This window comes from Mustela erminea, chromosome 18, assembly GCF_009829155.1.
Source record: "Mustela erminea isolate mMusErm1 chromosome 18, mMusErm1.Pri, whole genome shotgun sequence".
NCBI classification, from domain to species: domain Eukaryota; kingdom Metazoa; phylum Chordata; class Mammalia; order Carnivora; family Mustelidae; genus Mustela; species Mustela erminea.
Genome location: NC_045631.1, coordinates 12,607,579 through 12,745,834, shown reverse-complemented (window position 1 = coordinate 12,745,834; position 138,256 = coordinate 12,607,579). Strand labels below are relative to the sequence as shown.

Genomic DNA, 138,256 nt, shown 5'->3' with positions numbered 1-138,256 from the left:
CTTGCTGGACGCTAGGGAATGAACAGAGACATGCGGTCTCTGCTGTCATGGAGCTGACATCCTGTTGCGGACTGACAGACAGCAAACGAATGCTTACGTACACGAAGAAGGTATTTCAGGGAGTTATGATTTCTAGGAAGCAAATTAGCAGGTGAAGTGTCGGGTAGGGGCTATTAAGCTGGAAGTGAGAGAAGGGGGCCTATCTGAGCAGAGAACTGAACAACAGGAAGGAAGCCTGCTCTTTGTAGAGTCTGGGGAAGAGCATTCCCGGCAGAGGGAAGAGAAAGTGCGAAGTGCAGAGGCCCTGAGATAGGGGAGAGCTTGGTGGGTAAACAACCAGGTGACCAACGGTGGGTGCACCGAATGCAGAGCCTTAAGGGAAGACCTCTGTCTTCAATGCTACAGAGGGCCTGGTGAGGAATTTGGATGCAAAGTTCTGGTGCTCTGGGAAGGAAGCCGTTGGCAGAATTTATACAAAGGAATACTGAGTAAATGAGTGAGTGAATAAGCCTATGAACTTAGAGGCTCCCTAAGCAACTGCTTCTCCAAGGCTTTGACTCACCAGGGCTCAGGCAGAAACCCACAGCCACCTGCTCTGGGAACCTCCTCGCCCCCCCAGGACCCCAGCCTCTGGGGTCTGTTGGTCCTATGGTGGGGAAGGGGGAACATTAGAGCTCCCAGGTGCCCTGAGACTACCAACGTCTCCTATCAAACCGCAGCTTCGTCACTGGTAAAAGAGGGACAGCGGTAGGTAAGTTCCCCTTACTCTGTGCTAGACACTGTCCTTCTTTCTATGGGTTGTCCTGCTTGATCCTGGCAGCTCCTCTGGGAGGCAGGCTCACAGAGGAGACTGAGACACAGAGGGGTGAAATCACCTGTCCAGGTTCTCAAGTGAAAGTGACAGAGCCCAGACCTGCAGCCAGGGCCCTTCACTGAGCTCAGCCACCTGTCTCCCATGGAGAATGGTGAATGGGAGAAGCAAGGTAGAGGCAGACACAAGGTGAGCAGCACTAGTTTTTTTTTTTTGTTGTTTGTTTTAAAAGATTTTATTTATTTTAGAGAGAGCAAAAGCAATCACAGATGGAGAGGGAACGCAGAGGCAGAGGGGAGAAGCAGACTCATTATTGAGCAGAGAGCTTGAAGCAGGGCTGGATCCTAGGACCCTGAGATCATGACCTGCGAGGAGGGCCGACGCTTAGCCGACTGAGCCACCCGGGTGCCCCAGTAGCACTGTTTTAAGCTAGTTCTAATCTCATGTTCTTGAGTGGATGAGACCAGGTTTCTAAGACTTGCTGGGTCTCTGTTGCCTCATCTGTAAAATGGGGATAACAGCAGTCCTGACTTCCTGGGATTGTTGAGAGGACTGAATTAAGTCAGGTGTGTGAAGTGTTTAGCCCCAAGCCTGGCATGCAGTAGATGCTGCTACTGTTTTAGGTCAAACACTGGCTGAGTGGGTATGGTCCCTTTCATCTAGCTAGCAGCTTCCCAGCCCCCACCATGGCCAGTGTTCTCTCTCGCTGCCTTAACCTGCCTCTGGGAGAGCCGAGGGGAAGGCCTGACACCAGGAACCTCAGTGGGCAGCTACCTCCCTGCGCAGGGCCCCACAACTGGCAAGTGTCATTGTTGAGCACCTACAGTAAAAAATGTAAGTGCGGTGAATGACCACAGAGTAGTGGCTTGAAATGACACTCATGTGTTCTGTATGGTTCTAGAGGTCAGAAGAGCCTGAAATCAGTTCCTTGGCGCTCCAGGCGAGGTGTTAGCAGGGCTAGTCCTTCTGGAGACACTGGGGCAGAATCCGTTCCCTGCCCTTTCTGGCTTCTGGAGGCCGCCTGCATTTCATGGCTTGTGACCGCCTGATGACCTCCAGAAGCACGAAAAGGCAGGAAGACAATAGCTTCTGTTGTCCCACCTCCTACTTTCTCTCTTAACCTTCCTGCCTCCTCTTATAAGGACCTTTGTGATGACATTAGGGACACGTGGATAATCCGGGATAATCTCCCATCTCAAAACCCTTAATTTAGGGCGCCTGGGTGACTCAGTGGGTTAAACCTCTGCCTTTGGCTCAGGTCATGATCTCAGGGTCCTGGGATCGAGCCCCATATCGAGCCCCACATCAGGCTCTCTGCTCAGTGTGGAGCCTACTTCCCCCCCCCCAACTCTTTGCCTGCTGCTCTGCCTACTTGTGATCTCTCTCTGTGTGTATCAAATAAATAAATAAAAATCCTAAAAAAAAAAAAAAAAAAAAGAGAGACCCTTGATTTAATCACATCTGCAAGGACACCTCCCTCCACCCCCCCCCGCTCCCCCCCCTTTTTTGCCATGCACAAGAACAGTCAGTTTCCAGGAATTAAGACCTGTATTTCTTTGTGAGACATTTTTCAACCACACATTCCATACCTTCTCTGAATCCTCCCTCACTATAATGCATTTTACAGTTAAGAAAATCGAGGCTCAGAAGTGATGAAGTCACTTGTCTGAGGTTGTACAGCTGACAAGTTTATTTACCTATTCCCACTATGGTTCAGACATCAGGTAAGAGTCTGGGTTGCGATGTAAAAGTTTCCTGGGAAAAGCGTGCTGTGGAACACAGGCATGGAGTGTAATGAATGACCTGGTCCTGTTGAGGAATTCAGGGAAGACTTCCTGGAGGAGGTGACATGTGAGATCTGAAGAGTGATTTTCCCCTGGCTGTTTTTGTCAGGGGAGGTCCTGGGGCTTCTCAGAAGAGAACCTGGAACTGATCAGGGGTTACTGTCAGCAAAGCCAGCACCCAAGATTTCTGCTGAGAACTTGCTTGTCATTCTTAGCTGGATGCAGGTAAGAGGGCCAGAAGGGAGGAGGCCCACTGTGGCAAAAGACGCCCCCCCCAGTAAAGACAGTGTTGGTACAAAAGTCTCAAACTTGGTGGCTTGCATGTGAAATCCTGGCTGCTGGGTGTGTCTTAACTGGAGGGGAGAGCAAAGTGTTTGAGAATTTGGAGTTGAATACCTTTAAGGAGGCTAAGTTCTTGAGGAATTGAAATACCTTCAAGGAATGTAAATTCTACCTATTGTTCCATACCCACGTTTAAATCACCCAGCTGACCCCCAAAAGCATCTGTGTTTGAGATATCCTCATCTCCCCAGGAGTCTTAAGACTCAGTTCTTCATCTGTGTGGCCTTGACCTTGAGCTCCCCCTAGTTCTCTCCTAGTTCAAAGGAGACAAAGACCTCTATTAGAGAGAGAGAGAGAGAGAGAGAGAGACTCTTGTGGGCTGGAGGACAGGGGAAGGGGGAGGATCTAGGCTTATCATCTGCTCACTCAAAAGAATAGGAAGGGAGCATTTCACTAAGCCTCCACCTGGTTGGGTAGACATCCCCCTTCCAATAACCCCCTGGTCCACACCAAGAAACTGAGGCCACGGAGGGGAAGTACCTAGAGCAGAAAGTGCAGAGCAAGATTCAGCTGCTTCCACGTGCCCAGGGGAGCTTGTCCTGGGTTGCCAGCCTGCCTTCTCTGGGACCAAAGCTCCTGGGAGCTCTGGGCTGTTCCTACACAGCACGTCTTCTGCAGCAGCAGGCCTCCCATGAAGGAGTAGTTAGCCCACAAGTACTGAGCACTCCCTGTGTGCCAGGCAGGCCCTGTGCATTTTGGTCATTGATGCGGAGACTCAGATCCGCCTTTTGGAGAGGAAAAAATAGAGGCTCAGAGAGGTGAGGAAGCGTTCCCAGAGCAGGCCAGCTCAGTGTTTGTCCCCGCTTAGTTAGTAACCGGGGGAGCAAGATGGAGAAGTGGAGGGAAAAACCCATCCCAGCCCTGCCTCAGGGTGAACAATGTGACTCCGAGCCCATCGTATCCACAGGGGGAGATGATGACCTCAAGGGCTTATCCTGAGAAGTTTAAAAAGCTGGGAGCTGGGAGCTGGGCATGGCCACTGAGGCTCTCTTTCCCTCCCTGCCTCTGTAAAGTGAGCCCATCGTGCTGCTACCTGGAAGGCAAAAGGGAACAGAGCCATTTCTTGCAGAGGTCCCGATGGTGTTCATACCTCTTGAGAAAGAAGGCAGGCCAGGGAAGAGAGGTAGGGCCCTCTATTTCAGAGAGGAGGGGGTCAGTGGGGGGGGGGCACGTAGCAGCGAGACACCCACCCCCCTCTCGCCCCAGGGCTTCCTGCAAGTCTTCTGATCTCCCACAGAAAGACTGAAAGGAGGAAGTACCAGCCATGCTTAGCTCCAGGTGAGTCTGAGCACTGTAGGGTCAGGGGGACTCTGTCTAGTTCCAGGATGTCCCTTGAAGGGTCCCCAAGCCGCTGGTCCAGGGCCAGACAGGCATCACTTGGATCCTCCACTCACTCACTCATTAGTTAGTTAATTCAACACACAGTAGTTGAGCGAAAGCTCTGTTCTAGATTCCATCTCCAGGAAAAGGCGCTGCAGCCCCCCGAACCCACCCCACTCCACCCCACTCCCATGATTGCTGAGCAAGACAGACACATTGGACCTATTCTGAAGGCCTTGTCATCTCAAGAAAAGGCCATTTTGACCACGTATTCCTTTAAATTGGGAATGCACACTTCTTTGTTATTAGAGAAAAAAAGTTTAATTTTAATTTTATTTTGAAAAAAAAAAAAAAATTAGGGTCGCCCAGCTGGTTCAGTTGGAAGAGAGTGCAGCTCTCAGTCTCAGGGTTGTGGGTTCGAGCCCCACAGCGGATGTAGAGACTACTTAAATAAATAAAACTTAAACAAATAAAAAAAGTGAAATTAAAGCTCAGAAAACACATAGAAAATACATATATATTATCTTCTATGCAACAAAATCTAGGTTAATGTGCTAATTCTTAGATTAATGTGCTCACAGTTAGAATGCAAAAAATTGACTTTGGGGAGGCATGGTTCTTCCCACAAAGTCTCCCAAAGGTCTTAACTAGACCTTCTGGGCACTAACTACTCAAAGGCTTTATCAGGTCCTGGCATTCCTCAAGCCACTGAGTTCCATGGCTTTCAAATCCTGTCCTGGGGGTACCTGGATGGCTCAGCTGGTTAAGCATCCAACCATTGTTCCCAGATCAGGTCTTGATCTCAGGGTCGTGGGTTCAAGCCTCACATTAGGCTCCACACTGGGCGTGGCGCCTACTTAAAAAAAAAAAAAAATCCTGTCCTGAAACGCTTCTTCACATTTGGGGTTTTCATTGTTTAGATGGGGGTGACCCAGTCAGATGGAGCCTCGGTTTGTCAGCCACAGTGCCCGGGACCCCAGGAATTCTCTAGTGCTCCTGTCACCAACTCTGTGAAATTCTACAGTTTTGGTCAAGATTTGAAGATTTCCTTCACCATCAGCTTGCGGAAGTGAACCCACCAGAAAAAATAGTAATAAAAGGGCAGAGAGAGAGCTGGTGTGAAACAGCGGAGATGTCTGAGTGAGGACTAAGTTTGTAAGTGGCAGGGACAGTAACAAAACCGGTCACGTTTTTAACAATCTTGACTTCCAACGCAGATAACAGATGCTCAGCTGCCACGGACCCCCACCATTAGGATTAGCCGGATCAGCCTGGGAATGGTTGCATCAAGAATTACATGAAACAGGGATAGAATTCCATCCTGTCTCAGCCATTGTGGACCTCCTTCCAGAACCTTTGTGCTACCTAACGCAACCTGTCTTTTGGTAGTAATAACACATTGATTTTCCTGTGGGGAACATTCTTTCCCACTTTCAGCCCCCATGTAGTCCTGCTCAGGCTGACCCTACCTCTGGGAGGCAGAGATGGTCCTATGACTCAGATTTAGCCAATCAGAGTGCCCCATTTGCCCAGTCACCGTGACTGGTTCCAGAATTGCCATAGGATCCAAGCCCTCTGGGAGTTTTGCTAGAGCTATTGAGCTTTCCAGGCCCCTCCAGGATTGGCTGTGGGCATGAGAATAAAGCCAATATGGAGAAAAGCTCTATGGTGATATACCCAGAGATGCCCTCTGGGCACCTGGATCCAGCTATACCTGAAGCTCAGAAACTCCTAGACTTCCAGTTACACAACCAATAAATTCACCTGTTTGTATAAATTAGTTTGAGTTGATTTTCTGCCTCTTGTCTCAGAGAGAACCGAAGCTGCTTTACCCAGAGAAGGAAAATGAGGAACGTGAGAACAGCAGCATAACCACTGTCTCCAGAGATCTGGAAGACTGCCCTGGCCTTGTATACCAGCATACCGAGTGTGTGGTTCCAGTGGGTGGGGGGACCTGGAGCAGGATGTTGACTCCATGAGGAAGAACTTTCCCACAGTTAGAACTGTTCAAAGAGGACCACGTACCACCTGGAGAGAGAGTAAGTTTCCTGTCTCTGGGGATATGCAAACAGAAGCAGGATATGATGAAGGGATTCAGGCTGGCTAGGACAGCAAACTTATTACTGAATGTGACTCAAGACCTCAGACCTGCGTTAGTGGAGAGCTGGTGAATAGCAGTCACCCCCCGTTTTTCACGTTAAAATATTCAAGAAGGTAAGAGAATAATTCAGTGATGGCCACTGAATCCCTTCTCATCAGCTCAAGAAAGAAACCCTCACCAATACAGCAGCATTCTTGATCATAGAGTCCCACCCCCACCGCCGCTGCCCCCTTGCTGGCCTTTAAGCTTTTACTATGTGTGCAGTATTCCCAAGGGATGTGCAATTCACAGGTCTATCTTAAATAGAGGGGGTGGGATTGCCATACTTTCGGGCCCTCCAGATTTTTTTGTTATTGTCAGTGGTGAAAATAATGGGTAGCGCTTAGCTACCCATAAAACATGTATTTTCCTCCTTCCTTTTTTTTAATAATAGAAAAGTCTTACAAAAGCAGTCTCCAAACAGTTTTTCATCTTGTTTTTATAAAAACAACTCCATTACCTCCCCTCTCCACCTCCGACGCCCCAGCCTCCTCCGCCTCCCCTGTTCAGGGTTTCTGAGTCGTGGGGACTGAGACTGAGAGGAGGCGTAGCAAGCACTTTGCTCGCTCGCAGGCATGTAGTAAGTGCTCAGTTATAGCTCTGGAATTATTGCTGTTATGCCGGGAATGGCTTCCAGCCACCGCGCCACACCCCCCACCCCCACCGCTCTCCCCTCAGTGGAGAAACCATCACCCTCCTCCCTTTGCTTCCCTCCTCCCCCAGCCAGGGTGTCATGAAACCCTGAGGGTTTTACCCTTTGGTCCTTCCCCAGTGACGGCCTCTGTGACTGGTCTCTGGTCCTCAGTTGTAAGCCCCCTATCTACCCTCCTCGCAGTGGCCCCAACAGTAGTTCCCCTCCAGTGTGTGACTCCCTGACTTGCCCCCCTTCTTCCTCCCAAAAACACACCCCAAGTCTGGCTTGGCCCTTACGCGCACCCTTCCCTGCACAATGACTTGCAGGTCCTTCCGAAGGCTCATCCTTGACTCCTCTGGGCATCCTTCCCTGTTGTTCTCTCTGCCTGAGGCACCTTTCTCTATGGCTCGGTCTGGCTGCTCCCTTCACACCCTTGTGGCCTCAGCTCAAGAACGGACTCCTCCAGGGTGCCTTCCCGGAGCTCCTCAGGCAGATCAGGCCTTGGCTCCCTCAGCTGTGCGCCTGGACCCTACGGTCCGATGGCATTCTCCGCGATCAGCGTGTGTTACGAGTCTCTCTTGCTCTGGGTGGAGAATTTCTTGAGGGCAGGGGTGCTGTCCTCTGTGGGACCTTGTGGATGGTATTTGCTCAGCAATGATTAAAAAGAGTACCATTTCCTTTCTAAGCTCTCTGAACCCACCAACTCATTTAAACCTCGCAAGAGCCCCGGAGGGGAAGTACCGTATTAGCCCATTCTGCAGGGGAGGAAGTGAGGCTTGGGGAGGGTGTGTGTGTGTTGCCTGCAGCTGCCAGCCAGTCACCACTAATCTGGTGGCTGAAAATGACACAGATGTGTTCTCTGAGTGTCCTGGAGGTCAGGAGTCCAGAGTCAGTCACTCGGGACAGAGCTGGTTCCTTCTGGAGGCTCCAGGGGGAGAACCCATGTCCTTGCCTGTCCAGATTCCAGGGGCTGCCCCCACTCCTCGGTTTGTGACCCCTTCCTCACGTCACTGCTACCCTTGCTTTTGTTGTCACCTCTCCTGCCCTTCTTTGTCATCTCTCCTGCCTCTTTCTTCTACAACACTTGTGATGACTTTGATTAGTCACCAGGTAAGTGATTCCTCTCCCATCTCAAGACCCTTCCCTTAATCACACCTGCAGAATCCCTTTTGCCCTCTGAGGTCACAGGCACAGGGTCCCGTGATTGGGACATGGATATCTTTGGGGGCCATTATTCAGCTGACGCAGAAGGGCCCCGGACCGGCAGAGGTGAGACTCAGACCCCGGAGGTCGGGTTCCTGTTCGGGGAGGTTTGCTGACCAGCTGACTGACCACATGGGGCGAAGCATTCCCAGCAGAAGGAAGAAAGTGGATTCTGGCCTGGAGACAGGGAGGCAGAGGTGTGGGAGGGAAGTTCACACAGCCCTGCGGTCAGACAGGGCTGATGAGGCATCCAGGCCACCACCACAAGAGTCCCCAGAGGGCAGGGCACAGCTGTTCTTCCCACCTCCTCCTGGTGGTCAGCAGGGCCCAGATCAGGGTCCTTCCTGAGAATTCGGTGTTTAGAATGTGCCGGGCAATGAGCCCAACTGTGTGCATCTCTCATTTAATATTTATTTATTTACTTATTTATTGAGAGTAAGAGATAGCAGGGAGACGGCAAAGGGAGAGAGTGAATCTTAAGCTGGCTCCACGCCCAGCACGGAGCCCAATGAGGTGCTTGGTCTCCCAACCCTGAGACCATGACCTAAGCTGAAATCAGGAGTCAGATGCTTAACCCACCGAGCCATACAGGTGCCCCATTTCATTTAGTTTTTACGACCGTAATCCATCATATACCCATTCTATGGATGTGCAGACTGAGGCTTACCAATGAAGGCTGGTATTTCTTGGACATCGACTGTTGGCCATGGCCACAGCCATACCAGCGCCCTGTGCACTGTACTTCCCAGGTTCCTGCTGAGCTGGCGCTCACAGCGGCCCTATACCAGAGGTATTGTGAGAGGAAACTGAGCTTAACAGTACAGTGACTAATCACAGAATGCCGAGGACATTTGGGGGACGAGGCTGCAGTTTGGAGTGGAAAGGGAGGGCCGGCAAGTTCTGGTTTGGTGGGGGGAGCCAGCTCCCAGGCCACTCCCCCTCAGCCAGGCTGCATCTAAGAGGTGTAGGGCCTCTGTCCAGCTGCCAGACAGCAGGGGGTGGGAGAGAACAAGAACACGTTGCTCTTTAGGCTGTGGGGTGGGAGCAAAGGGAATGTGTGTTGTGGGTAAGCAGTGGGGCGGATGGGGTAGGGAGGGAATGGAAAATAGGGAGTGGGGGTACAGTGGGGGAAGTGGGCAGTGAGGGGAGTGGGGGAGGAGGAGAGCTCAGTAGTGGGAAGCAGGGATGGGGGAGGAGGGATGGGGTGCAGGGAGAGGGGAGATGGGGAGTGGGGGAGGAAGGAAGGGGAGGGATTAGGAAGTGGGGAGTGGGGGATGGAGAGGGGGAGATGTGGGGAGGGAGTGGGAGGGACTCAGGGAGGTCCAAGAGGGTCGCCATAGTAACGGGAGCCCGTGCTGCTCTGAGGCTGAGCTGCCCCTGGGGAAGGAGATAAAATGTTTTCTATCGATCTCTGTCGGGAAAGTCATCAGTGATAAGCTCCTCCAGCCAAGACAGGGCTGGAGGGGCCTGGCTGGTGGGAGTTTGCGTGCGGCTACATGCCCCTGTGCCCGTGGTACCCAGGGTGACCACCAGGATTGGGGTCAGATTGGGAAGTGACAGCCCCAGCCAGGGTGGTGCTGGGCAGGGGGCCACATTCATCTGCTCTGGCCTCTTGGCTTAGGCTCCCCTTCTGCTCAATGGGGGCAGGGACACCTGGGCTGTCTCTACCTCTCTTGGGGCTGTGATGAGTCAGGGATGGGGAGGCAGGAGGAGGAGAGTGGGCTGGGGATCTGGCTGGTGCGCTGAACACTGTGATGCCATTCTCTGTGTCTGAAGGTCCAGCTGCAATCAGCTTGTCCTTTCTTTTCCAGGAAACTGGTGAGATTAGTCAGGTGCCCAGCGGGGGCATCGGCAGCCACGGCTGGGGCAGGACTCGGTGGCCCCTGGTGAGGACAAACACTCCATCTGCCTATGCTGGCAAGGCCAGGGCCTGTCTGCTGTCCAGGGCCTGATTGGAGCAGGAGACCGTCTGTGTGTGTGTGTGTGTGTACACATGCGCACGTGTGTGTGAGGTCACCAGGCCTCACTGTCCCATGCGCACAGGCATGCACAGCTCACCTGTCCCGTGCATGGCTCAGGTCTCCATGAGTGTCCACCTGTGTCTGTCTATGTGGTTCCTTCACTCTGTAGGTGTTAGCGCCTGCCATGTCCAGGGACTGGGCTGGGCTAGGCAGGGGGACAATGGTGACCAAGGTAGGCACAACTCCTCCTCACAGAGCCAGTTTTTGCAGGGGTGGAGAATCAGACTGAGAAAATGGATAAGTATATACACAGGCTATGGCTGATGATGTGGCGGGACCCTAGAAAGGGGCAGGAGAGTGGGGAAGTGGCTTCTTGGATATGTAAGGAACGGTGGAGAGCAAAGGAAGGGCATGCTTGGGCCAGGGAAATAAGTGCAAAGGCCCTGAGGCAGAGAGCATGGCGGGACCATTAGCCCCTGTGGGGCTGGAGTGCGAGTGAGGGACAGAGAGGGTCAGGAAGGGCTTGGGGGACCACCCGAGACCTCGGGCTCTGACTCTGAGTGAGGGGCGCGATCTCCCCGAAGCTCTTGCTGCTGGGCCAGGGCAGTGGCAAGGGGGTCTGCAAGGCAGCCACCACAGGAGTCCAGATGGTCATCGCCAGGGCCTGATCGGGGCACGAGCTGCGTCCGTGTGAAAAGTTGCCAATCCCAATTACATTTTGAAGGTGGAATTGTCAGGCTTTGCTGCTGTGGGAGAGCAAGAGAGGAGTCCTGGACACTCCAGAGTTTTGGCCTCAAAGACGGGCTCTGTGCTAGCCTGAGGCGATGGGCTCGTGGATCTCTGTGGGGGTCCGAGGATAGCCCTTGGGCCCTGGTGTGTGGGGGCAGGTCTGTGTGGGGGTGCGTCTGCACACGTGGGGTGTGGGCATGTGTACCTGCACGTGCCCCTGCGTGAGGCCTGAGTGCGGGCCCAGGGGCTCCGCCGGACCCCGTTCCCACCGCACTGGCTCCCAGCCTCTGGATCCTCCCCGCCTCCTTCTGCCGGCCCAGGTGCATGGGCAGGCACAGGCTCTCATCCCTGCTGTTCCTCCCTAGGGAGCAGGCAGGACGGAGAGGAAACACAGGGATGGAGGGACATGGCAGTCCTGGAGAAACATTTATGAGTAAGAATGGCCTCTTTCGATCTACCGCCTCCCTGGGGACCGCTCGTTGGTGGCCTCTGTCCTGCAGGGCCTGAGAGGAGGCACCTGCTCAATGGCAGAGATGCTGGTCCCCACCCTGCACATATCCTCCTTCTGGAAACTAGAGAGAATCCCATAGGTCCATTCAGCTCTCAGAAGCCATCCACCCTCTTTCTCCACTCCTGGAATCCTGTCTGTCCCCCAGGACTGGCTCAAACTCTGGCTTCAAGGAGTCTCTTGAGACACCAGGAAGATGGGTTTTTGGGTCAGTCGGAGGGTACGTAAGCTTGCCATCTGTTGCCGTGTGACCTGGGGCAAGTCACTTGGCCTCTGTGAGCTGACATTCTTCCCTGTGCAGCTTGGAGCTTATAACGCCTGTTCCGTGGGGTTGTTCAGCCTTTATCTCTGTGAGCCTTACTTTCATAGTCTATCAAGGAGGGTTGAGGGAAGATAAAAATGGGACACTGTGGAGGTCCCCGCTCAGTGCCTGGGCCATAGGACACCTATCCCTGCATTCATTCCTTTCTCCGCCCCTGGAACTCAGCCCTGTCTCCCCACCCTGCTTCTTTGGTGCACCCCCCCAGCCCCCCGATTCTAGGGCTCTTTCACTGGGCTGTGACTACACAGCCCACGAGGCGCATGATGTCAGCACCAGGCAGGGTCTCCAAAGGCCATCGCCGTACGTGGCCCCACTTGATCACCTAGCTGATCAAAGCCAGAGCTGGCTCTAGGAGCTGGCCACAGAGTGTCGGGGGCTCTGGCTCAGATCCCATGGGACTCTCTGAAGACTGTGGCAGACTGAAAATGGCCCCCCAAAGATACCTATATACTAACCCATGGAACTGGTGGTCCCAAAAAGTGTCCTTGCTGGTGTGATTGAGTTAAGGATCCTGAGATGGGGAGATTGTCCAGCATCATCTGGATGGACTCTAATGCCGTCACAAGTGTCCTTCAAAGAGAGATAGAGGAAGATGTGACATTTGCATGGGAGGTGGTGACATGTGAGGTCACAATCCTGAGCTAAGGGAGACCCCGCAGACAGCAGAACTAGCAGAAAGAAGGATGAATCCCCCACCGCCACCCCCTAAGCCCCTGGAAGGAACATGCTGTGGCAACATCACCACGTCAGCCCACTGGTACTGCTTTCAGACTTCCAGCCTCTAGAATGGAGAGAATCAATGTCTGTGCTTTCAGCCCCCAAATTTCTGGTGATTGCTTACTGTGTCCTGGGAAACTCACACATGTACATTTCAGGATGTCTTCAAGGATCACCCTGAACCCCCTCCTTGCCTACCTTTCACCCAGAGTTGGGTAGTGAGTGGGTAGGGTGGGTGGATGGGTGTTGCCTCGTTCCTTAGGACACCAGGGTCCCAGGGGCTAGTGGGAGGCAGGGCAGGTGCAGGGCAGGGAGGTGGCCGGGCTTCAGGAATCTGGACTGTGTGGGTGTTCTGTGAGAGCCTGCCCCTAAGAGGCTGGGAGCAGTGGCTGCCGTTGACCATCCTGGCTTGACTCTGTCTCATCTTAAATCAACTGAAATCTTCTTCTAAGCCCCCATCCTGCTGACCGGTAGAAATGTGCATCTCAGCCATTCCTGGGACTCTTCTTCCCCTCCAGAGTGATGCAAAGGTCCTGGGACCCCACAGTCTGGCCACCACCTTTGACAAGGCAGGTAACGGACACTTCCTGGCTGGCAGAGGGCCCAGTGAAACTCCCTTAGAAAGGAATGCAAGGAGCCTGCCTGGAATTGGAGCGTGGGGTAGGGTTGGGTAAAAATAGAACAAAATCCAGATTAATATCTGGTATTCATCTAGAACCCTAGAGTTGCATTGCTCAATATGGGCATTGTTAGCCATGTGTGGCTATTTGAATTTCAATTAATAAAAATGAAACAAGAAAATGTAACGTAGTTCTTCTGTCACGTAGCTATACATTGCAAATTTCCAGTGGCTGCGTGTGGCTATGATCACAGAAAGTTCTACCACTGACATGGGTACTGCCCTTTTGAATGGAGTAATCCACCCATCTTATAGATGAGAATGCTAGGACTAGGCGGGCCACGCACAGTAGCTGGAAGCTTTGAGCCCCACGATGCCCGCGTGGTGTAAGAGTTTGTGGCTGTAGTAAGCCCTGGGCTCCCAGGCAAAGTGGGCACCAGTCAGTGCTCAGTGATGCCCCTAGGCCATCCTCTGCATTCCTGGCGGAAAACTGCCTTCAGGAGGACAGTTCTGTCTTTGTTTAGAGGTACGGTCTCCTGAGCTTGGCTTGTCGAGGAGCTGTGTGGCTCTAGGCCCTGACTCAGGCGTGATGCCTTGCTCTTTTGTGAGTCAGGTTCACCATTCATGAGATGGAGATTATGACTGCCTCATCAGCCTACCACGGAATTTCTGTGAGTTAATTTTGTAAAGTGCTCAGGACACTGCAGGGTGCCCAGTATTGCCAAGTCAGAGTGCGTCCGAGTGTCCTCTCCCAGAGGCAGGGGCTAGGATTCACTTAGAATTAGACCTCCAATTTTATTTGTGCTTCTAGCATTCACTTGACAAACACTCACTGAATTTGCTTTTGGGGGCTGATAGGCTTGTATGATGCAAATCTGGAGCTTGTGGGGGCCACCCTGGGGGAAGGGAAAGCTGGTCTGAGAATAAAGTGAACGCAGAGGAAGTCTTCTGTTGATATATGAGAGCTGGATCCAGCTGTTCCTGAAGCTGGTCACTTATCAGTTATGTTTGCCAATAATTTTTCCCTTGTCATTTGCAACTCAAAGATGAATGGGAGGTCATCTCATCTAACTCCTTGCTTCCTAATGCCTGATCCTTCAGAGAAGCTCTGACAGCTTCTTCTTGAATGCTGCTCCCAATAGGAAATTCACTACCTATCAAGCTCCACAAGGATAGTACCAATTCTGGCACTAGTGAGGGCTGAGGGTCGATTGCTCCTGTCTGGAAAGCATGTGTGTGAAAAGACAGAGGAGGGCTCAGATACAGTGCAGGGAAGTGGAAAGAAGATCCTTCACAGTCCGGCAGACCTGGGTTCAAATTTTCACTTGTGTTGTTGACTTGCTGTATGACCCTGAGCAAGAGGCTTTCCTTCTTTTATCCTCAGTTTCACCACCTGCAAAAAGGGTTCCCTGGCAGCATTCATCTGGTAGGATGTTTTGGGAATTATGGAGGGGGGATTGTGCATGAAGCCGCTGGGCACAAGAACACACCTGGCACAGGTGGGCACTTAGGAGTGGGAGCCATGTCTTTTATGCGGATGACAATGGTATGTGTTCTATGCACATCTGAAAGGGTCTGCTCTGTGCGCACAAGGGGCTGACACTAGGGGTCTACGAGGAGCCCGGGGATGCTCCTGTTCTGGGAAACATCCACTGTGATGCACACCCTTCCCCTGGCCGCTGCTGGCAACCCGAGATGCAGGAGCTGCCTGTTGTCATGGTGACAGAGGCCCATTGGCGTCCCGGGCCCGTCAGTCACCTAGGCCTGCTGCTGTGGGCGCGTGGGCACAAGGGTGTGGGAGCAGGGTGCACATAATTTGTGTGCCTGTGTGTGAATGGAATTTCTAAGTGTGCAAGGCTGTGTGCCTGTGTGTATGGGTGTGCAGAGAATTCCTGCCTGTGTGGGGCTGGGTGTGTCTACATGCAGGTGACCCTGCATGTAGGTGGCATTGGAGTGGCGTGTGGTGTGTGTGTTTGGAGTGTGTGTCTCTGGGACGCTGGGCCCGAAGCAGGGTGGGCAGGAGGGTGGCTCGTGGGGAGGGGTGTGGGCTCAGGTGTCCTTTGCTCTGATCGTGTGGCCCCGCCGTGCCACCGTATCTTTCCGAACCTTGGTTTCCTCCTCTGGAAGCCCAGCAGCGTGTGAAGGACAGTCACATTTGGTATTTCACATTATCCTCGTGGGTCTTGTGTAGCAAATGTATTCACCTAACATGTTATTTATTGATGGCTGACGATGCGCCAGGCCCTGGGGTTACAGTGTGATCCAAGTTCCTTCCCTTAGGAGCTTGGCAGAAGATGGACACTGTACACAGAAGCAAACAGAAACACAGTGATGTCGGATATGGGCTGTGAGCAAGAGCCAGATGAGGGTGCAGAGAGGTGGGAGTGAATTCTGAAGATGATGTGGTTAGGGAGGTGACCTTTGAGCAGAGGCTTGATGGAAGGAGGGGCAAAGGCATGGGAAGAGCATTGCAAGCAGATGGGATAGCAAGTGCAAAGACCCTGAGGCAGGTCTGGGCTTCCGGTGTCTGTGGGAGAGTAGATGTGCTGGAACCATGTGGGCTCTACAGTGAGAAGGCTGTCAGGTAACAGGTGGTAGATGGAGAGAGAAGAGAGAATGGAGCTCTGCACAGGGTCTGGACAGGCTGGGGACTTGAATTCTGGGCCCGGGGATGGGGTTTAGGGCCAAGAAAGCCTGGACAAGTCTTCATATTGAAAAGGCCCTGTAAGTCTAAGGACTGGTGTTGAGGATGCACAAAAGGCCCGGGAGGTGGGTGACAAAGGGCATTGGTGGCAGCTGACGTCCCTCCCTTCTTGTACAGAGTGATTCTGCTCTGGCCCCTGCGTGTTCTCCTTGGCCAAATCTAGAACCCTCACGACTTGATGATAAGAAAACAAGCCAATCAAAATGAGCAGAAGATCAGAATAGACACTTCTTCGGAGAGGTGCCGCGGGTCTGAAAGCACATGGAAGGAGGCTCCATGTCATTAGCCACCAGGAAAATTGCGTCGAAACCACCGTGAGATACTGCCACAGCCCCACGAATCTGGCTAATGTGTAAAAGTGGGTAATGCCAAGTGCTGGTAAAGGCCCCGGGACAGTGGGGACGCTCAGACATCGCTTGGCAATATGAAATGGGGCAGTCACTCCGGGAAGCCGTCTGGTGGTTTCTTATGCATTTAAATATGCACTTGCCGTATGAGGCAGGCTTTCCGCTCCGAGGTGTTTACCCAGGAGAGATGCAAACAGACGTCCATGCATATGCTCAGGACGCTTTTATGCATAATTGCCACAACCTGAAAGCAACCCAAAAGCGCATCAGCTGATGATCAGAGAAGCAAAATGTGATACGCTCATACCATGAAATATTATTCGGTAATAAAAAGGGTGGAGCTCTTGGTGTAAGGATGGGCACAGGCAAAACCAGTGGTGAATCTCAGATGCTTTGTGCTGAGCGGGAGAACCCAAGATCACAGAGCTACGTACTACGATTCCCTTTACGTGACATTCTCAGAGTGTCAAGATTATAGGGACAGAAAACTGATCAGCCTTTGCCAGGGGCTGGGGGTGGGGAAGAGGTTGACTACGAGGGGGTGTGAAGGAACTTTTTTGGGTCTATGAGAGCGTTCAAGGTCATAATAGTGGCTCTGGTTTCGTGGTTGTATACATTTGTCAAAACCCATTAAGCAGTACACTAGGAATTGGTGTCTTACTTATGCGTAAATTATACTTCATTATATCTGGCCACAAATTATGATATCTGGCTCTGCTGGGTGTAGCTTCTCAATAAAAACATATTTTTATTTTTGATTTATTTTTTAAAAGATTTTATTTATTTATTTGACAGAGAGAAACACGGTGAGAGAGGGAACACAAGCGGGAGGAGTGGGAGAGGGAGAAGCACGTTTTCCACTGAGCAGGGAGCCTGATGTGGGGCTTGATCCCAGGACCCTGAGATCATGACCTGAGCTGAAGGCAGACTCTTAACCAACTGAGCCACCCAGGTGCCCTCTCTGATTTGGAAATTGGCTGATTTGGAAATGATTCCCTCCTAACATAGAGGCTCCTTGCTCTTGACAGGAGAGGGAGGAGTGAGCAAGGACTTCAGGGGCTTGCTGAGAAGTGTGGGCATGTGGGAGAGAGATGGAGGGTTTCTGTGCAGACCACCGCAGAATACGGTGATCTGCGCCCATCAGCAGCACTGGGTTCTCCTCCTAGCACCAGGCAAGATAGGGTGCACTCTGGGCTTGCTTTGAAGTCAGGGCTGGGAGGCGCCTTGCTCTGGCTAATGAAATGGAAACAAAAGTGAGCATATCACTTTTAGGAAGCAGCCTGGAGGGCAGGGGTGCAATTCTTCCCTTTGCCTTTGCCCTGACCTGCTGACCCCGTGGTAAGATAGTCTTGATCAGTGCGGATCCTGGCGTGACTCTGACATGTGTTGTCTTCTGGCTCTCCTCGGTCAGGCGTGGGGCACGAGCAAGACAAATCAACTGTTTTCCTCCCTTCCTTCCTTTTTTAAAAAATTAGAGTGGGTTTATTTATTTTTTCCATTTTAAAAATATTTATTAATCAGAGAGAGAGAGAGAGAGAATGAGCAGAAGGGCAGAGGGAGAGGGAGACTCTCAAGCCCATTTCCCCGCTGAGCTGAGTGTGGAATCCAGTGCGGGTGGGGATCGATCTCACCACCCTGAGATCATGATCTGCACTGAAACCTAGAGTCAGATGCTTGACTCTCTGCACCATGGGATGCTCCTAGAGCTGTTTCAGATTCACAGTGAAATTGAATGGAAAGTACAGATTTCCTGTGCACCTGCCCCGCCCCCTAGCACCCACATCCTTGGGCATTTGTTACAGCTGATAAGCATACACTGACACATTGTTATCCCCCTAACCAGTCCCTGGTTCACTGTTAGGCTTCACTCTTAGTGGTGCCCATTGCAAGGGTTTTGAGAAATGCAGAATGGCACGGAATAGTTTTACAGAAGAGTTTTCCTGCCCTGAAAACCCTCCTTGCTCTGCCGATCATCCCTCCCTTTCCTCAAAGCCCTGGCAGCCACTGATCTTTTTACTGTCTCCGTAGTTCTGTCTCTTCCAGAATGTCATGCAGTTGGAATCATCGAGTACGTAGCCTTTCCAGATTGGCTTCTTTCACTTAGTGATCTGCATTTAACTTTTCCCCATGTCTTTTCGTGGCTCGATAGCTCATTTTCATTTCACGCTGAATCATATTCTGCCGGATGGATGGACTATAGTTTGTTTACCTGTTCATCTAGCAGAGGACATCTTGGTTGCAATCATGTGTAAAGCTCCTATAGCCATCCGCGTGTGGGTTTCTGGGTGGGTCTGAGTTTTCGAGTCATGTGGGTAAGTACCAAGAAACGTGATGGCTGGATTGCACGGTAAGATTATGTTGTATTTGGTTAAGAAACTGCCTGTCTTAGTCAGCGAGGGCCACCATAACTCAGTACCACAGACTGGGTAGCTTATAAAACAGCTATTTATTTTTCAAAGTTCTGGAGGTACACCTTCTTGGTGTGACTTCATATGGTAGGGGTGGAAAGAGAGAGAGAGGGAAGGGAGAGAGAGAGATGGAAAGAGGCAGGGAGAGAGGGAGAGAGACAAAGAGAGAGAGAGAGAGGGAGACAGAGAAGGACAGAGGACAATAAGGAGGGCTATGTAGTGTCTCTCCTTATAAGAATATGAATTAGGGCCCCTTCCCTGATCACCTCATTTAATCTTAATTATCTCCATAAAGGCTTTCTCTCCAAATATAGTCACACTGGGGGGTTGGTGCCTGTCTTAGTCAGCGAGGGCCATCCATAGGAATGTTCCATCCATAACACTGCCAAATTGTTTTCCAGAGTGGCTGAACTGTGTTGCATTCCCACAAGCAGGGAATAACGGTTCCCGCTGCCCCACACCCTTGTCGGCTTCTGGTGCCTGATGCCTGGGCTGCGGATTATCCATTCGTTCATTTGTTTGTCTGTTTATTTAAAGATTTCATTTTTTAAAAAGGATTTATTTATTTATTTGAGGGAGAGAGCGAGGTAGGAGAGGCAGACAGAGAGGGAGAGAATCTTAAGCAGACTCTCCGCTGAGCGTGGAGTCTGACGCGGGTTCTCGATCTCAAGACCCTGAGAGATCATGACCTGAGCGGAAATTGGGAGTTGGACACCGAACTGACTGAGCCACCCAGATGGCCCTGTGCTGTGCATTTTAGTCATTCTAATGGGTGTGTTGTTTTCATTTGCATTCCCCTAATGATGTATGGTATGGAACATTTTCCTGCATGTTTATTTTCTATTGTTGAGTTTTAAGAGTTCCGTGTGTGTGTGTGTGTGTGTGTGTGTGTGTACATTTTTAAAAGAGTTCTTTGTATATTTCGGATACTAGTCCTTTCTCAGATATTTCCATTGTGAATACATTCTCCCAGTCTGTGGTTTGTCTTCTGTAGACCAGAAATGCTAAATTTTCGTGAGATCTAACCTATTCCCTCTTTCTTTGATGGACCATGCCTCCGGTGTTGTACGTAAAAAGTTGCTGCTCTGTTGTTATTCTTTCAAGTTTTAACAAGCGCTGAGATGTGGGGGATGGTTGTTACTGCAGCATCACCATGCCAGTGCTGACTAATGCAACAATGAACAACAGAACCAGGCTGCAGGACTGAGTGTCCTGGAGAGCTGCTTGTTCTGCAAGAGTCTCAATGGTGGGGAATCAGGAACTGGCCCTGTAACCAAGTCAGGGCACAACTGACGCCAGGGCAACCTCTTAGTCCTCACAAAGCAGAACGCTTAAGCCTGAAAGACTGCAGCAGCAGAACATCTCCCCAGCAGGGAGATGTCCCCATCTCATTTCCTCCCTCCTGGTCTGTGTGTCAGTGCATTGAAAGGCCGTGTATCTAGAGTTGATTTCCTATCCTAGGTGCAAGGGATCCAGGAATGCAGTTTCAGCTTTCTAGCCTCACCGGCCAGAGAGCCATGAGAGAAGGTGATGGGCATGGGTGCTAAGAGTCACTTGACCAAGATCCACACAGTGAGGGGTGGGAAGGGGGCGCACCATGGAGAATGAGAAGAGGAGGCTCAGGGTGGGCAGAGGGGCAAAAAGAAGGGGTTGCCAAGGGGAAGAGAGAGGGAGAGAGGATTGGGGAGGGGGCCAGAGACAGAGGAGAGAGGTGGGTTCTGGGTTGATCTCAGCTATAGTGGGTTGAATAGTGTCTCCCAAAATTCAGGGCTACTGGGCTCCTCAGAACATGACCTTATTGGGAAGTAAGGTCTTTGTGGGTGCAGTGACTTAAGGATTTCAAGGCAACATCATTCTGGATTTAGAGTGGGCCCCAAATCCAGTGACCGGTGTCCTTGTAGGACAAGGGGAGGACACAGAGACGCATGGAAGGCAGCTGCAGAAAGACAGGGGTAGAGATCAGAGGGATGTTTCCACAGGCCTGGGAATGGCAGGAGCCTCCAGGGTGAGAGAAGGTGAGGAGGGGCCTTCCCCTCGTGCCTCCAGGGAGAACACAGCCCTGCAGACACCTTGAGTTCAGACACTGGCTTTGGAAGGGGGTTGATGTGTCTGTCCTTAAAGGGTTTCTTGGCCCTGGCTCCACACAACTTGGCTTTTCCTAACTTGCTGTGTGCAAGTGGACAAGTCCCAGCCCCTTTGGGCTCCTCGGAAGACCCAGTATAAGGCGAGACAGGCCTTTAGAGGTCCTGAGGGCAAGGCGGGGCTGAGGGACATGGTCACTGTCACTTTTGAGAAGAGGATGAGGGAAGACATACAGAAAACATGGTGGAATGTAGGGGAAACTGAGGAATTCTTCCAGAATCCTGGCTTCCAAAGCCTGGGAATTGTCCTAAGGGAAGAGAATGCTTCCATCCTCAGTTCCAGCTGAGGGTTAAGTAGGGTGACGATTTAATCCAGAGGTCGGCAAACTATGGCTGACCATCCAGATTCAGTCTGCCACCTGTTTTTATGAATAAAGTTTTCTTGGCGCCAGCTAATAAAAACACTCACTCGTTTATACACCATATGGTGGCATTAGGGCCATGAAAACAGGCTCAGTGAGGGGAGACTCAGCCGTTGTGCACAAACTGGGCTGTCCCGCTCAGGCCTTGGGCTCCCTGTTAGTGACATCCGTTCCTGCGTGTCAGTTCCAAGGTGGGATGAGGCAGCTACATGGGACCTGCTGGTCAAAGTTACCGCAGAGCTCACCAGGGCTCCCCAGACTGGGACTGAGGCCTTGGGACCCGAGTGGTGGCCACATGTCGGTAGAGCCCCAGAAAGCCCCATTAGGAGGAAGGGGAGAGAAAATGGAGCTTACCAGTGTCTGTGGGCCTGAGAGGCAGGGCCTGGGCACACGTCTGGGTGAGGTCCTGGGCCGTTGGGGTCTCTGATGTCTCTCTCTGCAGCCCTCACCTGGTGCCATGTTTGTCCTTGAAGTTCTGCCCACTTACTTGCAAACAAGGTCCCTAACCTCGTTCCCCAACCTGCTGCTATTGTCACCCATGCCCCCAGGATTGTGATGTTTCTATCTTTCCCCCAAAGTCCACACAACAGCCAAAGTGCTTAAGAAGTAAAGCAGGCTACATCATTCTGCTACTTAAAACCTCACACTGCCCACCCCATTTCCTATCATCCTTAAAATAAAATCCCCATCCTCCTGTGGCTAGCAGAGACCTGCATGACCCAGCCTGCCTACTCTCTCATCTCATTGCCCCCACAATCCCCCTTTCTTTACTACATTCATTGCTGGTTCTAGAAGTTGCCAAGTTTGCTCCTGCCCCAGGCCATTTGCACAGACCGTTCCGTCTGCCTTCCTCTATGCTGGCTCCTTCTCAGCCTTCACCTCTCAGCTCAGGTGCCATCTCTTCAGAGCAATTTTCCTGAGTAAGTTTGCAAAAGCTCCTGGAACTTTTTTTTTTTTTTTTCCAAGATTTTATTTATTTGGGGCACCTGGGCGGTTTAGTCAGTTAAGCATTTGCCTTTGTTTCAGGTCATGATTGCTGGGTCTGGGATCGAGCCCTTTGTTGGGCTTCCTGCTCCATGGGGAGCCTACTTCTCCTTCTTCCTCTGCCTGTTGCCCTCCTGATTGTGCTCTCTCTCTGTCAGATAAGTAAATAAAAATATTTTTTAAAAAACATTGTATTTATTTATTTGAGAGGAGAGAGAGGATATGAGCTGGGGTAGGGGCAGAGGGAGAAGCAGACCCCTTGCTGAGCAGGGAGGCTGACGCTGGGCTTAATCCCAGAATCCTGGGATCTTGACAGGCCTGAGCTGAAGGTCGACGTTTAACCAACTGAGCTACCTAGGCGCGCCTAGTGCTGCTGGAATTCTTAACCAAGGTCTTGTTCGATGATGTCCATTTTAATTTTTTAAAAAGATTTATCTATTTATTTTAGAGAAAGAGAGAGAGAAAAGGTGGGAGGGGTAGGGGAGAGGGAGAGACACAGGCACACTTTGTGCTCTGCACAGAGCCCAGCGCAGGGCTCGATCTTACAGCCCTGAGATCGTGACTTGAGCTGAAACCAAGAGTCGGTTGCTTAACCGACTGAGCCACCCAGGTGTCCCTGTCCATCAACTTTTATGTCAAAATTATGCATGCCTATAGTTTAGGGAGTACAATAGTTTTAAAGGTTTATTGGGAATAAGAGCAGTCTCTCTTCCCTTCCCCCAGTTGAGTCCTTCCCTGAGGAAGCGGCTCCCTGCACTTTTTAGCAGGTTCTTTTGCTGTTCATCTCCATGCCTCCAAAACCCGTTCATCTTGCGGCATCTTGGGTTTTCAACTTTCGGTATTATCTACCAAATTCCCACCCCAGGAGATGAAGGTTTGAAGCTCTCCCTCCTCCCTTTCAACATGCATATGGGCCCTCCTGACCCCCCACTCTCTATTAGAATGAGTCATGACTTTGATCAAGGGCAGGGGGTGATGGGGCACTGCTCGCATTGCTGTTCAAGTAAAAGTTTGCTCTGCTACAGGGAGTGTGGTCCTGCTGTGGCTTCCGTTGGCTTCAGGGCAGCCTTGAAGCCGAAGCCATGCTCTCCAGGAAAGCCTTCGCCAGATCCTGAGCTCTGGGGGTGGTATGCACCAGAGGGTGGTATGCACCAGAGCCAGTCCTGCCCAACATGGGACTTCTGAAATGGGCAGTCTTTGCTCTAGGGCCCCTGATTGGGTTGGCCAAGACTTTTCCAGATTTGCACTGGAGTCCAGTGGCCTCCCTGCCCAGTTCTGCTTTCCTCCCTTTCATCTCTCCCAGGCGTTACTCATCAACACACTTCTGTGCTCACAGCCTCTTGGCGGCTGCCCCTTGGAGAAACTGAGCCCACACCAGCCACAAGTCAGTGTGGCCGTTAGCACGCCAAGGAAATGCCATTGGCAGCCGAGCTGCGCAGTCTACAGAGTTGAAATGTGCTTCCCTGCACAGCATGTTGCCCTCCCCTGCAGCTAGACTGAAGAGCTTTTGTTTCATTTTGCGTGTACTTGTCATGAACTCGACCCCCAACCTCCGCCATTTGTCTAAGCCAACTTTCACTTCTTATCTGCCGTGGGTGCCGTTAGTTTTATTTTGAAGAAGTCCCTGCAGAGCCTTCCGCTCTGCCCTGATCTGGTCCGGCCACCCTCTCTGTCTGATGCACAACTTAAGATCACCTTCGGGTCACTACTTATCTCTCTCCCCAGGTGGAGTTCCTGTTTCCTGTATCCGTGATTTCCTCTTTCTTGTTTCTTGTGTTGTTTTTTTCCCTCTTATTTTGGTAGAGCTCATCTTCCACCCTTCCCAAGAAAGAATATGTGGAAGTATATTTATTAAGACTTTTTTTAAAATATATATTTTTTTAAGATTTTATTTATTTATTTGAGAGAGAGATCACAGGTAGATAGAGAGGCTGGCAGAGAGAGAGAGAGAGAGGGAAGCAGGCTCCCCGCCGAGCAGCCGAGCAGAGAGCCCGATGTGGGACTCGATCCCAGGACCCTGAGATCACGACCTGAGCCGAAGGCAGCAGCTTAACCCACTGAGCCACCCAGGCGCCCTTATTAAGACTTTTTGTGTCTGAAAGTGCCCTTATTATTTATTTAATTTATTTATTTAGAGAGAGGAGGGGGAGGGGGGAAAGGGAGAATGAGAGAGAATCTTAAGCAGGCTCCATGCCCAATGTGGAGCCTGATGCAGGGCTGGGTCTCACAACCCTGAGAGCAGGACCTGAGCCAAAATCAAGAGTCAGATGATTAACTGACTGAGCCACCCATGTGGCCCTGAAAGTGCCTTTAGTCTATGTTGCTACTTGGTTTCTAGTTTGTCTGGGTATGAAATTGAAGGTTGTAAGTAGTTCGTTTTCAATGACGGGGGCACTATTTCATTGCGCTCGGGTTTCCAGTGCTGCTGTTGAGAAGTCTGAAGTGAGTCTGATTTCTGATCTTTTGTATGTGACCAACTCTCCCTCTTTTTGTGAAGAAAACATTTCATTTATTTATTTGAGAGAGTGATGGAGAGAGAGTACAAGTTGGGGGGGAGGGGAAGAGCCAGGGGGAGAAGCAGGTTCCCCACTGAACAGGGAACTCGATGCTGAGCTCTATTCCAGGACTCTGAGATCATGACCTGAGCCGAAGGCAGACGCTTCACCGACTGAGCCCCCCAGCATCCACCCCCACCCCAACCAACTCCCCCTCTCCTTCCTCTCTCTGGAAGTTGTAGGAACTTCTCTGTCACTAACCTTCACAAGGATGTTTTGATGTGATTCTATTTTCATCCATTGTTTGGGTTCTTGGTGAGCCCTTTCAGTCTGCAAAGGACAGAAAAAGCCCTTTGGATCTGGGACATTTTCATAACTTCTATGAGTGATGATTTCTTCCCTCTTTTTTTTTTCTGTTTTTACTTTCTGGAACTCCTATAACTCATATGTTGACACTACTATATGAATCTGGTACATTTCCTCATCTGTTCTATTTTCCATCTCATTGCTCTCAGAAATTTCAGTTTTATTTTCTCTCACATTGATGTTTTAATTTCTGTACCTATGTATGGAGGTATATGGATATATATTCTATAAGATAAAATATATTACATAATACATTATAAATATATTTTACCAATAATATAATATATACTATGAATATAACCTATAGATATAATTTTCACAGACGCTTTTCTGTTCTCAGAAGAGTACTTTTTTTGTTCTCATTTTGTGGCTGTAGTTCTCTTATCTCTGTGAGGAGATTAATGAGGTTGTCACTCATTTTAATTAATTATTAATGATTTTCTTTATTTGAGAGAGAGAGTGCACACAAGTGGGAGGAGGGGCAGAGGAAGAGGGAGTAGCAGACTCCCTGCTGAGCAGGGGGCCTGACATGGGGCTGGATCCCAGGACCTGAGTCATGACCTGTGCTAAAGGCAGACGCCTAACCAACTGAGCTACTCAGGGACCCCACTGGTACTCATTTTTAAAGTTTTCCTCTTCCTGTAGAGTCTGTTTCTTTTTTGCCTTTTCATGTTTGTTGATGTGGTTCTCTGCCCTTCTCCTCAGAGGCCTCCCCAGGTTTCGGGTGGTCTCTGGAATCTTCATGGGCCTTGTGGCTCCCGGAAGAAAGTACCAGCGGAGCCTTCGGCAGCAGACATTTATTTCTCATGCTTCTGATCTTGGGTTGGAAGTCTGAATCAAGATACAGCAGGGTTGGCTTCTCCTGAGACCTCCCTCCTTGTCTTGTGGAGAGCTTGCTTCTCTCTGTGTGTCGGTCATGCTTGTGTCCAAACGTCCTCTCATGAGGACGCCAGTCAGATTGGGTAGAATGAACTCTAATGGCCTCCTTTTACTTTACTCGCCTCTGTAAAGGTGACCCCCAGACGCAGTCCTATTCTGAAGGATGGTTTAGGAGTTCAGTATATGGGGGAGGGGCCGCAACTTAGCCCAGAATACCTCCCGTGCTCCCAAACCCCTGAACTTGGCCCAGTTCCTGCCTTCATGGAAACAGCTTCCCCTGGAGTGTCCACCAGGCAGAGGCTGCTCTGTCTCCATCCAGCTGGGCCTTTCTGCAGCATGGGCTTCTAACGCTCGCGTGCTTCCTCCTGAAATCCAACCCCCCCTCCCACCCATGCTTTGGTTTTCTTTCTCACTCCATGTACTTTGGGCAACCCCTAGGCTTTTTCATCCTCCTTCGATGTTGCCAGGGCCGTGAGGGGGCAGGTAGGATGCCAGTTGGAAAGCCAGATTACCAGGTCTCATCAGAAACCATCTGAGCTGGAACCTGGGGGTACGGAGTCTGGGAAGCTTCCTCTTGAGTCAGGTCCCTAAGTGACCATCGGGAGCACAACATCGTAGCTGCCATTTCCTGTGTGATCCACGGGCACCTGTCTAAGCCCTGGGCCACCGGCCACTGTTAGCTCATGGGGTCCTCACAACCTGTGACAGCAACTCTGACTGCCTCCACTTCCCAGGCAGAGGAGGAGGCTTGGAGGGATTGAAGCCACATGGCTCATAAAGGGCAGTGCTCCGTGTTACTGGAATATACTAGAATTAAAAAAAAAAAAACAACCAAAAAACAAACAAACAAACAAAAACAACCCAAACCAAACCAAAACAAAACAGTGCTCAGATTTGAGCCCAGACCATGAGCTTTGAGAGCCCGTGGTGTGAAGCACCCCTATGGGTTGTCACAGGTTTGAGAGCCACTGTCCCAAGTAATCTCCTCCATTGGTGGTCTTACTCCCTAAGCAGGTCCTCCTGGACTGCTGTCACCTGCCCAGACTTTCCCGGATGTTTCTTGGGCACCTCCAAGCCAACACATTATGGACCTGTTCATCGTCCTCCCAGAGTGCTCCTGCCCTGGTGCTCCCCACCCTGGGTACTGTCACCCAACCTAAAACCTGGCTGGCAACCCAGGTCGTCTCTCTCTCTTGCCTCTCCTCGTGCTGTCCTCCCGGGCCTGGCCTCCGACGGGCCTCACCTTTCCTGTGATCCTTCTGTCCTCCCCCACAGATTCACAGTCCCTCACCCCCTGCAGCCTCTGACCTTCTCCTACCTCCAAGCCCAGCCCTTCCCTGCTTAAGACCCACCATGGCTGCCCTCTGGTGTCCCACTCAACCCGAAACCCCTTTCCTGGCTCTCAGGGTCACATGCCAACCTCTCTTGCCATCTGCTCTGTGCATTTCAACTCCTAGAAGACAACTTGTAGCTTCAGGTCTTGAGGCCTTTGATGTCACTGGTTCCCCTACCTGCTAGGTCCCTTTCTGCTTTTCTTTTCTTTAAAAAATTTTTTATTCAGAGATGCCGGGGCGGCTGAGTTGGTTAAGCGTCTGCCTTTGGCTCAGATCATGATCCCAGGGTCCTGGGATCGAGCCCCAGGTTGGGCTCTCTCCTCAGTGGAGAGGCTGCTTCTCCCTATCCTCTTGCCACTCCCCCTGTTCATGCTCTCTCTCTCTCTCTCTGACAAATAAAATCTCAAAAAAAATTTTTTCAGTGGTATTTAGTATATTCGCAGTGTACAACCATCCCTAACTAGTTCCGGAATATTTTTATCACCTCGCAAAGAAAGCCCATGCCTGCTTCTTCTGCTTAGGATGGTGTTTTTGTTTTAAAAAAATTTTTTAAAGATTTTATTCATTTCTTTTGCAGAGACAGATCACAAGTAGGCAGAGAGGCAGGCAGAGAGAGAGGAGGAAGCAGGCTCCCTGCCGAGCAGAGAGCCTGATGCGGGGCTCGATACCAGGACCCTGAGATCATGACCTGAGCCGAAGGCAGAGGCTTTAACCCACTGAGCCACCCAGGTGCCCCTGGTGTTTTTCTTTTTAAAGATTTATTTATTTATTTATTTGACAGAGTGAGCGAGCGTGCAGGGGGAGGGGCAGAGAGAGAGGGAGAGAGAGAACCTCAGGCAGACTCCCTGTGGAGCACAGAGCCCAATGCAGGGCCCAATCCCAAGACCCTGAGATTGTGACCTGAGCCAAAACTAAGAGTAGGACACCCAACCTATTGAGCCCCCCCAGCCTCCCACCCCACCCCGTTCTAACAGGATCTTGAGTTCAGAAACTTGAGTCTGTGGCCTGGTTGTGGGTGGCCATGGACGAGTCACACCCACTTCCAGGCTTGGCTTTCTCCCCTGTTAGTGGGGATCCGAACTCTTGCCTGTGGTAGTTTCTGTGGATGCCTGTGTTAGCTTCTGAAGCCCACCGTAATGAACCCCCACAGGCTGGGGCTTACACAACAGAAGCTTCCTGTCTCGCAGTTATGGCGGCCAGAAGTCCCGTCAAGGTGCTGTGGACTGGTTCCTTCTGAGGCTGTGAGGGAACAGGCCTCTCCCCTTGGCTTGCGGTTGGCTGTCTTCTCTGTGTCCCTTCATATTATCTTTCATCTGTGGATGTTGGTCTCTGTGTCCAAATTTCTTTTTGTAAGAACACGAGTCATACTGGAGTAGGGCCTGCCCTCATGGCTTCATTATGACTAATGAAATTACTACTAAAGACTTAACTTGATCACCACTATAAAGAGACCCTGTCTCCAAATAAAGTCTCATTCTGAGGGGCTGGGGTTAGGACTTCAACACATGAATTTTGGGGGACACCAGTGACCCATAACAACCTTGCAAATTAACTACTTGACCTCAGATCCTTGTCTCGGGGTCTACTTCTGGGGAACCCCCCTGGAGCCCCAGCCTGGCTTTGCTCCCAGACTTGGAGAGACTCAGGTGAGCAAACGCAGTGTTTACGGATCATCTGCTATCTCGGGGCCCCCAGACTCAGCACCTAACAGACAAAGCCCTTGACATTGTGAGGTTCGTGGGCCAGGATGGAGGTGAGGGGCCAGAGGGCCAACATGCAATGTAGTTGTAGATAGCAAGAAGTCTGAATATTATCAAGCAGGGGATTTGCAAAAGTGTGACTGGGGAGGCTGTTAGAGCCTGGGGTGGCCAGGGAAAGCCTTGCTGAGTAGGCAACATTTGAGCTGAGACCCTACTGGTGAAGATTCCAGCCTTGGGAGGTGTTGGGGAGAGAGCATGCCAGTTAGAGGAAACAGCTAAAGGACTGTGTGCCTGACACTTCCTTCCCACTCCCTAAAGGCCAGCCCTTAAAATGAGGAGAGCAATGCTGGGCGGAAGAGCCAGGTTCAGGACCCAGGAATGATGAGGGAGGAAGCCCAGCCCAAGAGGAGATTCTTCTGGAAGTCTGAGAGGCTGTCTGAAGGGCGAGGGGTCAGATGAACTCTTTAGGGAGGTCAGTGGAGAGCTGGATGTTATAGTGGATGTTATAGTGAAAGAAGGGGAAGAGCTTTGTAAAGAAGACACGCACAGAGTGAGCGCCCCATCCCTGGAGGTATTTAAGCCCAGGCGGGGCGATCTCTTGGCAGGATACTGTGGAGGGAACTCAAGAGTTGAGTTGGATGCTTGAGCACCTCCGAAGTTCAGCTTCCCTGTTAAAAGCACCCAGGAGGGACCAACTCTGATTTTCATCTGTGATAGTACACTGGACCCTCACTCCTATCCCTTTTATGAGTTCAAAGAGAACAACTCTGCCCTGGGCTTTGAGTCTCATGGACACCTGGGACGGGGCTCGCAGCGCCTGGGGTGTCTCTGCTGTCCACCAGGTGGCACTGTTCACCCGGCGTTAGAGCTGAATTCAGCTCACTTTCCCGTTTCTTTCCAGCATTGGCAGCAAATGGGGAGAGACGGGGGTTTCAGTTCTCAAGAATGGCCAGAGTGTGGAAAATCCTGCAGATCCCAGCCACGCACTCAGCTGTGAGGAACCCAGCCTCTCAATGTGTAAATGATTCCCAAGAGTCTATGGTGGCCCCTTCTCTTATCCGAGTCCCTCAGTATCTGGATGGGACCTTAGAGTGCCTGAAATAAACAGGTTTTTAAATTCCTGGAAGGTCTTACTGCACTGTGGAGGCTTCCGGACGTAGTTAGTTTCACTCGGGGCGGTAAGTGCTGTTAGGAGGTTGCTGTGAATGTCCTCAGGAATTTTTTTTGTTTTATAAGATTTTATTTATTTGACAGAGAGACACAGTGGGAGGGAACACAAGCAGGGGGAGTGGGAGAGGGAGAAGCAGGCTTCCTGCCAAGCAGGGAGCCTGAGTGGGGCTCTATCCTAGGACCCTGGGATCAGGCCCTGGAGGCAGATGCTTACCCGACTAAGCCACCTGGGCGCCCCAAGAATTTTTTAAAAAGATTTATTTATTTATTTATTTGACAGACAGAGATCACAAGTAGGCAGAGAGGCAGGCAGAGAGAGGGGAAGGGAAGCAGACTCCCTGCTGAGCAGGGAGCCCGATGCGATGCAGGGCTCAATCCCAGGAGACCCCGGGATGATGACCTGAGCCAAAGGCAGAGTCTTAACCCACTGAACCACCCAGGCGCCCCTATTTTTTATTTCAGAGAGAGAGAGGGAGAGAGAGAGAGAGAAAATGAGCGGGAGGAGCAATGGAGAGGGAGAAGGAATCCCAAGCAGACTCCAAGCTGAGCGCTGAGCTAGAGGTGGGACTCAATCTCACAACCCTGAGATCATGACCTGAGCTGAAACTAAGAGTCAGATGTTTTAGCCGACTGTGGCCCCCAGGTGCCCCTCAGTATTTTTTTCCCTAACCATGCACCCAAACGCACATTTATATAAAAATGATTATTACATTTAGGAAGTGAAAATGTACCTGTTCATTCCTTCAGGCATCTGTCCTGTGCCGTCCCATGCTAGTTCTGGGCCCACAGAAAACAAGGCACTTGCAATCCTGCCCTTGTGGCGCCCCCGTTCTCGTTGGGAATGACACACATGCAAGAAAGGCTAGCGTGTGGGAAAGCGGAATGGGGGTTAGAGGTTGTGTTTGTGCCTGGTGTGAAGCATTGCTATAAGCCACAGATATGTACTCTGTTGCGGGGTGAATGCTGGAAGTCCAAATCAGTGTGGCCAGGCTGAACAAGGTGCTGGCAGGGCGGCAATCCCCGCCTTCCCCCACCCCCAGGCTCTAGGGGAGGATTCATCCCTCATTGTCTCTTCCAGCTCCTGGTGGCGGCAGCCTTCCTTGGCTGGTGGCCACATCATCTCCATCTTCAAAGCCAGTGTCTTCTCATCTCCCTCTGCCTCCCTCTTATAAGGACACATGTGGCTGCATGGAGGGCCTACCCCAATAATCCAGGACAATCTCTCTACATGCCTGCAAAACCCCCCTGCCTTTTTTTTTTTTCCTTTTTTCCATACGAGGTGGCATTGGTTCCCAGGATTAGGACAGGGACATCTTTTGGGGGCCACTTTTCAGCCTGTCTGGAGAGTGTCCAAGAGGGTGGAGGTGCTATTTCAGGAAGGGGACATTGAGGCAGAGGCCCGAGACAGATGACAGGGGGTGGTGCGGGCTCAGCCTCAGCCTGACACGTGGAGTGGGGACACGGTTGACCAGCTTATCCATTGCTCAGTCCCCGAGTGTGGGAACGGGATGCTGACAGATCTCCCTCTGAGGAAAGAAGCGTGTGCCCTGCCAAGTGCTGAATACTGTTTTTCTGGCTAAAGCTGCGCATCGGGCTGCTGGGGGCCAAAGCTGGTGTTGGCCGGCGCCTCCTGACCCTGGCCGTGGGCACCTCTGTGTTAATTCTGTGTACATAGGGACGCCCCCCAGAAGGCATGCGGCGGTCAGGGAAAGAAGGGGACCGTGGTGCTGGCAGGACCTGGCTTCTGTCCTTGCTGTGTGGCACAGGGAGACCCCCTCCCCTCAGGTCACCAAATGCCAGCAGCCTCCCAGGCCAGTCTCTGGGGAAGCAGCGGAGTTAGGACTTGGGCGGGGCCCGCTGGCACCCAGAGCTGCCCCCGTCCCCCGCGGCGCGTGCGACCCCTGGCCCTTGCATTCCCTGGGGTTCTCTCAGCCTGGGTGAGGGGCAGCCCGAGATGCCAGGAGCTCTAAGGAGGTGTTGGGGGGAGGTCCCCTACCACATAGATGACTGCTCTGGCATCCTCATCTCGGGGTCTGCTTCTGAGGGTGCTCAGCCCGAGACACCGCTGAGCCCCCAGTGGCCGGAGCTGGTGCTGGCCCCTTGCATATGTGGTGTCGTTTACTCCTCCACGGTCCCTGAGGCATTCCCAGCCCTGTCCCCCAGTCCAGAAAGGGTGTTGGCCACCTGCTTACACAGCTACAAGGCAGTGAGCTGGACTTCAAAAAGCCGCAAGGTGCATCGTCACCCCCCCCACCCCCCCATCCTTCATCCCTGCATTGGATCCCCCAGAATGTGCTCAGGATGCCTGGGCTCAGCAGCAGGGTGTACTTTCCTGAGGGCCAGACCCAGCGGGGCAAGGTGCCCCAGGGCACGGAGGGGAGGAGGAGCCACCCACTGTTCCAGGCCTGGGAGCCCGCAGACCACTCTCTTCCCAGAAGAGGCTCTTCTTGACAGGCACCGGGAGGCAAGGGCAGCTCAAGCCATTCCAGCCGGGAGGCCCCTTTCGAGGGCCAGCTGAGACCCTCCGTGCCTGTCCCCAGCACACAAAGCTTTAACAGAGAGAGTGCGGGCCTCTTGGCTTGGCGAGCACGCTGGTAACTGCTGTCCCCAGGGCACCCCACCGCCTGCTCAGCCACCCTGGGTCAGGGACCCGGCCAGACCCAGGGTCACCTTTGGTGTACCCCTCAGTGCAGGCCGCCTGCCCGAGTGACCCCAGAAGTTAAGGCTCCAAAGGAGTCAGGGTGGAGGGAGGGGCAGGGGGAGAGGGAAGTGCCACGGAGACCTCTGGTTCTCCTGTGTGCCGTGGGGTGTCATTTTCATTCATCTAAGGGGACCTGCTTGCAGAGTTAGGTGTCTCGTTTCTTTTCTTTTCTTTTTCTCTTTTCTTTCAAGAGTTTATTTATTTGAGAGAGAGTGAGAGAGTGCGCATGACCAGGGGAAGGGGGAGAGGCAGAGGGAGAAGCAGGCTTCCCGCTGACCAGGGAGCCCCACGCTGGGCTCCATCCCAGGACCCTGAGATCATGACCCAAATGGAAGCAGACGCTGAACAGACCGAGCCACCCAAGTGCCCATCAGCATCCCTTTTTATATATGGTAGGAAAAATATATGTATCTAGCATCAGAGGGGATGGTTGGAACGTTATAGCTGGGGGGAGGCTCACTTTTAAGAAATGAATCAGATTAAGAGGATTAAGTGACTACGAGACCATTTTTTGTGTAATAGATTGGAAAGGACTAAGAAGTCTGATGAGGCCAGACGTTAGCAAGGATGCTGTGTCACGGGACTCCCCTCTCTCCCCATGGGGGTGCACCCAAGTAGCAATTTGGGACCACAACATGTTCTTACTTAGTGGAGTCAAAGATAGGCATCTTGATTCACAGACCTGTACCCCTGGGGCTAATAATACATTATATGTTAATAAAAAAATGAAAAATTTAAAAAAAAAGGTATGCATCTCGGCTTCAAGGAGCGGATCTCAGAAGAGAGCTTCTGGAACTTGATGTGGGCACGGATGACCTGCGGAGCCTTGTCAGGAGGCAGAGTCGGCCTGAGGAGGTCCGGTGAGCCGACAGTCCATGGACTTCCGCATGCATGCGTGCTCTGGAATGTTCTCAGCTGGGGCGCTGGCAGTAACGTGGGTTACAACAACATAAGCAGCAGTGCTGGGGGCCTGGAGGGGGAAACCGTGGCAGACCTGCACACCAGAATGCCACGTGGCCCAGAAGGGGTTCTGGACCCGCCCTAGGAGCTCTGCGGACTCTGGACAGAGCCAGGTTCTCCCACCCCAGGCCTGGAACTTTCCCAGAGTCGCTTGGTGGAGGGGATGAAGGGGGAAAGCCCATGGCCCTGCCAGCCAGGCTCCTGGTAACATTTGCATGAGAAACATCACCAAGCGGCTAGTGTCCAGTTCCCGGGTGGGGAGAGCATGTGGCTGCTGGCCGGAGGCAGACCGTGACGTCTCCCAGGCCCCGGCCCAATTGCTGAGACAATCATCCCAGAGGAACCGGCCTGTGAATCCCAGCTCCGCTGTGTGACCTTCTGCAAACTGCAGGATGTCTCTGAGCCTTAGTCACCTCATCTGTAAAATGAGGATAATAGGAGCTCCTAACAGCATAAGGGCTGAATGGTGACCATCCTCAGCAGGTCCCCCATTCCCCCCACCCCCAGCCACCCTGCCTTGCAGTGGGGTCTCTATGTCTTCGCTAGCCAAATCTTGGGGCGGGGGGCACTAAATGACTTGGGCAGCCCATCCAGGCTCTTGGGGCACCTCATCCTGATAACACCGGGTCTGCACTGGCGTGGCCCCAGTACCTGGGGGCTCATGGAGATGGCTCACCCCAGAAAGCAGACGCCCGTCAACTTTGGGCTTGGACCATGCACGGGCAGGTCAGGGTTCATCGGCAGCAGACACTCCTTCTTCATCTGACTGCCCTCTCCCTGCCGCCCTGCTCTGCTCTCAGTCTGGGGCTCAGCTCCAGCCCTTGGCTTTGTCCCCCTGCCCCACTCCTGTGTCACTACCTTGCGTCTCTCCCACAGCCCTGCAGCCACACCGGGTTCCTCTGGGTTCCTCAGAAGATCTTTGTTCCTGCCTCCGTGCCCCTCTGTGCCTGCTCTTTCCCCGTCTGCGATCTCTGCCCCCACCACTCTGCAAAGCTGGTTTTCTGGCCTGCGGGTCTCAGGCAGGAAGAGAAGCCGGAGAGAGAGAGCGCTCGCCAAGCGGGAGGAGACGGAGAGAGGCCTGTGTATCTGAAAACCCAGTACATGGAGAGGTGGGGGTCTGCAGGGAGAGACCCTGGGCTGGGAGGTGTGGCTCCAGGCCGGCTCACTGAGTTCAGCCTTTCTGCGGCCTTAACTTCAATGTCTATAAAATGGTCGGTTCTCTAAGGGTCCTTCTTCAGCCATAAAGTAGATCCCCTGGCAGGATTTCTTGGAGGCAAGTTGAGCTTGGGGCCCGCTCTGGTTGGGAAGACACAGGCCTCATCTGCCCCTTGTACCTCGAAGCCCATCGTCCCGCATTTGGGGCCCTCAGACTCGGGCTGTGGCCCCCACGGAGCTCCTCGTGCTCACTGGGGTCATCCGTCCTGCCCTTTGATTTCTCGCCATGCAGGAGTCAAGTCTTTGCACGATATCATCGCTGGTCCGCTGGAGACCACCTCTAGGTTAATTTCATTGTGTGATGCGTCCCTTTGTCTCTCCAACCCCTGCTCCTTGTCGTCCCCCCCACCCCGCTGCCCAACTAAGGCTCCCGCTTAAGAAAACTGAACTTTCATCTATTGCTTGGTTTCCAAGCAGAGCTGGAGTTTATCTCATGCTGTTCCTTATCACTTTAACTGGGCCTCGTGATCTGTCCCCGGGGCTAGAAGTGCTCTTAGCTCACAGTTTTTCCCGGGCTACATGGACTGCCCCTCCCCCCACATCCATTCCAATGCAAAGGAATGTTATGGGCATGCGCGTGGGATATCCCAGTGTGGGGAGAAGGATGGTGTGATGAATGAAGGCTGATGGTTCAGCCTGTGAAGCAAGGAGGATCCCACCTCACAACAAAGCAAAGGAGGGGTCCCTTGCATGAAAGATCCAACTCTAAAAGGCTAATTGCATATACTGTTTGTAAGAGGGGAAGCCAAGGGTAAATGTGGGTCGATAGCTTTGTGATCATGGGATGGGAAAGATGAATCTCAAATGTCCCAACATTAAATATGTTCCTATGCATGAGAGACAGAGAGAGAGAGAGAGAGAGAGAACACGTCTGTGCAAAGCAGAGAGCAGAGTCTCTGACTACAGAAAAACAGATTTCTGCTTCTGTGCAGAGGAGAGAGCAGAGAATCTGACTACAGAAAAACGGATTTCTGCCTCTTGAAGGACAATGCATACAAAAAATAACAAATGACAGACGTGGAAAAAAAATTTTTTTTAAAGTTTTATTTATCTAAGTAACCTCTACACCCAATGTGGGGCTCAAGCCCATGTCCCCAAGATCAGAAGTCACACGCTCTTCCGAGTGAGCCAGCTGGTGCTCCGAGAAAATATTTTTGGTAACTGGAAACAACAAGGACAAATGTTGTTGAAAGAAACTGAAGAAGACAGAAACACGTGGAAAGGCCTCAGGTGTTCACGGGGTGGGAGGCTTAGGATTACCGGATGGCAATCTGCAGATCTCATGCCATCCCAAGCCAAATCCCAGCGGCCGTTCTTGCAGAAATGGAAAAGCCAGTCCTCAAATCCATAGGGAGATGCAAGTGGCCCCGAATAGCCAAAAATAATCTTGAAAAAGAGGCGTTTAAAGTCAAAGGACTCATGCTTCCTGGTTTTATTTATTTTTTTAAATATATTTTTAAAGATTTTATTTATCCACTTGACAGAGAGAGAGAGATCACAAGTAGGCAGAGAGGCAGGCAGAGAGGGAGGGGGAAGCAGGCTCCCCACTGAGCAGAGAGCCCGATGCGGGGCTCGATCCCAGGATGCTGGGATCATGACCTGAGCTGCAGGCAGAGGCTTAACCCACTGAGCCACCCAGGTGCCCTTTGCTTCCTGGTTTTAAAACTGACAACAAAGTTATAGCGATCAGCACAATGTGGTGGCCCCACGGAAGAGTCATGTAGACCAACAGAATAGAATTCAGAGTCTGTGGCCAGCTGATTTTCTTTTTTAAGATTTATTTATTTATTTTAGAGAGAGAAACAGAGAGCAGTGGGAAGGGGGAGAGGGAGAGCAATTTCCAGGCAGACTCGCTCAATCTCATGACCCTGACATGGTGACCTGAGCCAGAACCTAGAGTCAGACACTCACCGACTGTACCACCCACGGCCCTCGCCGTTGATTTTTGACAAAGTGTCAAGACCACTCCATAGAGAAAAGAATAGTTTCTTTAGCAAATGGTAGGGGGACCACTGGATAGCCACGTGTGATAGAATGAAGATGGGCCCCTATCCCACACCATAGGCAAAATTCATCTCCGAACGGATCAAAGATCTAAACTTAAAAGCTAAAACTATAAAACTCTTAGAAGAAAATATAGAGATAAATCTTCATGGCTTTGGACTCCACAAAATGTTCTTAGATATGATACCAAATGTGCAAGTAACAAAAGGAAAAATAGATGCATTCCATCAAAATTAAAAGTTTTGTACATCAAAGAACACCATCTGGAGAATGAAAAGACGGCCTACATAATGGGAGAAAATTTCTTCAAATTATGTTTCTGATAAGGGTCTATAATCTGGAATCTATACAGAACACCTACACCACATCACCAAGAGAGATAATCCAATGTAACAATGGGCAAATGATTCCAAAGCGGATATACAAATAGACAACAAGCAATGAAAAGATGTTCAGTATCATTATTCATTAGGGAAACACAAATTGAAACCACAGTGAAATATCCCATCACACCTCCTGGGATGCCTGTAATTTTAAAACATGGGAAATAGTGGAGATGCACAGGTGGCTCAGTCGTGTAAGTGTCTGTCTTTGGCTCAGGTCATGATCCCAGGGTCCTGGAATCAAACCCCACATCGGGCTCCCGGCTCAGTGGGGGGTCTTCTTCTCTCTCTCCCTTTCTCTCAAATAAATAAATAAATAAAATCTTAAAAAGAAAATGGGAAATAGTAAGTGTTGGTGAGGATGTGGAAACCTGGGAGCTCTCCTACGTGGCTGGTGGGGATGTTGTTGCAAAATGGTGTAGCCTCTGGGGAACAGGGTTGACCAGTTAGTCAGAAGGTTAAACATAGAATTACCATATGAACCAGCAATTCCACAGGGAGCTGTAGGCTCCCAAGAATGGACAATAAGTGCTCAAACAAATCCTTGTCTGAATATTCATAAAGCATGATTGACAATAACCAAAGTGAAGACAACACATACGCCCATCAATGGAATAATGGAAGCAGGAAATATGGTATGTATACGATGAATATTATTCACCCGTATAAAGGAAAGAGCTACATACTACAACACGAATAACCCTCAGAAACATTGTGCTACGTGAAAGAAGTCCAGCATGAAAGACCACACTTTTTGAGGTTCTATTTATGGGAAATGTCTAGAAGAGGCGAGCCCAGGGGGACAGAAGGCTGGTTGGTGGCTGCCAGGGGTTGGGGAAAGGAGGCAATGAGGACCAAAGGGAGTGGGATTTTCCCTTGGGTTGATGAAAATACTTTGGAAGTAGAGGTCATAGTTCTGCAGCACTGGGAAGGCACTAAATGCCACTGAATTGTACACTTTCAAGTGGTTAATTTCATTGCATGTAAATTTCAGAGCAAAGCGTTCCAATAAGGAATCTGTATTCGCCACTTTCAAAGAACACCTGCAAGCCAACTAGAAAAAAACTGGAAACCCAATAGAAAAATGGGCAATGTACATGAATGGGCTCTTAATAGACGGGAACCCAAACTGACCGACGAGTGTATGAGAAGGTGCTGGGGCTCGTTAATAACCAGAGAACGGCCCGCTAAGACATCAGTGGGGCCCTCCTTTCTCCCGCCAGACTGGAGTGACCAGGTGTGGACAACAGCCGTTCTTAGTGGGCGTGGGGGAAATGGGAATCACCCTCCACACCAGCCCCTGACTCGCCTCCCTCCTGGCACTCTGCCCTTCCTTGCCCCTGAACAAAGAGAAAGGGAGAGAGAAGCAACAATGAACAAATGTAAACGTTGTCACTTCAGATTTGTACCCCCCCCCATTTATCTGTGTTTCAGATATTTCTCTTTACTATTTGAAAAAAAAAAAAAAAAGATCCAGTGAGAGTGACTGGCTGAGGATGGGTATTTACAGGAGGATTGTGACAGCTGGCTAGGATTGTGTGTGTGGACGTGTATGGCAGCATGTGTGCCTGCAAATGGCATTACTCAGTGCATCGAGTGTGAACTCTGGCCTGCGAACGGCGAGAAGACACAGGAGAATCAGACTTTGTGGAATGAGAGAAAGACACACACACAAAGTGCTCCCTCCGAGGGGATCTCACATGGCTGTGGTTGGGGGCCTTCCAGAGGTGAGGTTCTCCCCCAGGGGAGCAGAGGTGGAAGGAATCTTGTCGCTGCTTCCTGCAGCTTAGCAGGAGAGCTATGGACCCACAGCCAGGGGGTCCTGCTGCCAGGACCCACAGCCCCTCTGCTCTTTTGTCCTTCCTCCTGAGAAGCAGGAACATGTGATGCTGTGTCCTTTTCCTGTCTTTCTGTCTCAGACAGCAAGGATTCCTGCCCCTTATGCTTCCTCTAATCCGCAGACCTTCATTTCCTCATCTGGGCAAGAGGAAGCCCCAGCGGTCAGTGGGGTGAGGAGTGAGGAGTGAGGTGGGGCGGAAGGGCATTGCCTTATTTCCACCATCCGGGGATGCCTGCCTTTTAGGACTTCCTGTGTGATAGCAAAGGGCTGTTCATCATTCTCTCCACTGGTCTGTATCTTAGAGATCTCTCCTAAAAAAGGAAGAACAGAACAGTCACTAAGCCTCCCTGGCTCAGGATGGGTATATCGAGGATTTTGAAACCCGGCTAGGATTCTAGACGTGAATGTGTGAGTGTGTGAGGGGGTGTATGTTAGTGTCTCCCCCTGCCTCCCCAAGAATGGGTGCAGGGATCATGACAAGGATTATCAGAGCCCAGACCCTAAGATTGGCCAGGGACCTGCCACATACCCCTCCTCTGTCCTCTCCAGCAGCCCCAATGGGTCCCCACTTTGCAGAAGAAAAAACTGAGGCTCAGGGAAGTGAGGCAACTTGCCCTAAGTTCCCACGGGCAGCCAGGGGCAGAGCTGAAATTTGAGCCCAGGTCTGGGGCTTTCCTGACCTGGGCTCAAAGCTGCCAGAGGATAGGTCTTGTTTGCATGGCTTGCCCTAGGGATCCCTAATACGCAGGGCACAGCCCACATGGCCCATCCTGGCAACCCAACCCTGGGAGGTTGTCTGTTGCTCCCAAGATTGAACAAAGCAGGGGTCCTCCCTGACCCGAGAGGAGTCAGGTCCTGTGTGCACGACCTGGGGAGCCTCCCACTGCCCCAGAGAACACGGTGACATAGCACAGCTCATCAGGGGCAGGCCTGTGTGAGCCAACCGGGTCTACCTCATAGTTGACATTTCCCTGGCAAAGCTTTTGTTCTTAGAAAGAAAACACAGGATCTAGGGCAACTCCAGCTGCTGTGTTTAAATGCCAGAGTCCATTTGACCTTCAGAAGCAGAGAAAATTGTCATGTTTCTCACAAACATTCCCATCTCTTCTCAAGGGAGCCCCGTTATTTACAAACACAGCAATTCCACAATGATCATGACTGCCAGGCAGCACTGTGCAGGTTGCGTACTACCTAACTCTAGGGAGAATGCCAATCTGTGTAAAAAGTACCCTTTAGGTGTTGCACAGTGCCCAACCTATGCAACAGTGCATGGCGGCCCTGAGCCTCCAAAAACATTTCCACTAAGCAGACAGGTGAGTGGGTCCCCTGAAGCTTTGAGAGGATGGTTGCGCTTACCTTCTTGTTGATATACATCCCCTGGAGCAGGAGAAACTGACCAGTTCCACACAAGGGACCTGGAAGTGGAGGGCTCACCCTCACTGATGAACATTGTGCATGTCTTCAGCTCAGTATCTCACTTAGCTAGCTCCCCCTCCTCCCACCTCACTCTGATGTTCATGTTCCAGATTTGGCTTGTGTTACAAGTTTCTGCAGCAGCTCTTCTCCTGTACCTGACTCTAAAATTCTTGAAGGGACTTTGGGTTACTTGGCTCCTGTGTCTTCTGCCTCCTCTCCCAGTCTCCACCATCCCACTCTGCCACGACCATGGTCCCAGCTGCTCAGGCCCTCCCTGAGTCTTCAGTGTCCTTCCCTGGCAGGGTCCAGGTGTAGGAAGTCCCGGTGGCCGTGCTTGCAAGATGCACTTGGGTCCCCTCCTTTCTCACCAGCCTACCTCCTACCTGTCCTGACCACCATCATCCCTCATCTGATGGGGCCTCCAGCCTCCTCCTTGTCTCTTTGCCTCAACCATGCCCCATTATGAGCCCTCCTTCTCCTTGGGGCAACAAGAGGGGCCTCTAAGAACTTAAATCGAGAGACACCAGACATCAAACGTCACCTACTGTGTTATTCCGCATATGTGAAATGTCCAGCAGAGGCAAATCCGCAGAGAGAGAGCAGGTTGTTGGTTGTCAGAGGCTGGGGTGGGGGGGAATGAGGATGGGGAGGGACCACCCAGTGGGTTCAGGCATTCTTTTTGGGATGGTGACAGCACTGTGGAACCAGATAGAGGTAGCGATGGCAAGACACCAGAAGTACCAAATGCCACTGCATCTGTATATCGAGAACATGGCCACGGGGAATTTTATCGTAGGTGGATTCTGTCACAATAAAAATAAAATTAAATCAGCCCACTGATGAAAACCCTCACCGGCTCCCCAGATGCCCTCACAATAACCCAGAATTCCCAAGCCCCTGGCCCTCATTTGCATATTCCCAGGCTCCTCCTCCAGGTCTGGGCCTGGCAGGTCCCTCCCTTATCCTCAGACCTTCTGGGGCTGCCTCTTCCCCACCTCTGAGCCTGAGCCTGCCCACCCCCGCACCCATCTCCTCTGGGGCAGGACTTCCTGGTCCACAGTCTATGCTTCCCTTCACCCCACTTCCAGTTCCCGGGCCCTGTTTGCTTCTGAGCTCTCAACATCACTTGAAAGGATCTGGTATTTATATCTTGACTTGCCGATTCCCTCTCTCCCCCTGAAAGATTCATCCACGAGGGGCAGGGGCTTTCTCTGTATCTCTGCAGCTGACTCCTGAGTGCCGGGGACAGAGTTGTGGTCTTCGTGGGCCAGCTGGTGGAAGCTCGGTAGCTGCATGGGCTGCTCCTGCCCTTGGGGCTTCTGCCTGCTGCCTCCCAGGGGCCTCCAGCGGGCTGGTCAGCCCTTGTCCCCCTGGGGGCTTGCCAGAGTGGAGCCCAGCTTCCTCTCTGCCCTTCAGAATCCTTTCTTCTTCACAAGATTCATGAGCAGTGTTGGTTTCCGCCTGCTGCTTTCTGCTTCTCAAAATCCTTTGGGGCTTCCACGCTCCTCCCTGCTTATATCTGTGTCCTTGAACTTGCGACTTCCTCTGAGTTTGGGGTGAGGCTACCCCATACCTATATACTCGGCCCAGGTGGTGGACTAGATGGTAGGGAATGGAATGACCACAGCTGATTGTGCAGGTCATGGGGTGGGAGGGGGAGTGGGAGGGGCAGCCCTGGGACTTGTTCTGAGATGTCCCTGCCTCTTACCCAGGATAGTTCCTAAGTTGAAGATCAAGAATGTCTGTACCGTGTCAGCTGGTATGGCTGCCTCTATACGCCCCAAAATCTGGATTTTTGGACTGGACCCAAAAGTTACCTTCTCAGTGAAGGGACCTTTTTACTTAGCATTGCACCCCACAACACCCTGGTGCCTCGCTTTTTTGTTTTGTTTTGTTTTGTTTCCAGAGCCCTCCTCACCATCTGATGCCCCTATGTTTTAGCCATTCATCTCTTTGGGACATGTGAGTCCCATGAAAGCAGGGACTCGGTGCCCCCATAGCCTGGATCCTGGGGCAGCACCAGCTCAATCCATCTGTGAAGGGAGTGGAGATTTCCTAGTCCATCACTTCCTTTTCTGAATTGTTGGTGTGATGCTCAGAAATGGTCAGAGAACAGCCAGGCGGCCACCCACGGGCTCCTCCAGCACTCAGTGCCCTCTGGGACTCTACTGCCTTGCCCCCTGCCCAGATTCCTGCTTCCTGCTCCTGGAACCTGTCACCCGGCTGTACATTTATCAATCTTGGTCCATTTTGTTTCCGGCGAACCTACCCATCCCTCTCTTTGGCTGCTTTGAAGCGAATCACAGACATCATATTATTTCATTTGTAATTATTCCAACATTTACTTCTGAAAGGCAGAGGCTGGGGGTACCTGGCTGCTTCAGTTGGTAAAGCACGGGACTCTTGATCTTGGGGTTGTGAGTTTGAGTCCCATGTTGGATGTACACTTACTTTAAAAAAAAGAAAAGAAAAGAAAAGAATTTAAAAGATAAAGACTCCGTTTTTATCAAAATAACTGTGTACACAGTCGCTGCTGTTGCTTGGTTGGTTTGGATTGGGGTCCAAATAAGGCCCAGCATTGTAATCAGTGGACATTCATGTGTCTTTTTCTTTTTTTGAGAGAGAGAGAGAGAGTGGGAGTGAGGCATGAGGGAGGCTGCAGAGTGAGAGGGAGAGAGAGAGAGATGTTTGGCCCACATCTTCCAGCACAGTGGTCTTCAGATGCATGGTCCGCGGAATGGGGGCCTCCAACAGAGGCGTGTTTAAACACTTTTGTCTCCCCAAGGTGGTCAGCCTAGAGCGGGAGTGGTTTGGGAGGGTCCAAGGGAAGAGAAAGCCGCTGTGGGAGTCAGTGACACCCACAGAGGTGGGTGGGAACTAGCAAGTTAGGGTGCTGCTAGGTGTTATGCTAAGCATTTTAACATTAGTTATCTTATGATAAGAACTCTATGAGGAAGGAAGTGTTATCGACATTTAACAGATAAGCAAACTGAGGCTTAGGACAATCAGTGCTTAGGACCATCAGTGATTTACTCTAGTCACTAAGTGGTATAAAGGTGTAATTCATACTGAGTTCTGGGTGATTCTAAAGAGGATGCTCATAAGATAGAAACTGCAATTGGCAGTTAGAAAGAGATAACTGACTCGAGTGCCTTAAACAGATTAGGGATTAACTTTCACGTTAAAGATGACTGGAGGGAGGTAGGGTTGAGGGCTGGGCTGGCAGCTCCACAAAATTACCAGAGACCCAGCTCCACCATCCTCAGTTTATGGCTTCCATCTCCATAGCCACCTCATGGTCCAAAATGGCTGCTGGAGCTCCAGCCATCTCATCTGTTTTATAGGCGAGAAGAAGAAAAAAGAGGCAGAAAGACCTGACTCCTAGTTTAACTGGCTCTTTAAAGAGGGTCTTTCTTAGTCCCACTCGAAAGCTTCCACATCATTGGCCATCCCAACTATGAAGGAGGCTGGGAAGCGTAGTCTTTTAGTTGGGCCACATTGCTGTGCAAAGACCAGAGCTCCATAGTGAGGAGGAGGAAGATCATGTTATAGGCCCCCTTCCACCTTGCCTCCCCTGCAGAGGAGCCATATTTCCATGCCTTCCAGTCTCTCCAGCGACGCATGTATTACTGATGGGAGTCACTCGAGGCTTGGAAAGTCAGTCACCCACTCCCTTCTGGACTGCTTTGCTGCGGGACACAGGTGCAGAGAGGCACATCTGGGCCACGTGCTGCTGACGGAAGTGTTACATTCTCACTGCTCACCCTTGGCTGTGCCTATGGTCTCCTAGGGGACCTGCTGTGTGTAGAATGTGCTGTTTTGTTAATTATGCCAGTGGCTCTTTGGCGTCCCGCTGACTGGCTGGTGGTTTAGAGCATGGATGGCAGTGCTAGAGAGACCTGGATTCAACCCTTGGCTCCCCCTTTTGACCACTGGCAAATACATAATTGTTCAGGAATTTTCCATTCCCCTACCTGTCAAATGGGCATCACAATGGTTGCACACATGCATCCAGGATTTACTCCGTCCCAGCACTTCTGAATACTCTGCACACACTAATATACTGAACCTTCCCAGTGAGCCTGTGAGGTAGGAACTACTATCATTCCCATTGTATAGATGCGGGAACTGAGGCACAGGCATTTAAGTGTAGCTGGGGAATGACCCAGCTGGGAAAGAGAGGTGATCTGACCAGAACTCACATTCTGGACAGTACTGCAGGCAACTCTGTGAACCTCTGTTTCACTACATGCAGAATAAAATGGGGGTGATAACAGTACTTCCTTGGGCTGACCTGAAGACCCAGCAAGAGACCGATGTCATTATGTACTCCATTTAGTACCTGGTGTGTAGCAGATGCTGGGCGCATGTTGGCTGATACTACCCTGTTTCCTGGACTCCTTCCCTGGATTCCCACATTTGGCTAAACACTGTCTGCCTGGCCACTTATAGTTCCATTCCCTCTTTTGGCTATTTTTATTTCTATTTCCTTGGAACTCTAGATTCAATACGTGAGCCTCAGTGGTTCTTTGCAGCTTGCATGGAAAGGCCAGGGGCTTTGGGGAGATGAGACAGCTTCCCAGATGGGAGTAACTGGGAATGCTGTGTTTATTCTGCTGGAAAGCACTGACACAGCTGCCTTTTCTGGGTGAGTGACCCTGGGGACAGAGTCGAGCTTTGCCAGAGTGACCAAGATGGTCGCTGCTGGGAGAGGCCATCTGGACAGGGTGTGGAATTTCTGCTGAAGGCTTCCTGGGAAGAAACGCCAGGACGGAGCCACAGGCAGATCTGGGCAATTAGGCAAAGGAGCCAGGAACCTTCCTGCTATTTTATCTTCACAGAGGCTCAGGCCTGGAGGAGGCCAGGCATGGTAGCCCTCTCTTGGTCTTATGAGAAGGGGACTTTCGGACAAAAATGGAGATGGACAGTGTCAGCCAATTTGCCAAGACCTATTCTCTTTGTTCTAAGAAAACATTGATTGGTTTTTTAAGTCATGGTCTAAGCCAGTCATGGCCATTTTGTTATCAAATTTCCCAGCGTCTCATGCTGATCATATGACCCAGATCTGGCCAGTCAATCCTAAAGTGGAAAGTCTGCTGGGGACATTTCTGGGAAGCTTTTGCTCTCCTGATGAAAAGAGACAGGAGTACCTCGTGTGGCCCTTGACCTTTCCCTCACCATGGGCTTGTCCTGCACCCAAGTGTGAGGACTAGAGCAATAGCAGTCATCTTGTGACTCAGAGGCCAAAACCTCAGGATGGAAATGAATTATGTTAGGGAAGGTGGAGTCATGGTCCCTGATGCTAGCCACTACCTGCTTCTAGTTATGTGAAAAGAACCCTCTATACATCTGCTTAAGCCTCTTTTGGTTGCATTTTGTTTTTTGCAGGTGAATGTGTTCCTTCCTTTCCAAAGTCAGTTTAAACCCCACCTGAACGTCCACGTGCCAAGCTTAGCAAAAACGACAAAAGAGCATAATGGGGGCAGAAGGAATTGCTCAGACTCACCAGGGATCTTAAGGCTCGGTCAGCCCTAAAATTATTGAAGGGGACTTTTGTCTTCCAGCTTTCACATTTCGGCTGACCCAGTCTGATGTTAGTTTAAAAAGACGAGCGGCTATGACAAGTAATCCCCGGGACTCAGGAGACGGCACAATGAAGATGTAGGGATTGTTCATCTTAGTTGGACGTGGGCTGGTGGGAGGCAGCGAGCGCACTGGGTCCGCTTCCCACAGACATTCAAGGACCTAGACCCCTTCTATCTTGTGGCTCTGCCTTCCTCTAGGTCTTCCTCCAGGGCTTCTGGGTACTCTCATTCAGCAGGGAGGTGGGGAAAGAGAAATGAGGGTGGCACATGGGAGGGTCTTCGCTTCAGGCCTGGGAGCAATGACATCACTTCCTCCCACATTTCATTGGCTGGAACTCGGTCATGTGGTCATACCTAACAGCAAGGGAGGCTGGGAGATGGAGTCTCATTGTGTGCCCAGAGACCCTGTGGAAGCCTGCACTGCCCTTCAGAGGTGGTGGGCAGCAGAGTCCTTTGCTTCTCTCTCCAACGCCCTTTCTACAGTTGTTTCTTCCCATCTTTTGTTCTACTGTGTCCCAGCGCCTTCCATGTAGTAGGTGCTCAGGAAATTGCACGAACGGAGCGATCTAGCAGTACATGAAAAAGCTGAGTCGGAAAGGATGCCCTATACCAGCCGGACAGGACTGGGGTCTGGTTTGTGCAGGAAGGAGCCATTGCAGGGTTTGGAGCAGGGCAGTCACTTGCCGTTGGAGTGGAGGCTCTGGAAAGGGTGGAGGCAGGGACGCCAGCCCTGGTGACCATCCAAGTGCAAGCTGATGAGGCCTGAGCATAGCTCTTTCAGAGGAACAATTAATATGGTTGTTGATGACTGATTCGTTGTGGCAGGGAGGGAGAACACAGGGAGGAGTCTGGGTGGAGCAGGGAGGGCTAGCCTCGGTCTTGGACAAGATATGGAGGGGTCTGGAGGTGGGGTGGAGGGGTAGGTGTTCAGACGGTGGAAGGAGTCTGGAGCCTGAAAGGGAAGTTTAACTGAGAAATAGAAAATTAGGAGTCATTCATGTGTAGTGCCTGGAAGAAAAATCAGGTAATTCTGTTTTTCAGAAGCTGGTTGTATTTATGCATACGTACAAGACAGCAGCCGCAGTGGTGTTTAGAGAAGAGCAGCTTTTGTCTGGAAAAACATTCTAAAGGACTCTTGATTGGGTGAAAGGTCTTGGGCTTGCCTAGACCTAAGCTCGTACGGGAAGGAGTGCTCCATTCCCCCCCCCCCCCAGAGATGGGGAATGGGGGTTTGTGAAAACGCTGTAGGGCGCTGGAGCAGGACCTTAGGGCAGGGACAGGGGTTTCCTTGGGGGCCAAGCCTGACACCCTTGAGAAGCAGAGATCGCCAACATTCCGTTTTAAATGAGCATGTAATGACCCTTTCTCTTAGAACTCAACAACAGAAATGCAAATAACCCAAATAAAAACAGGCAAAGGATAGGAACAGACCTTTCTTCAAAGGAGATAGACAGATGGCCAACAGCACAAGGAAAGATACTTAACTTCATTCATGATCAGGGAAATGCAAATCAAAACCACAATGAGAGGGGAGCCTGAGTGGCTCAGTGGGTTGAGCCTCTGCCTTCAGCTCAGGTCATGATCTCAGGGTCCTGGGATCAAGCCCCCCATCAGGCTCTCTGCTCAACAGGAAGCCTGCTTCCCCCCTCTCTCTGCCTGCCTCTGTGCCTTCTTGTGATCTCTGTCTGTCAAGTAAACAAATAAAATCTAAAAAAAAAAAAAAAACCAACAAACCCACAACGAGACACCATTTCCCAGCCTCCGAGGATGGCTAGTATCAAAAAGACAAGAAAGAACAAGTGTTGTTGAGGCCGTGGAGAAGTTGGAGCGCTCATGAGCTGCTCGTGGGAGTGTAAAATGGCAGCCACTGTGCAAAACGGTCTGGAAGTTTCTCGAAAGGCTAAGTATAGAGTTATCCTATGACTCACCAATTTCACTGTTAGAGAGCGCCCAAGAGAAATGAATTGAATCCATTAAAAGACAACAATAACGACAAGCTGGCGGGCGTCTGGCTCGTTCTGTCAGTAGAACATCTAACTCTTGATCTTAAGGTAGTGAGTTCAAGTCCTACACTGGGTGTGGCACCTACTTAAAAAAAAAAAGTTAAAAAACCCAAACTTTACATAAAATGTACACACAGCATTATTCATGACAGCTAAAATACAGAAACAGCCCAAGTATCCATCAGCAGGCAAACGGATGGACAAAATGGGCTATGACCATACCATGGCGTATTACTCAGGTATAGGAAGGCACGAGGTACGGATACATGCTACAGCATGGATGGACTCGAAAATATGCTAAGTGAAAGAGCCTGGGCACAAAAGGTCACACTAATTGCATGAGTCTTCTAGAAGATGCAAATCCATAGGGATGGGAAGTTGGTTACCAGTTGCCAAGGGCTGGGGGGCAGGGTGCAGAGCAATAGCTGATGGGTACAGGGCTTCTCTCTGGGGTGATGGAGAAGTCCTGGAATTAGATCATGATAACGGTCACACAGCATCATGAATGTGACTCAAACCACTGAACTGTACACTTTAAAAGGGTTAAAATAGTTCTTTGGGAAAGAAAGACACAGTGGCTGCTGTAGGGAAGGTGGGGTCACCTGTTCCTGCCGCCCGCCCTGTCATCGCTTCTTAAGATACCTGGAAGACATCCGTGGGACCCGAGGTGGCAGCTCACCGAATCTGAATGACTCTAAGCAGAAGCAATGGGGAAAGTCTTTGGAGAAGATACGAGCTGACTGGGTCAGAGCCTCCAAGGCAAAGAATCCTAGTGTGAAGGGACCGGCCTACCAAGACTGTGAGAATCACTCCAAGAAAAATCTCCCAGTGCTGAAGGTTCTAAGATTTGAGATCTTTGCCAGATGAGGACCCACGAACGACTCATGGATTAGCACCGTCTCTATGTGCTGCCCAGCAGATGCCCCACCCCAACCCTTGGTAGTAAGCCAGCGGTTAAGGTTGAAGTCACCATCACAGATGGTTCAAGTGATTATCTATTGTTAAAAAGTAAAAGAAGATAAGGTGGTTAAAATAATGACATTTATCTCAATACAGTTTTGTTTTTTTTTTTAATTAGGCTCCATGCCCAACCTGGGGCTCAAGCTCGTTACCCTGAGATCAAGATTTGCAAGCTTTACTGGCTGAGCACCACCCCCAATTTTTTTTTTTTTAAAGTATGTGGGAACTCTCTGTACTCTGTGCTCACTTTGCCAAGAAAGTACTCTAAAGTGTACTGATTAACAAAACAAAACACAAAACATGAAGCGGCCAGGAGGAGACGAAATCTGTGCCCCTGGGTCCCATGGTACCACCTGCAAGCTGCTAGGCATTGGGAACCCTCCCCGTGAATTCACTGTTGTGGCCACCAGCCTGCACCTCCCCGGCCCCTCTGTGTTCATCTCTTCCTCTTTCTGAATGACTGAGTTTCCCGTAGGTTTGCAGAGGCCGCCCACAGAGGGCTGGTCAAAGGGCCTGTTGCCTTTGACCCCATGACAAGCCCATGAGGAACTCGAGGCTCGAGGAGGTCGGGACATTTGCCCAGGATGAATTCGTGGGTAAGTGGCAGAGCTGGGATGGGACCTCAGAAGGGTCCGGCCCAGGAGAGGGGTGTCATTGTGAGGTCAGGTCCCAGGCAAACCTCTGAGTTTGGGAACAGCTCACCCATGGCCCTGGAAACACAGACCAGACACTAACACCCACGCCCCCATGAGCGCCTGGGCTCTGTAGCTGGCCTGTCATTTAAAAGTGCTGGTTTTCGAAGGCCTGGGCTGAAGCAGGGGAAATAGGCTTGCTCTGAGTTTTCCATGGCCTGTGGGTCACTTTGACCTGGTCGGCCCTCACCAGCAGGCACTTAGCCGTCTGGTCCCCAAGGAGCCTATTCAAGTGCTCACCTGGGGGAGTCCAGGTCAGAGAGGGGGCAACTCAGGGACAGGGCAGAGTGGTCCTGGGGGCCATTCCTCTTCACCTAGGACTGACTCTCCTTTCTGTTCATTAACCTCCAACTGTCTAGTCCTTGAGGGTGAGGTGGTTGGGGTCCTTACTGGATCCGGAGGGTCACTACTTATGGTAACACTAGCTGCAGTGGTGGACAGTGTAATATAACCAACACGGGACTAAATACTTTCTGTGCTCTGGGCGCTGTTCTGAGAGCATTTTCACCTTTGAGCCTCACAAGCAGCTTATAAGATCAGTACGGTATGATACCATTATACTGATGAAGCAAAGGCCTGCAGATGCTTCTAGGAGCTGCCCAGGCTGGTCCTCAAACCCAGAGTGTATCAGTCAGTTCTCGCTATAGTATTGCTGCGTTATAAACCTCCCCAGACTCCAGGGCTCACAGCAGTTGTTTATGCTCGTGTACGGATCTGCAGGGGTGAGGGTAGGTTGGTTTGTCTAGTTTGAACTCGGCTGGGGGCTCTGCTACAGTCTGGGGTCAGCTGGGCCAAACTGAGTTCAGGTCTCCCCCACGTGTGTTGGTTCAGGGGCCCAGGCTAAAGGGGCGGCCGTCACCGAGGATGTGTGCTTCTTGCGGGAGGTCACGAGAGCACGAGAAATCAAAGCAAACCACACAAGCTCATTTGAGGCCTCTGTTTAGGTTATGCCTGTTCTCATCCTGTCAACCAAAGCAGATTACACAGGCCCAAAGTCAACGGCACAGAGCAGTCTGCTCTACCCACGATGTGAGGCCCAAGGAGGGGTGGAGGCTAGACCAGGAGGTGGCCCTGGGGTCCTCTGTAAACACAGCTTGGATGCCAGGACTCAAGGATGCAAGGACCAGGCAGCAGGGCCCCCTGGTGACAGGCTGGGATGACTGTCCCCCTGGGCCCTGCTGAAGCTGGCTGTGCCTGAGCTGCCCCCGCTGCCTGCCCCGAGCTGGGCTATAAAAGACCAGGGTTTATGAAAGCAGGAATAACACACCAGCAGCCAATGACAGACCCATAACTCAGAAGACAGGACACAGACCCCGCACACCCCTCCGAGGAGAGATCTGACGCTCCCGGTGATCAAAGCTCACGCTGGAGGTCCGAGGTCACTGCAGCACTATGGTGATGCTCTGGCCCCTCCAGGCACAGCCTGTGGGGAGTCATGGGCGACAAAACCTATCCAAGGGGCCATCTGCACAATCCTCGGGGCTCTCCCCAAATGTCAATGCTGTGAAAGACAGAGTCAGAGTAAGGGACTTCCTGCATCAAAGTCAGATGTAGGAGGTGAGTGATGGACCCCGGAGCCTGGACCTCATGCAAAACACAGCATGAAGGATGGTCTCAGGGTAATCGGTAAGATTCGCATGTGCCCTATATGTTAGACACGCACCTGTGGCAACAAGAAACTTCCTGATTTAGGTCATTGTTCGAGGTTTTGGAGGAAAACATCATAGTTCTTAGGAAATACGCCCTGAAGTATTTAGGGGCAAAAAGTCTGCAACGTACTTTCAAAAGGTAGATTTAAAAAAAAAAAAAATTACAGGACACCTGCATGGCTCAGTCCGTTAAGTGCCTGCCTGCCTTAGGCTCAGGTTATGATCCCGGGGTCCTGGGATCAAGCCCCACGTTGGGCTCCCTGCTCCACTCCCTGCTCCTGCTCTTTTGCCCTCTTGGTCTCTCTCAAATAAATAAGTAAAATCTTAAAAAAATCATTACATATAAACAGATAAAGCCAACACTGGGAGACGGTCATTGGCAAACATAAATGGAGGATATATGGGTTTATGGTACCGTTCTTGAGCGTTTTGGATGGGTTGGAAAATTTTGCAGGTCAAAAACGTTTTTTAAACCCATAAAATTGACAGCAGCCTGATTCATTTCATTAAGTAATTTCAAGAGATGGCTGAGTCAGGCTCATGAGTCTTTGAAAGAAGGCACAGGAAGTGCATCGGTAAATAGGGCAAATAAAACACTATTCCAGTCAGAAAGGAAAGCACACGGGAAAATGTCCAACATCACAAATAATGGGGGGGGGGAGCCAAATTAAATAAAGCATAATTATTCAACTATTAATGTTAACTGTTTGGAGTAATCATACTCTAGGCTGACGAGTCAGGGAGATGGAAATTCCACCTTTATTCACGGAGTCACTAACCTTCACGGGTTTATGTTTTTACTGACACATAGCTGAGACACAGTGTTACATTAGTTTCGGGGGTACAACTCGGTGATTGGACAAGCCTGTACATGACGCCTTGCTCACCCCAAGTGTAGTTACGGTCAGTCACCCCACAGCACTCGGACAACGGCCTTGTGCTGTTCCTTTCATCCCCGTGACTTCCTCACTCAGGAGCTGGAAGCGTGGTTGTCCCTCTCCCCCCAACCCTTTTGACTCATCACCCCTCCCCCTCCCCCTCCCCCTCCCCCTCCCCTCTGGCAACCATCATTTTGTTCTCTGTCCTTATGGATCTGTTCTGTTTTCCTTTTTGTTGGTTTGTTCCTTTGTTTTGCCTTTTAGATTCCCCATAGGAGGGAAATCCTATGGTACTTGCCTTTGTCTGACTCCGTTCACTCAGCACAATGCTTTCTAGGTCCCTCGGTGTCGTTGCATGTCGTGCAGAGGGACAAACCTTCAGGAAGGGTTTTTTTTTTTTTTAAGATTTATTTATTTATTTGTATGTATCAGAGAGAGAGCTACATAAGCGGGGAGATGGGGAGAGGCAGAGGGAGAAGCAGACACCCTGCAGAGCAGGGAGCCCCATGACTCAGGGCTCGATCCCAGGACGCCAGGATCATGACCGGAGCCCAAGGCAGATGCTAAACAGACTGAGCCATCCAGGTGCCCCAGTCCTTAGTTCTGACTGCTTCTGGCCCTTGCTTTCCTGTCTCCTTCCTGGGCATAGCCCTGCTGTGCAGTTTTCACGGTAAGGTAAAGAGCTGCTGATGCTCTGGTCCCCTTTGAATGCCTTGGGCAGGGACTGCTTGGTCCTGCTCTGCTGGCCCCGCCGCCCCGTTAGGGTCTGTAATGCTCAGTGGGCTCAAGGCTGTGCCTCCCCCCCCACCCCCACCCCATGTCAATGGGAAATGCCATCTTCTCCTGGAGTCTGGACACTCGCCACTCCCCGGCCACTGTGGCTTGACCGGGATTGGTCACCTGACCTAGTCTAGCCAGGTGTAGTGCTCATACCATCTGCTGCCCTTACTAGTCCATGTGGAGCCCACGGGATCTCATCTCTGGGGTTTATTTATTATTACTTTTTAAGATCTTATCTGTAAACAATCTCTACATCACACGTGGGGCTCAAATTTATGACCGGGAGATCAAGAGTCACCTGCTCCACCGACTGAGGCTGCCAGGCGCCCCTCATCTCTGGGGTTTCAAAAACAAATGTATTCTCTCCTTTCCAAACATGGGGAGATGTTGTAGTCATCTTCTTGTTTGCTAGCTTAATCCCAGTGTTTGGGAGGATAAACTATGGGATCTCAATCCCTTGAAATGTTTTGAGATTTGCTTTATGCCCCAGCATATGGTTGATTTTGGTAAATGTTGTCTATGACCTTGAAAAGAATGTATGTTCTGCACCTGCCAGAAGGACAGTTCCGAGGAGAATGTGGTAGAAAGTTGGTTCATCATGTTGTTCAAATCTATGGCCCTACAGGGTTTTTCCTACCTTTTCCCTCAGTTCCCAAGATAAACATTCTAACCCATGAGATATTTTTATTCTTATGAACATCTAATACTCATCTAATACCCTTCATTTCTTCCTGTGTTCTTGGGCTTCAGATTGGACTCATTTTCCTCTTACCTGCTGGTGATGAATTCTCTCAGCCTTTTTTGGTCTGAAAATATTGTTACTTTGTTTCCATTGTTGAGGGATAACTTCCCAGGGCTAAAATTCAGTCTTGGCCTTCCTTCACTCATCGATTCCTTTGGTAAATTCGATGAGTGCCTGGTACAGGTGCTGGGTGTGTGCCAGGCGCCAGAACTGCAATGGTGGCCAAAACAAGAAATGTCCTTGCTCTCCAAGAAGAGAAGGGAAGAGTGTGTCTGACAGGGAACAGGAGGTGCAAAGGCCCTGTGTCTGGAAGCAACTGGCAAGAGGTCAGCGTGGCGGGAGTACAGAGAGCAAGAGCTAGAATGGTGGGCTGTACCTGGGCCATACAGGACCTCAGGGTCGGGGGGGACATGGTGAGGAAGAGTGCTTTGTCTTAGTCCTTAGAGGAGTAGGCAGACTTCTTAGAGAAGATGAAGCTTATCTGGACCTTGAATGATGGATGTGATGAAAAGAAGCAGAGAACGGAGCAGAAGCATGATGCGTTTTGAACACTGAATATTTGAAAAACTGTTGAGCCTGCCCTGAGCTGCGTGCTGTTTTTTTTTTTTTTTTTAAGATTTTATTTATTTATCTGACAGAGATCACAAGCAGGCAGAGAGGCAGGCAGAGAGAGAGAGAGAGAGAGAGAGGAGGAAGCAGGCTTCCCGCCGAACAGAGAGCCCAATGTGGTGCTCGATCCCAGGAACCTGGGACCATGACCTGAGCTGAAGGCAGAGGCTTTAACCCACTGAGCCACCCAGGCGCCCCTGTGTGCTGGGTTTTTGATGTTATTTCCTCCATCCCAGGGAAGCAGGATTGCATAGTGGGAAAAGGCCGTGTGTGGCTTTGGGCTGGCCAGCCTGAAACACATCACTTACTCAGCAGTCTGACCATGGGCCAGTCCCTTCCACAGAAGTCAGTTCCCTTACCAGGAAAGCTAGAATAACACTGCCCACCCCACAGGGCAGTTTGGGGGCTTATGCAGGGAAATGGTGCCGAGAGCTGAGCTGACAGCTTTGCAAGAGCTTGAAAAGCTTAGCAGTTTGTTTCTCTGGGTAGAATTTTCTCTTCTGCTGAGAGACACAGAGGTAAGTCAATTGCCCCAGACCCACAGCCAGAGAGTGGTGGGGTGGGGACTTCATAACTCACGGGTTGCTTTGATTTCCTACTCACTGATCCTGTCACCCTCCCCTTTCCATAGGCAGGGTCACTGAGGCTCAGAGAAGTGGTTTGCCCACGGATACCCCAAAAGTTAGGAGTGGTAGAACAATTAATTCATTCACTCATTCTTTCATTACTTAGTGAGAGCCTGCTTCGTGCCAGGCATGATCCAGGTGCCACAGAGAGAGAGAGAGAGAGTTGTGTATAAAGGCATGAAAAAGTTCCATCTTCAAGCTCACATTCTACCCCAGGGAGACTGACCTACAGGGCATGAAGAAGTGGGGGAGGGGATGCATTGTGTAGGGGGCTGTTGATGTTTTCCACAGGCCAGAAAGGTGATACCGGACTGGAAGGAGGGGAGGGAGGGAGGGAGTTGGGAGGACTTTGGAGGGAAGAGCATTCCAAGGTAGAATGCTCATCGTCTGTACAAAGGCTCTGAGGTGAGGGTGTGCCTGGGGTGTTCCTGGAGCAGCAAAGAGGCCAGCGTGAAGGCAGGGGTTGGCTGCTCCGTGCACCACGGAGGGGTCAGGGAGTCTTAGCCAGTCCCCACTTCTTGCTGGAATTGCCGGGGCCTTAAATGGCTGGATTCAGGTGAGTCTACCGCTGAGCCCTCTTCCCAGCCATAGGAAGTTGTGGGGGGGGCCGGCCTCCTTTCTGACTCTGGGGAGGAAGGGAGGGTTTACTCATTATCCACAGCTCTGTCCTGCCCCAGCTTCCTCCCAGCCTCCTGCTGAACTTGCTTCTCTCCTATTCCTGGACCCTCCTTGGGCCAAGGGGGGGATAGTGGGGCCTGAATATAGGAGGGACGTGCGGGGCATTATGGCTGCAAACCCATCAGTAACCCATGGTTACTGATAACATGCTCCTTGTGTACCACCTGCCACTCCCACCGCCACCCCCGCAAGCTGTCTGCTCATGCTGGATTCTCATCTCATCTCTTCCTGGGAACTCAGGGCACCCCTGAGCTGGGCTGGCCTTAGACGCCAGCGTGCCCATGAATGTTATGAGTGTGACCGCAGTTGTGGCGTCTCAGTTACATTACAAGAGAGGGAGACAAACATTTATTGAGAACCTACTGTGTGCTGGGCACGTTTGCACATATTGCTAACTCCAATCCTTATTTCAGCCTTGCTCAAGAGGTATCGTTAAACCTATTTTATGGACAGTAAATGGATTCAGAGTAGGGAAAGGTTTAGGTTTTACCCAAAGCCACCCGATAAGCAGATGCTAATTTTCGTAATAAAAGCCCACTATAGTAATTCCTGGGGGCCCCGGCAGCCAGATCCAATGCCAGTGGAGGCAGGGGGAGAGGGAGGGGAAGGCAATGAAGAAATGGCTTTTAGTTTTGATTCCCTCAGAGCAAGTGTCAAATTCCTGGCCAGAGATGGCAGCAGAAAATGTTTGCCCTGGAGCTACCTGGGAGATAGTCTGTGATAATGGCTTCCCATTATCTGAAGAATAATCAAGGGGAAAGGAGAGATAATTCGGAGGTTAGAAAGGAGCTGTATTTGTTAAACCTTAGGAAGGGTGGCTTTGGGTCTGTTTCATAAATGAAACACTGTGTCCAAGACTGGAGCAGGCTACCTCAAGAAGTGGTGAGCCTCCTGTCACTTGAGGTATGTAAACAGAAGTGACTTTGCTACTTGCTAGGGATGCTGAAAAAGAAATATTCCAGCAGGAGAGGCTGGCTTTGACGATCCTAAAAGCTCTCAGACCTGGGAGTTTTCAAATGGCCCGGCAGAGACTTCTGCCCCAAATTATCTTGGGCAGGAGGCTTTTGATCTGAACCACTCCCATCACATTTGAAGCTGCAGTCTGCCTTCTCCAGATCTGGGTGTTTTCACAGAAAGGGGCAGGGGGCGGATTCAGGGTGGAGAAGTGGATTCCTCTAGTTGAATCAGTTCTGGTGTGACCTCTGACATTTACCTTTCTTTGTTCCCAGATACACCAAACATGCACACAAACTCATTTTTCTGGCTTAAAAAAAACAATATGAGTGGCCAGGAAGGTCAGGAGACAACTGCGGCTTGGGGAAGGTAGACATGGGGTGGGGGTCGTGGGGAATGCCCTCCGGAGCACTCTGCCTTGATGGGCTCCCCAGAATTGACTCTGGGTCCGGCAGGCCCTGCCTGGACACCCTGAGAGGGGGAGCACTCCTGACTCTTGCGACAGTGGTCTGTATGCAAACCAGCTTTTCAGCCCCTACTGTGTACTCAGCCCTGTTGTGCCCAATGGTCATTACTTCACGTGGGTCAGATGTGTACTGAGTTTTACTGATGTGTATTTCCCTTTTCCTTTTTTTGGTTTGTTTTTAAAGATTAATTTATTTATTTGTCAGAGAGAGAGAGTGCACACGCAGAGGGAGAGGGAGATGCAGACTCCCTGCTGAGCAGGGAGATCCATGCGGGTCTCAATCCCAGGACCCTGGGATCAGGGCCTGAGCTGAAGGCAGATGCTTAACCAACTGAGTCACCCAGGCGCCTCTTCCCTTTCACTTCTGAGGAGACTGAAATTTGCCCCTAGCCAGAGACCTAGGGCCTGCTTCAAAGCCAGAATCCTTCCTGTCCTCCCTATCTCGTGGGTGGGCTGCCCCACCCAAAGGATGTTGTAAATGTTGGGCTATCTGTAAAGGGGTCAGAGAAGGGACAAGCACACGGCGACTGCCCAGCAAATGCTGGAGGATGTAGGTACTCAGGGCTAAGCTTGAGAGAAGCGAGAAGCAGGGCACCTGAATGAGGAAGCCGCCCACCTTGCAAAAGTCCAGCCTGGGCTTGCAGCTGGCTGGGAGACTGCGCAAATCTGGGACTCTGAGTCTGTTTTCCCATTTAAATTAACACCCAGCTGCGAGAGGGTTTCTCTTGGACCTGACCATCTAAAATCCCACCTGCTTTCCTAATCTCCTTCCCTCCCACTCTTCTTCCTCCGCCACTACTCCACAGATGATAAGCTGTTTCTGGATTCTGTAAGGACGCCTAATTCTGCCCTGTCTCCTGGCCTTTGCACTGCTGGTCTCTCTTCCAAATCTGCCCTGGCCCTACACTTCCTAGGTCTTGCACCTTCTCTCCAATCGTGCCTTCCGCAAGGGGATCCTAAGGTGCTTTGCCTTACCATCATCTGACCTGGCCCCCAGTTTCTTTCCATCACAGTACTTCTCCAGCTTATAATCCTTTATTCATGTTTTGTCTCTTCTGTTAGGAGACAGTGAGGGCAGGGACCTGTATTGTTCCCTACTGTACCCGCAGCACACACTCGAGTTCAGCAAGTACCCGGTGAGTGAACCAGAGAATGAATGAACAAAGGAGTGGAGGAGGTGTCTCTGCCCGCGCCAAAGAATAGGGAGGCCGTGGGGGCGGGGGCCCAGGGTCCCAAGGAGTAGCCTCTGCAGGAGGCTACAGGGTGTGATCGGCCTGCACCGCCTCTGGCCAAAAGCAAATCTCAGAGGGGGGCGGGGGACCCCGAGCCTGGGCCAAAGTCCAAGTCCGCAGGGGGCTGCGCAGAAAGCTACTTAGACCTAGGACCCGCAGCCGCCGGCTCTGAGCCCCGTCGCCAGCCAAAGACAGGGAGGCCAGGTCAGTTGGCGGGCCGGGTCCGGGAGCCGGAGAGGAAAGGGTCTAGGGGAGAGTCCCCTCGGAACTGGCGGTCACCGCGGCGTACGACCCTGGGGCTAGTAGCTCTCGGCTCCTCGAGATACCGTCGCGAGCTCCAGGACAGTGGCGGCTCGCGGGGACGGGGAACTACGTTTCCCAGAAGGCCGAGAGAAACTGGGGTCACAGGGAAAGCGCCCCGGGCGGCACAGCTTCCCGGTACGACAGGGCAGCTTTGGGGGGTGAGTCGGCGGCCGCGAGGCCCCGGCGGAGGCCCCCTAGAGGTGGCCGGGCTTGGGGGACGTGGCGGCCGGGGGCAGAGCTGATGAGCAGCTCTGTGGCGGGGCCCGACTGCTGCGGAGGCCTTGGCAATGTTGACTTTAGGCAGGTACGGACCGGGCCGCGGGGCGGGGGAAGCGGGGAGGGCTCGCGCGGCCGGGTGGGTCTTCCGGCCAGCAGCCGCGGAGGCAGCCAACGCCCAGTGGGCGGGGCTCCTGTTGCCAGGCAACGGGGGGCGGGACGGGGCGGGGCTGCGTGTTAGAGGGCGTGGCGCGCGTGTGTGCGCGTGTGACAGAGGGATTGTGTGTGTCAGAGAGTGAGTTCCTGAGTGTGCATGTGTGCGCGCGCCTCTGGCATTGTGTGGTCAGAGTTGTGTGTGTTTTGTGGTCGGAGAGTGTGTGTTTTGTCTGAGTGGGAGGGTGTGGAGCTGGAACTGGGCGTGGAGGCCTGTGAAGGAGGCCGAGCAGGTGTGTTTGGGAGTGTACGTGGTGGCAGCATGTGGGTGCGTGGGAACTGCGGGGCCCCGGCCGCAGTTCCGTCCCCCTACCCGGGCTTGAGGCCAGCTCTGCGGAGGAGGCCAGAGACAGGTTTGCGCCTGTCCCCTGGCCAGAGTTGGCGTCAGCACATCACCTCCTAACCGGGTGGATGGGTGGAAAGAGTGGACGACCTCGAAGCCTTGCGCCAGGATGGGGTGACGGGCCCTGCCGTCTGGAGAGCCCCCTGCCCCGGGCGGCGGACCCTTGACAGACTCATAGGCCAGAGGGTTTATCTTTTCCTGGTGTCTCTCCCCAGGCCCAGGCTCCCCTTTCCAATGGCTCGTCCTCTTCTGCATTCTGCCTTCTATCGGAGTTTCCTTTTTCGCACCTTTCCACCTTCGTCATCAGTCAGCGGCTCTTCGTGGAGCCTGGGAGCTCCGTCGCTGCCTGGAGCAGCCTTTCTTTAATCTAGAGCGTCTCTCCCCTTTATTTATTCACTCGTGACAGCCAGTCTTTGAGACCAGCGTGGGAGCATGGAACATTCTCTGAAGGGAGTAAGACTGGTCAATGTTTCAGAGAGTAGCTGGCAGAAAGGTGGGATGGAAATCCCTGTATCTGTGAGGAGGTGACCTGTGGTCTGAGACCTAGTGATAAGCTCTGGTCAGCAGGGACAGCAGGCCAAAGGCCTGAAAGGCGGGGGTGTTTGTTCAAGGAACAAAGAGAAGGCGAGCGTCTGACCCTGAGAGAGTGCAGGGTGAGTTGACATTGGTAAGTGGGAAGCAGGAGAGAGGAAGAACAGCTTCCCTCAGGTTGATGGTATCTCATGGAATCCTTAGAATCTTAAACCACAAATGGCCATTAGAGAATCTCTGGGCCCACATGGTCAGTGGTGGGACTTTAGGTGTTTTCTACCAGAGCAAATCTTGGATGAAAAGAGCAGTTGGAATGCCAGGGGGACCCTCAGCATTGCCTGGCTTAGGGAGTGGTTGCTTCCTGGATGAATGACTCCATGGGGAACGGTAGGTCGCCATTAACTTGAGGTGGGACGTCCTTGAGCCAGAGGCCACAGTGCAAGGGGACAGTGGGCCCAACACAGGCCCAGTGGAGTGTTAGGGTGCTGCAGGGTCATATGAGCAAAGGCCATGTTCTAGATCTAGCAGCAGGAGTAAGAATCAGCCATGGGGAGGGGAAGGTTAACTGGGTTTACGTGGGACAGGCTTTTCTGCTCTCTCCCTTACTCCAGAGTGTGATGGGACTGTGGGGTTGGAGAGAACTGGGAGTGCTCCTGGGACTAGGTCAGGGTGACCCTAGCTGACTAAAATTCGGTTTTTTCCCACTGCTGCGTTAGTTGGCACAGTTAAGCTTCCTGTTACCAAAGGAATTTTTTCTTAACAACAACAACAACAACAACACAACATTATTATTATGTATTTGTCTGTGGTCATTCTCCTCCTCCTTCAATCACAGTCTCTACTTTTATTTATTTATTTATTTTAAGATTTTTATTTTTATTTATTTATTTGACAGAGATCACACGTAGGCAGAGAGGCAGGCGAAGAGAGAGGAAGGGAAGCAGGCACTGTGCCGAGCAGAGAGTCCGGCATGGGACTCGATCCCAGGACCCTGAGATCACGACCCGAGCCCAAGGCAGAGGCCCAACCCACTGAGCCACCCAGGCGCCCCCTCAGTCTCTACTTTTAAAAGATCTTTAAAAGATGCCAGTCAGTCGCTGACCCAAGTGAGCATCAAGGTTTCTTTTCCTCCACAGGCATCTGAGCGGCAGGATGTCAGCCTGCTTGTCTAGCACCATCGATAGGAATGCAATGTGTCCCATTTATCATGTAAACTTCTCTAGTAGCCACATTTTAAAAAGTGAAAAAAAATTGGTGACATTACTTTTTTTTTTTTTAAAGATTTTATTTATTTATTTGACAGACAGAGATCACAAGTAGACAGAGAGGCAGACAGAGAGAGAGGAGGAAGCAGGCTCCCTGCTGAGCAGAGAGCCCGATGCGGGGCTCGATCCCAGGACCCTGGGATCATGACCTGAGCTGGAGGCAGAGGCTTTAACCCACTGAGCCACCCAGGCGCCCCTACTTTTTTTTTTTTTTAAAGATTTCTTTATTTATTACAGAGAGAGAGCATAGGAGTGGGGTGGGGTTGGGGGTGGGGTGGGGTAGAGGGAGAGAGCCCCAGCAGACTCCCTGCTGAGTGCAGAGCCCCACGTGGGGCTTGATGCCATGACTCTGAGATCATGACCTGAGCTGAAGTCAAGAGTCGAAGCTCAACCAATTACCACTGGGTGCTCCAGCGTTCCTTTTAAGAGTATATTCTGAACAGTATGGCCCTTGGGTACAATGCTCTTAACCAGCTATTTGCTGCACCTGTTCCAGCTGATACGGAATTTTGGTTTTGTTTTAAAAAAAAAAAATCACCCTTTGGGATGAGGAGTGTATCTACTGTGGCCTTGCTGGCAGTGGCCCTTCATAGCCCTTTGCCCTCCCTGCCATGGGATTCCAGAGCCTTGCTCCTTGGCCTGCCAGCGGCATGAAGCAAGCTGGCTTGTAATGGATCGCAGCAGGGATTTCCAGTTTGCTGTCCCCGGGCAGAGATGCCTCCAGGACTCAGAAGATGGCTCCAGTGGGGCCCAGGGGTACTGGCTCCTTGGAGAACCCAGTCTGGCCAGGCATAGTCACGTGGGCCCCTGTCATGCCCTTTTCTGTATGGACTCACCTTTTCTCATGAGCAGATGGCTGGTTTCACTTAGTGTATGTGTCAAGAGGTGCCCTTCAGTTTCTTGATCTGTAAATCAGGGATAGTAAATGGGGCTTATGAGGAAGCCCAGAATGAGCCAAGGGTATGGAGGAACCTTACAAATTGTCAAAGGTGGTGTTCAGAAGGTAAGCCCTTGTGTTCAGGAAGCTTCAAGGCCACGATGGCAGACAGGCCTGTTGAGTTGTGCAGTTTCCATTTGTGCTGCGAGAGCCTGATAAACCGTGGGAGGTAAAATCCCAGGGACAGACGTGGGAGATCTTGACTGGCTTTTAGGGGAAGATGTTTGCCTGCTATACAGCTTGTTTAGAAGAATCTTTGGATGCTGTTACTTTATTAGAGTAACTATCAGTCCGTTTGGTTGGATGACTGATTTTGCAAAGTTCTCAAGGACCTAATTTTTGTCATCAGTGTTTTGGGTCAGAGTCAAGACAGCAGGGCAAGGGCTTAACTCAGGCCCTCGTTATAACCTTGGGCAAGTCACTGAACCTTCTAGAACCTCGGTTTCTTCTGCTCCCGTTGAGATGATCACATGGCTTTTCCTTATTTGGCTGTTAATGTGATGAATTACATCAATGCTTTGATGATCGAACCAGCCTTGCATTCCCAGGGCCAAGCAGGGTCCTGAGGTGTTATCCTTCGTCTGTAGTGCTAGATTTGCTTTGGATGTTGTTGTTAAGGATTTGGATGGCTCAGCTCATGGATAGGGTTTGTAGTTTTCTTGCTGTGTCTCTGTCTGGTTTTGGTGTTAAAGCAATGCTGGCCTCTTCGTGTGAATTATGAAGTGGTCTCTCTGTTCTGTATTCTGGGAGAGATTGTGTGGAATGGGTGTCACTTCTTCCTTAAAAGTTGGTAGAATTCATCTAGTGAAATCTTCAGGGCCTGGGGCTTTCTGTTTTGGAAGGGCTTTAACTGTGAATTCATTTTTTAAAAAATAGATATAGGACTATATGTTGAATGAATTTTGTTAGCTTATGTCTTTCCATGATGGGACCATCTGATCTGAGTTGCTGGCTTGTGGTCGTAAGCTCTTTTATTACCCCTGTAATGCTTGTGAGGTCAGTGTTGAAGCCCCCGTTACATTCTCAGTATTGGCAGTTTGTGTCTTCTTATTCCCTTGCTTGGTGTAACTGGAGGTTTATCTATTTTATGTTTTTCCCAAAGAACATGTTTCGGATTTGATTTTTCTCCCCTCTCTGTTTTTCTGTTTTTGGTTGATTGATTTTTGCTTTTATTTTTTCCTTCTGCTTGCTTTGGGTTTATTTTACTTTTCTTTCCCTAATTTCTTTCTTTCTTTTTTTTTTAAGATTTTATTTATGGGGCGCCTGGGTGGCTCAGTGGGTTAAAGCCTCTGCCTTCAGCTCAGGTCACCATCTGAGGATTGAGGCCTGAGTCGGGCTCTCTGCTCAGCGGGTAGCCTGCTTCTCTTCCTCTCTCTCTGCCTGCCTCTCTGCCTGCTTGTGCTCACTGTCTGTCAAATAAATAAATAACATTTTTTTTTTTAAAAAGATGTTATTTATTTGACAGAGAGATCCCAGGACCCTGGGATCGTGACCTGAGCCGAAGGCAGAGGCTTTAACCCACTGAGCCACCCAGGTGCCCCTCTTTCCCTAATTTCTTAAGGGTGAAGCATATATTACTGTTTTGAGCCTTTTCTTCTTCATTAATGTAACTCTTACCTCTCAGCCTTGTGTCCCACAATTTCTGATAATGTTGTATTTTCATTTTCATTCTGTTCAAGATATGTTAAAATTTCCCTTCCGACTTCCCCTTTGACGCATGGATCGTTTGGAAGTACGTACTTTAACAAGTATCTTTCTGTTCATGTGTAGTTTAATTCTGTTATGATTTGAGAACATACTTTTATGCTTTCTGATTCTTTTAAATATAAGATTAGTTTGGGGTGCCTGGGTGCTCAGTTGGTTGAATGTCTGTCTCTTGATCTCAGCTCAGGTCTTGGTCTCAAGGTTGTGAGTTCAGGCCCCCACTGGGCTCCACACTGGGTGCGGAGGCTACTTAAGAAAGAAAGAAAAAGAAAGATAGATAGATAGTTAGATAGATAGACAGACTGATTGATTTGTTTTGTGGTCCGGACCGTGGTCTGTCTCCATGGATGTTATGTGTGCCTGAGAAGAATGTGTCATTTGCTGTTATTGTGGAATGTTCTATAAACATTAGTCAGGCCAAGTGGTTGGTGGTGATGTTCGGGCCATCCCCGTCCTTACTGATTTTCCACAGACCTACTCTGTCACTTCTTTTTTTTTTTAATTTTTTTTATTAAAGATTTTATTTATTTATTTGACAGAGAGAGTGAGCACAGGCAGATAGAGTGGCAGGCAGAGGCAGAGAGAGAAGCAGGCTCCCTGCTGATCAAGGAGCCGGATGTGGGACTCGATCCCAGGAGGCTGGGATCATGACCCGAGCCGAAGGCAGCTGCCTAACCAACTGAGCCACCCAGGCGTCCCTACTCTGTCACTTCTAAGAGAGGAGTGTGGAGGGCCCCAGCTGCTGTCGCAGATTTGTCTGTTTCATCTTTTAGTTCTGTCGGGTTTTTCTTCATGTGATAACCTCAGTTTTTTAATCTGGAAGATGAGCATGCCCCATGGTGTTGTTGCGTGGCCTGAATAACGCTAACATTTATCCAGCCTTGCCAGGTGCCCCTCACTGTGCTATAAACGCTTTCCTTGCCGTCTCATGTGCCACTCTCATTCAAAGCCATCAGAGTGCATGTGACTTTCCCAAGTCAACACAGGGTTCCTCAAGCTGGACTAGGCTGGGGTGCCATGGCTCAGGGCTGTGCTCTGTCCTGCCTCATTAAAGCCGGGGCTTGGTGTCCAGTAACTTCCCAGGGGAGGTCAGCTGGCTTATTGTTACTGCTTTTAATATATAACATGTATTCGATAAAAGTAAGCTGTAGCATCACCCTAGTGGGGTGGTCCTGAGCCCTCGAGGGTGAGTGTAAAGAAAAGGGGTCCGCAGCTAATGATCACGAAGTGGAGGGGGACCCAAGGCGGAGGAGATGAGGGCCTTGATGAAAAGCGCAGGACCTGCCTGTGGGTGCCACTCCCAGGAAAGGGGCTCGCTTTGGCCCCACTGACCAGGGTGCACAGGAGCTGTCAGAGCCTTTTTTGCACCTGGTGCAGTTGATTGATGGGTGAATGAATGTCTTTGCCTTTCCTGGAAGGAGTTACAGATTTGGGGAATTAGAGCAGCTGCTGGCTGTTTCTTCTTACCGTGGGATGTAGGAATGCCTCAAAGCGACATTTTTTTCCGGAAATTGGCTGTGGCTGACTACCATGGTGTTGTGACATTCCAACAAACCTCCTGTCTTGAGATGGTTTCCAAAGCTCGAATGCCCTCCGATTCTAGCGTGGAGCCTACAGTCCTTGGATCGGTGTCCCCTCTCCACCTTTTCCGTAGAATGCGTGTATCCCCAGAGGGCCCCTCCAGAAAGGGGTGAGGTGTCCGTCTGCGCTATTTAACAAACAAAGGGAGAGGAGAGAACAGCCTCAGCCTGGGAGCACCCTCAGCACCGTGTACTTTCATGCCCGGTCTGTCCTCCGTTCAGAATGTCACCTCGGGGACTGGAGGGCTGCAGTCTTATCACCCCCGTGTCATCCAGGGGAAACCCTAGGCTGCAACCGGTCACAGAAAGCCTACCTGTGGTCCCTCTCGGAAGGTGGGAGTGATCTGACCTCAGCTCGCACTGTGAGCTGCCCGGAGACCTTCTTCTGAACCAGATGCTCCCCCACCCCACCCCATGCAGAGAAGAACAGACGAGGTTGGGTCCTGCCTTAGTAAAACTCTGAGACTCTAGCATGTTCGTTCTTGTGTCTGTGTCCTCTATGACACAGAGCTCTAACCAAAAGTTACCCACTCTGTAGAGAATGCCGGGAGCGATTTGAGGGTCCCCTGGGAAAGGCAGAAGAGGCTGTGGTCCCGAAGACATACTTGACACTGGTGGAGAGCTGGGCTGGAGGACCCCAGCCCCTCTGGCTTCCTCCCTCACCCAGCTCCTCTTGCCCTTTGCCTTATGTGCTGTGTGGATCCCACTTACGATCGATGCGACTTTGACTCTCTGGGCCCCTACTGTTTGTTTGGATGTCACAATGTTACCCTGGGTGCTGTTGACCCGCAGCAGATCGTCCCCCTAAAGTGTCCTCCAAGCCCGCAGTAAAGTGAAGTTGCTATGAGCCGCTTCCTCAACCACCCGTAGGGTGTCAGTAGCCGAGCCTATTCGTCGGTGGCCCGCGTGGAATTATTCCCGGTTTCGGTAGGTAGTGCCTGTCCTCTTTTCAAACACAGAACTCTGCCGTCTGTGACCTTGGAGCGGGATTCCATTCTTAGAATGACCCGGGAGAGAAAGCCAGGGCTTTTGCTGCTTTAATACGGTTGGGGGAGAGGAGGGGGGAGGACCCTCCCCTTAGGTCAAGGCAGCCCACTGGTATGCAGGGGTGACCGAGGGACCTGGGATCGGGGATTTTTGGTTCTTTTCGGCTGAGCCGCTTTGGGGAGGGAGGTTCGCCCTTTCCCGTGAGTTCTGGGAGGTGACAGCAATCAGGAAAGGACGCTCAGGCCTTTGGAGGAATACCCCAGTGGACATTAGTCATTCTTTCCTGCCAAGCAGGCCGTTCTCCAGGCAACGCAGATCCCTCGCACTCAAGGTGACCCGGGTAACTGGATGCTTTCCTCCCACCAAGACAGGTTGACCTGAGGGCACTGGGACCTGGTGGGGGCTGAGGTTCCAGTTTTAACCAGTTCAGTCTTGGGAGACTGCTGGATATCCCTTGGCTGCCAGCTTTGGCTGGTGTTGTTGGCTTGCTAACCTGTAAGTGCCTCAGTTTCCCTTCCCCTCAGCTCCCACCGAAGGCAAAAGCAGCAAATTTGACCTGCTCATTTGCCCTGTCTCTTTGGGAGTATTTGAGGCTTTTGCTGCAGCATTTCTAAGACCTGACAGAAAGCCTCAGTTTCGGTCTGGAATCTGGAAGGGCGGGTCTGGCCGTGGCCTGGCTCTGCCCCCTCTTGCCTGTGATCTGGGGGCTTTTTTGAGCTTTTGGCTTTCTTATCTGCAAAGTAGGAATAGCCACAGTGCTTGCCAGGATGAGGTATGCCAGCCTTAAATAAAGCCTCTTTGATCTTGTTATCTACACTGGAAAGTTTCTTGCCGGAGGGTCGGGTTGTAGTCCTCAGACTCCCCCCAGAGTGTCACCTCCCTGGTGGCTTGCTCCCAATGACATCGAGTTGAATCCTTAGAAATGCCTTTGGCATTTCCAGAGGCTACGGTTTCCCCCAAGGCCAGTGGGGAGACAGGGGACACAGTTCACAGTTCCCAGTGAGGAAACTTTCCTCTCTGGGGAGGTGTCATTTACACACAGTGAAATGCGTAGACCTTTGTGTCCAGTTGGAAGGTCTAATGTGCAAGATCCAGGCTGGCCAGGCTCCCGCTGAGATGGCAGATACTTCCATCACCCCCGAAAATGCCCTGTGCGGCTCCTGGCCAGTGCCCCACCTTGTTTCCCAGGCAGCCACCATCCATGTGCCTGCACCTTCATGGGCCTGCCCTGAAGCACTGGTCTGGTTCTCTCCTGCTGGCATCCCCGGGTTTCTAGCAGTGACCCTCTGGCCATCACCTGCACCCTCTCTCCAGCTGGATGGGTCCCTGCTCTGGACCTCACACTTCACCATCTTTCCTCCGTCTCGGTCACTGGGGATCCTGAGACAGCCTTGTGTGAGCACAGAGCGGGGCCTGGAGAATCAGGCCTGCGGATAACTCTGCCTATCAGTAAAACGAGGCTGCTGATAACCATGGAGGATAAAGTCGGTGGGAGGCTCTTGGTGGGGAAGTGGGGGGATATTTCACGTTCCAGGTGTGCTGGCCCTATGCTCCGCTTTGTGATGTTTCAGAGGGCAAGCCTGGGTCTTAGAGGGCCGTTTGTGTGCAGCTTCTGGTGGACGGGTGGTGCGGGTGCCCAGCTTACGGTGTAGCTGAAGGCTGCAAGTAGGATCTGGAGGGGATGATGGGAAGTAGAATTCGGGGGAGGGGGCAGGGCTTCAGGACTGCTGATAACCCCCCTGGTGCTCCACCCGCACTCTCTCCACCGAGCTGCACACCCTAGGGACTGAACTGCCTTGAAGAGATCCCAGCCCTGGGGTTTCTAAGAACCTTAGAAAGCCCTATCCCGTCCCGGGTCTGGCCATCCCGCCTCCCGCCAACACTTGTGAACACTACTTGATTTCTCAACCTAAAAGGTGCCATAAAAATATTGATGAAGCACAGTGCTTGGGCAGCTGGTGAATCTGTCGCCTCAGAAACAGAGGGATCTGCTGGCCGCTGTTGGCCGCCCACCTGCAGAATCTCCACGGCGGCTGCTTGGGTAGTTTCCTGACTCCAGTTTGAAGCCAGAAGGGAGGGTATCAGAGTCCTAGGAGCCCAGGCAGTTGAGCTGGAGGGCCCTTCCAGACCTTTAGCCTCTGCTTTTTACTAATGATGCAACAAGGGCCACCGTTCACTCAGCAAACATTTACTCTTTGTGCCGGGTGGAAGACACAAAGTTGGAGGAAAACATGGCCCCTTGCCCGGAGGGATGAGTATGAGATAGGGACAGATAACCAGATAATCACAATACCGTGTGCACTAAGGACACAGAAGAGAGTGCCATGGGTGAAGGTAGAGGAGATGCTCCCCCCGGGTCTTCAGGGGTGAATAGGAGTTCGTCTGGAAGTGTCAGAGGGATAGAGAGTATTTCAGACACGTGCGGACCCACCGTAAAAGAGTCTAGAGCATGATGTTTGGTGTGAGCGATAGGGTGGGCAAGAAGGATCACAGGTGAGGTGGGTGCAGGTGAATCATCACCTGTCAGTGAGTCCTGGAATGGGTGAGCCAGCCCAGTGCAGGTGAGGACGCCCGGGGTCCAGAGTGTGGCAGGAAATAAGGCATGGGAGGCTGGCTGGGGCGAGGGTGCCCCATCCTGAGGGCAGTGGGAACAATGGGGTCAAGGCACAGATTAGACTCCTCAGTGAGAAGGGGGAAGGGTCAATGGCAGGCAAGCTGGGTGTTGAGGGTTGATCTGGGGACCGGGGAGCGGGGGCAGTGAGGCAGGCACTGCTCTGAAAGTGGCCAAGCAGGACCAGAGCAGCAGCCTGGTGGCTCCGCAGGCCAGCTCTCTTTCCATGCCTCTTGGGGTTCCTGCTCACCAGTCAACCCCTTCGCAACCTCTCAGTGGGCCTTGCAATCGGGTGCTTAACAAACATTTCCTTTCAAACAGAAGATAGAACGTTCTTTGGTTCAGTCCCAGGCTTTAGGGGCTTTGGGGCTGAGATGTACCTGTCTCAACTCCAGGGGAGGACAGCCCGTTCCGAGGCCTTTTCTAGTTGTTTGGTCCTTCACGAGCGGCTTTTTCTCTTCTGGTGTGTTCTCCAGGGCAACTTGGAATTTCCCATGAGGGCCCCAGGCTTTGTGAGGTGCCCACCCCCCAACCCAGAGCCGAGAGCCTGCGGGACCCACCGAGCCTCCACTGTTCTGCCTGACAAGCTGGGGGCCTCTAGGGGGCGTCTGACCTGGGACTAGAAGAGAAGGAGGCTGGAGGGCAGGGGGTGGGGTTGCCTGCCTGCTGGGTGTCGACAAGCACCCACAGGGTGCCCAGACACTGTGGTCAGCATGGGGCAAGACTGTGCTTCCATTGTCACCCTTCGCTATTTGCTGACTGGTTCCCCCTTTGTCATTTGTTTATTAATAATGTGCTTGGGCACTCATGTGGCCACTCTGTCCCTCAGCCATTTCATCCCATGTTCCCTTAGCAGTGCCTTTGTTGGCTCATTCATTCTCAGCTCTGCCCTTGGCCCCTCAGAGATGAAGATTGTCTTTGACTGGGACAGGAGGCCCACATGTGCCAAGGACACGCCTGGCCACATCTTCCGTGCTTAGTGACTTTCCAGAGTCTTCCCACCGTCTCTACAGGAAGGGTGTCTCAGTGCTGTCCCTCAGGGACATTGGGACCATGTATGGAGACATTTTGGTGCCACTGGCCCCGAGGGGGTGGCGGCCAGGGGTGTGGGGGACAGTCCCGCCACAGGGAGCGCTCCATCCTTGAGTGTGGATGATAGAGGGCTAGAGGAAACTCTAGCCATAGATGTGGCTAGTAGCATGAATCCAGTGTATTGCTCTCCAGGGTCTTTTTTTTTTTTTTTTTTTTTAAAGATTTTATTTATTTATTTATTTGACAGAGAGAGAGAGATCACAAGTAGGCCGAGAGGCAGGTAGAGAGAGAGGAGGAAGCAGGCTCCCTGCTGAGCAGAGAGCCTGATGTGGGGCTCGATTCCAGGACCCTGGGATCATGACCTGAGCCAAAGGCAGAGGCTTTAACCCACTGAGCCACCCGGGCTCCCTCCAGGGTCTTTTTAAAAAGACATACACAGGAAACACTTAGTACAATGTGTGGTTATGTGTTATTTTCTAAAAATGTATATATGTGTATATGCTGTGGGAAGTCTGCAGCTTGCTCTGTTCATTGGACATTTTTAAAAGAATATCACAACTTGACATATAATGGCAAGTTTGTTTGAATTCAGTAGCTTTGCTGCCTTAGGAATGGGCCTATTCTATGTGGCCATTCTTCCATAGGTGGACGGCTATGCTTGTTTTTTTCACTGCAAGCACATGCACTTTGCACACTCGATGTGAGTTTCTCTGGAACAGGCACTTGGGAGTGACCTTGCTGACAAGGGGGAGCACGCCTTTTTGCTTCACGCCTTCCCCAGCACTCAAGCCTGGCCCTCATTCAGGTTGCCCTGGAGGAGGGACAGGGCTGCTGTCTTAGTTCGCATTTACCTGATTACTAGGGAGGTTGAGCGTGTCTTCCCACGAAAAACAGCCCCTGGGGTTTGCTCTGGGGCCTCCAAAGCCCTCTGAAGGTGTGGCCCCAGTCACAGCAGGTGGTGACCCAGACCTGGGTCCTGGTGGTGTTCCTTCCCCATCAGGGTGCTGGCTGCTCATGATTTCCTGGCCGAACGTCCCCGCACACCACTCCTCTGCCACTTGCCCGGCCACCCTCTGACAGGGCACGATGCGGCTGATTGGGTTTTGGCTTTTTATCTTCAGTTTTATGATTACACTGTAGTAACCTTTGCTGGACTTGCTTGTGCCCGAGCCTCCCGGTGTGTTCCCAGAGGGTAACTATGTTTCTGAGTTCTGGGGGCTTTGCACTCCATGTCCGGCAGGCGGGGGCCGTCGGGGGACTGGGCGGGTCTTCCGCTGACGCTGCTCTGTCCCTGCAGGCAGACCTCTACGTTATGACCCGGCTGTTGGGCTACGTGGACCCCTCGGATCCCTGCTTCGTGGCTGCCATCCTCACCATCACTTTCAATCCGCTCTTCTGGAATGTGGTAAGCGCCCTAGCCCGGCCCTGTGTGGGCTGGCTGTGTGCACGGACAGACGGACGGCTCTTCTCTCTCTGCATCCGTCTCTGGCCCGTTCGGAATTGTCCTTTCTGTTTCCCCAGTGAGGTCAGAGCCCAGTTAAGGGATGCTGGCCAGGCCAGGATCCCATGATGTGCGGGCCGTGACAGTCCTGGGCTGCTGCTGGGCCGGGCCAGCGGACTGTCCCGTGATGAGGCTGCCCACATGGGCCCGACGACCTCGGTCTTCTAGAGGCTGCTGGAGATGGCCTTGGCTTAGAGGCTCCCTACCTTCGCTGCCGCGCTGCGCAGTCAGGTGGCTTTCTTGGGAACCCTCACCCTCTCTGATGTGCTCGAGAAACTTGATTTGTTTTTCCCAAACGAGGCTCCTGGCGAAATGGGTTTGCACGGCACTGGAGTGTGCATGCCAGGGAGTAAGAACGAGCGAGCAAGAAGTGAACACAGAAGGAGACAGAGCAGCACCCAGCTCGTCTGTGGGTACGGGTATGCTCAGGACCCAGAACTGTTGGGGGGCAGGCTGTGTGGGAAGGGGGCCCTGAGCCCTCTGAGGAAGGTGTGGGAATGGCGGACAGGCCCTCCTGCTACCGTGTTTCTCTGCGATGCCCCCTACCTGCTGGGAAGCTCTTGGGATTTCTGCAGGAATGGAAGGGGGTGGCGGTAGTGCCCCAGGGCCTCTTCCCGAGGCTCCTGCCCTGTGTCAGTGCCCGGGTTTGCTGATGCAGAGCCACGGACGTCCTGTGATCGCCCTTGAGGGTAGCCTGAGGAGTAAGGCCAGCCTCCCGGTTAGCAACACACTGTTCCAGACTGTTTTTATTTCTGGTGGCCACTTGGTCCCAGGGGCGGAACACGACATGTTTGTCACCTGGTTGCTGAGTTAGAGTCTTTTCTTTGTCTGGGGAGATGGGTGGTGGGTGGGAGTGGGGGTGGGGCGGGACTGCTCACTTCACAGAGGCCACATTCGGAATGTGCTGTCCCTTCTGTCCTGAGGGGGGGGGGACGACACGACACACACCCACCCTGAGATGGCTGGTGCAGGCCCCTGGCTGGAGGGGCCCTGAGGGGAAGGAGGAGCTCTAAGGGTCAGAGGTTCCGGCTCGCTTCTTGTAAAACTATTCTTGAGGCCTCCTGGGACTCCTGCCTCAGTCCATAGAGGAAACCCAACTACTACCACAGCCCACCATGTCTGAGATGACCCTGACCTGACAGGGACCTCCCAGCAAGGGCTGGGCTCCCGGAGGGCCTGCATCTCCCTGTGCTCTTCTGCTCGTCTTTCTTTCTCCCCCAGCCCTGCTCCCCACCCCCCAGCCTTCCTCCTGCCACACAAGATCACGGTGGGTAAAACAGCTGGAAAATGGCCCTCAAAGACGTATGTCCATGTCTTGTCCTTGGAACCTGTGACTGTTACCTTATATGGCAAAAAGGGGAGCTTTGCAGGTGTCAGGGATCTCAGGATGGGGAGATTGTCCTGGATTATTGGGGTGGGCCCTCAGCACAACCCCATGTGTCCGAATAAGAGGGAGGCAGAGGAAGATGAGAAGACACTGGCTTTGAAGACGGAGATGATGCGGCCACCAGCTAAGGAAGGCTGCGGCCACCAGGAGCTGGAAGAGGCAGTGAGGGATGGATCCTCCCCTGGAGCCTGGGGGTTGGGGGAGGGGTGGAAGCGCAGCCCTGCTGGCACCTTGATCTGGCCTACAGACACTGATTTTGGACTTCTGGCCTTCAGAACTGGGAGAACATAAATTCCATTGTTCTAAACCACCTACTCTGTGGAAATGGGCTACAGCAGCCACAGGAAGCCGGTGTAGGGTCTCAGAGAGGCTGTTAATCCGTCCTAGGAGAGCTGGCTTGTGTTGGGAGTGTGCAGTGCTCTCCCTGGTTCACTGTCCATGCCCTGTGGGCCTGGCTGGTCCCCAGTGCTGAGGGCTCAATTTACTGAGTGCGCGGCAGGTCCTGGGGACACTTCTTCATGTACAAGCCCCTTCCTTTATTTCCTGTAGGCTCTTCTAATGGTGTATTCAAGTTCATTTTTTTTTTTAAGGTTTTATTTATGTATTTGAGAGAGAGAGAGCGCTCATGTGCACAGGAGCAGGGGGCCAGGGGCAGAGGGAGAGGGAGAAGCAGGCTCCTCCCCCAGCAGGAAGCCAGACGGGGGCCTCAATACCAGGACCCTGGGATCATGACCTGAGCCCAAAAGCAGATGCTTAACCGACAGAGTCCTCCGGGCACCCCTGCAAGTTCATGCTGAAGTTGAGCCGTGGCCCACAGCCATGTAGTCAAGGTGCTTAAGATTCGGGCAGCTCAGAATCTGTGCACTTGTCATAGGTTTTTTTCTTTGGTTGTTGTGTTTGATTGGCCTTGCTTTTTATTTTAAAAAGTTATTTCACTGGAACAGTCTGTGGTCATCAGTGGGAGAGAGGCTCAGAATGGGAGCCTTTAGGGGAATGCGCTGTGGTTTAGTGGGCTGCTGTGGGCCAGACAGTGGCAGAACAGGCAGAACTGGTCTGAGTGGCCTGCCTCCCCCTCCCCCAGCTCTGCGTGAGCAGTAAGCGAGAGGGCACCTGTAGAAGAGCATACTGAGCATTGACTCAGTGGTGACAAGAGGGACTTGCGGCAGGGACACTGTGCTGAGTGTTCCAGGTAGCGTTTTAGTTGCTTGGCAGGGCGAAGGCTGTTATTAACCCCTTTGGAAACTGCCCAGAAGAGGTTTGCTCATTTCTTCAGCTGCTTATTGATGGCCCACCACACATGTGCCAGGCACAGTGTTCAGGTTCCAAAGGAGCTGACATCCTAGGAGGGGGACCCTGAATAAACTCACAACCGCCATCAAGGGGGGTTGGGGTTGACAGAGAGTGAAGCTGGGGAAGCAGGTGGCCCCTGAGCCAAAACCTGCTCCCCCTCCAACATGGGAGGGAGCTCCCCAGGTATCCCGGGAGGAGGAAGCAACAAGTGCAAAAGTCCTGGGTGATTTCAAGGAAGGGCTGCTGGCTGGAATGCGACCCAGCGAGAATGGAGAGCAGCAGGTCAGAGAGGGGGCCGTCCTAGCAGCACTGGCCTTGTAGGCCGTGGGGAGCACGTGGGGTGGGGCGTTCTGAGTGGGGAGCCGGGGAAACGTGCAGTTCGTGGCGTGGCCTGATCTGACTTGGACTTTCCAGGCAGCTGTGGGCTGATGAGAGCAGATGGGGGGGGGGGGTGGAGTGGGGGGGGAGAGGGCGGGGCTGGAGGCTGTGGTGGGGCCTGAGGCCCAATGGTGGCTTGGACCAGAGTGGCACCAGCGGAAGTAGGAGAAGTGGTCAGATTCTGGGCACAGTTTGAAAGCCGGAAGAGTCAGCAGGATTTACCATAGTTTGGTGGGGAAGTGCCAGAGAGAGGAGGCACCGCCAGGTGCAGCTGGGACCTGAGTGACTTCTCAGAAATGAGGATTTGGTCACTCTGGCATATAGTTCCCCAAACCCTTGAAATTTCCTAGGGTTGAAGGCCCGTAAGGTGTCTTTTGTTAGGTTAACGAGGTGACCTTAGGCCTGTCCCCAACCTAAGAGGGGGGGTGCGGGGGGTGGGGGCGGGACATGTTGCTAGAGGAACCAACCACGTGATGTAGGAGGGGGCGGAGCTGGAGGTGGAGTTCAGTAGCCAAGGGCCAATGATTTAATCAGTCACCTATGTCATGCAACCTCTGTGAAACCCGGAAGGGATGGCGTTGGGAGATGGGGCGCCTGGGTGGCTCCATAGGTTGGGTGCCTGCCTTCCACTCCAGTCATGATCCCAGGGCCCTGGGATGGAGCCCCGTGTTGGGTACCCTGCTTGGTGAGGAGTCTGCTTCTCCCTCTCCCTCTGCCCCTTCCCTGTGTTTGTGCGCATGCCTGCGAGAGCGCGCTCTTAAATAAATAAAATTTTCAAAAAAAAAAATGGGGTTCGCAGAGTTCTGGGTTGGTGGACACATGGAGATTTGGCGAGAGTGGCATGCCCAGAGAGTGGGCGCTCTGCATCCCTTACCCCTTCCCTCGCCCTATTCATCTTTTCAATTGGGTGATGATTCCTGGCCTTTAATTTCCTTTATAATAAGCTCATAATCAAGCAAATAAGCTCGTTCTCTGAGTTCCGTGAGTTGGGCAGATTGGGTCAGAAGCAAGCTGAATTGTGGGACACCCAGCTGGTGTAAGAGAATTGCCTGGGTGTGTGGGGACGAAACCCACACATCAGAACTGGGTGCAGAATTGTAGAGGCCATGGCCAAGGTAGGGGCTGAGGCAAGAGAGCTCCAATCTGAAGGTATTTGGGAGATTCTGAGGGGAGACCTTGTGAGTCTGGAACTGAGGGGAGCAGGATGGCTGAGGTTGGTGATAATGTGTGAGGACGCCATGGACAGTGGCCCAGGCTGAGTGTGGCCTTGGACCACGGCCTTCTGGTTGTTCTAGGGCCCGCTATCTGCCTCCCCAGGGCTGTAGCTCTTTGAAGGAGCTACAGCATCCGCTGGAGGGGCCTGCCCGCCTATCAGGGCCAGCATGTGGATGAGGGGTGCCCCCTCCCCACCAGCCCCCAGCCCCCATCTCTCTCTTCTTCCCTGTCCTCTATCCCCAAAGTCAGTTTTCATCTCCTCTGCTCTGTTAGAATTCTGCTTCTAGAGCTTCAGAGAACTTTCTTGCCTTCTGCTGTCCTCTTGATGGATCTTTGGGGAAACCACTGGTGAGCATCACATTTTCTTGTAACTCTGTTATCCCTGGGCCTCAAACTGTTCTTCTGGCTCAGTCTGCTGCTCTTCAACAGTTACTCATTCATTCATTTATTCATTATTCATTCACCCATTCATTCATGCAACCAGTGTTTGTTGAGGGTGCCTGGGTGGTGCTGTCAGTTAGGTGTCTGACTCTTTTTTTTTTTTTTTTTCTAAAAAAAGATGTTATTTATTTGAGAGAGAGAGTAAGTGAGAGAGAGAGCACATTGCAGGGCCAGAGGGAGAGGGAGAAGCAGGCTCCCCTGCTTGGCAGGGAGCCTGATAGAGGCCTTGATCCCAGGACCCTTGGATCGTGACCGAGCTAAAGGCAGCTGCTTACCCAACTGACCAGGCCACCCCGGCGCCCCTAAGCATCCTACTCTTGATTTCAGCTCAGTCATGGGGTCCTGAGATCATGCCCCATGTGCTGAGCCGGGAGCCTGTTTAAGATTCTCTCTCCTTCTCCCTCTCCCCCACCCCCACAGTGTTCACACTTTTCAAAATCAAGAGAAACAAAGTAACGAATATTCATTCCTCCAGAACCTTTTGTGTGCCAGGCACAAGAGCTAGGGAATAAAGCCCCTAGGCCTCCATTGTTAGAGATCGCAAATAGGTTTGTAATTGAAATGGTGAAGAGGTCAGGTGCTACAGAGGGGCTAATTGGGGCTTCTCCCTTTGTCATCTTGTCTCTGTCCCTGTCCCAGAATCTTCTCAGTACCAACACCTCAGGTCCAAGTTCCGTGGCCCCACCTGGGGATGTCCAGGCCCCAAACGGAGCTTGCTCTGTGAACCCTGGCCAAGATGGGGGATGTGGGCTGTGTGCTCCCCTTCCAGGGGCCCTGGGCAGAGATCTAGCCAGGGTCCCCAGCACTCCCTGCACCTCTCCACCCATCTGCACTGCGTACTCCTTCACATGTGAACACAGGCCAAGGCCAAACTGCCCAGTGCCCTAGCACACTCTCAGTTGCTTAAAGGCACCTCACACCTTCCAGCACGAGATGGGAGCCCCTTCCCTGGCCTCTGAGGCCCACCCCTCTGCCAGACTTTCTGTTGCCTGCAAGCCCTGTGGTTCTGGTTCCTGCCTTTCCCCGTGACTCCTCCCCTTGCCAAGGGCATCTTACATACCTATGCCGCCTCTTCCAGGCAGTAGTCCTTGCTTTTCACAAACCCCCTTCCCAGCCCATCCTCCAGGCTCAGGTCGCTCACGTTGGCATTGTTGACATTTTGGGCCATCCTGTCCACTGTGGGATTTTTTTTTTCCCCCAGGATTTCATTTATTTATTTATTTGACAGAGGGAGAGAGAGCACAGCAGGGGGAGCAGCAGGCAGAGGGAGAGGGAGAAGCAGGCTCATCCCGAGCAGAAAACCCACACGAGGCTTGATCCCAGGACCCTGGGATCATGACCTGAGCCAAAGGCAGATGCTTAATGACTGAGCCACCCAAATACCCTGACTTCGGGGTGTTTGATGATATCCCCTGCCTCTAACCACCAGGTGTTCCGACAGTCTCAAAGGTCTCCAGATGTTGCCAGGATCCCTGGGGGGCAGAGTGTTGCGCTGGTTGGTGTGAGTGAGGCGGCCCTCTGTGCCTGCTGCATGTGTCTCACGTTCCCTTTGGCATCTCTGCTTGCCCCTTGACCTTCCCCTTGGCCTTCCTCTTAGCCTGGGTGTTCCAAGAGAGCTGGAGCAGCCCCTGCCTTGTGGCCCAGTACCCCGCACCCTGGCCTGTGCTGGGGGCTGTGTGCTGTTACGAAGGACAGAGCCCCTGCCTCCAGGCCCACAGCCAGTGCCTATTGGGTTCTCAGCAGTTGGCCTCTTCCCTAGTTCTCCAGGGAGGGGGCCATCTCCATCTGTGCCATTGCATACTCTGACTCTGCAGAGGAAGGGGGACTGCAGGGGAGGGGAGAAGCGGGCCCCGCTATTCTGGCATCCCAGGAAAGATAAGATAGACGCAGCCCTGCGCTGTTCTAGCTCTGGGCACGTCCTCCAGTGTCAGAGCACAGCGAGCCCGCGCCGGGCTGTGATGCTGTAGCCTTGAGCTCGCCCATTGTTTACAGAAGAAAATTGGCATGCTTTGGTGCCTTAGCTATTATCGAAGGCAAATTTCTTGTTAGGACGTCAAAGCTGATTGAGACTATCGCACGTCTGGACGTCCTGCTAAACGGGATGTGTTTACGGACAGAGAGCAATGAGGGCGCGCTTCTCATGATCCAGCTGGGATGGCAGGTGTCTGTGGGGACTGTCCTGGCCAGCGGGTTTCTTCAGCGTGGAGCGTGCCTCTGAGTTGTGCGTTCTTGCCTGCCTGGCCCAGCTCTCTGTACCCCACCGCCCTGGGTGTCTGCTGTCTCACACCCTCGCCTGCTTGCCTGGCGTCTTCTGCCTGAGACCGATCTGGGTGTGTGTGCAGTGCCCCCCACCGCCCCCAGCTCTCCACAACCCCCTGCCCCAGGCTGTGTCCTGGCCTCAGACTCCTCTCTCTGGGGGTGGATACATAGCCGGTGTCCGGGCAGCCCGCGCTTATTGGCTGGGGTCTCTGGGGTTCGTCCTTATCTTCCTGCATCCCCTGGGCTGGTCACCCTTTCTGTGGGGAGACACAGCCCCCCAAGAGGGTGCGTTGGGGATGAGGCAGCTCTTCCCCTCCAGAAAGTAGGGGCACTCCGCACCCAGCAGAGGGATGTCTGGCTGGCTGAGTGCCTGAGGCCCCTGGGCTGGTGGCGGAGGGCTTTGGTGGGAACCGGGAAGGCTTGGACAGTAGATGGCGCTGTGGGTAAGGCCAGCACAGCCAAGGGCAGGTGGGCTGATACCTTTAGTGTGCATTTGCTTTGAGGCCTCATTTTCTGGTTTCAGATCCCCAGCCAGCAACCTGTTGGCTAATTTCAGGTGCCTCAGAGGCCCCCTCCCCCAGGTGCCAGGAGGCTGACCCTGCAGCTGTCACTGGGCTGAAGCAAGGAAACTAGTGTGGCACCTGGGGGGAAGACCCAGGTCCCATTCCCTGTGTTCCCACCCGCTCTGGGGCTTCGTGTCTCCATCTGTGAGGTGAGGATCCCCAGCTGAGGTCCTATAGAGCTCTGAAACACAGGGACCCACCCACTCTGCCAAGCGCTGCCCTGGGATGGCCCTTTGCTGTGCCCAGGGGAAGAGGACACCCCTTGCCCTCCTGGCACTGGCACTTGGGCCACCAAGGTAAGGTTGTGTTTCATGAGTGCCATCTGAAAGTAAGGGACCGACTGCTAATAAAGCTTGCAGGTAGTGGACACATCTGGAAGACAGGAGACAAAAGAGGGGTTGTGAGTATCCTAGCCTTGCCGGCTGCACAGGGCCCGCTGAGGCGTGGCTGGGCTTTCTGAAGAACAGCAGAAGGGTAGGATGGGGGGGGGCGTCAAGAGTTGAGGAGACCAAAGAAAAGGGGAGGTGTGTGGAAAGAAGGTGGACTGGTGGGCCCGGGGCCCCCGAGGGAGGACCCTGAACATTGGCTTGCAATCCTCGATTGTCTGCTCCAGGGCAGGTGCTGAGTGTGTGTATGTGTGTGTGTGTGTGTGTGTCTCATTCAGACAGGCTGGGGAATTGGGACGGGGCATGAACCCAAACCATCTGAGACCCTGGGTCCCATCTGGCTCAGGACTCTGGCTCCCTGGGCATGGCCATGGACACACTGGGCTCCGAGGCAGTGTTTCTGGGTGAGAAACGTCACCCTGTGCCAGGGGTGCATCTTGCCGAGCTGGGCTTGCTGGTGCTGCCCTGGGTGCAAGCAGGAAGCAGGGTTTTCCACTGAGCCGAACTGGCTGGTGGGCTGGGCATGACCGAGACCTTGGCTGCTAGAGCCAAGAGAGCCCAGAACTCTGGCTAGCTAGCCACTTCCTTATCTCTATCTACTGAGGTCGCCTGGGACACCATAGCCCTCCCCCGGCCCTCGCCCCTCCCCCCCAAGATGTGCTCAGAGCTGGAGTTGACACAACTCATGGCACATCTGGTCTCGGCTTCCCAGCTGGGGACAGTCAGCTCCTCATCACCAGGGACCCTCTGTGGCTCCTCTAGCATCTCCGTGTGGGCTCAAGGGCAAGAGGCTCTGTGTATGTGTGTGTATGTGTGTGTATATGTGTGTGTGTGTTCTTTCTGAGCCCGGGAGGAGTCACACATTTTTAGCAGGAGGTAGCTTTGGCCGCCCTTTGTGCAGCCCCATCCCTATCCGGATGGAGAGCGGTATGGGCTGGCGCGTCGCTCCGTGGGGCTGTGGCCCTGGGCTGGCAGGGGCAGCCTCTTGCCATCAGCCGGGGCTAACTTTAGACTCTCCGTGTCTGGGCACCATGGTGATCGAGTGTCCACAGCACCTGGAACTGGGTCAGCTCACAGCCTTTGCCGGAATCCCTCGGAGCGACAGAGTTAAGAATAAAAGGGAGGGGAGCAGAGGAGGCTGTCGCCCCCCGAAGCCCAGGCCGAACCCTGACCTCCTCCTCGCCCTCAGCCTCCTGACTTTCTGGAGGTGTGATCTGAGTTTTCGTAGAGAGTCTGAGCTGGATAGGGGTGAGGTGTGGTGCTGAGGGGGGATGTCCAAGTGCTTCTTCCTGCTATGATGTGTTTTGGGTTCTGGCCTCTGGGGCCTCGTGAGGACATCAGGCACGGTCAGCACGCGTGGGATTGAGAGGCACACACTGGAAAGGGCTGCTGGCTGAGTGGTTTGGCGAAGGTGACCTCTTGGGATCCTTCCTGCACGGAGGGACCCAGGGTGGAGTTTTATTACCCCAGCAGGGTCTGAGCCTATCCTGTCCTCCTATGCCAGCCTTTAGACCCTGCTGGCCTTCAGGCTAGATGTGTGGTTTGGGGGTCATTCACCACCTGGACTCATCCGCTGGCCTCCTTGTGACCCCCTCCCAGAGTGCTGGCCATCTTCCCTCTGCTGTTCTGCAGACCCGATCTCTCCCCTCCTTGTATCTTGGCGCTGTGTTCCTTCTTCCTGGAGGGGCCTGCCTTCCTCTTCACTCAGCTGGCTCCAGTCTCCTCCACAAGCCTTTGCAGGCCCTTTAGCCAGCCTGCCCTGAGCCCTAAGCCCAAGCGGACATGGCCGAACGTCCCCTGCGTGGCTCCTGACTCTGCAGCAGGGCTGACCCACCGCTCCATGGACTATGTTCATTGTGCGCTCACGTGTCACCTCCTCCCTCAGACTGAGTGCTCCCGGAAGCTAAGGACAGTGTCTTGGGGCCAAGGAAGGGGCCTCGCCTGGTGTTAGAAGAGGTGGATGGAAAGGTGTCCTTCCTTCATCGGGGGGGAGCCCCGAGTGGCTGGGGAGCGGTGGGCCAAGCAAGGTGGTGCCCTCCTTTCTCCGTGTGTGAGAAGGGTGCCAGGTCCTTCCGCGGACCCCGCCGGTGCTGCTGTGAGAGCTCTGTCAGGGGGCAAATGAGACGCAGCCTGGAGTGTTTAGCTGCCTGGGGTGCAGCCTGGATGTGCTGTTGGCTTTTCCCCATTCCTGGGTCTGCTTCAGAGGCCAGCCAAGATTCCATGGACAATTTCCAGGGTTTGAGGTTTTGTCCACTTTTACCTCCCACTTGCTCTGTGGCCTAAGTCAGTCCCCTCCCTTCCCTAGATCTCACTTGCCTCATCCGAGGTCTGCTGGGGCAGCCTTTGCCCGATTTCCTCACCATATGGCAAGGAGGCTATTGGGGAGGGAATGGGTGCAAAAGGGTTTGGAAGCATAAAGTGCCCAGTGTCATATTTGGCTCGAGGGAGGAGCCGCTGCGGGAGGCGTCTGGTTGTAGGCACGTCTAGAAGAGCACTTGCATCAGTAGAAAGGCCCGGAGCCTTTATCCACCCTGCCACCGCTACCCCACCCCCCAGGCTTCAGGCCAACTGCTTTCACTTGTTCCAGAGTCTGCTGCCCCTGAAATTTAACCGTAGCTTCTGGCTACAACTTGGAGAGTAATTGCTGTAGCTGGCGACCCCTCACTTGTCCCCAGGAGTCAGGAATGAGCCAGAGAGAGACTTCGACTCAGGAGGCGATGGGCATGCCTGCAGTCGGCCAATGCCGTGCGTGGAACCACGCATCACCAAGTGGTATGGTCAGGCTCTCCAGCATCACCAGGCACCACGCCAGGCTGTAGAGTTCCAGTCCACCAGTGGCCCAAGAGGCTGCCCCTTCTTGGCCACCTTTGTCTCTGATTCCTTCCCTCCTCGTTCCCTGCCTTGACGAAGTCAGACTCAGGAGGGCTAAGGGGGGTGCTGGTCAAGTGCCAGTCTGATCAGTGTGGGGCTTGGGTCTGAGGACCCGGGGAGATGCCCCATTGCTTTTCAGGGAAGGCATCCAGGCTTGTGAGGCCGCTGGATGTGGGATAACAATGCCAGGGGAGTTCTTCAAAGAGGGGACAGCATGGGCCTGGGGTGCCGGGCTCCTGAGGTTTTGGGAGTCTGGACTGCCAGGGGATGGAAAGGCGTGCATTTGCAGGGGCCAGAGATCATGAATAGAGTCTGGAACCAAAGATGAGCTGCTGCCCCGGAGTGTCCTGGCTGGGGAGCAGTGGGGAATTCAGACCACCTGATAGAAAATGAGGAATTAGGGGTGGGTCTTGGACCCAAGGGTGGGAGGTGGAACCTATATAGATTCCCCAAGGGTAGCTTCCAAAGTCAAGTGCTCACTGTCCGAGGCCCGGGCCCAGCCTCAGAGGCCAGCCCCCATACTCAGGTATAAGGTTCTGCTCACCTGCCTTTGCTGCTCTCCACTTTGTCCCTATGGCCCTGTTGAAAATGCTCCTAGCTGGGCTGGCTCGTGCTGGCTGGTGCGCAGGGCAGTGGGGGAGGGTGTGCGTAGAGATCTCTGCTCCCAAGGAGCCCAGCCTGCCCTCCCTGCGGAGGCAGCAGGACATCTGAATTGACCCCAACTGGTCATGCGCTGGCGCCCACAGCAGGTGCGACGTTCTCCAGCCTTCCAGGGCTGAGCTCACAGGCTGAGGGGCCTGCGGTGAGGCCAGCATGGATGCTGGCTCTTTGGCCACATGACTGGATGGGCTTATCCATCTTCAGCGTTCTCCTGAGGCTTAGGTAGGCATAGGGCGTGGAGGGCCGGTCAGGACATCACGAGAATGGCAGCCACGAAGCGGGTTTGTAAGCGGTACGGCCAAGCATGGGAGGAAGGAGCTGTGTGATTTATAATAAACATGTATTTTGTCTTCAATCTGTTCCTGGCACAGGCTTCCTAAAGCTTGCAACTTCCCAAGAGATGGGAGCCGGAAGATTCTTTTGTTATGTTAATGAGGTGACTTTCAGGAGGCCTCTAGGTCGGGCGACGTCTGGGTACCAGCTGGGTACCAGCGGAGCCAACCATGTGTACACAGTCGGAATCCCTGACCTCCCGGGAGGGGAGAGGGGCTGCAGACTGAATTCACCGCCTGTGTACTGCAGCCTCTGTAAACCGCACCCCATCTTCCCCCGCCCCCCAGCCAGCTCCGAAGGCGATGCTAGGTGACTTGGAACCAGCCGTTGATTCCCAAGGTCCCTCCAGAGTTCAGTGTGTCTGCCACAGGCTGGGGGAGCGGCGGGGTGTCTAGGGAGGTGCAGTTCCAGCATCCAATTTGTGCTGAAGGTCCCGGGAACCCTCCTGGGGAGTGCTGCCCCCAGAAAGGCAGCTTGGGCTGTGCGGTCGGCGGGGGTGTGTGTGTGCTCACAGCCAAGGAAGGGCATGCGTCTGAGCCTAAGTTATGTTTCCCCCGGCTCAGGGGGACCCTCTGAGCTGCCTTGGGGAGGGGAGTACGGAGCCCTCCCCACCACCACTTGTGCCCAGCAGGGGACGGTCATGACTTTGACAAGCCCCTGGGAGCTGTGCACCCCCATCTCCTGGCAGGGTGGGAGGCTGAGTCTGCCCCTGGTCCTGCTCTCGGTTTTCCCCCATTGCTGCGAGAAACACCACCCAGCAGTCTTTCACAAGGCATCAGAGGCCTTGTTCAGTGAAGAACATTGGGAAAAGGGTGCTCGGGGAAGGGGTGAGGTGGCACCGTCCTGCCCAGACTCCTCTGTCGCCAGTTCTGTAGATGCTATCTCTCTCGTTGTGTAGCTGGGAATCTAGGACTCGGTCACAGATGAGGTGGCTGGTTGGGGGCGGCCTGCCCTGGTCACCAGCTGGCTAGATGTGGTGGCATGGCTCCCTATCTCCCCACCAGTCCTTGAGGGTGGGGACCAAGGGATGGTGGCCCTCAGTGAGGGGCAGAACAGCCCCAGGTGGGAATAGTGCCGTTGGTGGAGTGCACCACCCCAGAATCTTCCGAGGCAGCCGCCGAGGACCAGAGAGGGTGTTTGACCTGCCCCTGGTCACACAGCTGCGGGAGCAGAACTGGGCCTGGCGGCTGGGGCTTCTGCTCCTGGGCATTGCCCTGCTCCCCTATCCATCCCATCCCCTGGAGGGCCTGGGGGGTGTAGGCATAGCCCTAAGTGCCAGCGCGTCCCGGATGAGGCAGAATGCTGGGGGCCAGCTGGTGGGAAGAGGATCTCGGGACGCCTGCTGGGGCTCTTGCCCTGCGGCCCCCTCCCCCGGGAGCCTGGGATGCACAAGGCTGTCCCGCCCTGACCGCTGAGCAGCTGGGGTTCCTGGCTGATGTGTGTTGTCCCTGTGTCAACATTACGCCTGCAGGTGGGCTTGATGGGGGCCGGGCTGCAGGTAGGTGGCCGTGAAGGCCAGTGACCTGGAAAGGATGCCTCTGCCGGGGTAGGGCAGGCACAGATGTCCTCATGGGCCTTCCTCGGCCTGGTTGGCCTCGGGGACCTGGTGTAGTCACATCCCCCTGAGCCCGCAAGTCTTGCTGGCCTGTCTCGCTGGGCGGCCCAGACTTCTCAGCACGCTAACCTGTCTCGTGGATGGTACCCCTCAGCCAACAGTCCCAGGCAGGATTTTTGGCTTCTCTGAGCCTCAGTTTGGTCATCTGTAAAAGGGGCACAGCAGTCAGGGCCTCAGGGGTTGGGCAGGAAGGTTGGTGGGACCAGCCCTGGAGCCCCCTCAGCAGCTCAGTTGTTCTCCTGGTCCCCTTTGTCCCTGGCGGGTCCTCGTGGCCTGGCTGCTTCAGGGCGTCTGTTGTGGAACTGTGCTGTGGTCTTCGTCCTTCACGGGGCCAGCTGCTGACTCCGTGACCTCAGGCAAGGTCCTCCACCTAAGCTCCGTGCCTCAGTGTCTCCATCTGTGAGACAGCGTAGGTTGTGTCCCGGGGCTGTGAGATTCGTGAGGTAAGCCACGGGGTGCACGCAGAGGCCAGGCTTGGTAAATGTGAGCTGTCACTGTCCGGGTCGCGGCTGACCGGAGCCCGGGAAGAATTTGGTGATTGGGCTGCCTGTCGGTCCTGCCAGTCATGTGATGGGACCTCGGGGTCTAGAGGAAGGGGCAGGGAAGGTTGTGGAGAGAGAGAAGAGACGGGAGAGGTTGCACACGGGTCCACATGGCCTCCCACTGGGCGTGGCCGCTGGGTTATGCCCAGCGGGTGCCCAGGTGTCAGGGCCCAGGGAGATGGCCGATGAAGGGCAGTTCCGGAGCAGAGGGAGGGAGCATGAGGACAGTTTCAGTGGGGGAGAGGTAGGAGGAGAGTGGGCCGTACCTCATCAGAAGTGCAGGGAAGGTTGGGGGTGGCTGTGGGAATTGAGGTTGGGCAGGTGGTCTCAGGGGCCTTCTGGGGAGTTTGTACCTGCTGCGGGGGTGGCAGGGAGCCAGTGGAGGAAGGGAGGTGTGGCAGTGACTGGACCTGTGGGCCCATCAGATGGCCCGGCCCAGCCCCTATGTTGTTTCCTGGCTGTGTGTGGCTTTGTGCCAGAGGCCACGTGGATGCGGTCCCAGCCCTGGCCACCTGCGAGCCTCTGGCCCGGTCCAGCTATGTCTTTGCTGTCATTGGCCAAGAGGCCGGGTCTTGGCAGGCCCAGTGAGATCTCGGATGGGTCAGAGTGGCCAGTAGGGCTCAGAAGCTTTGATCATCCAGGAGGACCCTCTGAGCCCCAGGAGATTGTGGGTGATGGAGCCTTGCCGTGGCTCTAGCCCAGCCACACACTGACCGACTGACAGCAGGGGCCAGGCATGTCAATCTCTCTGAGCCTCAGTTTCCCTATACAGAAACCGTGGAGTCCACGGTGGTCTTTTCTGTTTCCATGTATTTGAGGCTGTTCTGAGGCCACACCCTGTGCCCTGGGTTTCCTGAGAACCCCAGCCGTGACTTGCCGACAGCCCCGAGTGTTCACTACCCTGCCCCGACTTCATACCTGTGAGACTGTGGGACTGTTGCGTGAAGGCTCAGAGGCCCAACTCTGACCTATTCCTAGCTCAGTGGTCTCCATCCCTCGCTCACTCCAGGCTCCTGGCCAGCTGGCCCCCAGCCCCAGCCACTTTTAGCCGTGGAGTGCCACCGAGGGGCAAGCAGGGCCGTAGGTAGGCTGCTTGAGCTCCAGTCCTGGTCCCACCTGCCCTGAGCAAAGCACGGAGCCTCTCTGAACCTCGGGATCCTCTTCTGTCAAGTAGGCCCTCTCCCGCCAACAGACCCTCCGAGAGGCAGGGCCAGCTCTTGCCCTGGGGTGCCAGCCCATTTGCCAAGGACTGCCTTCCCCAGGTCCCCGCCCTGAGGGAAACCTGCCAGTCCTGGGCCTCTGCTTCTGCCTAGATCGGGGAGCGTGGCCTGTCATGGTGCCCAGCTCTTGCAACACCATGCTGTGCCACTCCACCCACCGGGCCTTCCCACCCCAGCCCTGCCGAGCTTTACCTCGGACCTCTCCTTGTCCTGCAGACTCCCTCACACTGGGAGGTGTTAGAGATGAACAGGAAGCCAGCCCTAGGGCCTGGTAATGAACCTTCGGTCTGTTGTTCTGCTAGAGCATCTGTCACAGGACCAGAATGGGCCATGAGCCACCCGAGACTCCTGGAAATGCCTTTCCCGTGGCCATGGCCTTCAGGGCTCCGGGCCAACTCCCGGCTCTCTGTGCACCTGCAGCCTGGCCCAGGCGCCTCCCGTCTGTCTGCTGCGTGCATTTTTGCAAGCACTCCATGTCTTTTTCATAATGAATCACAGGGTAGAGACAAAGGCCAGTGGAGCGCCCAGTGCAGGGCATCTGGGCTTGGTGCTGGAGGTGTGGGCTCCCGGGAGGGGCCGTCACGGGAGGCATGGGTGTGTCCTCTTTTAGGGTAGGCTGGGCAGGTGGACAGGCTGCACTGAGGCCGGGGATTAGAGGGGATTGGTGAGTGCCAAAGGCTCTGAGGGAAACCAGGGGTCCTGCGAGGTGGGGGAGGGGACACAGGGCAGCCATCTGACAAGGATCAAATCCTTTGCAGTGCCCAGTGGCAGCTCACCGATGCAAGAGAGATATGAGGCATAGAGGCAAGTTGTAACTCCGGTGGGGCCCTTGGGACCTGCCGGAGGGCTTCTTGGCATCTTTACAGTGCCCCGTTTCCTGCTGCAGACACACCGCCTTGCTTTCCTTTGCTCTGTTCGAGGCGCAGCCCATGGCCCCCGGGGACCATGGCGGTCTGCAGAGCCCTGGCTGCCCCCATTAACATCACCAGGGTCTTCCCTGCAAACGAAGGGCGTATTCTCATTCTCATTCTCATTCTTTGAGTGTTCTTGAAGCTTCTGGAAGGAAGGAGGCAGCTTCGGCCAGCCCACAGGAATCCCCTGGAATTGACCCGGACTGGTTCCCGCTGTGGCTGGTGCCCTGGCCAGGCCCCGCTCTCAGAACTTTCCCATCTAGCCGATGGGGCTCCTGAGGCTGGACGGCCCTCCTGGGGGCCAGATGACTGTGTTGTTGATTTGAAACACTCCCGGCCCCGTTGTCAGGGATCACAGTCTCAGAGAGCCTCCTTACCTGCCTCTCCCTCCCCTTGTCATCTCCCTGCCCCCCTGTCCGGGCAGGCTGTGTGATGGGATGCCCCGTGCCCTCTTTTCTCTCTGAGAAGGAGATTGTTATTTGCTCGCCTCTGAGCCCCGGTTCCCCTGCTGAGGTGGCCGGCACTAAGAGGAGTAAAGCATCTGGCTGCCAGCTTTGCTGCCAGGCAGGGCTGGATTCCCATCTCTCTGCGGTCGCATATAGACAGTCCACCCAGAGCATGTTTTCAGAGGACCGGAGGCAGCAGAATGCCCTGCTTCAGCCATGGAGAACAAGCATTTCTGGAGGGCAGTTCAGGGTTCTGGGGTGGTCATGTGAGCGCGGTCCGTCAGCACAGGTGGGACGGGCCACCCTCAGGTCCGATGTGACCAAATCAGCCCTCAGAGAACCTGGGAACGAGCTCTGAATGGAACCCCAGTACAGGTCCTGCGGGAACCAGAAAAAGGGGAGACTCAGACACTCAGCTCTAAATAAATCTCCACGTCAACAGGGAGACAGAGTCCCCACTCTCTTTTGTGATGCATGCCTAGACAATTGTGGTTCTGGAAAGTTCTTCCTCACTTGTCAGAGAAAGAAACTGTCCTGGGTGGAGGGTACTTGTCCAAGGGTGTGCCACTGCCCATTGACAAAAGGGTGCTGGGGCCTTGCGCAGAGTTGGGGTGTCCTGGAGCTGGAGGACATGGGCCCTTGCTGAGCTGCTGAATGGGCTTCCTCTGGGGGCAGGAGGGAGTGCAACAGCTCAGACTTCAGCACACACGTGGTCTGTCTGCTTCTGCACTTCCCTGTTCTGCTTTCTCTTTCTAGACAACACCTGTCATTTTGGGGGAGGTGCTCAGTAGGGATCCTAGCTCTACCACTTCCCAGCTGGCCTCAGTTTCCTCCTCTGTGAAATGGGCATAACACCTATAGGGGCCCTATGAGAAGTCAGTGACTTGGTCCCCAGGCACGGTTTGGAATGGTGTCTCTTAGTACTCATGCAAACATGTGCTGTGGCCACTGGTAAGTCCCATCCCCAGAGGCTGTTAAAGGCCATGCACGGTCCATAAATGTTGGTTGAATAAATGCACGGATGTATGCCGCCTTTTCACTGTGGGTTCTTTTAAAATACCTGCTGATGCCGCACCGGTCAACAGTGGTACAGCCGTGCAGTGCAAGGGCTCCATTTGCTAGGGCCTGGCTGGAGGCTAGCTTCCCCCACCCCTGCCAGCAGAGCACCCTACCTGTCAGGACGTGCATCTGTGCCGTTAGCCATCCTCAGGGTGCCGTATTTATGGCTCTGAAGCCCAGAACAGTCAGTTCAAAAGCAGGATGCAGGAGCAAGGTAAATATCTGGGATGTTGACATCTGTTGGGGCCCTCATCGACCAGCACATGCTTTCCCTGTTTTCTGGAGGATGGAGGCCTGATCTCACCCACTGCCCCCTCCACCAGCGGGGGGCAGAGCTGGAGCAGTCCCCAGCTCCTAATGCTGTCTCCTTATACGGAAAGCCGAACCCAGGCCATGCCTGGAGAGAAACAGACAGGAGAGAAGGGGGAGATGCTGAAGGCCTCTGGGCTTGCTGTGGCGGGCAGGATCCTGCTATGAGACCCTTGGCTTGGCCTCTCAGCTCAAAGAGTTAATGCCCCCTCCCCCAGGAGCCTGCCACCATCCCTCCTGGAGGCACCCCTGCCCCCTAGCAGGGTGCATGCAGTGTGGGAGGGACAGAGGGAGGAAAAACCAATTCTCCAGAATGGCAGCCCATCCCCAGCTGCGGTTAGCATATGACATCTTTCAAGACAGGCAGAAGTAAAGGGGGACCGGTAGTGATGCACAGAAGTATCTGAGTTTTGCTAGACTTTCCAAATAGATGCAGAGTGGGAGGGATTCACAGGGCCTCACTTTACTGAGTGGCCAACAGCGATGGATGCTGCAGAGGGCCCAGGAGGAGGCCACACAAGATGAGCTGAGCGGGGGCAGGGCCCTTCCCTGCATTATATAAGCATCCATGGGCTTGCTAGGGGGGCTCCGGAGGGGGCATGATTTCATCTGAGGAGTCCCTCTGACACGAAGCCCAGATCACAGCTGGGAATGGCGGTCACCTGTGCACATCAACCTTCTCTCTTGCTCTCCCTCTGATTCTCACAGCCTCCAGGGATAATTACAGGGATAATTATGGGCGAGAAAATGGAAAGTGCAGGCGCCTTCTGCATTCCGGAAGCTGAGCGCTGTCAGCACAGCTGGAGACCTGGGGGGCCCCCCCTGGGGGGCTGACAGTAAAAAAAGGCAGAGTCTGGGGCCATTGCTCTCCAGCCACAGGTCTGAGCCATGGCCTGTGTGGGGGACGGCTCCTGGGTCCCTGAGAGCCTGGTCCGGGGGCCCTCCCAGACTTTCTAATCTCCAGCCCCTCATGCGCCCTCACACCTCAGTGGAACCCTGCATGCTGGCTGCTTTGGAGAATGGGTTGAGATGGGGGTTTCTGAAAGTGGTAAGTGGAGAGTCGGGACCCTGGAGCCTCCCGGGTGAGGGACCCTCGGAGTTGTCCCAGGCACGCAGCGGGACTGGGAGTCCTCCAGGCTGGACCTAGCTGGAGCAGTGTGTTCAGAAGACACTGTTCCCGGAGCGCGGATTTGACACCTTCCAGGGTCAGCACTGAGATGGGCCCCCCACCCCACCCCGGGGAGCTTGGAAAGTCAGGTGTGAGATCCAGTGGCCTAATTTTAGACCTTGGGTCTCTATGTCAAAACAGGAGCAAGATAATTAAAAAAAAAAAAAAAAAAAAAAGAACAGTGACCAGCCTGCTTTGACCTCTTGTTAATTATGAAACAAGCCGCTGTGCATTCCTCCTGCCCAGGGGGCTCGGTGGCACCCAGACCCTTCACCTGTGCGGGCATGGGTGGCTGCATGGCAGCACCCCAGATGGGAGGCACACAGAGGGTGACCCCCACCCCGGGGCACCCCCCAGTCCTTGATTTGGGTAGGCGATGGCCCTTGGAGCGGACACCTGTGAAAAACTGTAATCTTCATCACCTTGGTTGGCCTTGAAGATCAGCCATCTGGGGTCCCTACCTGGGGTGTTACGATGTTTGCAGTTTTAAGTGTAGGTGAGACACCCATGGGAGAACGATTCCAACAGTGCCCAAAGGGATCAGGTAAAAATGTCTCCCTTGGGCCCCTTTCCCCTGCATCCCTTCCTGAGGTGTTCTCTGCATTGTGGGGGGTGGGGGTCTCTCCTACACGGATGGCCACCTCTGAATGTCCTACTCCTTTTCCTTCCTGAAAGCTCAGCGTGCTTACCTTGGAACAGCAATGGGAACTAACCTTCACCAGCGTTTGCTCAGACTAGACCCTGTTCTAACTAACCCTCCAGGGAGCTCTTAGTGGGCTTTGGAGACGTTCCCTTTCCGGTCCACAGAGCTCCTTTCTTTTCAGTGGCTACATAGTATCCCATTGTGTTTACTGATCTCATCCATGAGGGGACACTGAGTTTGTTGCAGACTTTTACCGCCCTAAAGGGTGCTCCTGGAAACGTTCTTTTCCTACTCATTTCACTCGAGGGAAATTAGGTGTCGGATTTGCTTCTGGATCTGGAATCCCTGGGTTAGAGAACCAGTGTGGCTGTGACCACACTGGAGATCCGCCCCAGACCCTGCGTCTGAAAGCAGATGCCCCTCCTCCCCGGGTGGCTGGTGCACCTGGCCCTTGCCCCTGAGGGCCATGGGAGATCCCCCGCCCTGTCTCGGCCAAGCATCGGCAGACCCTCAGGGACTCCTGTTGGAGCTCAGTGTGATCAGCGGCAGCGGGGAGCTGTACGAGATCATCCCCAGAGAAACGGTGTTGTGCACAGAGATCGTGCCGTTCTGGCTCGCCCTCCCTTTGGGGGATAGAGAGCCACACATGTCCCCGTCCTCAGAGGTCACGGGAAATGTTCTGGCGGGGTGGGTGATTTGCACAGAACACAGTATTTTGAACCCAGGCTGTACCCTGCGAGAAGAGCTAGTCCTCACGCTTAGTGCTTTGTCCCCTCGGCTGTCAAGAGACCGTTTCGGGGACAGTCACACCACTTTGTGAAGGGGATTGGGTTTCCTCGGGACGCTGCTTTTTTCTGTTCTTCCCTGCTGTTGGGTGGGGTGAGCTCCCTCCTCTGAGCTCCCACTGCCCCCCCAACACCATCCTGTTCACAGCCCCTGGGAGGGTGAGTGGGCATGGCTTGGGTGCGTGCGGGCTCTGGTGTCGCCGCGTGGCAGGGACAAAGACCTCCCTCCCTGCCTCCCAGGTGCTGGGATGGAGAGCTGACCAGTGCTCACACCCAGCAGACTAGAACAGCTTCTGCCAACAGAATGGTCTCAGCTGTGTTTGTGACAAACAGACCAGGGGTCCACCCGCATGGGCTCTCTGCTCGGCAGGGAGCCTGCTTCCTCCTCTCTCTCTCTCTCTGCCTGCCTCTCTGCCTACTTGTGATCTCTCTCCATCAAATAAAGAAATAAAATCTTAAAAAAAAAAAAATACCATGGCTGGTTGTCAGTCCTGTTGCCAGTCAGTAAGTCTAGGGGACAAATGCCACTGAGTCCAGGCCTGTGTGTGGCCTGTGCCACCTTGGCATTCCACTGCCTGATATCGACTCTGGGACACATCTGGACACAGACTGCGGAGCCTCTGGGTCCCCGGAGGGCAGGGGTGAGATAATCCTCAGTCCTGCTCAGTGCCTCATTGACCCCAGCCCCCAGGATTCCCCTGTCCCAGATGCCGGCGAGCCCTGCAGAAGGCCTGGCCTGGCCTGGCCTGTGTGTGCAGCTCGGCTGACTCCCGAGTCTTCTGATTGTGGACTGTGGGTCTACATCAGAGGGTCCTCATGAGGATGGGTGAGGTTGGTGGCGCCCTCTGTGCCTGTTTTCCTTTGGGTGTCATTGGTTGGGCTCACGCGCTGTTGCTTCTGATCCCACAACAGTCAGAAGCATCAGGTGCCTATCTTTCTCTGAGTCCCTTGGTTCTGTCTCCTCCACTTTTCCCCCCATCCCTGCCGCGGAGTTTGGAATTCTTCCCTTCTGAGCCCCGTCACCGACTAGCATGATTTAGGTCTGCCTTGTCCCTCCCTAGTACCTCCGGCTTAGATCGCGAGGACAGAGAGCACCATGCCATGTTTCTCTGCTTGGAGGAACCTTCCCTGTGTTTTGTGTGGGTCTCGGTTTTGTGTTTCAGGCATGGAGGTTGGCCTGCTGGGGAGGCTTCCTTGACAACCCCCCTCCCCCAACAAGTATTAATTCTGCCAGCCCCCGTTCTCTGCCGATCACATCTCCGGCACATTCGCCCCACTGGGGGACCTCCTAGGTGGTCTAGGACCTCCTCCGTTTGCCTCAGTGCCCAGGAGATGCTCTGGGGCTGGCCCAAGAGCAGACACCCACAGGTGTGAAGGCTAAGGCTGCCCTTTGCTTGCGGGCAAGCCTGGGCAGCTCCATGAACACTTGGCATCCGCAGGTGTGAGATAGCATAGCGGTGCTCCCTGCCTGGGGAATTGTTTTCTGTTGCGTTCATTATCCCAAGTGTTTGCAGACGCTGCTGTTTTAAGAGCGGGGCTAATAGGGAACATTAGGTGCTGCCCAAGGAGGGGCTGTGCTTGGCTCTGAAGCTGGCTTGCAGCCAGAGCCGCGTTCAGCTCCGGCCCCCAGGAGAGGCTGGCCCCCAGGAGAGGCAGGAGCCTCTGCGCATCTCCCGCATCTCCCGACCTCATCCCGTGGGCCGCTGAGACTCGTGTGGGCCCAGCCCTCTTGCCCCCTCATTTTTGCCCTTTAAAAGGAGAGAGAAGAAAATCAGACTGGTGGGCAGAGGCCCCAGCAAGTGAAGTAATCCTAACTTAGCTTTGATGCCGGCTGTGAGGATAATGGAATGGCCTTCGTCCCATAGAAGCTCAGCAATTAGCGGCAGCTAATTGGGATTTCGTGGCAAGCCTCCAGATTGTGCACACTATCAGGCCACCAAGGGCCACCCTGCCCCTTTGAGCCCTCCCTCTGTGAACAGAAGCCACTCCTCCCTCCTATGCCCAGACCCTCCCCCCTACACCAGTGGTACAGTTGTAGCTGCTGACCCCTCCCCCCACCAGGAGGAAGGGTGACGTCCCCCTGGGACTGGACACAGTGGGCTCCGGAGCCCCTTTGTGCTGTGTGCATGAGCGAGGGGCCCCGGGGCCTGGATGGGGTGTTTGTATGTGTGTGTGTGTGTGAGAGAGAGAGAGAGAGAGAGAGAGAGGGAGAAAGGGGCAAGTCGGCTCTGTGCTGTCGTTCTCAGCCCTGTAGAAGCCAGGGCTGTCTTTTTTCTCTCTGCACCTTTAGCAAATTTAGCAAACACGACAAGGGTTCTGGCCTGTTGAAATCCTATCACGCTCAGCACCCCCTGGCCTGGCTAAGTGAGGCTGCCAGCAGCCTGAAGCCCACTTCTGCGAATGTCTCAGGGAAGGTCTGGCTGCACCTGGGAGGGAGCCCAGGCTGTCTGCATGTGCACCGGCTGGGCCCAAGACTGCCGAGCTGGCACTGGGGGCCTGAGGGCGAGTGCAAGCTGGCCAGACCAGGGTGTCTGGTGCGTCCTTGCCCCCACCCTGTCTGCAGCACACACTCTCCTCCCCCATCCCCCCCGACCAGTGCGGTCATCTCCTTTCTTCCCGCATGACTGGGCCACGGCCAAGGCAGAAATGGCACTAGGCCTGGGCACTTAGCATGTGGGGGATTCAGCTAGTGTCCACGCACAGGGCCTCTGGGAGGTGTGGAGCAGAGCAAGGCATAGCCCCTTCTGCCCGGGTTAGAGGGTGCTGGAGGGGGTAAGGCGGGTAGAGAGTTCAGGGCCCAGAAGATGCTACGCTGTGAGTAAGGCACAGGCCTTCGAGAACGGACAGAGCAGAGCAGCCAAAGGCATCGACCCCCTGAAGGAAGGGAGGTTTTAGCAGGAAGAGACAGGCAGGAGAGGGAGAGGCTTCTCAGACAGAGAGGGCCTTTTTTTTTCTTTTTTTAACTGGCAAAATTTAAAATGCATACAGCAGCAAAGAGGATGAACCTTCCAACACTGTCACCTACATTCTAGAACATCTTGCCGTCTTTGCTGGAGGCCTGGATGCTGTGACACATGCCCCCTCAAGCCTCTGGTGTAGCGTCTGTGAGACTAAGGACATTTCCTACCTTAGCACAACTTCATTATCACAAGAGAGAACATTTTGCGCAAAAGTTGGGAAGAGAGCAGGAGTGGGGTTTGCTCTGGAATGGAGTGAATGAATGAGTCACTGGATGTGCCTAGCCCCTGGGTATTGCTGCTGACAGTCTGGTGGACGAGCTGAGACCAAGAACCACAACGCAGGACAAACGGGACTACTCCCCAGGCCGGTGGGAATGGCTCCTGGGGACCGGACCCACCAGGGACGAGGTCACAAGAGGAGAGTCTTCAGCTTGGCAGACAGCACAGCTGTGATGTTAGCAGGCCAAGGGCAGGGACAGCACTTCTGGGTGGCCAGAATGTTAGGAGAAAGTCCTAGAATCCAGGTGGAATGCATGTGCTAGGGACACATGCAGGTGCATGGCCTCTCGGGGTGAACAGGGACACCAGGACTGTGCAGGGCTTTCCAAGTGGCCTGGTTGGATCTGACCTTTTGCGGGTCACCTGCATGGGTGGGTGAGGTCTCTCAAAACATGGACTGAGCCATAGCCTCACGGCCTGAATGCATGGCTGAGGTCCTGTCCAACTCACCCAACATGCCCAGGAGAGATCAGGCTTTCCAGAGGTATGGGACGGGCGCACGTGCAGGCCACATAGCCCCACTATGCGAGCGGAGGACACCGAGTGGCTCTTTGGAGTGGGAAACACCCTGAGAGGTTCCTGAGGGCCCAGAGCCAAGGTGGGCTGGCTTGGGAAGGAACGGCACAGGAGGTGTCCCCTAGCTCCTTGGCGGCTGCAGCGAGCTGGCCAGTTGGTGCCCCAGCTTTGGGCGGGGAGGGAGTTCCTGGCCTGGTGCCCATGCCCGCTAGCCAGAGGGGAGGAAGCAACCCCACGCTGCCGGCATTCACGGACCTGCTGGGTGTCGCAGCGGGTGGGGATGTTAGAGGCTAACCCCCTGCCCTTTACACGTGACCAGACTGAGGTCGTGATTATGTCCCAGCAAATCATGGGGAGAAAGCCAGAAGGAGAGCAGGCCTGGGAGCTTAGTGATGAGAAACACAGGTTCCGGGTTCAAGGCTGAGCTTTCCTATTTGTCTGCTGTGTGGCTTTGAGGGGGTCACTAAACTACTCTGTTCTGAATGGGTCAGGTGAAGTGGTTTTCTCATGAATGGTGGTAAGGGCTCTCTGACGATCCGTAGGCCAGGTGCTGCACACAGTAGGTCTTCTGCTTCTCCTGAACCCTACCCAGTCCACTCCCCAGCCTCGCCAGCCTCGCCAGCCTCCAGCCAGTTCCCAAAAGACGCGTGAAGACTTTTTCTCCTAGCAAGGCTGAGTTGCCGAGGTCCTTCAAGTGCGGAGCTGGACCTCTGAGCTCTCCCCAGCGCTGTGGTGGCAAAGCCTCACTGTTGTTACAAGGACCCGACAGGCCCTGGGCTCACCTAGAGAGAAACGTGTGCGTGGTCAGGCTCTGAGGTCAAAAGAAGGCATGAGCTTGACTTTGCCCTCTGCCTGGCGAGCTGCCCTGGAGGTTCAGAGCTGCTGTAGCTGTGCTCCAAGCTCTGGGGCTTGGCTGGGGGGTGGCGGGCACCGTCTTCAGTGACTGTTTCAGAGGACAACCGCTTGTCGAGGGAGGGCTTCCCGGTGCCAGGGGCCTGGTGGAGGGCCACCGTGCCGAGTTCAGACGCGGGAAGTAACGCTCACCCAGTGACGTGGGATTCCAAGGAAGTTGAGGAGGGGTTATGACTCGTGAAATTAATGACACTTGTCGAAAACAGGAGCTGCCCAGGGAGAGCTTATGGGAGAGTTTTCTGGCAATGAAACGGTTTTAGGATTGAGTCAGTAACCAAGTGGCTGTGTGAGGGTCCTCAGAATGTTGTGGAACAGCGTAGCCCTTCTTGGCAGTGCCTGGGGATACGATTTTATTTATTGAGTTGAGAGAAAGTGAGCACAAACAGGGTGAGAGGCAGAGGGAGAAGCAGACTCCTCACTTAGTGGGGAGCCCGATACGGGGCTCAGTCCCAGGCCCCGGGGTTCATGACCTGAGTCGAAGGCAGACACTTAACCGACTGAGCCACCCAGGCGCCCTGAGGGTCTGCATTTCTAACAGGCTCCCAAGTGTTATGGGTGCTGCTGGTCTGGGTTTAAGGGACTGGATTGGAGGTGGCGAGGCCATCCTCGGAGGGAAGGCAGCTGGAGAGGAGCAGAAGTGAGTGTCCAAACCCGTCTGGCTTCAGGATGCTCCCGACAGGGCTGTGTCTCCAAGGAAGGGAGACAGCGCCCTGGCCCCACCCCCCGTCCCCCTAGAGTGTGGTGCCGGTGGCCTCGGGCCCTGTCCCGGTTCCCAGATGGCTGCCCACGGGCCAGACCTCCACTCAGTCTTGGTTCCCACTCATGGTCCCCGCTCATGGACCTGCTGAGGGTTAGACAGACAGCCGTGGACCAGCCTCAGAAGCCCAAGGGGTGCCCACGAATGCCAGGACTGGTGTGTGTCTTGGCGAAAGGTCCAGAAGGTGCCCTTGCCTTCCTTCCATCAAAGACAATCCCACCAGAACACACAGCCCCAGTCCCCTTGACCTGTTTGTGTCCTTACTCGAGTTCAGCCCATTCTCCAGAAGGCTGACGATTGCCTCAAGATAGGCTCTTTCCAGCTCTGGGCACCCTGAGAGGCGGCCAGCATTAGCCAAGGTAGGTCACCGGAGGTGTGCAGGGGTGAGGCCCAGAGAGGTGATCTGGGACCTGGGTGAGGCGAGTGCCCTCCTCTGGGGTCACCTGAGCAGGCTCTTTGAGCTGTGTCACTCCAGTCCACGGAGACCGGGCCCCTGTTCTGGATTAACTTCAGGGGAGCCCAGTGAGGCAAATCACTTCGCTAGGCTCAGTGCTGGCTTTAAAGAATAACAAAATTAGCAGCCCCCTTTCTGGCCCAGACGCTCTCATTCCAATATTCACTAACGGCTTCTCTGGCCCTGAACTCCTCCTTGAAGGCAGTGTGGGACGGGGGCTTCCTGGGTGCTGGGCCCACGTGGCCAGCACCTGTTTGGGTGGTCTTAGAGCTGGGGCTGGCGGCCCGTTCCTCTCTGGGCAACGGGCTCCGAAGATGTCCTTCTGTGGTTGCAGACCAAACCGGTGGCCTTGGGTACCCTTCTCACCCTGTCACTTTTGTGTTTTTGGGCAGGTCACTGCCCCTCTGGGAACCGGAGTCCTCCCCTGGAAAATGGACGTGTCTGTAGTTACATCTAGAGCCCTTGACAAATGTGTTCTGGGTCCTGCTTTTTAAGTTCCGGCTGACTTTTCCAGACCAGTGAGTGGCTTCCTGCCAGAGTCTACCTGTGCCCTGCTCACTGGAGCCGGGGACCAGGCCCCTGGGGACGCAGGCCTGCCCACACCCTGCTGCTGCCATGGCCCTGCTGGTTGCTCTCAAGTCAGCTCAGACTCGTTTCCACGAGGGGGGTCTCCGTCCCCTCAGCCCCCCAGGCCTTGGCTCCTCGCTCTCTTAAGCCCCATTCTGCATCCTGGCTATTGCCCCCACGTTTACAGGCTTGTCCTCGCACCTGCTCCTCAGCCTTGGGCTGTGGAGTTTGGGAAGCGCTCTCTCCTCAGTGTCTGTGTGTCTGTGTTCCTGTCATCCCGTGCCCGGTCCGTTTCTCCTGCCCGCCCTCCTGGGGGCTCGTGCTGCAGTGCCCACAGGCTGGGTGCCCCGGGGGTCTCAGTTCCACGGGCTCTGTCCACTAAACTTACCCTGCAGGCCAGCAGACCACAGGAGCAATGACCACAGTCACATGCCCGCCAAGCCCTGGAAACACCTGTCGGTGGCCACTAATTTACAGTAGCAGAGTCCTGTGACTTCCAAGTGGCCTCCACTGGGGGTGGGGGGAAGATAAACCAACTGTGGTCCATACCCCTGTACCATGGACTCCCTCTGTGGCAGCCCCGGAGAGGAGCCCCCCACTGATGTGCACGGACTCTCCTCCATCTCCCGGGCCGGTTGAAAAGGCTCTCTCTGAAGGCAGTGGGTGCCTTGGACCGCAGGATGCCACGTGTAGGACAGGGGGCAGAAAACAGGTCAAGGGTTGCTGGGGTGGGGGTCAGGGAGGAGCCTGGCTGCGAAGGCCACCAGGAACTTTCCAGGGTGACTGAAGTGTCCTCTGTCCTCATTTGGCTGTGGCTGCCTGACTGCGTATGTTGGTCTGAACTCAGAACTCTGCCTTTGAAAGGGTACATTTCTATCAGATGTGAACTTTATGTTTCCCTCTATAGGTTGGATCTCAGAAACACCTCTCTTCTAAAATAAACAAGTAGTGTTGCAGGAAAAAAAGAATCAAGCTGGCTGACGGTAGCTGCTAATATTACAGCGATGGGGACAGTGACGATGACATTGTGTCTCGTACCTGGCCTCCCCCTCCCCCAACCCCAAGAGGTCTGGGAAAGGCCCCAGCTGCTTATTGAAACCCTGTGTATCCAGACAACCACTCTGGCCACGAACCAAATACTTTAGAATTTCCTTTCTGAGTCAGGCTGAAGTCCATGTAAATATTGACCGAAGAAGGCAGGCTAGACTTTGCGCTATATTTGGTTAGTAGCTGAAGAGTCACTCACTCCTGGGCTGTTTTTCCAGTGGCTTCTTACAGGTGGGCCTTGTTTTATTGAAAGTTTTAAAAAGATCCTGTAAAGCTTTGTGTAAACGAGCGTGGTCAGAAAGCCCGCATATTTGCATGACTCTCACGGCAGTTACCTCTCCCTGCCCCTTTAAGTGTATGTATTAAGTGCAGTTTAAAAATAGATACTTGGTCTGCTTAAGCGAGGACTGTATTATTGAGATACGTTGTACCGCCTTTCCCTGGCCTGGGGCAGGGAGCTCTCTAGGCCACGTGGCGACCCTCTTCTTACGAGGAGCCATCTTACGAGGAGCCACATGGTGTATCGAGTGAGTGACAGGAGTTCCGGGGACTGTCTCGTGGAGAACTGGGTGTCCTCCCTGCTTCCTGTCCGGGCGAGGACAGGTGGCATCCCTTTAGCATCCTCCACTGGGGACAGGGAGAGCAGATGAGACAGGATGGGCTTACCCTCTGGGTCCCTTACAGCCAAGCTGTCCCCTCTGGAAGGTAGGGGACATCTGCGCGGTTGCATGTCTGGACCCCCTCCAGCTGCAGGTTGGACACCAGGATGAGGTCCCACTCCTGCAGGGGCAGAGCCTCTGGGTCCTGGAGCCAACCATGGTCCAGGCTTTTCTTCCCTCCCTCCCACTTCTCCCTTTCCCCCAAAACAAGTATCAGGGACAGGAGAGGTGGCCACGAGGCAGAGGGTGAGGAGCTGTACAAACCATGATCATGTTGGGGGCCGGTGCAGGGAGAGGGCTCTGCGGCTTCTGGCACCTGGGGTGGCTTGTGGCTCCCATGTGGGGTTGGGGGTGGGTGAGAACAGTTGTGTCAGGTGGGCTGTGTCCCTCTCTGGCCAGGTGACTTCTGCGTCTGGCTATGGTCGCCCTGTGGGCATGGGGTCTGGGGTCCTGCTGGGATGGGGTCTGCCCTCTTGGGGGTGTCAGCAGCAGGGCTAGGGGGAAGCACAGGATCTGGGGACCAGGAACAGGATGGGGGCCTGGTCATGGGATCTGGGGACCAGGAACAGGATGGGGGCCTGGTCATGGGAACTGGGCAGGCAGCCACGGGGCTCCCTGCAGAGCTGGGCCCCAGGGATTCCCTCTGTCCTTCCCTTTTCTTAAAAATATTTTTTCTACCTATCTTTTCTTCACCCTTTTTTGGGGGGGGGTGGGGCAAAGGGAGAGGGAGAGAGAATCTCAGGCAGGCTCCTTGCCCAGAGTAGAGCCTGATCTGGGGCTCGATCTCATGACCCTGAGATCATGACCTGAGTCGAAATCAAGAGTCAGACGCTTAACCAACTGAGTCACCCAGGTGCCCTTTCCTCTCTTTTTTTCTAGCGTTCAGATGCACATAACGCAAAGTTTACCATTTTAGACACTTCTAAGTGTACAGTTCGCGGTATTAAACACATTCATGTTGTTTGTGCCGCGAGCATCACCATCCATCCCCAGAGCTCTGGATCCTGTAACACTGAAACTCTGTCCCCATTCAGCACTACTTCCCCATTCCCCTGCTCCCGGCCCTTGGCAGTCACCCTTCTGCTCCCTGTCTCTGCATTTGAGACTCGAGGAATTTGAGATAAGTGAGATCATGTGCTATTTGTCCTTAGGTGTTTGGCTTAGTAATGTAGTGGAAGGTCCTCGAGCATGTTCAGCCACGTGGTGGCGTGAGTCAGCATTTCCTTCTGTGAGGATGAGGCCTGGTCCCGTGAATGGACATACCACACTCTGCTCACCTGCGCATCGGTCACCGGACGTTCAGTTGCTTCACTGTGTTAGCTGTCAGGAACAAGGTTATTGCAAACGTGGGTAACCAGATGGCTCTTCAAGACCCTGCTTTAGAATTCCGTTGGGTGAGGGGCGCCTGGGTGGCTCAGTAGGTTAAAGCTTCTGCCTTTGGCTCAGGTCATGATCTCAGGGTCCTGGGATCCAGCCCTGCATCAGGCTATCCACTCCGTGGGGAGCCTACTTCCTCCTCTCTCTCTCTGCCTGCCTCTCTGCCTACTTGTGATCTCTCTCTGTGTCAAATAAATAAATAAAATCTTAAAAAAAAAAAAAGAATTCTGTTGGGTGCATCCCTAGAACTGGAGTTGCTGGATCATACGGGAATTCTGTTTTTAATTTGTAAAGGAAACACGGGGGTGTTTTCCACGGCAACTGTGCCAGTTTACACTCCAGCCGAAGGTACGCAAGGGTCCATCCACATCCTCGCCGATGCTCGTTGTTTTCGGACTCTTGGTGGTCGCCGTCCTAGTGCGTGAGCGGGGATTTGTTTGGTGTTTGGATTTCCTAATGATGAGGGATGTTGAGCATTCTTCCATGTGCTTTGGGGCCGTTCCTTGGAGAAGCATCTCTTGGAGTCCTCTGCCCATTACAGAATGAAGTGGTTTGTTGTCACTCTTTCCTTCTTCCAGGGACAGCATTGGCCCAACGTTCAGGATGTGGCCATCATTGTAAACAGGCGCTTTGAGGCCTTGGTTTGGAACTTGGGCAGATCCAAGAAATGTAACCAGAGGGACTGTCACTGTCCAGCCCCGAGCTGCCCCAAGGTCTCTCTGTGGGCATCCCCAGCTACGGAGGGCCTTAGAGGCGGGTCTCCCTGAGGAGTCAGAGGACCCGCTCCCTGGCCTGTAAGGGCTTAGTTTTAGCGCTGTGAAGGGTGGATTGTCCATGGATTTGGGGGTGCAGGCCTTATGCTTCCTCCTCAGGCTCAGAGAGACCGTCAACCCAGCGAATGAGAGCAGCTCTGAGGAGGAGCTGATCCTGCCATGTGTGGCTGGTACCGGGGCTGAGCTGCCAAGCCCCGGGTGTTACAGGCCCCCAGGTGTTACAGGCCCTCAGGAAGGGAAGGTGGCTCCGAGTCACCCCCCCCGACCCCGCCCCATCACCACTGCCCCCCACCTCAGCCCAGGAATAGGCATCCATCTGTACACCCCTCACAGGACTGCTGTGAAGACAGGGGCAGGAGATAGGAAGCAAGCGTCTGCCATCTTTGTGAGGGCTCGCCCCACGGAGGGGAGACTGTATCCTAGAGGCCACGGTCACGTGGGGAGAGAGGCTTCCAGGAACCGCAGCCACTCACCGGGCCAGACCCGTACCAAGGTCCCACAGAGCTCCAGGGAAGGGTGGGGTGCCCTCACCCCAGGAGCCTCACCCTTGGGGTTCCCTGCAGCAACTTTTTTTCTTTTATGAATGATACTTTTCATGTTGTATCTAAAAAATGATTGCATAACTCAAGATCATAAAGATTATCTAGTATGTTTCCCTGTAAATGCATTATAGCTCTGGGTTTTATGTTTAGATTTATAATCCCTTTTGAGGTCATTTTTGTATATGGTCTGAGTTAGGGGTTGAAGTTCACTGTCAATGTGATCTCCAGTGCCACTTGGAAAACTTTTCCTTTTTCCACCGACCTGCCTTTGCACTTGGTCACAAATCAATTGGTCTTCTGTGCGTGGGTTTATTTTTGGACTCTCGTTCTGTTCCAGGGATCTATTTGTCTGTCCTTACCATTCGCACCGGGCTGTCTTGGTTACTGTTGCCTGAGAATACAACTGGAAATCTGATCGTGTTAGTGGTCCAATTTTATCCTTTTTTAGAGTTGTCTCGGCTATTCTAGGCCCTTGCATTTCTATAGGATTTAGAATCAGGCTGTCAGTTTGCAACAAGAGGGTGGTTGCTATTTTGAACCTGGGGGGTGAGTAGCATGACTCTGTAGACCAGTCGAGAGATTTGACTTTGTAATAAGACAGAGCCTTTGAACCTGTGGCCACAGTATCTCTCTTCATTTCTTTATGCCCTAAGTTCTCACAGCAATGCCTTCCCACATTCAGTCTGCCGGCCTTACAGCGATTTGTAGATCCCCTCACGTTTCCACATGGGTGATCATGGGTCCACTGGGAAGGATGTTTTACTCTTTCCTTTCTGATTTTGAAGTGTCCTTTCCTGATCTGATTGAATAGGCTAGAACCGTCAGCCCAGCTTTTTTTTTTTTTAAAGATTTATTTATTTATTTATTTGACAGAGAGAGAGATCACAGGTAGGTAGAGAGGCTGGCAGAGAGAGAGAGAGGGAAGCAGGCTCCCTGCTGAGCAGAGAGCCCGATGCGGGACTCGATCCCAGGACTCTGAGATCATGACCTGAGCCGAAGGCAGCGGCTTAACCCACTGAGCCACCCAGGCGCCCCTAAAACCGTCAGCCCAGCTTTTAAAGCAGACCGCTGTCTTGCACCTGATCGGAGGGGAAGGCTTTCGGGGTGGTGCTAGCTGTGGCTTTTCATCGATGCTTTTTGTCAGGAGGAGGAAGTTCTGGGCTCCCTGGTGTGCTGAGTTTTTGTCAGTAATGTATATTGGATTTTGTCAAATGCTTTTTTGTATCTGTTAAGGTGGTCATCATGTTTTTCTTACATATTTTGTTTATATGGTGAATTCCATTGATGGGTTTTCTTTCTTTTAATGATTTTTTAAAATTTATTCATTTGAAAGAGAGAGAGCGCGCACAAGAAGGGGGGAGAGAGTTAGAGTTAGAGGGAGAGGGAGAAACAGGCTCCCTGCTGAGCAAGGAACCCAACGTGGGGCTTGATCCCAGGACCCCAGGATCATGACCTTAATCAAAGGCAGCTGCTTTAACCACTGCACCACCCAGGTGACCCCCATTGATTGAGTGTCAACTGTTAAATCAACTTTTCATTCCTGGGATTAAACTCCACTTGGTCATGGTTTACATTCCTTCAATCTATCACAAGACCCCATTTGCTGATTTAGTAACATTTCGTCTAGAATTTTTGCATCTCCGTTCAGAAGGGATACTCATCCCTAGTTTTCTCGCGATGTCTTTGATTTTGGTATCAGGTAAGGCTGGCCGCATCGAAGGCATTGAGAAGGGTTCTCTCCTTTTCAATTTTGGGGAAGAGTCTGTATATAATTGGTATAATTTCTTACTTACATGTTTGGTAGAGGTCTCCAGGGAAGCCATCTGGGCCTGGAGTTTTCTTTGTGTGGAAGTTTCCAGCTATAATTTAAGATATTTAGATGGATATGGGGCTAGTCGGGTTATATACTTTTTCCTTTGAATGAACATCGGTGATTTGTGTCTTTCAAGGATATATACATTTTCTTCAAAGCTGTCAGACTTACTGGTGTAAAGCTGTTCACATGTTCCCTTATTTCCCTTTTACCATCTTCTGTATCCTCTGTAGTGATACCATTTCTGTCACTGTTGGTATTGAGAATCTGTCTTTACTTTTCTGGTGAGTCTGGAGTGACATTTTACTCTTCTGTTCAGGGAACCAGTGCTTGGCTTCACTGACTTGTCTCTAGTGTTTTCTAATTTCAAGTTCATTGATTTCCACTGCAAACTTCTACTGGCTTGGGCTCCATTTTCCCCTCCTGTATCTAGTTTCTTAAAGTTGTTGAAACCAGTGATTTCAGACCTTTATATTTTTTGAAAAGATTTATTTATTTATTTTCAAGAGAAAGAGAGTGAGGGGGAGGAGCAGAGGGAGAGGGAGAGAATCTCAAGCAGACGCCACTCTGAGCAGGGAGCCTGACATGGAGCTCGATCTCACAACACTGAGATCATAACCTGAGCAGAAATCAAGAGTCAGGTGCTTAATTGACTGAGCCACCCAGGTGGCCCTCCTCTCTTTCCTAATAGAAGTGTTCAGTGCTATAAATTTGCCCCATGTGTGGCTTTAGCGGTGTCCCACATGTTTTGGTATGTTGGGTTTTCATTTTCATTCAATTAAAAATTTCTCTAATTTCCCTTTTGATTTTTACTTTTCCTATGTGGTTTTTTCGGAGCTCTTTCTGTCATTACTTTATAATTAATTCTATTGTGGTCATAGAACATACTTTGTGTAACTTGAATTCTCTTGAACTTTTTATGACTTGTTTTATTTTCCAGAATGTGGTCTGTTTTATGTGCCCAGTTTTTGTTCTCTGCTGCAGTTGGGTGAAGTACTTTATAAAATAGGCTGATTTGGTTGATAATATTCAAATCTCTATCTTTACTTGTTCTATCAGCATTAAGAGAGAGGTATTGAAATACCTGAGTGTAATTGAAGGTTTATCTCTTTCTTCTTGCACTTTTTAGTTCATGTGAGCTCTGATTCTGGGGGCATGGATGTTTAGGATTGTTACGTCCTCTGAAACTTACTTAGTTTGATATTAATATAACATGCCAGCTTCCTTTTTTAAAAAAAATTATTTACTTATTTCTTAAAATTGCAGCATAATTAACACATTGTGATGGGCACTGAGTGATGTACAGAATTGCTGAACCTCCGTATTGTACACTTGAAACTAATACAACACTCCAGCTTTGTTTTGACTCCTGTTAGCCTGTTGTCTCTTGTACTGTCCTTTTACTTTTAACCTATCTGTATCTTTATAAGTAAAGTATATTTCTTTGTAGCCAGCATACAGTTAGATCTTGCCTTTTTTTTTTTTTTTTTTTGTAAACCCAATCTGACAATCTGTCTTTTAATTGTGATGTTTAGGCCATTAACATTTAGTGTGATTATTGATGTGGTTAAGTTTAAATCCATGTCCTTCCCTTCCTTTATGTCAGGTGTCTGGAAAACTATTCTATACTTGTCTGTCTTTGGTTGTTTGAGGTGAGAGGCTAAACTCTATCCATCTTGGCTGGAAGTGGAAAGGACAGCCCATGTTTAACACTCAGTCCATATTCATTTGCCCCTCATGGTGTCAAAAGTATCTATTTACAATTGGTGTGTTTGACTTGGGATCCAAATAAGAGAGACGTTGCATTTGGTTGCATTCTTAAGTCCCTTTTATTCAGAGTAATGTCCCATGCCTTCTTTCCATGTCATTTATTTATTCAAGAATAAATGTCATTTATTTATTCAAGAAACAGAGTCATTTGTCCAGTGGAATTTGGGTTTGGGTGATTATGTCTTTGTGACACTTTTTCACATATTCCTCTGATCTGCTATATTTCCTGTAAACATAGATATAAAGAATATTCATAGAATCTGGTGCATGTTCAGTTGTAACACATGAAATTGCCAGTATTTGAATATTTGCCCTGAGTGGCAGTTCCCTGCTATCAAATCTCATACTTCCTGTTGCATCATGTCAGGAAGCCCCACTTTGAGTGACAGAAATTGGCTCGTGAATTCTGGAGGTCAACCTGGCCCTCCATTGGCAAGTTCCCCGCATGTTCCCTGCTCATTTTGGTCACTGATGCATGTAGCCTAGATCCTTATCTCATTTAGGAGTTGTAGAATGGTAATGTTCATTCTTTCCCTCTTCTTGCATTTATTAGCTGTGAGTCTTCTGTAAATAGAAACTTTTCCTCATTAGTGATGTGGTTACTCTGAGATATAGTTCAGTTAGTAATGGCGGGATGAATGCTTAATTTTTCTTCATTTAAAAACCAATTTTCAGAATACTGTGTCAGTATCCTAGCAACCTCCAAAGAGATTGGTGATTTGTGTGTGCATATGTATGTATTTATGTGTATGTGCATATATTTGACCTATTTCAATTTGCTGTCATTGCTTTTGTTGCTCAACACCCCTTTTTAGCCAGCTGGGGACACTTGAAGATTTTATCAGTGCTCTGACATTTGCATATGTATCTTTGACAGCTTCTGTTCCCAGATTCAACGTCATGTATGTTTCATATTCTAGACCTGGAGTTGAACTTTGAACTAAGGAGCTCTTGGAGACTTTTAGTTGAAAGTGGCACTTAGAGACCACAATCTGAATGCTAGAGGTGCTCATTGCAAAGGGAGAGGCCTCTTTTGTGGATAGGGCTAGGAAAGATGAATTTATTAGAAAGAAAGAAATCATAATCATATCATACTGATATTTTCATTCTGAAAGTTTTTGCTTCACTTTATTTATTTATTTATTTATTTATTTATTATTATTATTATTTTTTTTTTTTAAGAGGGAAGGATGGGTGGGGCAGGGGGAGAGGGAGAGAGAAAATCTTAAGCAGGTGGCTTGATTTCATAACCTTGAGATCATGACCTGAGCCGAAATCAAGAGTTGGATGCTTAACCCACTGAGCCACCCCATCCAGGCACTCCAGTTTTTGCTTAACTTTAAAGAATTTATTTTTGTATCTCTTCTCATATATGGGAAGTGTGGCTCCTAAATACATCAATGTAGTTTATACAGAGTCAGAATAACAATACTGCATTATTACTAATGATATCCTTACTGGATGCAGTTTAGAAATTCTTTCTAGGTTTGTTGTTTTTTGTTTTTTGTTTTGTTTTGTTTTTTGTCCTTAGGCTATATTATGTGTGAGGGAGGATTGGTGAAAATACTGTGTTTAAAATTACTTGAAAGCAATTTCATATATAGTTAAGTTCCTTTATTTGATTTTTGGATTTTTAGTGATTTTTTTAATGCTTTTGTAAAACATTAAATGGTCTCATGGTCAAATTATCAAACAGAAGACATTCTTAAATATCTAGCATTTCTTCTCTCCTGCTGCTCCACCCCTCACCTATAGATACTGGTTTTTGTTAGTTTTTGCTCTCTCCTTCTGTTATTTCTTTTGTTTTTGAAAACATAAGCAAGTGTTCGTACCCCCATTTTTTACACAGCAAGTAGGGCGCACGTTCTCCTGCACCTGCCTTTTGTCCACCTAATGGAATATACTGGAGCTCACACCATAGCAGCATGTAGAGATCTTCCTTCCTTTCCCTCTGGGCCATTCTGCAGGGTCAGGCTCTACCATGGTGTTTCCCCCTGTGCCCTGCCGATGGGGACTGCGTTGGGGGTCTTGGGGTTAACGAATATCATAGGCGGTGCTGAAGCCACAATGTGAACCCAGAGCCTCTGCGCCTGATGTCTGCTGGGACTCGTTCCCTGTGACTCTTTCTCTGCCCTGTATCTGGAAACAGCAAGAGCGGGGCGGGCTGCCCGTCCCCTCTTCCTGCGCTATGGCCATTGCAAATGAGAGGGAGAGGTTGTTGGGCTCCAGGCAGCCAAAGAAGCAGGAATGTCAAGCGCAGGCAGGAGACTCTCTGTGCATCGTGGCCCCCTCGGGTGTGACGTGAGCTCATGCTGCTGGGCTGGAATCTTGCAGATTGCCTGGAGGTGGGTGGCTCCTGTCAGTTTAACAAAAGTTTTTCTGGCCCAGCTTCCAAAGTATGACTTGGGGAGCCCCTCCCAGGCAGTCAAGTCCACGGGTTAATTCACTGCAAGGGGGATGTCTTAGATGCTTTGAAATTTATTTATTCGCTGGATAGGCCGGTAGGAAGTGTACGGTGAGCAGGTCATGACAGAATGAGGTTGTGTGCCGCACTGAAGGGGCATGGAACTATGGAAGCCATCGGGCATGGCCCGGTGCACCTGGTTGTATATCATGAAAGGGTGGTTGGCCCGGGCTCAGGGTGCCGAGAACTGAGAGAGCCCTCTGGGCAGATCACAGAAGACTTCCAAGCACCATGTGCGGTGTGCACCCAAAGGACAGGGCGAGGCTGCGTGTCCAGGAAGGGCAGGTGTGAGCCAGCCTGCACCGCTGCCTTGGTGGCCCAGGGCTCCCTGGGGGAGGGACGGAGCTAGCTGGCTGTCTAGCTGACAGAGACATACACCTTGCCTTCCTCAGGGGCCTTCGGACCCCTCCCCTCTTTATGAGCTCCCCAACCCACAGTCAGTGGCTCCCTCCTCCTCCTAGTCCCTCCAAGCCCTTGGAATGGAATCACCTGGGGGGGTTGCCCACTGAGTCTCCCTATAGGGTGGCAGGAGCAGAGGAGAGAAGGTCAGAGAAGCTCCTGATGGTTGTGTTGAGTTGGAGGCCTCTGTGCTTTCCTGTGTTCTTGGAGGCCCAGTGTCCTCCAAGATCCTCTTTCTGCGCTAGGTACAATGCTAAGTACAGGTAGAGGTGGGATGGCACGTGAAGGGTGAAGCCAGGTCCAGAATCCGTCAGTGAGTGCGTGACTGGAGCTCAGAGGAGTGAGAAGATTCTGGTTGTTGCTGGGATGATCTAGGACATGGGGCGCAGTGAGTAGTGGGTAGAATTGAGGAGGGGGATGCTGGTGGGGCCCAGTTGCAGGCAAGGGGAGCTTGAGGTACGAGCAAGAAGGCAGAAAGGTAGCAGAAGCCCCTGCATGGGTCTGGGCGGGGAAGTGGACGACGTAATCTAAACGGAAGGAGAAGAGGGGCTGTACTGGTGGTTCTCACACTGGGGCTGTGAACCCCTTGGAAAAGCTCTTAGAAACTCTGGCTCCTCAGCAAAAAGTTACAACGGCATTTGCTGCACCATTTGCTTCAGCTGTGGGATGTTCCCTGAGCCCTGCAGTGTGCCCCAGGTCCCCCGGTGGGCGGGCCTAGACTAGATGCTGGGGGCCTGACTCTGGCTCTCAGAGATGCTGATGGCTGCAGTCAGGGTCTGATGGGCTTCGCCAGTGAAGCCTGCCAAGAGTGAGAGGAGGAGCCTCGGTGAACGCGGATGGCTTGCCGGGGCAGAGAGGGACTGCCCCGTGAGTGGGCCTGGTGCCTGCTGTGATACAGGGTCTTCGTGTCCTCTCCCAGGGATGCTGGTCCACAGCAAACTTTCTCCATCTGCATCTAACTCGACCTTGAACCCAGAACCTAAAGCTGTTCACCAGCCTACCGTCCTGCTGGCCACCGGGGTAGATGGCCGACAGTCATTTAGTGAGTGTGACAAAGCCTCTGTCTCATTGCAGATGGGGTATTTCAAAAATCCACCCTCGGTGACCTTCTTTCTGAGGACATGTGGGAAATGTGAGAGGCAAAGAGGAGTATATGTCCTGAAAAGGTCTTCATCAAGTTGGGGAGATGGCTCTGGAGGCCCCTGCATGGACTCTTGATAGTCTCCAACCACGGCCCTTGCTTTTGTCCTGTGGATGCCCCGAGGGAGGAGCTGGTGCTTTTAGTGACTGAGGCATCTTTGGCCTTAATTATTGTTATTAATTTACACATTTTACATGAAAACAAGCACTGTTGTTATGAATGATTTTGTATGGTTTTCTCCCCATTTTCTTTCCAAAACATTCTACTGTCTAAAGCAGTATCTGGTCTATAGTAGATCCCCCAGGAAATGTTGGATGAATAGGTAGATGGTTGGGTGAATTGGTGGATGGGTGGATGGATGATGGGTGGATGGGTGGTTGGATGGGTGTGTAGGTGGTTGGATGTGTGGATCGGTGGGTAGATGGAGTGGAAGGGTTTTCTCATAGCCTTCCAGAGCTGAAGACTTTCCCCGGCCTATCTGAGAAGGCATTCCGGATAGCACTCTTTATCACTTGTGGCCACAGCCACATCCCTCCCGTCTTCTCAGTTGTTGTCACCTACGCTCACTGTGTTCCCAGTGAGCTGCTCAGACAGCCACAGGATGCTTGGCTGTCCCTGGTTCTGGGATGTCAGAGCTCCCGACTCTCCCTGGTTCTAACAGGTGCCCCCAGCTTGCCGGCATCCCTGAGTCAGGGTCTCCCAAGGACACCCTTATTCTTCTCCGGCCCTGGGCTGAGCGCATCACGTAGGTCTCATATAATCTCACAGCTCTCCGTGCTAGGTGTTACTTGTATTTCAGTCAGAGGAAATGGCTCAAGGGCACATAGTCTGCAAAGACTGGGGGTCAGGATTCAACTCGGGCCTGCTGAGCCTGGCAATGACCTTGGTGGTTTCCACACAGGCATTCCCGATCCAGAGTCACCGACGTTCCTAGTTACACACTCGCTTCTGGTGCCTGGACCTTAAACACAGCATGCCGTGGGTCTGAGTGGCAGGGACATGCTGCTGTGGGATGCTGTGACTCCCTGCTTTGGGGACTTGCTGAAGGCGCATTTCCCCTTACTTGTGGAGGCCGATGAGGCTTCTCTTGCAACTAGTGGGGCTGCCAAGCTCAGGGACCCACAGTGTGTGGGGCTCACACACTGGCAGCCTGGAATCTGAAGTCACTGTGTTGTGCCTGCTGGAGGCTGCGTGGGCAGGCGTGCCCCTTGTTTAACTCTGCTCACTCACACCCTGCCGGCTGTCAAGAGCCCGCGGCTTACACGCATACAGCCTGCTGCGATGGCGACTCCCACCGCTGCCCCGTCTGCCAGGAGGTGGCCTCTGTTGCTGTGGGTTGCCACGCAGGGCAGCAGGCCCTCTGTGGCCTCGTTGTGCAGACTTTCCCCCTCATACTGGATGCCAGGGTTTTAATGTAAAGACTTTCAATGTTGGATTGTTGGCTCAAACGCTTTTCAGTTGCCGTGAGTTTGATCGAGGCACTGCTGGGGCTCCTGGTGATGACCTCTGTCTGAGCGGAAGGATGCAGTCCCAGGGCATACCAGGAACAGAGCTCTGGAAGGTGCCAGAGAGAAGTGTATACCTATCGGGAGCTGTGGGTGCTTACCTCTGGGGCAGACATGGTCAGCCCCAGCCCCAGCAACATGATCCAGTGTGATCCAGAAGGAAGGAAGAACCAGAGCCTGCTCCAGGCGCTAGGGACCCAAAGAAGAGACATTCTCATCCCCCCAGACAAGGCTGTAGGGCCGACACGTTGTCGTCCCTGCCGCTCCACTAGCCTACAGCCTGTCTCTTCTATCCCCGCACAGAGCCTGTGGGAGAGATTTGCCAACAAAGAAAGAAAGAAAAGAAAATTAATCCATGTTAATTGGAAGAGGTCTCCCCGTTACAGAGCTGAGGCAGGTGTCGGGTGCGGGAGAGGCAGGGTTGCCACATGTAGCATTTCTACTGAAATGGATTTGTTGTTGATGTGAAATTCAGGTTTACTTGGGGGGCCTTGGATTTGTGGGGGGACCTTGGAGAGAGGGACGTAGGGCATGAGGTGGGCGGTGGGGGGAGTGTTGGGAATGCCCACGAGCATCTCGGGGATTCTGGGAATCTACAAGACAAGCAGGAGCCGTGACAGTGGAGCGTTGGGTCATTCCGCCTCCCGCGCCTGTGCCCGTACAGCCCGCAGGACAGTGACCTGCGTCATCCCACAGCCTGGCCCTGGGCATCCAGCCCCCTGCGGGGGAGCCACACCGCCCGCTTCCGGCCCCTTAATTGGATGAAGTGTGCAGCTGGGTGCCTGAGGAAGGGAAGGTGTGGCTGCCAGGCAGGGAGGAAAATTAAGCTTGGACTCAGCGAGGCCACTGGCTGCTGATTTATTGATCGCCTTGAAATAACAGCCCAATCTAATACCGGCTGACCGAAAGTCAGATAGATAGTTGTTATTCATAGGATTCCTTGTTTCCTCTTTCCCACAAGGCCCGTCTCGGGCTCTGCCACCTTCTGTTATTAGATTACTCAGAAAGTACATTTATCACGCCCGCTCCTGCCCCATTGCCCAGATGAAGGCCCAGGGACGTTGGGGCCCAGCTGGGATGTCACGGGTGGCAGAGTTGTGCCCAAAGGGCTGGGGCATGGGTCCCTTTCCTGGCCTCCCAGGAGTGTGCTGCGGCTACGGAAGTGGAGGAGTGTGGCCTCTGGGCTGAGGTCTGGTGTGTGTCCTTGGACACATCAGTCAGCCCCCTGGAAGCAGGTGAAAGCCCCTCCTTTGGAGGATGGACTCAGGAATCTGGGGTGTCACATGCAGAAGAGTCTACCAGGGTACGTGACATTGGGAGCTGTTCTCGTCCCTAGAGCTCAGGTGCAACAAGGATTGGTCTTAAAAATCAGCTTCACTGAGGTGTAGTATACATACGCTACAAGGCACACATTTCAGGAGCACAGTTTGAGTCCTGACCAAGGTGTCTGCCCGTGTGACGCCCGCTCCCACGGAGGAACAGAACATGTCCTTCCCCACAGCATCCTCCCCTGTACCCTCCCACGTGGCTCCCCTCCCTTCCCCGGCCCCGCCCACTCTGCGCTCTGGCAGGTTCTGCCTTCCAGCGGGTTTTCTGCCCTGGCTAGAACTCCACGTCAATGGAAGGAGGCAGAAGGCACTCTTACATCTGGCTCCTTCTGCTCAGCATATCGTTGATGACAATTGTCCCTTTGCACAACGGGACATGTTTTGTCTCTGCGTTCCGGACGGTGGTGGTGGCGGGGGGGGGGAGGGTTTCTGAGAGCCAGCGCCAGCCTCAGGAGTGTCAGGGTTACCTCCTCCCATGCCCGTGTCCTTTCACAGCTGGACAAACAGCTCCAGGGAGAGAGAGAGACAGAGAGAGAAAGAAACTGGCCTAGAGCATGGAGGGTACACCGGCAGGTCGGGGGCCAGCATCTAGTGGGCCCAGTGGTTCTCCCTCTACGCTTTCCAGACCGGGCCTGCGGGGACAGTCCCAAGCCCCTCGGGTGGAAGTCGGTGACGCCTTACATCATTTGTAACTGATTTCAGTGTCCTTTTGAAAGCATTATACCGTCAGCTGGGAGGGGGAGAAATCAATAGTCTTTCTAGCTGTATCTTAAAATCAGTCACAAGGAACAAGGTGTGCGAAAGAGAGAGCTTGTTCAAAAAATAAGTAGCTCATTGGAAAGAGGGGCCTTCCGTGGGTGGAGGGAGCACTGGATCAGGAGCCCAAAGGTCATTCTGCTGCTCTTTTTTCTGGCTGTGTGACCTCACCAGTCTCTCTGAAAGGACTTCTCTTCACCCCTTCGTCTGTACCCCTTGGTTGGCTGCTTCAGAGGGTGTCTTCCCGGGGACCTTCGGGAGGAACCCTATGCCGGCCACACAATCTGTCTTAACGTCTGACCACCCCAGACACCCTCCAGATTTAGGACCAGGCACACAGATGGCAAATCTACTCCATGAGCTCCCTGAGGGCAGGCCTGTTGGTTTACCGACTTCCTGAGCCCCTCACTCAGCAGTGGGTTGAGTTGGGTTGAAACCTACAAGCAAACAACGTGATTCAGCTACATAAAAAGCCTTTGTGCATGAAAGGAGATTAGAAAGAGAGTGAAGACTATGGACAGAATGGGAGAAGATATTTGCGAATCAGATATCTTATAAAGATCTACTACCCAGAATATATAAAGAATACTTACAGCTCATTAACAAAGATTATCAGCTCAATGGAAAGAATGGCAAAGGACTCCAACAGACTCTTCTCCAAAGGAAACATACAAATGGCCTGTAGGTGCTCGAAAAGATGTTTCCATTAGTCGTAGTCCATTAGTGTGTGGGGATCCCAAATGAGGAGGCTTGCCACTTCTCCCCCACTAGAGTGGCTACAGCTTTTGTTGTTGTTTGTAAATGGGAAATACCAAATGTTGGCGAGCATGGGGAGAAATCGGAACCCTTACACTCCCAGCGGGCATGGAAGAATGGTGCAGCCACTGTGGAGAAACCTGTGTCCACACAAACTTAGATGCTGGCGTTCACAGCAGCCTGGTCCCTAGTAGCCAAAGGACAGAAATGACCCGAATGTCCGTCCCCTGCCACACGGGTAAACAGAATGTGGTCTCCACACACGACGGGATGTCGTTCGGTCATGAAGTCGCATGCGACAACGTGCATTAACCTCAGGAACGTTATGCTGAGTGCAAGCCAGCTGCAGAAGGCCCCAAGGTTCTGTTTATCCCCCTTTTGGAAGAGGAAAACCCACAGACACAGAGCGTAGACGAGAGGTTGCTGGGGGCTGGATAGGGGGAGGCAGAAAGACAGCTAACAGGTACGAGGTTCCGGTGTGGGGTCTGGAATTAGACCCTGGTGATGGCTGCACAGCGAAAAAACACTTTGAATTTTATCCTGAAATGTTTTTTGAAAACCTCGAGTTGCCCACAAGAAGTGCACCCTGTGCCTGGCCCTGCCTTCCTCCTACCAGGCCACCTGCGGGCCCTGGGTGCAGCCTGCCGAGCCTCTGGAATGCTCAGCCCTCGCTTCCGATTCCCAAGTGAAGCCTGAGCTTTCCGTGGGGTCAGCAGGGGCCGCCTGCCTGGAGCCAGACAAAGGGTTTGTTTACCTTCCGGGAGAATGGGGCGGGGCATCAACAGCTGATCAGCAATTGCAGGGAAGGCCGAGGAGTAAACTTCCCATAAACTCCAGCCATCCCCCACCCCCGCCCCCCACCACTCAGGCTCTGAGGACAGGCCCCAGGAGCCACCTCCTCCAGGGACAGAGTCAGAGTCGGTGGCCCTGGGCCAAATCATAGGTGTGCCTGGAACCGCCAGCCACTCTCCGGGACCCAGTGCCGGGAAGGGCTGGTGCGAGGCGGGAAGCGGCATTGGGCGGCAGAAGAAGAGCGGCTGAGGCCGTAGGGGAGATACTGGCCCAGGAGCCCCCCGGACCTCATCCTCCTGCAGTCCTTCTGGGACCATAGCGGGCCAGCGGGGGCCCTCGAGACCCTCCGTGTATGCCACACGTACACATATGTTCAAGTTCAGGGCCCAGGTGGGTGACCTGCTCACATAACCACAGAGCGACCACCTCGACTCCCCAGCATCCCTGACTCTGGATTTGCCTCTGTGCGCCCCGCCCCCGGCCTCCACCCGCAGGTGCAGGGGAAGCGCCCCCACCCAGCCCCTGACCTCCACCTGTGGGTGGAGAGCGCCCCTCCCCACTCTCCGCCCACAGGTGCAGGGGAAGCCCAGCATGTCGGCCTGTGCACGTGAGGAAGCTGGGCTGGTGGAGACAAGCAGAGCTGGCTGTTCACCGTGCTCTGTGTGAGCTCTTGAAGGTTGTGAGTCTAGATATGATTAGTGCAAAAAACTGAAACAAGGATTCTGTGGCTTAAATTAAAAATTTGGAAATCTGTGCCTGGCTGGGTGTTGGAGTAGCAGGGGTGATGGTGTGGGTTGCCTCTCTTGGGCTCTCTCTCCTCCCGGGGGGTATGAGCATCCAGCAGGTGGGATGTTGGCCCCGGGGCTGTGCTTTCCCCTTGGCAGCTCCTGTCTGTACCCTCTTGGCCTGGCGTGGACTTTGGGAACAGTGTTGGGCGGGATGCTGGCTTTGCAGCAAGGCCCAGAGGCTGGTCCGAGCCCTGCTCCGACCTGGGTGTCTCTTCTGGGTTCGGCTCTCCTTCCGCTGCTCCGTGTGTGTTGTGTGTTTCCAGAAGGACAGCGCGGTCCACCTGGCAGGGCTAGAGGAAACCCCTGCAGGGCTGGCCCAAGTTCCACAGGCACCTGCTTCCTGTAACTCTGCCTGCTGGACATGGGGACCTGCCCCTGCGTCCACGTGGGTCCCGGATTCTCTGCAGCAAACGTCTTATGTTGCCTCCTCTCTTCTGCGCTGTTTAGGTTGCGAGATGGGAACAGAAAACCCGCCAGCTGAGCAGGGCCTTCCGATCCCCCTACCTGGCCTGCTACTCCCTGGGCACTGCCATTCTGCTCCTGAACGTCCTGCGCTCACACTGGTAAGCTCCCCCCGGGGCCGCCTGGCCAGAGTCAGTGTCATCGTTGGCATCCGCGGCGTGCGAATGGGCGGCCACTGCTGGTGGTATGAGGCTGTCCACCGAGATGCGGGGAGCACTGGGTCTGCACCCGGGGAATTCTCTCCAAGCCCTCTGGCCATGGCAAGTCACCCTTCCCTCGCTGGGCCATTAGACGCCTGTGGGCAGAGAAGTCCTCGTGGCCCCGGGAAGGGGACAGTAGCATGTGCCCGGGATCCGGGCGTGGACGAGTGGGGTGGACAAGGCCAGGTGGTCCCCAGGCTCACATCCCCAGTCCCCAGTGTGTAGAGAGAGCTGCTGTGGGAGTCTCCACCGGGAAGGGCCGGGACAGAGGCAGGTGACACTCGGGGACGAGGCCTCATCCAGGCTCGGGCTGTGCCAGCGAGCTGTTCTTCTCATCGGTGGACTTGATGTATTACCTTCCTGCCACCCAAGGAAGAGGAGAGAGCAGGCGAGCTCCTTCTAGATGATGAAGCGCCGTCCCCAGGCCGGTGGCGAGCACTCGTGCTCAGATGGGAGACACAGCACCCTGCGGGCTGCAGGAGGGCGGTGAGAGCTCTGTCAGAGGTGGCCCAGCCTGGCCTGGCTGTCCTTGAGCCTTGCGTTCTCCCCCCTCGGTTCTGTGAGAACCGTGGTGGGCAGCACGCTAGCTCCTGAACTAAACCTTGGCTCATGCGGTGCTTTGAGAAATGGAGACAAAACACAGGAGAACCCCCATCCCTGACTTGTCGTGACAGATGAGCTCTGGGGGCACCAGCCCCCACCTGGCAGTAGCCCTGGGGAGCTGAGGGTCAGCTGGTCCCCAGGTTCCCCTGTGGGCCCTGGGGTGAGAGGGGGTGGGGTGTGCAGGGTGTGGCCTCAGTAGATGCCAAGGACGAGGGGGTGCATGTTGACTGGGCCCTTCCCCACTCCCACCCCGAGAGAGCCAAGGCCCCAGCCTTTCCTCTCTGTGTCTGGGACACCTTTGCTACACACCCCTGCTGCCTTTCTGCCATGGTGGGCTTGGGCTTCTTGGCATAGGGAGAGGGAGTGTGGCCAGGAGGGGCCCCGCCAAGGCCAGCCTTCCCCATGGATAGTTGCTTCTTGGCCTTTTGGGCTCCCTGCGCATTGTCACGTTACAGTGACAGCCCCAGCCGTGTCCGTGGGCTCTGGGTCACCTCTTCCCAGGCCCCTGGCAGGGACTGCACCCCATTCTCTTGCCTCACCTCTGGTTGGGTCTGGCCTCTTTTTGTGCGTTAGTCCTCGGTGTCCGCGGCACCTGCCAGAGCCCCAGGTGACCCCCCGCCCTCCTCCAGCCCAGCTCCTGCAGAGCCCCGAGGCTGTTCGTTGGTACAATGTAAGACCATGTGACAGTGAGCCCCAGGAGTGTCAGGCCTGTGTCTGTCCTGGGGGCCAGTCGATGGCCAGGGCCAAATGCTGCGCCTTGCTCAGAGGCGATCAGTGAGCACTCGGGCTCAGTGCAGAGGATCGAGCCTGCACCAGGAGCCTGGCTGACCCCTGACCCTGGGGAGAGAGGTCACAGGGTGGCTCAGATGGCCAGTGCCAACCTGAAAGTGGAGGAGTGCTCTAGATGTGGAAACAAGAGGCTCACTTCTTGGCCCGGTCCCTCTGTCCCCTGGGCCTCCTTTGAACTGTGCTCACGGTGCCAGGACTCCGGGAGACCTGGCATTCTCTCTTGCTGCACTCTCCCACGGGCTGTGGCTGCCCAGGACGCTGGAGGAGAGGGGGGCTGGCCCACCCAGGCCTGTGCCTGTGCTGCCCACCGTGGCCTGCCGTGGCCCGTCGTGGCTTCCCAGCCTCAGGGTCCTCAGCTACCCAGCAGGAGGAGTCTCTCCTAGCATGGCTGGCACAGGGGGGCCCTTGTCACCGCCCTCCCTCCCTGGGACGTCGGTTACCTGTTCTTGGTGTCTTCTGGGAGGCTGCTTCCATCCCGTGAGCAGGGCCCACGGTGGGGCTTGCTTAGCAGAACCGGGTGGTGGCTGTCTCGGAGCAGCAGGCCTGGGTCCGGTCCCGATCTTGTCACCATGCAGACTCATGTGTGTGTCACCACGCTCGTAATCTTGTGTTTCTGGACCCTGCCACTCTCGGCCCTGACCAAAGCGCTCCTGTGAAGTGGATGGCAGGGGGGTGGGGGGCGCTGCCACTTGCACGTGCCCGTGCACCCCCAATGATCCTGCAGTGTCCCTGGCCTGGCGGGGCACGGGCTGGGTGGGGGTGGCCTGTGGGGTCAGGCCACAGCTGGGATGCAGTGGGAAAAAAGGCGCCCTGAGGTTCCCAGAGCCAGGGCAATGACATCATGGATTGGGTTTTTGATTCACAGGGGCTACTCTGCTCTCCTAGCTAACTTCCCTCACCATGCAGCTTAGGGAAACCATCACTTCGGGTCCCCGCAGCAGCCAAGGGAGGGGACTGGGAGGGACAGGGTCGTGGAGGAAGGTGCCCTCCCAGCAGAGAAGCTGCGTGGGTGGCTGCCAGCCCCTTCGTGTCTGCTCTGGGCGAGAGGCCCACATCCTGTCTTGGCTGCTGGGGACCTTTGGGCGCCCTGTGCTGTGTGCTAGCCTTCCCCCCTGCCCATGGGGTCCCTCCCTCAATGACTCTCAGACCCCGCCGACCTCCTTCCTTCTTCCCCAGCCCCCACCCTGGCCTGTAGCCTAGCCCTGTTAGCTCCTTCCCCGCTCAGCAGATTTCCCTTTGCTTTCTTCCCTCAGGAACCTTTGCCCACAGGGCCTGCAGACACTCTCCCCCTCTGGAATGAATGAATGAATGAATGAATGAATGAATGAATGAATGAATGCCTTACCCTCTCTGTTCTGCCTCCCAGCTGGTGTTGAACTCGTCTAGCATTGGAAGACTGTGCTCCCAAGGCCCACCCCTGCTAGCCACCTGCCTTTTTATGTCCCATGAGCTACGCTAGAACCTCATACTAGTGGAATCACACGGTATTTGTTCTTCTGCATCTGGCTGACTTCCTCAGCAGAAGGTCGTCAGGGCTCCTCCCGTTGGAGCACAGGTCAGAGCGCTTCATAATACCCAGCCAAGTAAGCCAGACACAAGAACTCGTCCTGTGTGATTCTGCTTACATGTGGGGTCTGAAAAAACCCCAACATGCAGAACAGAGGTCAGTTTGTGGTTGCCAGGGCCTGGGGGGTGGGAGGCGGGGAACAGGGAGATGTTGGCCAGAGGGCATGAACTTCTAGTTAGAAAATGACTAAGTTCTGGCAAGTTGAATGCACAGTGTTCAAACTATAGTTAATACCGTCTTGTATACTTGAAAGTTGCTGAGAGAGAGATCTTAGAAATTCCCACCCCCCCGCAACACGCACACGCACACACACATGGTGACTGTGTGAGGTCGTGCTCCCTAACCGACCTTATTGTGGTCATCATTTTATAATATATGCATACATCAAGTCATCACGCCATATGCCTGAAACTCACCCAAAGTTAGGTGTCAGTTATATCTCAATAAAACGGGGACAAAATCAAGGCACTTTGAATTTTTTTTTTTAAAGAGTGTCCTTCTGTAGTTTTGCATGTAACTGTTTGGGGAACTGTACCGTTTCCTCCAGCCGCTGTACCATTTTCCCTGCCCATCCACGGTGCACAAGGGCTCCCATTTCTCCACATCCTTGCCAGTGTTTGCAGTTACTATTTTTTCTTTCTTTTTTATTTCTTCTTCTTCTTGTTACTATTTTTTCTTTCTTTTTTATTTCTTCTTCTTTTTCTTCTTCTTCTTCTTCTTCTTTTTTTTTTTTTTTTTTTTTTTTTTTTGAGGGTAGGGCAGGGGCAGAGGGAGAAGGAGAGAGAGAATCCCAAGCAGGCTCCAGAGTCAGCATGGAGCCCAACACGTGGCTCGATCCCACAGCCCTGAATTCATGACCTGAGCCAAAGTCAAGAGTCAGACCCTCAATCAGCTGAGCCCCCCAGGCTCATGTTATAATTTTTTCAAAACAGCCATCAAGAGTATGAACTGTTTTCATTGGCATTCCCTTGAGCATTTTTTTTTTCATGTGCTTATTGACTATCTGTCTATTTTCCTTTGAGAAGTGTCTATTCAAGTCCTTCGCTCATTTTTTAATCGGGTTGTTTGTCACCATTGAGTTATACAAATGCTTACGTTTTACGTGGTTCTGTGAGCCTCTACAGGATATCCCAGGTTTTGCCTCTCAGCCTGAAAATCTTTATTCTCTGGTCTTTTGAGAAATAGTTTGTCAACTCCTGGGCTAGTTGCTGACTGAGGTTTCTTCTATCTCATTCAGAGGCATAATTTTAGGATTTTCCATATCAGGTGTCAGCAGACTTTTTCTGTAAGGGCCGGATTGTAAGTGTTTTTGACTCAAGGGCCACAGAATCTCTGTTGTGACTCCCGGAGATGGCACGTCAGCGCATAAAGATATGCCCGTGGCTGGGTTTCAATAGAACGGAATTTACGAGAACCATTGGCAGGGCCAAATTTGGCCATAGGCTGTGGTTTGCCTGCTCCTGCGCTCCATGAAAGGCAAGTCCCATTGCTGCTTTTGCGTATCCATATTCACCTGGTGGATGCCATCCCGGACCCCGGGAGGGAGCGTGAGTCAGAGCAGCCTGGGGAAGGGGCAGGTGCCCTGGGCTGCCTCAGCTCTGCTTCCAATGGGCGGGCCTGGAGCAGGTCACTTACACTCTCTTGGTTTCCTGTGTGAAGTGGAGCGGGAGTCTGGAGTCACCCGTCCTCACTGACCAGATCCTCTCTGAGTGTCTGGCCATGCAGGGGAATCCTGGGCCGAGCCGATGCCATCCTGCCTCGGGCACCATTTTGTAGTAACATGGATGGGGCGGTTATGTGGGCAGAAATCCATGCTCCGCTCTGGAGCCGGTAGGAAGTGGGTAAAGGAGGGACCACTCTGCCTGGATGCCAGCAGGAGGCAGGACACTCGGGGGCCCCGGTCTCTGGTTCCCTGATGGGGGCACCTCCTTCCTGCAGGCCTCCAGCCCAGCACTGTGGGTTCCTAGGAGACCAAGGGGACAGGCCCCCAGCAACCCAGCTCCAGACATGTAGACACCCGCAAAGAGCTCCCTGCCTCATTCTTGCATCCGGGGCCTGGGGAGAGCTGGGAAGAAGTCCTCCCCATGCCCCGCTTCTTGTAGCTGATAGCTCCTCCGCTTGGCCTCCTTCCCGGCTTCTTGTTCTGGGCACTGGCCTAGCCCGAGTCTGACTTCCGGCCCATGACTTTTCTCCCCGTTGGACCTGCCACACCAGGAAGTTTCTGGGACGAGAGGGAACGTGCTCGCAGGCAGGACTGCTTTCTCCGCTCACCTTTCCCAGTAGCAGGCACTTTCCCTCCTCCCGGGCCCTCTCCCACTTGTCCTTCCCTCTGCCGCATGGAGTGATGTCGGGGCGTGAGGCTTCCCGAAGACGCTTGTGAGAATCCTGGCAAGACGCCCTCCTGCCTGTAGCCTTCTCCATTCCCCACCCCCTTATTTTCCTGAGCGCCCTTTCTCATATGTGCCTTTGTCTGATTCCCGTGTATTTTCTTTTTCTTTTGTGGTAAATAATACATATAACAGGAAATTCACCATTTAGCCATTTCAGAGTGTACAGGTCTTATAACAGTGATGTTTAGAACACTTGCGATGTTGTGCAGCCCCTTTTGTCTAATCCCAGAACTTTCTCACCCCAGATGAAAACCCTATACCCGTTAAGCACATGTCCCCCCACTCCCCATTCCTGGGCACTGGAAAATCCAAATTAGCTTTCCAGCCCTGCGGGTTTGCCTGTTCTGGCCATTTCCAGTGTGTCTGTCCTTCTCTCCGTAAGCCACAACTTCCGTGGTGGGGTGGTGGGCGGCGAACGCACACATGTCGGTGGGTGGGTGGGGGGCCTGTTGAATGGAGCACAGAACACGTGCCTGGTAAAACCCTGTGCAGGGGTGTCAGGAGAGCCCTGGGCTGCGGGTCCGCCAGGCATGAAACCAGGGCCCCGCAGTGGTGGCCGGTCCAGAGGGGCAGGGCCAGGCATCCTTGTTAGCTGGTGTGCCCCAGCCAGGCGACCAGAGGTGGTCTGGGGGCCGCCAACAGGATGCATGGGCTCCTTATTGGGAAGCCATCGGTGGAGACCTGTTCACTCTGGCTGTGGAGCGCGGGGGAGATGGAGGCCTGGAGAGCCCCTGGGGGACATCTGTTGAAGCCCCCGCCCTTCTGGCTGCATCCCCTGCAGAGCCTGGTGGCCCGGAGCCAGCATAACACAGCGTGTTCCCCCCACACACACCTCCTCCTGGGGGAGCGGCCTCAGGGCACCAGGGAGCCTCTGCCGTACAGGCCAGCCACTCAGTGGCGCCCGTGTTCCAGCACGCTGCAACACTGTCTGGGGTCCTGTGGAAACGAGGTGGGGGGAATGTGCCAGCATGGGGGCTGGCAAGCAGGAGCAGGCGGCCTCCTCGCACAGGCTAGGGTACACGTTCGGCAGAAACAGGGCTGGGCCGTGGCCAGGGGAGCAAACTACCTGCTCCTCCGGGTAGCAGTTGCCTGGGTGCAGCCCCCACCCCACCCCCGTCTGTACATGGGCCGGCCACATCGCTGGGGCATCCCCGCATGGGTGGCTCTCTGTCCTGGTGGCGTCCGTGTGCTGGTCATTGCTGCATCCAGGGCCCTTCAGGGACTGCTCACAGGATGAGGTCGGGACAGGCCCAGTGGCCAGGTGGCCACACTGAGGAGCGCACCACGGCTGCCCCAAGTTCACTGCCGAGGGGGCCTGTCAGAAGGGCCAGTAAAATGTGGGGGCTCCCCCAGGCTCGAGGAGTGTTATCCTGGTTGCTGGAGGCCCTCCATTCCTAGTATCTGCACTGCTCGGGGGCATGTGGGGCTCAGCTGCTAGGCCAGCGGGAGAAAGTCTGACTTCTTTCTGACCTCCAGAGCCTCTTTGAAAGGCTCCTCCACTCCATCCCCACCTGGCCAGCATAAGTCTCCTTTTCGATGAACTGCAATTACATCTGGAAATGCCCCTCACCTATGTTCGCAGGGCCTGCAGGGGGAGGGATTCTGCGGGCCTGCACGCTGAAGCCCCATGGAGGTCTGCCTGCCCCATGGTGGAAGGGAGTTCTGGGTGCAGGGAGCAGGTGGAAGGGAATTCTAGGCAGAAGGAACAGGAGGCATGGCTGGGGTCAGCCTTGGCTCTGCAGGTGGTGTGGGCACTGGGGTTTGCCTTGGGACAGGGCCTCAGATAGAGGTGTGGTTCAGAGTGGAGGCGCTCCAGAAGGAGGCAGGTGAAGACGGAGGTCAGAGCTGGGAGCCCCAGAGGTCCATGCAGACTTAGAATCCGGAGATGGGGCAACCGATGGATGTGGGAATGAGGGGTTTCCCTTAGACACCTTTTACCTCCTGATGCCCAGTGTTCTGTTGTATCCTGCCCGGCCTATGAACTGTGGCCAGGGCCTGTGCACGGTGCCCCCCAACCCCCGCCTCATCAGCACAGGCAGGAGAGGTGGGAGCAGCTGGAGAGCTGGCTGCCTGACCAGGAGTGTGGCCAGACAGCCTGGGTTAGGCTACCCTGAGGCAAAAGGGGCCTGGCTGTGGGATTTCGAGTAGGTTGTGGGTGGGTGGGACACACAACCCTGCATTTCAACAGGGTGGGCCCAGATGTTGGGGTCGGGGCCCAGGTAGAGGGCCCTCTCCCCTCCAGGGCAGTGGGGACCAAGGACTTAAAGCTGAGAAGGCAAACACAGGACCCTGCCCCTGCCCACTCACCTCCCCACTGCCCCACCCCCACTCCATCTGTTTCCTTATTTGTAAGATAAGACAGACCCTCTCTTGGCTGTGATGGGTTCGGGAAATGCTTTGAAAAGGTGCTGTGTTCATTCAAGGTACAGCATCCTGGCCCTAAATTCTCGCTGTGTGACGATTTCATAGGGGGTGACGTGGGTGAGCGTTTTTGTTTTCTTCTGTTTTAGTATGTATAGGTCTATTTTAATGTGGATTAGGGAAAAATAAGTCAACCAGAGGCCCATGTTCATGGATAGTTTTGCGTAACTGGGCTGAACCACCCGGCGTGAGCTAACCTAAGCCTGGAAGGTAGAGTCTGAAGGCTGTTGCCGCTCAGGTTTGCCTGGACGACCCGGTGAGGACGCCCTTAAAGGACCGGAGTCTGTCAGTGGCAGTCCGTTGCAGACAGACAAGGGGACAGGCCTGTCGCGGGGCTGTGGGCGCCGCATGTGGCCAAGCTGGGTGCCTGGTGTGTGGCGGGGACACAACGGGCCGTGACACCCTCTCCTCGCCTCCACCCTGGATTCCCGGATTTCAGGAGAGCAGAGCGCAGACATCCTCAAGTCACACGGGTGACCGAAAGCTCAATCCAGTTTTATAAAAATAGAACCCGAGACAAATGGATGAGTCTCTCCACTCCCACCCCCAGTGCGGAATCTTTCCGAAGGAAATTGCCTCCTATTACTTCATTCTATTACGGAGAGCGTGGCTCACAGAGCCACTCATCCCTCCATTAATTTTCCGTGGGGAATGGACTGTGCCTTCTGGCTTAATGGAGGAGCTGGAACACCACGGGTCACCTGATCGGGGCCGGGCCCTGCCATTCCAGGAACCCTGACGCCCGTGGGGCCCGGTGGCACACAGGGCGTCTGAACAGAGCTCCTGGGAAGGGCATCGCCTGCTGTCTGTGCTAACCCCAGACAACAGCCCCCGCGTGCTTTGTGGGGAGTGGGAAAGTGCTTCCCCGTGGGCCCTTCTCTTCCTCTCTTCCCACTGGTGAAGGCCTACAAGAGGGGCCACGGGTGGGCCCCTAGGGCCAATCTGGGGCCGTCCCCCACACTTCAGGGCCTTCTCCTTCCCATCACCTGCCCGAGATCTGCCCTTTCTTAGGAATCTCCATCTGCTTCCAACCAGATGGCTTTAACAGCAAGGCCATCCCCCTGCCCTGGGACGCTGCTTCCGCCCTGCACGCCAGAGGTCAGAGTAAGAACTTTCCATTTTCATCTGCCGCTGTGCTAGGCGCACTCAGGGTCAGGGACTTGCGTGCTTCTTGGAGGATGCGAGGGCCTCTGGCAGAGGAGGTGACACCGAGGCCGGCTTCTCTGGAACCCCGTATCTGGTCCCATCCGGGCTGTGGCTGGGCTCGGTGCCCCAGCCTGGAACTGCCCCCGCCCCCGCAGCTAAGGCGGCCGCTCTCCACTCTGCGCCCCCACAGCCGTGACTGCCCACTCGGAGGGCACCGCCCGGGCTGGACAGCCCCAGGCTGAGGTCTCTGTGACAGGCTGCTTGTACCCCAAGCTCCTGGGCCGGGCTCTGTTCCCAGCCTCTGCTGGGGCTGTTCCTCTTTCTGGAATGCTCTCCCCGCCCATCATCCCCTTCTCCTGGGGAACGTCTTCATCAGATCCCAGCTTCAGCCTGGATCTGGATCACCCTGTCCCCTGTGGCCGTCGTGTGGCACATGGTGTTTCATCACATGGTGTCACCCTGCCTGCACACCTCTGTCCCTCCCGCTGTGTACAAGCCCCACAGGCAGAGCCTGACAGGTTTCGTGCTTACCAGAGTGGGCACAGCCACTGGCCGAGGCTCTGAACGGGACGACGAGGGCTTACTGTTGCTTTCACACACAGGCAGACGCCAAAGCTCTGGGCACCCAAGTCTGTCTGGGCATGAATGCTGTTCTGCCAGGAGCTCTTTCGGTGGGCTGCCATGGGGGGCCCGCCAGAGCACTCGAGGCAGATGGGTGTGCTGGGCTGGTTAGAGGGTGCCCACCCCCATGCCTCATGTCCCTAGATTTGGGGGCCGGGGGTCAGCCCAGGCAGGGAGGAGCAGGTGCCTGAGCTATGTTGAGGAAGGTGGAGCCCAAGAGCCAGGCAGGGGTTAGGTACCCCAGTCCAACCCCTCCCGTCCACCACCCCCATGCGCATATATACACATTCTCTCTCTGCGGGGAGGGGTGGGGGGGGGTGATCCTTCATGCCCTGGTTGCCAAGGAGACAAGGGCCTGCAGGTGAGCCCCTGGCAGGGCCCGCACCCTCCTGCAGACAGCAGGGATGGGGAGGGTGCCGAGGCCCAGTGCTGAAGCTGCCTGCTCTGGGACCTGAGCTGCTGGGTCTGTGGGATCGAAGGGGGCCTGGGTCACGGGGCTGCCCAGTGCATGAGGGCCAGTGGTTTACCAGAAAGTCAGGTGAGGGCCTTCAGGGATGGGGCATGGGTGTGTGTGTGACCCTGAGCCGTCCCAGCAGCTCTGCCTGGATCTGCACAGTGGCCCTGAACCGGGGCAGCAGGGAGGCGGAGGGAGGGCAGTGGTGGGCAGAGAGCTGGGAGTGTGGGCAGCGTGACCAGTGGCCGGGTGCTCCTTGATGTACATGCTGCTGCTGGACGGGTTGCCCCGCCAGCCTCTGCCGCAGGCAGAAGGTAAGACCGTGGACTTGGGGGCCGCTTTTCCTCCAGTTGGTGAAAATGTATCATAACCCATCCTGCCTGGTATGTGCCAGATGCCGGGGTGATACTCGAGGGAAGGAGAAGCCGCCTCTGTTCTCCCAGAGCTGAAAGCAGTTGGAGGAGAATGTTCTGGGGAGGGGGTTTTCCGCTCAGTATCGGGATAGTTTGACAATAATTGGGATTTGCCAATGGAACGAATGAGTGAGGATGGCAAATTTGTTCTGCTTGCAAGAGCCTTATGAAAAGAGTTGCTTTGTGATGGATGGATAGATAGATACAGGATAGCTGATGGACAGATGCACGGGTGGATGGATGCACAGATGGATGGGTCAGACAGATGGATAGGTTCATGGATGGCTGACGGGTGGAAGGGTGGATACATAGGGGATAGATTAATGGGGAGGTGCATGGATGGATGCATGACGGAGAACAGACTGATGGTTGGGTGGATGGGAGGTGGATGGTTGGAAGGAGGGGTGGATGGATGGATGGACAGAGGATAGACTCATGGATGGGCAGGTGGACGGATGGAAGCGTGGATGGGTAGAGGCTAGCCAGGCAGTCGGCTGTGTGGGTGGGTAGGTGGACAGTGAGCGGCCCTGCTAAGAGGCCCCTGGTACAGAGTGGGTACAAGCAGTTGTCCTGCAAGAGGCAGGAGACCTCCGTGCTCTGAGGGTCACGATCATGGGGGAATGGGAAGTGAATGTTAGTGGTACATGTATGCCCTTGCTCCCACACACACCCTTTCCTTTGGGTGTGTCCTCCCACGAGCACCAGCTCCCCGCTAGCGAGGCAGAGTCCCAGCGTGCTCCTGTGCGTCACCACGAGTCCCGTCTGCAGCAGCCACACAGGGAACCTGAACCTCCAAACCCACGAGCGTGGTCACCCGCCTTTGTCACTTGCTGGTCAACAAGGCCTTCGATGGCTTGGCCCCGACAGGAGCTTGCTAGGGCCGTTTGGAGGTCGGGGGAAGACATAGGGAGCCTCTGAGGGGCCATCTGGGATGTGGCCAGCCCGGCACAGGAAACGTGGGGGCCATGGAAGGGGTGAGCGTGCCCCAGGCTTCCCAGGGGCACTGGGTCCACCAGGGGCCTGGGATGCCACCTGCCCATGCAGCATATGCCAAGCGCAGGGGGATACGGGTGCAGCCAGGGGCACGCAGCCGTTCCTTTTGGAGCCACAATGACCTCTGAAGTCCCTGTTGCTAACTGGACAGGAACCAGAGTTTGCAAACTGGTGGGCTGGACCTGGCCCGCGGCCTCGCAGAGTTTAACATGTTGTCATTTTCACCTGTTTCTAATAATTAGGGGATTTTAAAAACAAGTCACGACTTCTGGCTTCTCGAAAACCAAAAATGTTAGCGGGTCCCAGGTTCCTCATTGTGGTCACTACCCTGCTGGCAGCAGTGGGGCTGGGGCTGGAGGGAGCCCCCGTCGGGCAGGGCTGTGCCGTCCACGTCCCCTGCACCCCACCTGCAGCCGACTTCGCTTGGCGTCACCTGCCCAACCTCAGCAGACTCTGAGTCTAAGATCCCTGGGTCGGCTATTCTGGGGGTCACCCAGGGGACGGGGTGGGGGAGGGGAAGGGCAGGGCAGCCCCTGTCCATGGCAGTGACCTCCTGACTCCCCCTGCCCCACAGCTTCACGCAGGCCATGCTGAGCCAGCCCAAGATGGAAAGTCTGGATAACCCCACGGCCTACCGTATGGGCCTCGTGCTCCTGGGAGTGGGGAGCACCTTTGTCCTCTCCAGTTTCTTCGCCCTGGGCTTCACTGGGACCTTCCTAGGTAAGACGCCGAGGGCTGGGGGGCCATGAGCAGATGCCCTCTGGGTCCTGGGGGGTCGGTGCCCGGCTGGTGTGTTGCTCTGCCCCTAAGTCTAAGGCTCTGGGCCCTTTGCTTCTGCAGGCCCCTACCTGTCCATGGTTAGCCAGGGAGGCTCGCTTGTCTCATCTGGCCAGTTGGCTGCCAGGCCAGGTGACATTGCCATTTGCTGCCCTTGGGACACAAGCCAGGGCTGGTGCAGGTCTGGAACGGGTGTGGGTTGGGGGGACGCCACTGTCCCTGCTCTGTGTTCCCCACTGCCTGTGGCTCAGGGGCTTTTGGGCTCCAGTCCTCATGACATCAGCAACTTGCCCAAGGAGTGCAGCTGGGGGAGGCTGCCAGAGCAAGGCCATCTTGGGGACAGGGACAGAAAGGAAGAGGGAGCCCAGAGAAGGAGCCCAGCAGGCAGGGGCACATGGGAGGTGCCCACCCCTCCGATGGGCTGGGTCAGGGCTTCCTGGGTCCTTCCTGGTCTCAGCCCCTGGCCAACTTCACCGAGCTGGCTTCAATTTCCTCCAGTGCCGGGGCAGTCCCCAGTGCCCTCCTAGTCCGCCTGGGGGCCTCTCTGTCCACAGGCACTTGGGGCCTGCAGGCTGCAGGGGAGAGCTGGGAGCTCTGAGGGCGCTGTGCTCACAGGCAGGGGAGACTCACGGGAGCAGCACGTGCAGGGGGTGGGAGCTGCGCTGGTCGCCCACCTGCAGCAGCGGGACCCTAGGCGGGTTACGCCTCATGTCCGGCTGGAGCTTTAGGTGCTCAGGGCCCGGAGAGGGGCAGTAGGCGGGAAGGTGGGAAGAGGTGTTGGGAGCTCCTGGGTCTGCCGGGAGGGAGCAACGCACTGGGGTGGACAGGAGGGAGGCCCAGGAGCAAACCACAAGTTCCAGGCCAGGATGGTGGGCAGGTGGGCCTGTGTGTGGAGGTCCGGTCTGACCAGGGGTGGAGGTCAGGTGGGGGCCACGTCACAGGTGTCCCTGAAGGCCAGGCAGGGGCCTGAGGCTTCACTGCTGGGTAGGAGGACCTGGAAAGCTCTCCCAGCGACAAAGAGGTTGCACTGCTGGGGTCGTGGGGGAGGAAGGGCCACGGAGGGAGGAGGGGTACTGTCCTGTCTGCCTTGGGTCCTCTGAAGACCAGGGTGAGTAGCCCAGCAGCACACAGGTGTGGCACAGATGTGGGCAGAGAACTGGGAAGGGGCCGGTGTGGGAGGTCAGGGTCGGGGGTGGGGGGGAGTTGCCTGGGGGAGCCAGTCAGGATGAGCAGCCAGTGACTAGCCCAGCAGCCCGGGATGTAGGGCACGGCGGCCGCGTCCCTCCCATGAGTCAGCCCCAAAGCGGGTTTCTGTGCCATCCACCTCTGGGCCCACAGCCCCTTTCCTGCCTCCTGGGAAGAAAGCCTTCCGCAGCTTCCCGGGTGCCTCCTGTGCCCCTGGAGCCCTTTGTCTCCAGATAGCGGACTCCTCCCGCCTGCGGCTGCCCTACTTCTGTCTCCAATGAAGCTCAGAGGCATTTCTGGGGCGCGGAGGCGGGGAGGATGCGCCGGTGCCCTTTCGTGAGCAGCACGGTGCCCGCGGGTGTGCAGGCTGCCCGTGGGCCCGCGCCCAACAAGGCATCTGTGCCTCTGTGCCCCTTAGAGCGGCCTTGGGGGGAGGCCACATGGCCACGTTTCGGAGTTGCCGGATGCTGGGCCAGGCTGGGGTCAGCCGTCTGATGGTTGCACTCTCCGCTGTGACCAGCTGCTCTCGGCTCCTTGGCGGCCACAATTCCGGGGCTGCCCTCTGGGTGGTGGGCGGTCCAGGGTGGGGGAGCGGAATGGGCCCCCTCATTTCCCCCCACATGGGAGGCGCTCACCCAGGCCACATGCTGGGTGAGAAGGGAGGATCTGGGGGCAGAAATAGTGGGCAGCAGGCAGGTCTGCTTTCGAGAGTGGAAGGGTCTCTTTCAGGAGGTGACATGAGCTAAGGGAGAAATGCCAAAGGAAGAAAGCCGCTGGCTGGACAGGGAGCAGGGAAGGGCATCCCTAGCAGAGGGAACAGCATGTGCAAAGGCAGGGGAGAGGAGCAGATGGTGGGTGGGAAGGTCCTTGAAGGCGTCTGCATGCCTGTGGCCTGAGTGGGCCCAGCACCCGAGGTGTCCCTGGAAGGGGTTAAACCTAGCCCCCAGCTGGCCTGGCCCCTCCGGGAGGGCAGATCCCAAGGTGCCCACCCTGGGGTCTCCCTCAGGAATGGTGTGGCCAGCCTGTGAGCCTCCGGTCCTGCCCTGCCTCGTCCACAGGTGATTACTTCGGGATCCTCAAGGAGGCAAGAGTGACCACATTCCCATTCAACGTCCTGGACAACCCCATGTACTGGGGCAGCACAGCCAATTACCTGGGCTGGGCCGTCATGTGAGTACTGGGCCTGCCCCCGCAGGCTGCCGCTTGGGGAGGCGGGGACAGCCTTCTGTCATTTGCGGGGCTGAGGCGATCCCCGGACTTAGCGAACTTCCTCCTGAAGGACGGGAGAGGCGAAGCCCCCAGGCCCACATCTGTAGCTCCCAGGCAGCTGGGAGACAGTGGGTAAAGGAGGGACCGTGGCCGGAGCCAGCACCCCTTCATATATGGATATAGAAATTTCAATTTCATGTACTTCCCATGGGTCATGTCATACTCCGTTCCCTTTTTTTTTTAACCACTTAAAAAATGGAAAAACCATTTCTGGCGTACAGACCATAAGCTGCCAGCCGTGCACTAGAACATGAGGGCCAGTGGGCCCCCAGCGCCTCTAAGGCTCAGGCTGTACAGAGACCTCGGGTGAGGAGCCGGCAGCAGGAGTGCCGCGGGCTCTGGGGTTCCAACCGTGCGCCCCTGCAGCATGCTTCCTGTTTGCCCATTTTGGATGTTAGGGCTACTTCCGTGGGATGTTTTCCTGTAGACAGTGTTCTGCTTTTACTGAACACTTGAAACCGCGTGCCTGGAGTGTTACAGTCGCTCCCAGACACCAGGAAGTTACAGGACACAAAGGAATGAATCTCAAATGGGATGTCAGGAGCGTGATCCTTCCTTGAAACCCCCACCTTTCAAGGCAGCCCAGATCGGAGCACTGGGCTTTGAGTGCCAGGAGCTGAAGGGGGATCTGTGGGTCTGGCCAGGACGTCTTCCCCTGCCCCAGTCCCACTTGCAGGCCAGACAGCCCCCTTGCCTGGACTCGGGCAGCAGGATCCCGGGGGAAGGGTCCGTACCCCTAGAGTCACTACCCCTGCCCCCACTGAGCATCTCCCCGCGGCCCACCCTACAGCTTCTTGATTCTTCCTGCTGACCTCCTTTCCCTACCCGCTGCCAGCACACCCGCTGTTCTCTCCTATTTCCACCCTCATTTAGTCTTTCCAAACCCAGCTGTGTGTCCCCTCCTCCAGGAAGCCCTCCCTAACCCTTTGCTCCTTCCCACCCCCCCACTCCAGCTCCCTCCTCTGTGCTCATATGGGCCCTCCAAAGGCCGAGCTCACATGTGGGTCCCCTCTGTGCCCCAGTGGGGTGCCTGGTGCCTGGGTGAGATGTCACCTCCACCTCAGGGCTGCTGGGCCATGGCTCTCAGGAAAATGAAGCCCTAGAGAAGCCTGGGCTCCCGGAGGCCCCCTCAGGAGGACATCAGCCACATGGTGATGAGAGAGGGCCTCTTCTGTGGCTCAGGATGTGGCCCGGCATCTTGAGAGACGTTAGAGGCCATTACCTGAGCTGCCAGATGCTGTCCTCCACCAGGGGCCCCATGGATGGGGCTTCCTGGAGCTGCCGGGTGTGCTGGGCCCCTGGTGGGCCTCGCATCAGGATTCCCGGGGGCACGAGGCACCGGGGCCTCCTGCTCCGTCCAGGTCTCACCTTCTTAGCTCCCTTGCCTGAGTGGGACGCCCCGTCCCCAGGGTGTGCCGCCGGTTCCGTAGGACCAGATCTGCCACCGCCTTGGGCTCAGGGCCAGGCATGTGGCTCCATCTGGACCTCAGTCTCCCCATCTGCAGAAGGAGATGATCCTCTCCACACCGGTTGTTAGCGTGTCAAGGTCAAGAGCGGGGCAACACTTGGAAAGGGGTGGAGTTTCATGTGCGTGGAATGGAGAGGGGGTGCCCGCTGGGCGCATGGGCCAGGGCCCAGTGTGGGGGCATCTCAGGGGTCAGTCTGAGCAACACTGACTATAGATCCCTGGCCCTGTCTTCCTGAGCTGGCTGCTGGCAGGTCCACCCAGGTGGGAGCCCACCTGCTGCCCGCCTCCTCCCCAGCTCCTGGGGTGCCTGACTTCTGAGTGCGGAGGCTCTGCTCGCTCTAGAAAACCAAACCAGGGCCAGTGTGTAAAGCTCTAGGAGAGCAGATTTCATTTCAGTCCCAGAAGGGTCTCTGTTAGGTGTTGGCATCTCCCCTGGCCGTGGCGAGGGGCAGACAGCCTGTGCGGCCCTGGGGGATGATTCGAACAGAGTCCACAGAATGGGGGGGCCCATGAACCCATTTCCCTCTCTCCTCCCGGCCATCCAGATGCTGCAGCCCAGCCCCTGTGGAGCCTTGGGGATCCGAGGGAGCTAGAAGAAGGTGGGCCCACAGCTGGACAACAGGTGCCCCCCGGCCCTTCCAGCAGGGAGCCCACGGAGGGCCCACTGGACACTCCACATGCCCTTGGGGACACCAGACCCATTTCTAGAAGACAACCTGAAGACACTATCAGTGAAGGGCAGGTCCCCTGGGACCGCCCTCTATGCAGAAAAGGACCCGCTTGGCCACCCGGGCGACTCTGAGAGGGCATTTTTTCCTTCATGATTCATCCCCGCTGTGTCCTGAGCTGGGGGACCAGGGGCGTGAGAAGAGGGGTGCGGGCCCCTGTTTGAGGATGGAGCCAGCCCAGACATGGTCAGCAGGCAGCCAGTGTGGGTCAGGACTCTGAGAGAGAAGGCTGGGCTCGGCATCTGACGCTGTCTTCTCCGCAGGCACGCCAGCCCCACCGGCCTGCTGCTGACCGCGGTTGTGGCCCTCGTCTACATGGTCGCCATCCTGTACGAGGAGTGAGTAGACACCTGTCACACACAAGGAGCACAACCGCCAAGCTGGGCCGGACTCCTCGTCACTGCTTGAAGCAGCAGGCTTCAAGCCGGCTCAGTGGAGCTTGGGGGTGCTGGACGGGAGGTGCCGAGGGAGCCCAAGCCTCCTGCCCCACGAAGACACCCCCCTCCATCCACGCTCCGGTGGGGTGCATGGCCTGAGCTGGTGGCATCACCCCTGAGACCTGACCAGAGCTTCTCTCCCTGCCCACAGGCCTTTCACTGCTCAGATCTACCAGCAGAAAGCCTCCCCGTCCCACAAGAGGAGCTGACCGGGCCTGCGCCACGTTGCTGAGCATCTGCTGCCTCCGGCCTGCCCCGAGTGCCAAGCCCTGCAGTGGGGAGAGGGGCCCCGGCTGCTGCTCGGTGTTCGTGCCTGGCGAGGGCCACTCCAGTGCCTTGGAAACCTCTGCCTTGGGGGCCCTGGACATGCTGTTGTCTGGCCACTGAGTCCCCACCCCCGCCCTGCTGCTCCCAGTATGTCCTAACTCACCAATAAAGGCGCCCTGATGCCAGCGTCCCCTCCAGCTCTCTGTTTGTGTGTGTGGGGGGGTTAGGGCTGTGGGGAGTGGGGCATTCCCCTGAGGGCTCCAGGCCATGCTGATGTGGCTCTCCTCACTGAAGCCTCTCAGCTTCTAGGTGGGCACCACCATCCACACTAGGCAGGGAAGGGACTTGCCTGGATGTTTGGGCTTTCTGTATGGCCTGCCTCACCCCTGCCCCAGTATCCCGTCTTCTGTCTCTTTCCTTTGGGGAACCAGCCCAGCCTCAGGGTAGGGGTAGCATCATACACCCAGCAGCCCAACACCTCCTCGTGCCATGGAGCTCCCAGCCTCTGAGAGCTGGCATCCAGGTAAATGATCAGAGAGCAAAAAATATGGCAAAAATTTAAAACCAACATGGAAGTACGTGGTGGGAGTGGGAGCCCCTGTTAGCCATGGTGGTGGAGGGCTCTCTTGACGAGGTAACATTTGAGCTGAGACCCAAATGAGCAGAGGGAGCAAACTGGAGGATTCCAGGCAGTTGGAATGGAAATGCGAAGGCCCTGTGGTCAGAACAAGCTTAGGGGCCCAAAGCAGCAGGCTCTGAAGGACCGAGCGAGAGAGGAGCAGCAGCCATGAGGTGCCTGGCCCCTGGGGGTCAGACCAGTGGGTCGGCCCAGTTGGTGCCCCTTGGGGCATGACCACATTCTCAGAAAGCTGGGCCGTGACCTCATGCTCTCTGAACCCCAGGCCACCAGGTCCATGCTAGATGAGCTGGCCTTGGAGACAGATCATCTCTGTGGAGTGATCTGAGAGTTAACAGAAAAGTCCAGATGCAGTCACATTGCAAAACCCCTGGGCCTATGAGGGGTCTGTGTCTGGATAGGACCTTGCATGCCCCTGAAGGTGGCCATGGAGTGGGGGCGGGCTGTGGGAAGGCGCTGTGGTTGAGGAAGCAGTGAGGCCTCATGGTCTGCCCTGGACTTGCTAGCACTGCCCGAGCCTGTGGAGGGAGGGGAAGGGCCGGGCCGGGCCGGGCCGGGCCGGACCACGGACATTTGGCAAGCAGCTGCTCTGGGGCCCTGCCCTACACTGGTGTCTCCAGACGACCACCCAGGCGGGGATCACCCCTGTTTGGTGGTTGAGGCTGGGTGACTTGTCCAGGAGGCATAGGTCTGTGCTACCCCAACCTCAAGGTCCCTCTCTCTCTCGCCTAGGGAGGGGGAGTCGAAGAGAGCTGGGGGCTCCCCGGGCCCTGGGCCCTGGGATGGGGCTTCCTGGGTGGGACCGGAGGACCTGGGCCCAGCACCTAAGTCTCCCCCCACACTCCTGGGCTGAACTCAGTATCTCTGGTTAAGGCTGACATTTCTAATTCCTTATGGGCCTCATCGCCAGGAGGAACGGGCCATGTGATCATCTGGGGCCTGTTGGTCAACCCTGACTGCAGGGCCGAGTGTACCGGGTATGCCCCTCCTCCGGGCGCCTGCCTTATCTGCAGGCCACCAGCCCTCTGAGGACACAGGCCAGGCCTTCCCCTTGCCACGCAGACTCCCCACCTGTGCATGCAGCTCTCGGAGCGCCCGCCCCCCGACCCTGTAACAGGGCCGTGATATTCGTGCCTGTCTGTGTATGAAGCAGATGTCTAGGCTTTGCAAGCTGGACAGCTCCTTCATCACCCAGGGAACTCCTTGAGCCCTTTTCTTTGATTTCTGGAATCCAGAGTCTATCTCAGGCCTTGACAGGCCCCAAGAGAAATCTAGTCTGATCATACTCAGTGCTTCACTCTCTGTGTCTTCTTGCACACCCCTTGGAACGAGAGCTCACTCCTCCACAAGGACCTCTGCGCACATTGCCTTTGAGGATATGCTGGCCTCCTGAAGGCTTTGTCAGGGCAGAACCGAGGAGCTCCAGGAAGCTTGCCTCATGGGACCACATGGCGGTGGGAGGAGGGGCCCAGGGTGGGCTGAGTGGGCTCCCCTGTGAGGATCTGTTGTGACGGGAGCAGAGCTCAGTGCTGAAGAGGAAACTGAAAGATGGCTGTGACCTGGGCGTGATGAGGGGAGGCTGTCAGGGGAATACGAGCTCTTTGTCACTGTGTTCCCATTCAGGTGGTGGCTGTGATGGGTATGGGGCTCGGGCTGGTGCCATGGCACCTGGACATGCGCATTCTCGCGGGAAGTGTCCACTCACGTCCACCCCCGGAGGGGGCCTACCCGGTGCTCTCCCCAGACGGCTTTCAGGAACTGTAAACCGCTATTTGCCACCAGATCCAGATCGGCTGCTGCAGCCAGATCCTGCCTTGGGGGCCAGCTGTCCACCCTCCAAGGGGCCCTCAACACTTGGTAAATATTTTTAAAGTTCCCTTTCCTCTCTAAGCGCTGCAAGTAAATAACATGTAGGAGGAGGCTTAGCCCCACAGATGCTGTTTGTTGCTTTGTGCCCAAACATCCAGAAAACAGAATCATTTGTAACTATTGTTAACCTGGACAACATGAAAACAATGCCCCCGGCTGGTGGGGTGTAGGCGATGGGAGTGCAGGGAAGGAGTGTGTGCCTGTGTGTGTGGGAGGAGAGGAGGTGTGGATGCCTCCCGCAGAGCGGGCCTCACTGTCCTGGGGAGTGGGCAGAAAGCGGGGGGTCTTGCACCTGGTTCCTTCCACTCTGTTCCTTTCTTAAGTTTGGATGCTTCAAAGGCATGAGTGTGGAATGGTGGGTTCAGAGAAAGCCAGACGGGACATCCCAAGCTAGCACGCATCACCAGGGCTGGCATTCTGTGGGAGTGAGGCCCCACAGGCCGCCCACAGGCTGTTTTGTGGGGGCATCTGTTTGGGGAATGAATGACACACGCACTCAGGGATTAACTCGGTGGGCCTGGGAGGACACATCTTACAACCTGGCATCTGTGAGGTGGGGTGACACTCCCAGAAGGGACTGGTAATGGTGGTTGAGAACCCAAGCTGAGCTCAGTACCTGCCACGGGCGCTTTGGGCCGGGGGCCATGATGTCAGTGCCGACCTTAACTTTGAGGGAGGTTCTGAATCCAGGCTGGGGCCCAGCCCACTGGGTCTCCCGAGGGAGAGCTGGTTCAAATCCTTCCAGGACTGGAGGCCGCATTCACTCTGGCCCTCTAGCATGGGCCATCAGGAAGGATCCAGAAGCCATTGTATTTCAGAGAGGCCAGCTGCCCATACTGTGCCTTCACAAGAGGCAGAAGGAGGGCCCCTCATCTGGGGGTGAGGCAGGCCCAGGCCATGACCAGCCCCTGCTTGCGTCCTTGTCTGGTTCCTTTCTGCAGTGAACACCCCGCATCACCGTCCACAGCAGCCCTGGGTGTTGGGCATCGGCTCAGTTCCTTCTCATCTCAGATGGGGAATGCAGGGGAGAGCAGCCACAGCAGGGTCAAGAGGGGTGGGGAAGACCCATCCCAGCTGGCCTGTCACACAACTCCTGCATAAGTGACACCAAGAATCAGAGCCTAGTGGTAAGCTCTTGGGGGCTCATC

The 138,256-nt window shown here is 54.0% G+C and overlaps 1 protein-coding gene across 8 annotated transcripts; it reads left to right on the top strand.

Moving 5' to 3' along the window:
- The first annotated feature begins 49,549 nt into the window (after nt 1-49,549).
- On the top strand, nt 49,550-134,788 carry PEMT (phosphatidylethanolamine N-methyltransferase). Of its 8 annotated transcripts, none has more exons than XM_032321272.1 (8): nt 49,568-49,643; nt 58,184-58,257; nt 71,373-71,480; nt 116,860-116,975; nt 129,046-129,191; nt 131,492-131,603; nt 134,162-134,236; nt 134,487-134,788. In XM_032321272.1, the coding sequence occupies exons 1-8, from the start codon at nt 49,589-49,591 to the stop codon at nt 134,542-134,544; spliced, it is 744 nt and encodes a 247-aa protein (XP_032177163.1). In that variant the 5' UTR covers nt 49,568-49,588; the 3' UTR covers nt 134,545-134,788. The 8 variants fall into 8 exon arrangements, with proteins under 8 accessions (XP_032177165.1, XP_032177163.1, XP_032177164.1 ...); XM_032321276.1 differs by lacking the exon at nt 49,568-49,643 and adding an exon at nt 54,818-54,915; XM_032321274.1 differs by lacking the exon at nt 58,184-58,257 and having other exon boundaries at nt 49,550-49,643.
- The last annotated feature ends 3,468 nt before the right edge of the window (nt 134,789-138,256 follow it).

Bases quoted from the DNA above. Each gene is read 5' to 3' on its own strand.
- PEMT (XM_032321272.1), top strand. From the start codon at position 49,589: ATGAGGAACTCGAGGCTCGAGGAGGTCGGGACATTTGCCCAGGATGAA. The intron at 71,481-116,859 runs GTAAGCGCCCTA...TGCGCTGTTTAG, and splicing joins ATCCGCTCTTCTGGAATGTG to GTTGCGAGATGGGAACAGAA. The intron at 134,237-134,486 runs GTGAGTAGACAC...CCCTGCCCACAG, and splicing joins GTCGCCATCCTGTACGAGGA to GCCTTTCACTGCTCAGATCT.